The 144,179-nt window shown below is 32.5% G+C and overlaps 11 protein-coding genes and 3 long non-coding RNA genes across 14 annotated transcripts in view; 6 read left to right on the top strand and 8 right to left on the bottom strand.

The window, feature by feature from the left end:
• The window catches only part of LOC123658430 (serine/threonine-protein kinase PAK 3), a 4,715-nt gene extending 2,219 nt beyond the window's left edge, over nt 1-2,496 (top strand). Inside the window, exon 2 of the mRNA XM_045593854.1 lies at nt 1,665-2,496. Coding sequence (XP_045449810.1) covers nt 1,665-2,458 — 794 coding nt within the window. The 3' untranslated portion in view covers nt 2,459-2,496. The remainder of the gene's footprint in view (nt 1-1,664) is intronic.
• Nucleotides 2,497-5,780: 3,284 nt separating this feature from the next.
• LOC123658646 (methionine synthase reductase-like) lies at nt 5,781-14,521 on the bottom strand. Its single transcript, XM_045594010.1, has 5 exons — nt 14,408-14,521; nt 13,276-13,422; nt 7,836-8,072; nt 6,546-7,244; nt 5,781-6,040 (listed from the first exon to the last, which is right to left on the bottom strand). Exons 1-5 carry the CDS (start codon nt 14,519-14,521, stop codon nt 5,825-5,827), a joined length of 1,413 nt encoding a protein of 470 aa, XP_045449966.1. The 3' UTR covers nt 5,781-5,824.
• Nucleotides 14,522-19,181: 4,660 nt separating this feature from the next.
• Nucleotides 19,182-23,788, bottom strand: LOC123658499. The gene is made up of 7 exons (XM_045593903.1): nt 23,768-23,788; nt 23,498-23,656; nt 23,122-23,302; nt 20,961-21,211; nt 19,794-19,952; nt 19,345-19,462; nt 19,182-19,275 (listed from the first exon to the last, which is right to left on the bottom strand). The coding sequence occupies exons 1-7, from the start codon at nt 23,780-23,782 to the stop codon at nt 19,265-19,267; spliced, it is 894 nt and encodes a 297-aa protein (XP_045449859.1). The 5' UTR covers nt 23,783-23,788; the 3' UTR covers nt 19,182-19,264.
• A 1,871-nt stretch (nt 23,789-25,659) lies between these two features.
• On the top strand, nt 25,660-29,058 carry LOC123658498 (lipoma-preferred partner homolog). Its single transcript, XM_045593902.1, has 3 exons — nt 25,660-26,568; nt 26,993-27,228; nt 28,818-29,058. Exons 1-3 carry the CDS (start codon nt 25,789-25,791, stop codon nt 29,056-29,058), a joined length of 1,257 nt encoding a protein of 418 aa, XP_045449858.1. The 5' UTR covers nt 25,660-25,788.
• A 5,875-nt stretch (nt 29,059-34,933) lies between these two features.
• Nucleotides 34,934-62,248, bottom strand: LOC123658645 (KAT8 regulatory NSL complex subunit 1). The gene is made up of 13 exons (XM_045594009.1): nt 61,428-62,248; nt 56,335-56,461; nt 49,658-49,848; nt 48,246-48,385; nt 46,481-46,609; nt 46,162-46,164; nt 44,707-44,791; nt 43,064-43,072; nt 42,763-42,897; nt 40,457-40,535; nt 38,447-38,641; nt 36,800-36,964; nt 34,934-35,831 (listed from the first exon to the last, which is right to left on the bottom strand). Exons 1-13 carry the CDS (start codon nt 62,246-62,248, stop codon nt 35,553-35,555), a joined length of 2,358 nt encoding a protein of 785 aa, XP_045449965.1. The 3' UTR covers nt 34,934-35,552.
• Nucleotides 62,249-68,941: 6,693 nt separating this feature from the next.
• LOC123658482 lies at nt 68,942-73,387 on the bottom strand. The gene is made up of 3 exons (XR_006743887.1): nt 73,368-73,387; nt 71,817-71,891; nt 68,942-70,070 (listed from the first exon to the last, which is right to left on the bottom strand). It is a non-coding gene; the product is annotated as an uncharacterized LOC123658482 (long non-coding RNA).
• A 660-nt stretch (nt 73,388-74,047) lies between these two features.
• On the bottom strand, nt 74,048-74,589 carry LOC123658481. The gene is made up of 2 exons (XR_006743886.1): nt 74,311-74,589; nt 74,048-74,147 (listed from the first exon to the last, which is right to left on the bottom strand). It is a non-coding gene; the product is annotated as an uncharacterized LOC123658481 (long non-coding RNA).
• A 79-nt stretch (nt 74,590-74,668) lies between these two features.
• On the top strand, nt 74,669-77,225 carry LOC123658643 (nuclear pore complex protein Nup107). The gene has a single exon (XM_045594006.1). The coding sequence runs from the start codon at nt 74,669-74,671 to the stop codon at nt 77,186-77,188; it is 2,520 nt and encodes an 839-aa protein (XP_045449962.1). The 3' UTR covers nt 77,189-77,225.
• On the bottom strand, nt 77,215-81,416 carry LOC123658597 (DDRGK domain-containing protein 1). Its single transcript, XM_045593967.1, has 6 exons — nt 81,137-81,416; nt 80,958-81,050; nt 80,490-80,605; nt 78,731-78,862; nt 78,050-78,226; nt 77,215-77,572 (listed from the first exon to the last, which is right to left on the bottom strand). Exons 1-6 carry the CDS (start codon nt 81,228-81,230, stop codon nt 77,312-77,314), a joined length of 873 nt encoding a protein of 290 aa, XP_045449923.1. The 5' UTR covers nt 81,231-81,416; the 3' UTR covers nt 77,215-77,311.
• Nucleotides 81,417-85,284: 3,868 nt separating this feature from the next.
• Nucleotides 85,285-86,451, bottom strand: LOC123658641. The gene has a single exon (XM_045594005.1). It carries the CDS (start codon nt 86,449-86,451, stop codon nt 85,285-85,287), a length of 1,167 nt encoding a protein of 388 aa, XP_045449961.1.
• A 390-nt stretch (nt 86,452-86,841) lies between these two features.
• LOC123658309 (transmembrane emp24 domain-containing protein eca) lies at nt 86,842-89,264 on the top strand. The gene is made up of 4 exons (XM_045593746.1): nt 86,842-87,067; nt 87,151-87,374; nt 87,984-88,127; nt 88,963-89,264. The coding sequence occupies exons 1-4, from the start codon at nt 86,932-86,934 to the stop codon at nt 89,110-89,112; spliced, it is 654 nt and encodes a 217-aa protein (XP_045449702.1). The 5' UTR covers nt 86,842-86,931; the 3' UTR covers nt 89,113-89,264.
• An 862-nt stretch (nt 89,265-90,126) lies between these two features.
• On the bottom strand, nt 90,127-90,958 carry LOC123658365 (UDP-N-acetylglucosamine transferase subunit ALG13 homolog). Its single transcript, XM_045593795.1, has one exon. The coding sequence runs from the start codon at nt 90,826-90,828 to the stop codon at nt 90,313-90,315; it is 516 nt and encodes a 171-aa protein (XP_045449751.1). The 5' UTR covers nt 90,829-90,958; the 3' UTR covers nt 90,127-90,312.
• A 6,886-nt stretch (nt 90,959-97,844) lies between these two features.
• On the top strand, nt 97,845-125,080 carry LOC123658208 (ionotropic receptor 93a). Its single transcript, XM_045593651.1, has 19 exons — nt 97,845-97,935; nt 98,557-98,709; nt 99,969-100,214; nt 100,765-100,932; nt 101,147-101,361; nt 101,618-101,785; nt 102,314-102,472; nt 103,345-103,449; nt 104,008-104,114; nt 105,075-105,144; nt 109,624-109,726; nt 110,169-110,275; nt 118,572-118,734; nt 119,118-119,335; nt 119,704-119,791; nt 121,698-121,817; nt 122,319-122,397; nt 123,046-123,203; nt 124,968-125,080. The coding sequence occupies exons 1-19, from the start codon at nt 97,845-97,847 to the stop codon at nt 125,063-125,065; spliced, it is 2,616 nt and encodes an 871-aa protein (XP_045449607.1). The 3' UTR covers nt 125,066-125,080.
• Nucleotides 125,081-130,879: 5,799 nt separating this feature from the next.
• Nucleotides 130,880-143,053, top strand: LOC123658416. The gene is made up of 3 exons (XR_006743872.1): nt 130,880-131,047; nt 141,171-141,411; nt 142,742-143,053. It is a non-coding gene; the product is annotated as an uncharacterized LOC123658416 (long non-coding RNA).
• The last annotated feature ends 1,126 nt before the right edge of the window (nt 143,054-144,179 follow it).

Raw genomic sequence — 144,179 nt, 5'->3', positions numbered from 1 at the left:
CTGTTCTCTCCCATTATAATGTATGTTATAGAGTGATAATGTAACATTTACCTGGTGAAAGAATTTTTACAATTGGTTCAGTAACTTTTGAGTTTATCCATTACAAACATAACAACTAAATTTACTTGTGGAAAAGGTACATAGTACATAATAATTAGTTAATATAAATATATTGAATTTATTATTTAAATAGAGGCTAACAGGTATAAAATACATGGTCATAATATTAAAAAAAAAATACGATTTGAAAATCTATCCAAAAGTAAATCTAATTATAGTATGCATTAAATAAACATAATAAACAGTTCTAATATTTAAAATTTTCTAATGTCTATTTTATTAAATAATATAATGTAAAAAAAAATTGTAAATATATGTAACTAAAACTTCAATTTTTTTTTTTTTTCGTAATTTAAGATTTAGTACAAGACTTAGCACTTTAAGATAATGTATTATCTCAATTAATATTATGATTAATGTTTTTATTAATGTCTAATACACAATAAATCAATTTTTTACTATATAAATTGTTTTCTAACTGAATTATTTACTCATTCATTATTTATTTCTATACCAATAATAATGTCTGGGCGTTTGTGCTTGTGTATTGTGTGTGTTTCTGGATCTCCAAAACAGGATAAAATCATACTGGGGGCCATTGAGTTTAAAGTGTTTATTTATTTACTCGCACGGGTGCAATGCTTGTACTAAATATACTACAGAATGTCTTTATTTATAGTATGAAGCTAGCTTATAGCATGGTTATTAACATAATAACAACAACATTCAAATATGCGTCGTTAGATTACACGTTGTTACAGAATGCATTGAAGAAATAAAGGTTTACTGCTCGTTCACCGTAGGTGATAGCGTGATAATATGTAGCCTATATGTTGACCCGACTTCTTCATAATATTCGTGCCAAATTTGAAGTAAATCGATGCAGTACTTTTTGAATTTATCCCAGACATACATACAGACAAAAATTCTAAAAACTATATTTTTGGTCGATTGTAGATCACACCCCAAGTATTATTTTAAAAAAATATTCAATGTACAGTTTTGACTTTTCTACCATTTTATTATATGTATATAGTTTATTTATTTATATTATGCTTTGTTATACTAATATAACTATAATGAAAAGTTATGGAAAAAATAAAATAAGTAATAATTAAATAACTATAAATAAACAACAAATGTATGAAAAATGTATTATGTATAACAGAATTAATCACAGCATACGCAAACTTAATATAAATTGTCAAGTGCTATCATAAAATTTATACAATAGTAAGCAATTGTGCAATTTAACAGCAATTGTCGTAATCAAATGAAACCGAGTTGTAATCTTGCCCAAACACTCTTTGATGCAGATGTCTATATTTATTCATAACAATCTTAGAGGCCTGAAAAATATCTTAGACACTATATAGTGTGCTAAAAAAGTCTTTCTCTAATTCTTTATTTCACTTTATACAGATGTATAGATTTTAATATATGAAATATTGTTAGAATTTTGAATATGATGCATAGATAGCTTTGATAATATTAATATATATTAATAAAATAAAAATTAATAGGAAACAATTACGTTCTTTCCAAAAAAGTCATCATCCCAAATTCATATAAAATATTCTCATCTTCAAATTTCTTGCCTTCAGGTGTCGTCTTCATCGCCATTGACCGCAAAGATAACTCGAGTGTCGCGATCAAGGATATTGACCTAACGAAACAGTCTAAAAAAGATCTTATACTCAATGAAATAAACGTCTTAAAAGGCTTCAATCACAAAAATCTCGTCAACTTCCTTGATGCCTTCCTTTGTTACCATCACCTCTGGGTCGCGATGGAGTTACTCGATGGGGGATCTTTAACAGACGTAGTCACTGAAGTGGTTATGAAAGAGGGACAAATCGCAGCCGTTTGTCGCGAGACGTTACAAGCAATAGCATTCTTACATTCCAAAGGCACAATACACAGGGACATAAAGTCTGATAATGTTCTTCTTGGAATGGATGGAACGGTCAAAGTGACTGATTTTGGGTTCTGTGCCAATATCGTTGGGGATGAGAAACGGCAGACTATGGTAGGAACGCCATACTGGATGGCGCCCGAAGTCGTTACTCGAAAGCAATATGGAAAGAAAGTCGACGTTTGGTCGCTTGGCATAATGGCTATCGAAATGATAGAAGGAGAACCTCCATACATGAAAGAATCTCCACTAAGAGCATTATACTTGATCGCGGCCGTGGGTAGACCCAAGATACCAAGATGGGATAAATTGTCTCCGGAATTCCAAGATTTTCTGGATAAATGTTTGCAAGTCGATGCTGACGAAAGAGCCACAGCAGACGAGTTATTGGCTCATCCGTTCTTGAAATGTGCTATGGAGTTGAAAACACTAACGCCTCTCATAAAAGCAGCGCACAAGATCCTGCACAAAAACTTCGATTGAAAAAGTACTCGTGGATAATACGTTTTATTTAAAAAAGATTAAAACTTTTATTTTTCCTAAGGATAATAATTATAATGAGTGTATGGATAATACCTCGGTTGGAGTAAAAAATAAGTGCCAATATTAATATTAGAGCTTCGGGATAAAATTTTGGAAAAATTTACTTGGGTGTGATGAGTTTTTGTATATTTTTAAATGTACCAAGTCAATGCAATGTCGTTTGTACTATTGTGTAATATGAACAAATCGGGTTATAAATTGATAAATGCTAACATCGAAGATGAGAAGTTCTGATACTCGCAATATATGTATTGTGTTCAGTGTTCGTTATGAAAACGCTAGATATTCATTTTGGCAATACGCGAAGCGTTCGGCTTATCATTCTAATGTAGATACGGTTTTATCTGCTACTGATATAGATATACATAACATCACGCGCGAAGGCTCTATATGTACAATCCGACGCCATATTTTGTAAAGCTAGAACTTCGTTAAAGCTTGTCATAAATGCTTTAAAGTTACTTAAGAGTTATTATAAATTATTCTGTCCAAATAATTACGAATTTTGATACATAAGATATACACAAAAATTAGCTTCGAGGCCTACGTATCTCGTAAAATATTTACTATTTTATGTTTCCAGTAAACATAGTTCTATAGGCTCACATAAAACTTCTATTTTTAATCGCGTACAAAAATTAGTTTGAAAATTAAATAAAACTCACAGAGATAGCAGCGATATTTAATTTATTGTCACGTTATCAAAAGTACCTAAACAGAGTCAAATCTTTTCGTAATGTTAGCGTGGCAATGAAAAACAAAACTTAGACCGAAGGACTCTGATTAAAACGTAGATTTAAACAATAAGTATACTCTTATAAGAAATTATCTTTAGAACCATATTCATGATTCACTCAAGGTTTTAAGAATTACATTCCCCTTGCCCGGAAAATACTTATGACTTAAAACCTACGTGGGACGTCGACGCAACTGCGCAAAGGAAACAATATAAAATGTGCTTTAAGTTTATGTTTTAGGATTGAAAATCGCATAAACGTAACTCAAATAGTAAAATATCACTTCACAAAGATAACAAAGTAGAGATACGTCGGTCTTTAACTAAAACAGTTCCCTTTTGTATTTTAAAATATAGGTGCAGTTCCGTATATCGTTTTACCAAAAAGCTGTACATAGTCAGTTTAGTTAGTTTTATGAATAACATGTGGCATTTTATATTTTAAGGTGTTTTTTTGTTTAATCGATGGGTTCTAAGAACAAAATTGTATCAGGAGAAATTTTCTAACTCGGACCTAACTCTTTGTACCGAGTTAGAAGTCCTGTATAAATAAAGTAGTCAAAATTTATTCTCACTAAAGACAATTTATGTAAAATTACTGTTAAATCCGTTCGAAAACTTAAGAAGTTATAATATTGTATATATACGTACAAACAAAAAATAGTTTTCATACTATTTTTCCATAAGATTTTGTTCTTGAGACCTCTTGAAATGTGATTCCACGTCACATACTGTGCAAGATAAACTTTACCATTAACATTTCTTTAATTTCTTTCTATACACGAATTTTATATTCTATCTTTACATTCCCTACTTTTTTCGACGAATATTTCAAACGACCTGTAAACAATGTTTTAAACTGTGCTTCTAGTTTTAAGATTTAATTAAGACTGTAATGACATTATGCTCACATTCTTTATCTATGACTTGATTTATAATCTGTAATACTACAATAAAAATTGTATCAAACCTATAATAATATTACATTAGTTGTATTTATATTTTACTCTGTAATTAATTGTCCATGCTATATTACATAAAAAAATTATGCCAATAAAAAATACTAGGTTTTAAAATTAAATATTTTGTATTTTAGGCGCCAAATTGTTAATTGATTTATATTATTAAAAATTTTGTGCAATAGATTATAAAAGGATGATATCCTTTTGTACATTTTCTTTACTTTTAACCACAGTCTTATATACAGGTCAGGAAACTAAGCCCAATTTCAATAGTGAAAGATTAGTACTATAATGTTATAAGTTTTCTTTCGCGTTAATGCCGCTGTACTTCACTGCTGTTGGTGTGTGCGGTCACGTGGTGCGGTGCACACTGTGCACGCCGGTTGAGTGACGCTTCATTGTAATTGGTTATATTGAGTGACGTTTCATTGTAATTGGTTATGTTTTAAAACATAAATTCGTGACGTGTGATAGAAAAAACGACAGAATGCTATTCTGTCTTCGTTGCACAGCAAACCCATCGATTGTCATACCTAAAGGCCTTCCTCTGGCGGCTGAAAATATTAACCCAACGTACCCCCACCACTGTAGTTGCTTGATCTGTGTATAAGACCGTGCTTTAACATGATGTGATTATGTGTCAAAGAAAATAGCGGCCATCTTGTTTAGTTATTAAAATGATTATGAATTAACTATTATTTAATAGCAATATGAAAAAAAAAACCAAGATACTTTTGTTTTAGTATTATTTTTATTATTTTATATAGAAGCAGTCGCCATATGTGGAATAAGATCGTAGAAATTGTCAAATATTGACAGATAATAATGGAATTGGTGATTATACCATAATACCCTCCACCAAGAGTGCCTGCTTTAAATAATTAGTTGTATTAATAGTAGATTAAATGCATTTTGTCGCACAACGAAAAATTGTGTTATTGTATTGAAGCTAGATTGCTGTAGTCATAAGTTTATATACACCAATGACACTTTTTGAACATTTTATTACTAGAGATTTGCCTATTAAATTATTTTTGTAAAAGATTTGTGTTGTTTTGTCTTAAACCCCTATTATAACAAACACTTAACTCTATAATTTACAAAAAATAAATTAGATGTAGCTAATGGCTATGCTTCTGCATTGTACACAATGGACAGATAAATCGTAAACCATCCGCAACGAGATTTTATATAGCTAGTGCTTAACAAACACAGTCCGCCTAATGGGCAGCAGTTTGCCGAAGCCTATGGACGCCTGCAATATCAGTAGCATCACTAGGTCATTACTGACTGCCTAACATTATATTATGGAAACTTTGAGGAAACTATATAAAATGCTTACACACTTCCAAAAGATAGCAAAGAAACACAAATGACAATAAATGTATAGGAGCAGCCAAGCACTAATAAGAATCGTTTCTAAGATTCTGTAATACCGTGAAATAAATTTCCAACGGTTTATTTTAGTAAATTACTTCTTTACAACACTTTTTTTAATTTATGAGATGCGTAATACGAACAGAAAAAAAAACACCATAAGCAATCTAAAAATAAAACAAAAGTATTTTTGTAATAAATATATTTATTTACAATTTGCTACATATGAAATTAATTCCATATATCATTCAAATATCTCTTTTCCTTTTGCATATCAGATACATATTTGTCTGATTCCTCGTTACTTTTGTTTCCATATTTCACTAAACATTGTATAATAGCATCTTTCACTTGGGTCGCCATAGTTTTAGTGTTTCCACACACAAATACACAAGCACCTTGCATTATTAATTTTGTAGTTTCTTCGCCATTTTCTATTATAGCGTCCTGAAAAATATACACTTTTATTTCGAAATCTTCAATATTCATTGACAGTATTAATGTGGTGGAGTAGAGGACGACAGGTTTGGTTTTTGTGGCTGTTTATTTTAAAGTTGGTTAAATCAAACTAAAAAATTTAAGCTGATTTATAATTAATAATAATTGCATAAGTAAAAACTATTTAAATGACTTCAAAAAAGGAGGTCTCAATTCGACTGTTTTTTTTAATGTGTGTTACCTCAACTTTTGTACTACAACTGGGTATACCGATTTTTATGTTTTTTTTTTTAATCGAAAGCTTGTGCTTGTCATGTAGATCTTATTTAAATTTAATCAAATCTGACAAGTCCTTTTTGACTTATTCGTACTTATGCTTAGGTAATTAATTGATAAATTGAAGTCGGTAGTTTGCGAAGTAACACAATTTTTTAATTGAAATTTTGTTTTAAATCGATTAGTTAGTATCCTGTCAAAAAATATTTTAAACATTAAATATAAATGTAAAATATACCTGCACATAACGAAACTCTGTGTTTTCGCGTCTCGAGAATGCTGTACTTAATTTATTAATAACACCTTTTGAAATAAACTTTTTAAGCTCTTCTTCATAAATGAAATCAAGTTCAGGGTTTCGGCAGCCGAATAATAACCAAACGAAACCAAACTTTCCTTCCGAATCTTTCAATAATAAATGTTCCCTTTCTTCTAAAAATCCTATAAATGGAGAGACGCCTGTTCCCGGACCAATTAATATTAAAGGAGTTTCTGTATTTTCCGGTAAATTAAAGCCATTTAGATTCTTTCTCATATATATTGGAACTTCAATCGTTTTATTCTTTAGACTTAATTGCTCCATTTTATCTTCAATATCAGATTTCTGAAGAATAATCTCTTCTAACCAGCCAGTTGTCAGACCTTTTCTATTATTACCAATGTTCATTACGGAAAAACATATTTTTAAAAAGTTAGGATTATTGTATTTGCTATTTACAATAGAATATGGTCTGGGCAAGAGTCTCGGCAAATGTTCTAAAATAATTTCGATTGGAGGCATACAAGATTTGAATATTTTAAATAAATCAATCAGAGTAAGACTTTTGTTTAGGATATGTGTTGTGTATTCGGAAGATCCTTCTTTACTACTGAGATATTCCATAATTCGTTTTTCATATTCATTCTTAGTGTACCTTGATAGAGCGAGTAAAAATAACTGTAAGAATAAAATACAATACTGTTATATCCAAAACACTAGATCAATAATCACATGAAAATATTAAAAAAAGATAAATCTGCCACAGTAAATAGTATTTCATCAAATATTTAATAGGTCAATTATTTTTAATAACTTGAACAAACAAAGGGCTTTACAATTTAACTAAACTAAATTTTTCATAGACCCAATGCACTAATAATAAAATACAATAACGACTTAGAACAAAACTACATGAGTAAATTATTTTTAATTTCAGACTAATTTTTTATATAACTAGGTCGGCAAACAAGCATACATCTGATGGTAAGCGATTACCGTAGGCATAGCCTGTAGACACTTGCAACACTACAAGCATTGTAAGCGCGTTGGCGACCCCAATCCCTCCCGGAACTCTGGTTACCTTACTCACCACAGACTATTGGCAATAATGATAACCAATTTTGTGGTTTGAAATACCAATAATTATACTGTGGTATATAAAAATACTATTGTTCTTTATAAAATATAAATAATTATGCCTAAAACTAAAACAACAGCATAGATTTATATACATTAAAAATACAATGATTTCAATCGTTAATACTTTACCTTTTTCACAATTCCTCTAAGATCAACACAATTAGTGAGAACATGTCTTAGTGTTGACTTAACAGGTATATGTGGTGGAATCTTAACACCTTTTTGACTCTTGTCTATACTAAGATTGTAATTTAGATCCACAACATCTTTCAAGCCTAAATGGTTGATAATATCCATTACTTCTGATTTATTATTCCGGGGAATAATTCCTACTGTATCGCCAGGTCTGAAATCAAAGTTACTACCCTGAAAAAAATTCATTTAATGCAATAGATAAAAAGTTGTTCTATAATGTTATTAAAGAAATAAAAATACTTGAAATGCTGAGAAATTATTTTGAACATATTAACAAATATAAAAATAAATCGTAAAATGTGTTCGTAAGCATATAACTCAACAACGCCTGGATCAATTTTACAAATTCTTTTTTTTAAATGTTCGTTCAGGTCCAAGGATGGTTTTTACGGCGAGAAAAGTTCAAATAATTCCCGTGAAAACCATAAAAAAGGGCTTTTGTTTTTCCCATACAAACGTTATCTAACTAAAATGTAGAGTCAATTTGAACTTTATTGCTGTTCAATAAAGTTCACATTAAATAATATATTAGGGCGCATTTTACTTAAGTTATTAATGAATAAATTGATCTTATTTGTAGACGGCATTTTATTTAAATTTACATACAGTAAAAATGGTATTAACTAGCAATTGCACATTACTTACCCGCAACAAACGGGGGCGTTAACAATGGAAAATTCCCGTTTTTAAACTATCGACCCCAAATTTGGTACGAATCTCCTATATGTAATGTAGAAATGATCGGTGAGCGGATTTTAGGTTAACTCATGCCCAATAAGGATTACAGGAGTGGGCGTTAACAATGAAAATTTTAAATGTATGTAATTCCGAAAGTAGTGAACCAATTTTTATCAAATTTTTTAAGCATCTGTAATTTGGTCCAACTTGGGAGATAGGGTAGTTTTTATCTGGACCCGGTAGGTGGCGCTGAGGCTGGCATGAGTTTATTTTTTGCGCAATAAGTAGCATTAAATTTTTATACATATTTAAGCCTTAATTTTTATTATTTAAAATTCTGTAAAAACACAGATCGGCAAAAAATTTAAAACCCGGGAGCAGTAAAGTGATGACTTCTGATTTCAAATCTGTTTGTATAGTAGTATAGTAACACGCCTAGTTTTCGAGATACTTCCATTGAAATGAAGACCATAATTGACCGTTTAAAATATGTATTTATTTTGGACAAATAAAAAATATTACCTATACAGGTATTACGTATTCAATATTTGAAATGTTAATTTAACTTATGAATTACACAATTAATATAAATAAATAAATAAGAGTTATTTGGTATATAAAGTAATATATTTTAATGACATGTTGCATACAAGTTCTTGGTATGATGAAAGCAGTTCTTGTATCATGTCTTCGTAATTTTTAAATTATCACATATACTTTTAAAAGTTACCTATGCTTTTTTCTTTATTTCCCAACTTAGATTTGATTGCCGATATTAGATTTGAATAATGGTTTTATAAGGACATCACTTATTTGACAACCAATAACTTTAATTTGGCCACACAATATGGAAAATTAGTTTTTAGATGCTTAAATGCTTCTCCATCCCTGTTCATTGTTTTCATGCATGAATAGGTCAGTCTTTTTTATTATAGGTGTTAATATTCTGCGATTTAAGCTACAAAATCACCACAATTAAAAAAAAATGTTTGATAAATTTTTACATGTACGTGGTATTATTGTCTTTAACTTATTCAGTCTTCATAGTAATTTTTTATACACAATAAATAGTATAAAATGGTTATTTGTTCAATAAAAACAATGTAATTAAAACTAACTTACCAAAAACAACGAAAACAAACAAATTAACTCTTTTGTTTTTATTATAACTTTGTCCACACACAAATTAGTAATAAACAACAACTTGCTATCTCTTTCTAACACCGAAGTAAATACAAAACTCAATGACATTCATGCAAAAACATTAACGAATACCATTGCCTGTATTGAAATACGACTAATTTTAGTAAAATCCAAAAATGCTCATTGCACCAAAATTTGACGTGCTGTATAAGCTACGAGTATTTGGATTTACCGTGTCCATACATATCGCGTTCATGTAAACAGATTTTTGCTCTTATTTTGATACTGACCAGTGTTATTAATAAAACTAAATATGCATAAAGTCAAAACTAAGAATTTAAAATAATATTGAAAATTACAAATGAAGAATATATAGCACTATAGAGTAGGGATGCTCGATGAACATCGATTTTCGATGATCATCGATGTTGAAAGCAAAAACATCGCTGTTTTAACATCGATATTGCTATACGAAAAATATCGTAACATCGATGTTAACGGCATCTGTCATCGATGTTAACTCACGGCCTCACGCACGACACGACCAATGCAACTTACGAAGTTACGAAACAAAATATGTCTTTTATGAACGCATCCACAACACAAATCAAGTTTATTTTGAACTTTGAACGCGTATTCATTCATTCAGGGCGCACCGGTCGTTCAAAAGGAACGACCGGTGATTCGTCGTACATTCTTCGTCGTCTCCTCGCTCGCTCTCTCTCACTCCCCTGACCCCTCCCATTCGTTTATTGATAAAAAAATTTGTTGTGCGTGCGTCGGCTGTTTTAATTTACTCATTTGATAGTATTCTATTATTGTGCATATAATATTACGTGAAATACAACAATATGTAAGTATTTATTGATTGACTTCTAAATATTGAATTCATCTGTTTGCTTTCTGTGCATGCTAAACGAAATTGTTATTTTTTAAGGTTATGAATGCTGTATATGAGATAAAGAGAGCATAGAGCAAAACAATTATCGTTTTCTTTCGCGCAAAATTTGAATGTCTCGGGCCATAGACAATTTATCTCTTTTTTTACGGCTGTGGTGTGGATTCTTACTGTTTTGCTTGCATTGAAAATAGTATATTAAGGTGACAGAACATTTTATTTTGTGTATTTTCTATGAATATTTTTGCATGTTCTGGTTATTTCGAGTTCGTGTCTGAATTTTATTTAAATTTCATTGTTTGTTTTCAGGAATACAGGAACAGAATTAAAAATGCCGCCAAAAAGTCGCTTTTGGGAATTTTTTGAAAGACTTGAAAATAATGAAGCCAGATGTCGGTCTTGCCATAAAATCATAAAAACTTGTGGCAACACCACAAATCTTAAGTTGCACATTGAAAAAATGCATAGTTCATTATTAGGAAAAAATAGCAACGAGGAGAACACAGTTCATAAAACAGGCGCCAAGAGATCATTTAAGGAGACATTCGTAAAACCTGTAATGCCAACTGCTTCTACTTCTGCTGAGATAATCGCACCTGTCTCTGCTTTACATGAAAATAGTTCAGTTGATTCTGATTGTAGTTTTAATGCAAGTGACATAAGTGCATCGTCTATTCGCACAAAAATATTTCAGCCGACATTAAATCAGAGTTTCAGGAGCATATCTGAATTTTCTGAAAATGGAGCTAAAGGAATTCGCCTTACAAATGCTATCTTGTTTATGATTTGCAAAGATTCACAGCCGTTCCAAATGGTTGAAAATGAAGGATTTCTAAACTTAATGAAAACAGCTGCACCTCTGTATAAAGTCCCATCCAGGCATACTTTCAAGAAAATGCTAGAGAACCGATATGAAGTTACACAGAATCTTTTTAAAAATAAAATCAAAGGCCTACGTAGTAATATTACCCTGACAACCGACATATGGACGGATACCATGCAGACTAGGAGTTTTCTTGGTGTCACTATACACTTTTATGACGAAGAACGTATGGCAATGGCATCAGTCTCTCTAGGAGTTTATGAGTTAGCCGAATCACATACTGCTGAATACATTGGAAGAATGCTGTTGCAGACATGTCATGAATGGTGTATAGATCCAGAAAAAGTATCCGCTGTGGTAACTGATGGAGGAGCAAATGTTGTTAAAGCTGTAGATATCTCATTTGGAAAAAAATGCCATATTATTTGCTTTGCTCACTTAATTAATTTGGTAGCTCAAAAATCAATCGCAAAAACAAAGGAATTGCCAGAATTAATTGGATCTGTCAAAAGGATTGTCACTTGGTTTAAGCATAGTGTAGTGGCGAGTGATGAATTACGAAAGCATTCTTAATACAAGAAGTCAGCACTCGCTGGAATTCCACTTTTTATATGGTGGAAAGATTTTTAGAACTGCGACCAATAATTAATCAAATTGTTAATTGCCATACAAGTGCTCCTCCAATGATAACTGCAAAAGGTATTGAAGAGTTGACTGAAATTTTTGAAGTTTTACGCCCTATAGAAGTTGCTACTAAAGAAATCTGTGGAGAAGACTACGTTACCAGCAGCAAAGTTATTCCCATAACACGAATGCTAAACTTAAAAATGAGCAACATTAAAACAAACAGTTCTATGGGTCAGGATCTTAAGCCGAACATAATGACTGAAATCAGTAAACGCTTGTTACCCTCGGAACATGTTCAAATACTTGCTTTATCTACATTGCTAGACCCAAGGTTCAAAAATATTCACTTTCAAGACCGCGTAGCATGTTCGAAAGCAATCAAATTAGTCAAAGAATTACTAACTACTACAACGGAAGCAGAAGTAATTGAAGAAGTTATGAGTGGTTCGCCAGATCCAACAGAAGAATTTAATTTGTGGAACGAACATTATAAACTTGTAAATGTCAAAAACTCTACGCCTTCCCCTCATGATCACGAAATGCCTTCCGAGTTAAGCTACTTTTTGAAAAATACAGTATCTGATCTTAAACAAGATCCTATCCAAGTTTGGAATAATGTCATCGGTTCCACTTACCCGAAATTAAAAATAATAGCGCTGAAATATTTGAGTACTATCGCGACATCAACGCCATCCGAAAGACTGTTTTCAAAAGCTGGCTCTACTCTTTATCAACAAAGAAATAGATTAAAAGGTTCTTCTTTATCAAAATTACTCTTCCTGCAGTCAATTGATAAAAAATATTGGAATATGTAATCATTTGATCTCTTTCTTAATAAATTCCGAACTTTTACACTGTGTTTTATTTTTTTGTCAGTTATTATTGCATAAATCATCGATGATATCCAACATCGATGTTCAGTTTTCGATAAATATCGAATATCGATGTCGGGCTTTTTTTTTTTCGATTATGACATCGATGTCAACATCGATGTTTTTCGAATATCGATCATCCCTACTATAGAGTACAATTCTAACAACACAAAAAATATAATTTCCCTAAAAAACTAGGTTTGGTTTTATGCATAGGTGGCCTTGATTCATGCTTAAAATATTAATCAAAATATAATTATCTATTTGCAGTTAACTAAATGACAGTTACATTCAAACATACTTAAAAATGAAATTGAAAAAAAAACAACTTACTTCAATATTAAATGAAACTTCATATACAGCTTTGCAATTATCATCGTCGGCAGTCAAACGTCTCCATTTCTTGATTGAAGCTAGAAATATTTCTGAGGCTGCAAATGGTAATGGTGGTTCTGAGCCATTGTATACTATATTTCCATCCTGAAATTATAAAAATACTCAATAAGAACTAATCAAATAAAATTAATAAAGACTGGTTGGTAACAACAGTTGTAGTGTCCCCTGGTCTCGGGGTTGTGGGTTTAATTCTCACCTGAATCTATCTAATCTATATAAATATATGAATTTATTAGCTGACTAAGACAAAGCCAAAAGGAGGGTTATAAGTTGAACAGTCTATATTTGTATGTACGTATGTACATCAGTTCCCTCATATCTCCAGAACATTATCATTAAGCGTCACAGCGAACGTATCATTAGAACCGTCTTAAGTGTCTGCTAGTTATAGGCTATATGGAGTCACACTATATTGAACGTGGCGCCCTCTAAAGGACATAAAGTAACATACTAAAATTTTCATGTCATAGTCGATTTTAGTTTTTAACTTTCATTATTATTTGTTTATAATAGTCTTTTATAATTTGTTTATAACAGTCTTTACCTATAACACAAGGATAAGTTTATCCTGAAGCTTGTCTTTAGAACAGACAACTATGTGTGTTTGGTGAAAATACATAAACAAATGTAAAAGTATGTTTCAATTCATAGTAATATAAAATGTCTAAGATAAATTATGAAAGAATTAAACAGGATCTTTCTAAAATAAAAAAATATAAGAAGTTAAAAGTAAATATTCCACTAAAATTTTAAGAAATCTCTGTTATCTATATATAAATCTCTGTTAACCCTTATAATCCTTAAAGGTTTTAATTCTAACTGTATAGTATACAATGTTTCATATCATGCCTGAGAAATGTGACTTTCTTAGACAATTATGAAAATAATAAACCTGATCGTTTCTGATTTTACAAAATAAAAACAAATCCACGTATCAATAGTAGTATAGAATTTAAATAATTTTAAAAAATCTTAATAGTTTTACATATTTTAGACTTTCTGTATTGGCAAAGTATATTATTGTAGCTGCAAAAAATTTCATAATATTAATAAAATAAAATAAACTTACATGCGAACTCTCGAATTCTATTTTCATCGATTTCTCCTTACATTTTGGTAAACTGAGTAATTTAGTTTCATCCAAAGAATTGATTATATCTTGAATTTTTTGCATTACAACCATTATAAAAGGATTAAAATATGAGGTAATAAAAATATATATGTATAATTTATTTTGTGGAAGATAATATTAATCAAATACTTTACACTATGTTCGTAATCGTAAAAACTATTTTTAATTTCACGTGTTTCTGATTCATAAATTTTGCGAGGAAGTCTAGGTGTGACATCTGACGTGAGAATGACAACATTGACAACTATAGATTTATATGTCATAATCAAAACTATGACATTAGTTGCATTGCCAGTATATTTTTATCTCTAAGAATAAAATATTATTTAGACTAAACTAACATTTATATTAAAACTGAAAAATAATGACGGGCCACAAGGTCAACAAAATTTGGAATTACTAAAGTTGTTGATAAGCCTTAAATACATTGGTACTGGTTTCAAGTCTCGAAATCATTCATGCAAGTTCATTATCTGCCTGTAAAAAGATTATGCTAGAAACTACATATGATTTTCCATCTCTTCAGAGGTAGAGATGGTGTCATGCCTAAGTTTACGCGGTGGTAGGTCCCACTTAGGGGCCACCTGGCAGCGACCACCCTCCCGTCGGAACCAGGCGCCAAGCAGCTTGCTACGTTCCGTCTGTGTGCGGGAGTACCAGTGCCTTTGGGGGATTAGAAGATTGTCAGTTGCGCAGCTTGCGCAGTTTTTGGAGTCTTGGACTGCACTGTACCGGGCAGCTCATACTGGAGGGTAGCGGGATCCGAGGCACGGTCTTGCCGTTGACCGACCGCAGGCAGTTGGGGGCCCTAGCGCGCCAGCCACGTGGCAAAGGCTGCCCCGCCACCTCGCGAAAAATCCTGGGATGGCTCCACCGTGCCAGTTGGCGACTGGGTGGGAGGACCCGGTGGCGATTTCCAGGGGGGCTCGGGCGTCCCCGCAGTCTCCAGATGAGCTCCTCTAATGGTCAGCTTAGCCTAGGGAATCCGCATGGTAAAAGCTGCGCCTCGACATCCAACTGTTTCTCCATCATCACTCTTCAACATGAAAAAAGCACAAAGAAGGAAAAAAGTTAAAAAACGGCTGCACTTCCTCCCACTGAAGGTGCACCTCACTAACATCCGAGGTTTGCATTCCAATATTGACCCGGTCTGCCACCACCTCGAGACCGTGAAGCCGCAACTGTTTTTCTTAACGGAGACGCAAATCAAATGTCCAACAGATGCGACGTACCTCAACTACCCATGCTACTCATTAGAACACAAGTTCAAGGAACACGCTGGAGTCTGTGTGTACGTCCGCAATGACATTTGCTACAAGCAACTCCGGTGCTTTGAAGCGACCGGGTTCTCTACATTGTGGGTTTTAGTGGACACCGGCGTGGACAAGACTGTCTATGCCTGTGTTTACCGGTCGCACAGTGGAGATCAGGAGACAACCAGGCTCTTCGACCACCTTACAGAGATGGCAGACAAAGCGCAGCAACGGTATCCGACGGCGGAACTTGTTTTTCTCGGGGACTTTAACGCTCACCACGAGCAGTGGTTGTTCCCGTACGAGAAAACATGCCACGCTGGGAGGGAAGCGCGCAAATTCGCGTTAGCACTCGATCTCACCCAGATGGTACAGGTTGCAACACGGGTACCAGATATTGCTAGCCATACAGCCAATTGCCTGGACCATCCTTCTGCTGACTACAGATCCAGACAGACACTCGGTCTCAGTATCTGCCCCGCTTCCTAGCGGGGACATCCGACCATTGTCTGGTGAAATCCATATCGACCAGCTCTCCTCCGGACAACTGTCCAAGGGGCACAAGAAGAGTGTGGCGATGTGAGTCAGCGGATTGGGAAGAGATGCGGCATTTCTATGAATCTTTCCCTTGGCGGCAAGTCTGTTTTTCCTCGGGTGACCCCTCGTGCTCGGCTGAGGCAGTTGCGGGCGTGATTCGACAGGGAATGGAATACTTTATACCATTCTCCGACATATCGCTCGACCACAAATCCCGACCTTGGTACAATGCTGAGTGCGCCCATGCTGAAGCCCTTAAAGAGTCTGCTTACCTAGCTTGGGTACAAGTCCGCGATGCCAAAGCTGGAGCGCGGAGGGTTCGCACGAGGAAGAAAGCTTTTAATTCAGCCGCCAAGTCCTGCAAACGGATATTACAAAAGGCCCGATTCGACCATATCCGTCGTATAGGCGCTAAACTTGCCTCCTACCCCCCTGGTAGTAAACAATTCTGGTCTCTGTCGAAGGCAGTAGAGTCCAATTTCTGCCGCCCTACATTGCCTCCTCTGCAGAAGCCTGATGGTTCGCTAGCTCACTCGGCAGTGGAAAAGGCAAACTTGTTTGCATCTCTTTTTGCGAGCAATTCGCGTCTTGACGCTAGCTCTACACAACCACCATCCTTGCCTCGATGTGACTCTTCTATGCAAGAGATCACGATCCACAATAAAGAGATCCGTAGAGTTTTGCTGAACCTTGACGTGAATAAGACTAGTGGACCTGACGGTATACCTGCGCGCGTCATAAAGGCCTGTGCACCTGAGCTGTCTCCTGTTCTCACGCGCCTGTACCGCCTCTCTCTTCAAACTAGAACGGTGCCGAAATCCTGGAAGCTGGCTAATGTGCAGCCAGTGCCCAAAAAGGGTAGCCGAGTGAATCCCTGCAACTATCGACCAATCGCCATCACCTCCATGCTTTGCAAAGTCATGGAAAAGGTGCTTAACAGCAAGTTGCTGAACTACCTAGAAGACAATGAACTCCTCAGTGACCACCAATACGGCTTTCGTCAGGGGCGGTCTACTGGAGATCTTCTGGTGTATGTCACACACTGCTGGGGCGAAGCCATTGAGAAACATGGTGAGGCGCTCGCTGTGTCACTAGATATCTCGAAGGCCTTTGACAGGGTTTGGCACGCAAGTCTCCTTAGCAAACTTCCTGCTTACGGCATCCCTGCTGACTTTTGTAGCTGGATTTCAGACTTTTTGAGTGAACGGTCGATCAGAGTGGTCGTGGACGGCTGCTCCTCTGACCTGATGGACATAAACGCCGGCGTCCCTCAAGGTTCTGTTCTCTCTGCAACTCTTTTCCTGCTCCATATTAACGACATGCTACGACCAGGCATTGTTGGATACGCAGATGACAGTACGATTGTTGAGAGATATTTGTCTAGCGCAAGAGACAGCAGGGACGTAATATGTTCTCAGAGAGAGGCCATGGTAGAACGAACAAATTCAATACTGAGGCAAGTATCCCAATGGGGTGATTGCAACCTGGTCACGTTCAACGCCGCCAAAACGCAGGCTTGTTTGTTCTCCGCCAAACGGAGTCCTTTCAACTTGACTCCTACTTTCCGTGGTACACCTGTCCCTGTGTCCGATACCCTCGACCTCCTTGGCATAGAGTTGAATTCTAACCTCAACTTTAGCAATTACATTGAGTCCAAAGCGCAAACTGCGGCCAGAAAGCTTGGCATCTTAAATAAGGTTAAGCGATATTTCACGCCTGAACAGCTTCTTACGCTGTACAAAGCTCAAGTCCGATCGTGCATGGAATATTGCAGTCACTTGTGGGATGGCTCAGCTAAATATCAACTCGCCACACTGGACTCAGTGGAACGCAGCGCCAAGCGGCTAATCGGTAATGCCAGTTTGGTGAAATCTCTTCACACTCTGGCTCACCGAAGAAAGGTTGCCAGTCTAACGGTCTTTTACAGGTTGTACTTTGGGGAGTGTGCCCTGGAGCTGCACGAGCTCATACCCCCATCTCCTTTCTTCCATCGGACTTACAGACGCACCGCGGGCTTTCATCCCTACCTGATTGATATACCTTTCATACGTACAAAGCGCTTCGAGTCATCTTTTTTAATGCGCACAGCCAAGGAATGGAATTCCCTGCCGGCGTCTGTATTTCCGAGTTCATACAACCCGAACATGTTTAAAGCGCGAGTGAACAGGCTTCTTCTGGGCGAACTCGCTCCATCTTCGACCTCGTCTGTGCTCTAGAGCTAGACTGAGGTCAAGAGTAAGCCCATAAAATAATAAAAAAAAGGTACGTCATCAATAAAAAATGCATACTTAGTTGCCTTACAAAAACTGTTGCATTTTCAACGTGTCTAATGAGATCGAAGAAATAACTTCGTGGTATCCATCGCAAAAAAATAAATTCCGTCTTGTCTGAGCTGTTGTGTTCTCAATATTCTTGTATGGCTCGGAAACTTGGTGCCTCAGAAGTTGCGATTGCAGCAAGATCAATGAATTGGAAATGTGGTATTGACGAAGACTACTCCGAATCCCTTGGACTGCTATGAGGACGAACGAGTCAATTTTACAAGATCTCAACATCACCAAGCGACTCTCAACGATCTGCATGAATTGGGCTCTTACCTTCTCCGGGTGCATTATGCGGTCTCCCAAGCATAGTCTCGTAAAACTTATAGTTCTGGATCAAGTTGAAGGGAAACTTGCCAAAGGGAGGACACCAACAAGATGGTCTGATGTCATCAAGAATACAGTGTGAGGCAACTTGCACCTTGCAACACATGCTGCTTACCATCGCCTTCAATGAAGACATGAATGAGAATGATGAATGAGATTCGTGGTCGCGATCCTCATTAAGGGAACGAGGAAGAAGAAGAAATTACTCACAAATACAACTTCTTCATGTGTTTGTTATCTGTGTTAATTAAAAAATAATAAAACAAAGCCATGTTTATTTTAACCAATTTATTGTTTTTCTTCCTTATGTAGAATAATTTCTTATCGTTACTGTGGGCGCTGCAACGTTCCTTTCTTCACTCATACACTACAAAAAAAATTTGGTTAACGAAAATACTAAAGTTATAAACAATTCGGGCACTATATGTTTACTTACGATTGATAGGAACGCCTTCGTCTACTGTATGCCCTTCCATACATTCTGGACAATAGGTTGTCTCGCAAGGATTCTGCGTTGACGTCGGGAAGGCGGGAGTCAATTCAACCGGTGGTGGCTTAAAGAAAAGTTATGTTTTTTACATTAAAGTTCCAACAAAATTAGAATAATAACTTAGTCGGATCATTTTGAATGAAACAAAAGATTTTTGACTGGATGACTGAAATTAATTGATAGTTCTAAAAACCTCGGTTTAGCTTTTGACTGACTGGTCGGTGATAGTATAATAATATATATAACGTCGAGAGATTATTACCTCTATCTATATTTATTTATTTATTTAACAATTTTTATACGTACAAGGTGTGCTTATCCCTGTAAGAGATTTCTTCCAGCACACCCAAAAAGAAGGAGCGGTTACAGACAGAAATTAAAGTAGGTATACTTACTTCCAGTCTATACAAATAAGAAATTTTACATGGATCCCAAGTAGTACAAAGTGTAGCGTTATGCACCATGTCTTTTCTCGGCTCGTCACCGAAGTAGTCGAATGATATTACAACATTGTGATCTATTGCACATAGCTCTAAAAACTCGTTAATAGACACCTAAAATATAAAGTTTTGTTATAAATACTCAAATTAGTTCAAGTTTATGATAGATGAAATCGTAATAAAGTGATCTTGTTTAGTATTCCAAACAACCAAGACCATCCCGCTACACTGACCCTATGGAAAAAAATCTCATAAAATATGGACAAATGCAGTCCAAATTCTCATACCGAGTTATAAGAATCTATCAGATCTCATAGACTCTCATAATCCTGTATGAGAATTTGGTCTGCATTCGTCCATGTTTTATGAGATTTTTTTCTATAGCTGAGTTTACAATCGCTGTAGTCAATCTTAATATTCTACGAGTATTGAAATCTATCAGAAATCGAGGCTTCTATTACCTATTAGTCCCATTTAACTATGGTGTTGGTTTTCGCCTGATAAAACATTGAGCAGAGATTTTGATGCAATTATTATTAGTTTATCGTATTGTTAAAGTGTTGTAAACAAATGTTCAATATCCCTGCCCTGTAAATCCAGGCTACAAGGCCTATCCAATTGAATCGAATAGTGTGAAAAGACAAAGTTTTCTTAAAAAAACTTTTTTAAATTGAGACGGACATATAATTAACATCGGCTGTAAGTAAATTGCTCAACTTCAGTTCGTCAATAGCAAATTAAGATATATTGATGAAGTATGATAACAAATCGCAATGCAAGTGACTTTAGTAAAAAAATTCAACAAGTCAGTACATATCTAAATAGATAATAGAAGGTCAACTAAAATTTTGGTCAACTTAAATTATTTCTATATCCCTACGGTCACCAACCCGCCTGCCCAGCGTGGTGACTATGGGCAACACACATGAGTACACGCCATTTTCGGCGCGAACTTGTGGAGGCCTATGTCCAGCAGTGGACTGCAATAGGCTCTAGTGATGGCTTACTATTTCCTCCTTTTCAAGAGATGTTGAATTAATATTAAAATACATATTCTTACTTAATTTTTTTTTTATTTATTTACATATTTACATATTCTTACTTTTACAACGTATTACCTACCTTCGTTTTATTGCCGCAATCCAAAGTACCATTTTGGAAATAATTATTTTCTCGCTCTCCATTACCGAGACAAAACATCCACCCTTCGTGGAAGGAATATTCTATGGGCGCGACTTCGGCTTCGATACACGGATCGATAGGAACGGGAATAGAGTCCTTCCCATATGTGCATTTCCTCTCGTGCATGTTAGCCTGTACGCGATACGCGTCGAGGTCCGGCTCTGAATCTTCAGGACACTTGTAGTAATTGCCTAAAAGTTTCATTTTGGGTGTATTTTTGTTAAACTTTACCAAAAACGAAGGATCAAAATGAGGTATATTTTTAAAGAAATTTTGGGGCGTTGTTTCGCTTAACTATATATAACGTGTTATTAAACCAGCGTCCTTATATAAAAATAAGAAAATTAATAATGAAATAATTATTATTTATTAAATTACCGTCGTGTGTACATTAGTGTCGTGTCAATGACCGAGTCACCTGAGTTTTACAGATAAGTCGGATATATATTGTCAACTAGCCAACCTAGCGAACTTCGTACTGCCTTATTTTTTTTCTTGAATATAATATATATATATATATATATATATCACAATAAAATATAGCCTATCTTTCAAGTTAGATCAAACTGCACACAGTGTGCAAATTTGATCAAAATCGGTTAAGTAATTGAGGAGTCCATCGCGGACAAACAACGTGACGCATAATTTATATATATTAAGAATATTTTTCCATTTATCCTCCCCATTTTTTTATTTTTTTCGGACATCGATTTTAAAGCTACGTCGTAAAAAACTGTACTTACTGCCTCGACATTTTTTTACGTTAATTTCGGCTATTTTTGATAATTCTTTTTTTGTTAGAAAGAAGATATCCTAAGTGTGGTACCATGACAAGGAAAACAGGACGTGATGATGGGATCCCAGAGAAATCGAGGGAAACTCTCGAAAACCCGCATAACTTTTTACTGGGTGTACTGATCTTGATGATTTTTAATTTAATCAAAAGCCGATGTTTATCATGTGTGGTCATATTTAAATTTTATCGAGATCTTAATCATCTTTTCAACTTTTGTAGTACTAATCTTTGATAATGCGTATTTACCAAGTCGTACGTCGCCAAGTGGTCAAAATTCAACCTTCATTTATTCAAATTATAAATTCGAACATTATTAAGGTTCTGTTGTCAAAGACTATCTAATATATAAAATTCTCGTGTCGCGGTGTTTAATTTTTGTGGTAATCAAACAACATCTATTTTTCATCCCCCTAAATGTAAAGTTTAGTCCACCACTATTTTTTTTATAATTTTTTTATATTTTTTATTTTATTATGATTTGCCGTAGAAAAAAATATACAACCCTGAATTTACACCCTTCTACCACCAACCCCTATGTTTAAATAGCGTTTAGCAGGAAGACAACGTTTGCTGAGTCAGCTAGTACTTCTATAATAATAAACAAAAGAGTGCATATGTGTGTGTCAATGCAAATGCCTGCAAATATCTTTTACTGATTTAATATATTTTGTATGCATAATTTAAAAAAAGTATAAGCATTCTGCACTCCTTCTCTATAAAAACTATAAATGTGCGAAATTTCAGACTCCGTCCGCGCAATTTTCGTAAAAAGGGGTACAAAGATTTTCCTTCACGTATTAATATATAGATTGATGTTAAATTCAAACAAAGTTATTTGCGACGTTACAAGAAATAAAAAAAGCTATCAAACGAGACAAAATGTAGGGTAAGCTGCGCAATGTTAATTCTATGTGATCTTCTACTATGCTCATGCTTAGTGCTAAAGCGAATGAACTAGGTCTATAGGTGAAGGATAACAATGAGACACAAACTGCTGACCGAGTAATTCTTACTCGGCGCGGAACCAACCAGACAATTTGTCTCCACGTGTAAGGTCAATCTTACAATTTACCAAAAAAAAAACAAGTCGTAAACTAATATTCGAAAAAGCTCATATAAATATTTTTTTATAGATTAAGCTTGTAACATCCACACCTCCATGTAGGAGAAGGATCGAACGGGAATCGAACACGTAAAACGCTATACTCGTAGATAAGCGCCCATACTGCACACAAACCACTATACCAGAGCGGTGTTATTAAAATTAGATTTAAAAATGAATCTAATTAAAATTATAATATGTACCGTTTTGTACAATGTACGTTGTTTTATGTTGAGAGCTGACGACCGTTCTTACGGTTAACCCGTTGCCACCACTCTTTATATTCTCCATTAAAACCTCTTGAGCAGCACGTTGTTCTCTTGACCACTTTGCCGCCTCTTCAGCTAATATTTGCCGACTTATTTTACCTTCTGATTGAGTTGACTACAAATTAAAAAAGAATTTGGTTTTACACAAGGCATCTTAATGTACTAAAAACGATTTCTTAGTTTTAACTAACAGCGAATGAAATTATAGATATTAAAAATTATCCTGACATGCCGTGCTGTGTGCTCTATAATTTTAAGATTACGTTCGATAATTTCGTATTAAGCTCGAGCGTAATAAGTTATTACTCGCCTGAGGGGAACTTTCCATAATCACATGCGGTCTCCCAAGTGTGTGTTGCCAGATCAGCTGAGCGGCTACTTTGTGTTTAGTACTGTGATGTAAAGGCTGTATCTGAAGGATGCCATACCACGCTAACTCTCTGTAAACGCTGTCGGGTAAATAGCCGGTCTGCAAAAATAAAAATTTTAATAGTTAAAAAGCGATTCAAATATGAGAATTAATTTTTAACAAAATTGAAAACTTCCTATAATACTCGTATATATAAAAAAAACTACTTACTGGCATAAAATCCATATGCCACTGTAAAAAAATACATTCTTATTAATTCAGTTATATAATTATATATTTTTTAACTGTATTTAACCTGTAACATTCCACTGCTGGGAATACGCCTGTTTTTGCAAGTAGGAGATTAATTCACGCTGCTTCACTGCGGGTGATATATTCCCTACTACAATCGGGATCGACAGCTTAATGTTGTATCCGTGACATAGGGACAAACACACAGAAACAAAACTTGTACAAATACTAATATGAAAATCTAACGCCTAACCCGCAACCGCCAGTGTTTAGTTACCTACACGGCACACTCACCATAACATATGAGCGGTCGTCAACATCAAATTATTTTTTATTTATTAAAATTAATTCCTAAAATTAAGGTGGCCAGCAATTGCTTCGCTCGCTTCAGCCTGTAACATCCCACAGCTGGACATAGGCCTCTTACCCCATTTAGGAAAAGATCTGAGCTTAATCCACTACGCTGCTCCAATGTGGGTGTGCGGATATATTCCCTACTATAAGTGACGATCGCTATCAGGTGTACATGATAACAACTGGGACCGACAGCTTAACGTATTCTCCGAGGCACGGTGGGGAGACAACAAGGACTAACAACCAAACCGGAAATAAATATTTGTATAAGAACAAATATCCACTCCGAATGGAAATCGAATCCGTGACCGACGGTGTTTAGGCACCAACGATACGATACACGCACCATTAGACCAGTGCGATCGTTCATTGCTTATAATTCAATAATTTTCATACCTACCTAAGACGTTAATAAAGTAATTATTGTTTCCAAGAAAAAAAAAAATATACAAGTAACAAGACCAACAATAATTAAAACGTATATTCAATGTAAAATTATTAAAAAATAATTCTGTTAATACGCCGTTTATTTATTTTTATTCTATGAAATGCAAGTAATATTATAAAAGTATACCTCTTCTTCATCAGACTCCTTAGCGCCATACTCTGCAACTTAAAAAAGTAGCAAATATGTACTTAACGTATATAAAAGTATTACCGTATTCACTTTTGTTTAAACTTACATTCATCACCTTCTGGAATATTTTCACTGCCTTTTATTATTTTGAACTAAAACAGAAAATTTCATTCATTAAATGCTATTTAACAGTAAAATAGTCTTTCCTCGCGGTTTCTCCTGCCTTGAAATTTATTTACCCGGCAGATTATTTGGCATTCTTATTAAACTACTTTCTTAAAAATTTCAAAGACAAACCTTAAAATTTTAATATTACTCCCATAAGGATAACTTTTTAATAGTGAACGAATCATTAAATTTGGTTCTTTAACTAATGAATTATTAAAATGTGTTCTTGGTGTTTCAAGATTATTTATTTCCAAACGAATACAAAAATTTGTATATGTTCTAAAACATGACGTAAACATTATTTTTACCTGTACTATAAATGCTAGATAAATAATTATTTTAATCATTTGTAAAAAAGCGTTACTCTTTAGCAATTCAACTGAAATGAAATAATTGCTGGTTCATGGTTACGAGTCAATTAAGGATTGCAGTTTTATTGCCTTTAACTAATTAGCACGTTAGTAAAACGACTTATTGAAAAGTTTTGATAAAATTAATTAACAATTTTTTTATACGAGTTGAGGTCGAATTAAATAAAAATTATTTTACATATTACCTTTTTTTAATTCCTTTTAAAATTACGAGCATGATTTATTACCTCAATAATTATTTTTAAACTTTTTAAGCACTAGAAAGTGATATTTAATTATACAGTTTAGATTATTCGTAGAAGAATTTTTAAAATTTACTATATGAAAACATGATGAAAACACAAGAATTCAGTTTTGATTACTAAAGCAATGTTTGTATTTGTATTAAAAATATTGTGTCAATTGACAGATTTTATCTGTGTTCAAACTCAAAGAATGATTAGTTTTTGTAAAATAAGGAGTGCCGATTTTTACTATTTATGAATAAAATCAATAAATAATTTGTGGCCGGTTTATGAATAATTGTAGCAATGAGTACGCTCGACAAGCAATTGGCTGATCTTCGGATCTACGCAAACGAATTAGATGCTAAACTGCAAGACGATATCAACGCAGCGAAAATGAAACCATCGATTCCTCCGAAAAAAAATAAAGCACCTCTGCCTCAAATACCACAAAGTTACACCGTAAAGTCAGCTTGCGAGCCGTCTTACTCTTCTAGGCTTGAATATGGAAGTCGCACGAGTTCTACCTATTCTAATTTAGTCCCAGTTAAAAGTTGTATCGTAAGAAATTCGGCAAGACTTCGGAGCGGTGATGTGCTTTTATACAGCAATTTATTGCCCCCGGGCGGCACAAATCATGTGTACTCGAATATTCAAATGCCACGTAATGCAGAAAATTTTTACGAAAGAGATACACGCTCAGATGTGTCAAGAATTAGTGATTTAGGAGCTCAGTCAAATTATAGTGAACTTCGGCGGCCTGGGTCCGCGTATCCGCCGTCCTCGGCTTCAGTAAACGCTCAGGACTTCTCTACTTACGGGGGCTCCCAGACATCTTCCACATATGAGTCTTTGTATGAACCCATCAATCCAAGACCGTGTAGTCAGTTATCAGGCACGTCATTATACGGAGGCTATGTTGGAACAACCGTTGACCCAATACCTGAGCCAGAAGACGCTCTGTACTGTGGCAATTGTTACCACTGTGGGAAGAAAATCATGGGGGAGACCACAGGCTGCACGGCCATGGAGAGAATATACCATATTAAGTGTTTCTGTTGTCAACAGTGTGGTATCAATTTTAAGGTATGTTAACAGTATTGATAAAATCAATTATATGAATGAAAATTTCTTTTTTAAATTATTTATTTATTTTTTGAATCAATATTTAGACTTTCTTTTCTTTTTTACCATTATATTCTTTGAACTAGATTGGTTTAATATAAAATCAAATAAATATATTTTTACCTAGTTATTTTAATAAAAAATGTTGTTTATTTATGTGAATAAATATAATCTTTTAGGAATATTTGTTTCGATTTAAATATTTTTTTTGAATCCTAACAAAGTGTTCAAAAGTCAAAAGAATTACTTCCATCCATTAATCATCCAATCCAATAATCATCATAATTTCTATACTACATATAAACTCAAATCACTAGGACACAAAAAACCAAAATAAAATATATGTAATAAAGATATAACTTATTTAGCATCGTAACCATTGCAGGGCAGACCATTTTACGCAGTCCAAGGGAGAGCACTGTGTGAGAAAGATTACCTGGAAACTCTTGAAAAATGTTGTGTATGTGGAGACCCCATACTTGATCGTTTATTGCGAGCCACCGGGAAACCGTACCACCCACGCTGCTTTACATGTGTCGTTTGTCAGAAAAGTCTCGACGGTATACCGTTTACTGTAGACGCCGTTAACCGCATACATTGTATTGAAGATTTTCATAAGAGGTGAGTTGTATAATATCATTAAATTTTTTTATATAATGTTTATAGTTTTTAGTAAGTAAAGTAAGTCAATAATCAAAATAAAAATTTACTTAATTCAAGTAGGTTTTAAAAACACTTTTAAATCATTATTATACAAATTAAAATTATATTACCTTTTAATACATTAATTCTAACTAACATAAAGCTACCGTCTATTTGAAATAAGGGCTCTCCAGAGAAGACTAGACAATAAACTTTACAGTTACTCTTTTAAAATAATATAAATAACTAGCGACCCGCCACCCTGTAGAGCAGTGGTTCCCAAACTTATTTTGTCTACTACCCACTAAGAGAATAAATTATTTTATAGTGCCCCCTTTGAGCAAATATTTAAATGAATATTAGTTGATGTTGTTGTAGTCGAGAGTCTTTATAGATTAAATGACAAATCGCCCCTCAAGCCTCTACACAACGCCACAATTTTTTTTTCTAGGTCTCTTACCCTTTAGTACTGCAGCGCCCACAAGGGGGCGTTATCGCCCACTTTGGGAAACACTGCTGTAGAGATTTACCTTTTGTGGCTTTTGTAAAAAATGCTTTAGTTTTAACTCTGAATTGCTGAAGTTATTTGCTGGCTTATATTCTAAAAACTTCTTTCTTTTTCTTGAAATATTCAACTTATTAATACTGCAATAGAACTTGTTAAATAAAACATGTTCTTCTAAGTTCTTTTTTATGAAAGTAAAATTTAGTATCTAAAAAGAGTATTATTTTAAGGGTAGTTTATGCTTATATTAATTTCAACATGTTTAAAAATATTATCTATACATATAATAAAATGGTAGGAAAGTCAAAACTGTACATTGAATATTTTTTTAAAAGAATACTTGGGGTATGATCTACAATCGATACCGAAGCCAAAAATATAGTTTTAAGAATTTTTGTCTGTTTGTCTGTATGTATGTCCGGGATAAACTCAAAAAGTACCGCATGGATTTACTTCAAATTTGGCACGAATATTATTAAGAAGTCGGGTCGACATATAGGCTACATATTATCATGCTATCACCTACCGAAAACGAGCAGTGAACCTTTATTTCCTCTACGCATTCTGTAACAACGTGTAATCTAACGACGCATATTTGAATGTTGTTGTTATTATGTTAATAACCATGCTATATAAGCTAGCTTCACACTATAAAAATCACGCAATATAAGTACCTAAGCCGATAAACATAATTAAATGAATTTAAGTAGACAAGACAATTTTAAAGCAGCGCCCTCTATGAGATTTTTCTGTAAATTTGAAATGTAAAGAAGAAACGGGTAAATGGATGTTATTTTAAAAGGTATAATCGTAGGTATTTTTGGTGCTGTATAGCGTTCACGCAGACGACGTCGCGGGCAGCAGCTAGTAATATATATAGCAACTTTTTTGTGCTAAATTATAATAATATTTCTCAACATTTCAACTACTATTTATGATATATATAATGCTATTAACAAATTTTAATTTCATTTAATTATATCTTCCACACGTTCTAGGTTTTTTCCCATATTGGAAGTAAGGATACTTTAAATTCATTATATTTTATTTTCATTAATTTTAGATATGCACCAAGGTGTGCCCGCTGTCGAGAACCAATAGTACCAGAGGGCGGAGCCGAAGAAACTGTTCGTATAGTGGCTTTAGACAAGAGTTTCCATATATCTTGCTACGCTTGTGAAGATTGTGGGGCGTCCCTTTGTTCACGAGAAGAAGGCAAGGGATGCTATCCTTTAGACGACCACCTCTACTGCAAGGAATGCAATGCTAGGCGTATACAGGATTTATCAAGAAATATTAACTAATAAACCTGAAGTATTATGACTTCAAGGAAGTTTCTATACTATGCTTTGTAAAAGTTGTAGAGATAGTGTTAACAAAAGCAAAAGTGATTCATACCACCGCTAGATGCTTTTAGAATAAACAGTAATCTCAATTAAATACACTACCATTTATAATTATATTATATATAAATATTAGTTTTCAGAACAAACCACCTAGTATTTTGTCTAATATACAAAAATATACATTATTATAGTATAAAAAATATTTCCGGTTGTTTATAGCATTCATTTTTATCTTTATCAATGGTTTTTTTTTTTGCAAATTTACAAATTTATAATAGTTAGCCAACATAAGGATATTAAAAAGCAGTATCTATAAAAGAATATTGAAAAAAGGTTTCCTATATTTACACATCATCATCATTACAGCCTATACAGTCCACTGCTGGACATAGGCCTCCAGAAGTTTACGCCAAAAATAACGTGAACTCATGTGTTTTGCCCATAGTCACCACGCTGGGCAGGCGGGTTGGTGACCGCAGTACTGGCTTTGTCGCACCGAAGACGCTGCTGCCCGTCTTCGGCCTGTGTATTTCAAAGCCAGCAGTGGGATGGTTATCCCACCATCGGTCGGCCTCTCAAGTTCCAAGGTGGTTGTGGAACCTTGTTATCCCTTAGTCGCCTCTTACGACACCCACGGGAAGAGAGGGGGGAATTACACATGTGTAATTCCAATATCAATTATTTTGTAATTTTATGTATATGTTTGGTGTACAACAATAAGTCAATGTTTTACATTTATGAGACTATTCCGATGCATTTATTTTTTACAATAATTAAGTTAAGGCTGTGTATATGAACCATTTGTATATTGAGTCCACAGTATTAATATATTCAAAGGACAATGTGATTTTTACAATAATTATTATATAATTTTACCATATTATTAATACGATTTTACTATTATTTGAAGTCCCCTAACATTTAAAGGTGCCATTTTTATGTATATAGAGATAGAGGTTGTGTAAGTAATTAAGGCTTTATTTAGTTTAGTCCTATGTACTTATTTTATTGTGTGATTAGATAATAAGGGTATATTTAAGTTTTACATGAGTCATGATTAAATAATCATTATGTATTTTTAGGAATTGGTTGGGAAATTGCCCAATTTTGTAATTATTTTAACAAAAAAAAAAAAAATTGCAATTATATTTCAGCAGTGTATTATATTTTCTCAGACAACAATGTTACATTCCTCAATATTTTGTACTTTCATTTCAGTTTTTATGGTATTTATTACTCACATATCTCTTTAGTCAAACTAGATATTAATCAACAAGATCTGCTAAAACAGGATATTAAGTAGTGTACAGATTTGCGAAATGTAGCATGCAATGTAACATGAAGCGAGCAATGTATAAGTGTGGACATAGGACGTGCACGAACCGAGCATGTACGTACTCTCATCTGTTTCTGGTATGCGCGCGACGAACACAGCTCAGTCTGTTGAGAACACGTAGCTGTTTTCTTCCATGGTTCGCGCGCGGCCCATAGTACTGCCGACACGACCCGCTCACACCGGCGTCCGTGCACTGTGCGCACCTTTGACCCTTTTTGTTCGGCGAAATAACCAACGCAAAACGCATGATTTGAAATGCTCTGTTCGTTCGCGTAGTGAGCACGGTTAGTACATACGCTCAAGCCGTCCACACTATGGGAATTCTGTTACATTGCATGATACATTGCGACAATATAGACAGCAAATTCTTTCATTGTGTTATAACTTACATTACATTGCATGCTACATTTCGCAGATCTGTATCCGCTTTTACTAGAATTAACTGTACTTAAGCGTGTTAAGCCGTGAGTAGGAAAACTGTAGTTTTCTAATAGAAGTGTTTATACCTATACATTTTCTTAATGTGTATGCACTATGTAGTTTGTAGAGAAAGTTAAAATCTATGTACGCTTATTTTTTATTTCAAGTTAAAATATCACATGTTGAGATTATGCCAGTTTAGTTTTAAGTACTGTGATTTTGTATATGTATGTGAAAATAAACGTTACTGTACCCGAAACAAACTTTTCTTATAAATCCTATTCTAATAGACACAGCTTTGCCTATCTTAAGGCACACTACACACAGTGCCGCCGGGTTTATGTCGAGCGGCTATGCCGCCGGCATATATTCTGGTTGTGACAAAGAGGGTGGTGACAGTCGAGTAGAACGCTATTGTAGTGTATATGTTGTCGTTGGTTGTAATGAATAAAGAAATCATCAGGACTGCTGTCGCAGTTGTAATTTTTATTTTAATAATTCTTTTTTTCCTGAAAATAATGAGAAGTCAAATATTTTAACTTTCTCTCTACTTCGCCTTTATCAATGTCAAATACACTTGCAATTATTTTCAGTGCGTCCAATCGTTTATTTCTGTTCTTATAATCTGCATTTCCGGGATTCCATAAAATATCATTTTCATAAAAAAAATTAATTAATGCTTTACAATTTTTCAATTAACACAGCTTCATCTTCTAAATTAAGGGACATTTTAATATTTTTTAAACAAACCGCACATTACTACCACTCGGATGCCAGAAACGAACTGACGCCGGCACCCCGTGCGACCCGCCGGGACACCCCGGCGGGTCGTTTCTTCGACAAGTCCGGTGGCGGGAATATCCACCAGCAGGTCGGCGGGAATTCCGGCGACTGTGCCGCCCGCATTGTTTGTGTGTAGTTGCCCTAATGTTAAACTAAATTGAAAGTCCCTAATCACTACTGATTTTTTCATTGTACAAGTTTTTTTAATAAATTGTTTCGTAGACTATACGTATAACCATGACCACGGGTATGTTAGTATGCCCTTGCACCCTGCTTTCTTGTCGTGGGTTCGACTCGCCACGAGTATCGGTGTCATGTACGTCTATCGAAAACAATATTTAGATGTGTTAATGATATTAAAAAAATATAGTTTTGAAACAAAAGAATAATTAAATTTAAACGACGAATACGCTCAAAATTTCCGCTTATTTTCATAGCTCATAAGGGTGTTTACTCCAGGCATTTGTGCCTGTACATGGTAAGTGTTTTCGATTCCATACAGCAGTAAATCCTAGTGACCCTACAAAAAAGTATGGTTAAGGTTGTATATATTGAAGTTTGGCACGAACTTGGTGAACGCTACCAGCAGTGGACAGTGACAGGCTGAAGTGAGAAGTGCCGAAAGTTGTATATGTAAAATAAAACAAATGTAGCGCATCAACTTTTATTTTTTAATCTGCATACTAACATATACAACACGTTTTGTATATCTCAAGCGATTGACATCAATCGTCACGTCTACTTAACTACGGACCTTACAATAAACAAAAGAAGACTTTGGCTTCTTTCCAATTAAAAACATTTAAAATAATTACTTCATCTAATTTGTCATCATTTTACAAAATAAAAGCAAAATGCCAATGGCTCGAAGAGAAATTTAAAAGTTTGTTTCTGTATTCAATTTAACAATGCATATATTTTTAAATTAACTTTTAAATTCGCGACAATAATTTGTATATAGAATATAATAAAATCAAGGACTCGGCTGTAAAGTAATTTGTAATTTCTCTTTCAAATTTCTCTAATGAGTCATTATTTCAAATTATAAAATTACAAATGAAACACTAAATCACACCATGCAATCCAATATCACGTCTTAAATAAATAAAATGTGTTAAATGGTCGCTCTTTAGTGTAAATGTAACAAATCTATGTCTAATAATTTTGACTGCTTGAAATGAAAACAATATTTGAAGGAAAAATTCTGATTAGATTTATTTAACGCCCATAATATACATAGAAAATAACAGAACTAATTGTAAAATTATATTTAATTTTTATTTTTAACCACTAACCTAATATTTAATGTTATAATTTTAAGTGAAACAAAAAAAAATCAAAAAGATGGCTTTAAAACAGCAAAATCAACCGAAAAAAAAAAAATTAAACACAGTATAACTATTTCCAAAACAAAAAGAAGCACATCTGATACTTTTTTTTCATAAATATTATGAGCGAAAAATTCCTAATTCGTTTGATTCCTTGAAATAAACATTCAAAGAGTTATGAAATGTGATAATGGTACTCTTATAGAGATTCAAATTATTTGTAGCCAGTCTATTAGTTTCTATTCATTGCCCGTTATATTTACAATTATATTTACAAGTCGCTTGGCGTGTCCGGGCCGGTTTCACTAGACATACTTATTCTAAATATTTATTATGTAAGATAAATCATATCATATATCGCATACTCCTAAAATATATATAAAGAAAAGTTAAAGGCACCCTTCCCAAGTACATATATTTTCATTGTAAGAAATAAGACAGAAACTGCACGACTGTAATTTTAAACACTATACTATTTACATATTTTATACTGGTGTAGAAAAACTAGGAAATTAATGTCAATTAAAAATATAAAACCACTTTAAAAGCTAGTTCTTTTTTTTACCTGTGTTACACATCTATATATATGCTGCATGTTTTTTTACACGTTTGAATGCGTATTTAGTTATTCGAGTGTATATCATTTGGGAAGGTTTTAATGAATCATACAATGTCCTAAGCTAAAAAACCAGAATTGTAGTAAAAATATAAAAAAAAAAAATAAGAAAAATCAAATTTTACTAATTGGTAATATGCTTGATAAAAAAAAATTGGGATATTTTGAACTACAAGGAATGTAAGGGCCTACAAAGACACGTACAAATTATACTCTGTACATTAATACCTAAACAATAATTAAACAAAGTTACTTCATTATTATTTTACATATTTTTACAAATCACCATTTATACACGTTAACTTATAAGTAATAAAGCTTTTGGAGTTTAGCGAACGCCATTAATTCATAACCACATATTAATTACTAAGAATTATTTAATAACTATAAAATAGAAAAGCAAAAACAATTAGATAATGAAAAAATATGTAACAAGTTAATACGAATTTTAACCGACATTTACCATAAATTGAGATCCGATTAATCCAATCTTCTTATATCTATTATTCTTATATTAAATTGCACAATTTGAAGGTAATTTCCAAAACTAGTCATTTCTCATAATATAGAATCTGAAATAAATTTCGTTATGATAGTATTAATAGGCTTCATCAAAAGATAAATTAAAAATTATTTTTAAGGTATTTACGTTCTATTTGACTAGGTTTGAAAGGATTTAAATTTTTTCCAATACTCGGTAGAATCATCTGAAATATTTTGTTCAAAATATATTAGTTTTAAATTGACGTATTTTGAAAATTATCTTCTAAATTATGTATGTGTTTCACAGTATTCATTTTGTTTTTGGTAATTGATATCCCACACATTATAAATTCCCAGTAGAATAGAAATGGCATACTCATAAAAGTTTATTTCTATTAGGTAATTTTCCAACAGAAGTATTCGTGGTGAGCTAAATATGATAGATATATTAATAAATATGTGGGACTAAAGTAGGTAGTTACATTTTTAAATGCAATATTATTATAAATACGCACTAATGTGTTCAATTTATATTTTTTTTTAATTTATTCATCGAAATTTACATTCATTGTGGTCCTCTTTTAAAATAATTTCTATGAAATGCCGTTTTTTTATTATATTTAAATCAAAGGAAATGAGTAAATATTTTATTTTAAAATTGTTTAATTCCTTTGATAGATATTTTTTACTTATGATATTAGATTATTTCCTATATTAATAACATTGCAGTTTTTTTTTCGTTCAATAATAAATTTGTCAGTTAATTTGGTGTGTATGGTTGTGTACCATTATATTTGTTGTAATAAAATAATAAAATTTGATAACAATGGAAAAGTAAAATAGGATTTAAGAAATATTTTGATAAAGTTCAAATATAAAATTGACGAGTATGTTTAGATAGCTGCACTTATCTAAAATAGAAATATTTGTGAGGACAACACTTGAATGTGACATGTTAACACTCAACAAAATGTCATTATAATAGCTTTTTTTACTTTTCTCTTGGCCATTAAGACCCAAATTTTGTAATCACATTCTGTATCAATTACGTACATTGTAAGTGACATACTGAAACACATAACAACCTCGATAAATATATGAATGTCATACAAAGTTGTATATCATACTAATTCGCAAAATTCATTTCAAAATTTCTCTGTTATCACTGTTGGAATTTTATTGTTAATTATATCATTAAATTAAGGCAAGGCTGTATTTCATATCTCACATACATAAATTACACACCAATGTACTGCTCTGTTTTCTGTCTCGGTATGTTTTACTGTGACGTTTTATTGAACTTGAATAGATAGATATATAATAGGAATAATTTTATATTTTATGACACACACATACTCATAAAGGTTGATTCAATACAATATAGTTAGTCTGACATTTTATAAAACATTAATAGATATATGACATGAAAGATTTTATGTAATTTACACACCAATGATGTTGTAAAATGTTTACAACATACACTCAATTACCTAAAAGTACTTCTACGTCTTTCTGACTTATCACAACTTGGATTCCACTCAGCATCGTCAGGATCATCACCATCGAAGACCAAGGGAGACACCGGAGACAGCGAGCTGGTTTCATCGCAGTCCATCGGAGTCGGTTCGGGTGCTTCACTCGTCTCCGGTTCAGGAGTTATTCGGTAACCATCCGGCATGATGGAGAGCATTTCGATGTACTGGTCGTCCGGGAGTGGAAACTGTCGAGGGGAATATGGTCTCACTGTCTGTAATACAATTGTTAGGTGTTAGTTACAAGTTTTAAGACAAGAAGTTATAACTAAAAAGTCACTAAGAAATATATTTTAACAGCACAGATTTATAGTAATTGATAATGCTAAACCACGCTGCTCCAATGCGTGTTGGCGAATATATTCTCTACTATAGTAGGGAATATACACACCAGTACACCTGATTGCGATCGTTACTTATAAGTAACGATCGCAATCAGGTGTACTTGATATATATGTATGTATATAATATATTATATATATAATTTATACCAAGGCTACATAAGCAGTGTAAGCATTAATGCACATTTAATTAAACAATTTAATTACCCATACCATACGTTGTTTTAATATTGCCATTGAAAGAATTGTTTAAGGAACAAAAGCTCTTAAAACTAGTAAGGTTGAAAGTTATAGATGAAGTTTATAAATATAAAGGGCTTGTGTTGTTTTCCACACATTTACACATTTAGTAAGTTTTAATTAAAAATAATTAACAAATATATTTCCTCAAATTAGTCACACATACAATTTAGTAGATACAGATACACTTGCACATAACAGAGCAAACATAACAAAAATTAGATAATAATATTATTACGTCTGTCATAATGGCTTACTTCAGTTGTTCCATTAAATACAGCTTTCTAATTTACTATGATATAATTGGTCAAGGGTAAAAAAGTAAGGGTAAGAGGGGGTAAGTAAAGTAGTAAGACAGTGATGACACTACTTTTTTAAATGTAAATACACTATGGGCTTGTTCCACCAGTTATTGTTAAAGCTATCTGATGTATGACAGTAAACATTTTTTTTTTCCATCAAATTCCAATTAATTTATGGGCTTTTTCTATTTGCAATTGTGAATTTTAAGTTCGTAGCTAATTGAGGGTAAAAAAGCCCTGATAACCTATTACTGACAACTCTCAACCACCAATGAAACAGGCAGTCCCAATTTAAAAACACAATTATTTAACGCTTACCTCGTGTTCCATAGGCGATGATTGTCTGTGTGTATTCTGTTGCTGTATTGGAGCCTGTTGTAATTGTTGTTGTACATCGTTCATGTGATTGTGTCGCGACTGTTGCGGTCCAGGCGAATGTTGTGATCGTTGATCATCTGTGTGGTTGCGACGCGGCCCAGGTACCTTTAAATAATTTGTTTAATTAATGACAAACATTACATTGAAGTAACGACAGATAAAAAAAAATCGTTAAAACCTGGACCAGCCGTCTAGAATAGTACCTCGACCTTACTCGTGATCACCTTATTGAGGTAGGCACAACAAATGTGGCAGGTTTCCTGCTAAAAATCTGAAGAAGTCTGACCGGGCAAGTACCTCGACCTTACAGAAGATCAACAGCTAAATAATACTGTTTTTAAGTAGTGTTGTGTTCAGGTGGCGATTAAGGTGACCAGAGCTTCTGGGGAGAAATGAGGGTAGGGTCAGCAACGCGCTTGCGATGCTTCTGGTATTGCAGGCGACTATAAGCTACGGTAATTGCTTACCATCAGATGAGGTATACGCTTGTTTGCCAACCTAGCTGTATAGAAGAAAGTCATAATATAATATGAATTCTCTACATTATTACTTCTCATTCACTTGTAAAATGATGATTCAAAATTGTTTTTGGAGCATAATTGAATAAATATTGTTTTTGTTTTGAATAACTGATATAACATAACCTAAACTATACAAAAAATTGTCATTATTATTATATTGTATAATTACCAAATTTTAAAATGTAACACTATGTATGCATGCATTCAGGCTGTAACATCCAACTACTAGGCCTCTTTCTCCATGTAGGAGAAGAATCGGAGCTTAATCCACCACGCTGCTCCGCTGCAGTTGGCGGATACTATGTAGGTATCGTGTTATGGTAAGTGCTTACCATCAGTGGGCTGTACGCTTGTTACCACTCTAGTTGTATATATAGAAAAAAAACAGCATGGTAAAGTTGTGTGAACTAGATATATATACAAATTAATAAATATCGTTCTAAAGAGTATTCCATTATCGGATTATAGAAGACCAAACTGAAACAATCAGAAGATATAAGATTAAGAGTTAAAAATAGCCATGCGAACTTTATATCACTGAAAAGAAAAGAGAGATATATATCATTTTGATCTTAGGATATATATCACTCATTTAGCTCTTCAGCTCATTTAGCTCAGTGAAATAATTTTATAAAGCAACCAAAATGCAAATATCACTCATTTAGCTCTTCAGCTCATTTAGCTCAGTGAAATAATTTTATAAAGCAACCAAAATGCAACCTTATGTGGTTGTAAAAAAATACTTTTTCGCTTGTTCAAAGCAAGACGGTTGAGTCTATGACCTTGTGAAATATGAATCGAAAAGATACAGAGCCATAACTAACTATCTCTCTCTTTCGCATGATAAACGCCATCGTCCGATCGAGTGGCTCACTAGCTCAGTCTCGTTTACTCCTGCTCAGTACGTCAGTCTCTCGAAAATGAATCATAAGACTAGTGAGCTGGAGATATATTTGAAACGTAAGTGAGCTGATGAGAGACTAGCTCACTTGAAAAGATATGTTTCATTTGTATCACTCACTCATGAGTTACCCAAGTCTAGTTAAAAAAAAAAAAAAACAGATACCATTGATTGTTGTGGCGAGAGAGGTAATTGTTGTAATTGTTGTAATTGTTCTTCTTGTTGTTGTTCTGATTGTTCCTGTTGCTCAGTGTCGGTGTGGTTGCGTCGCGAACGTTGCTTTTTCATAAATTTGTTTCTCTCGCGTGTTTCGGCGCGAAAGTGTCGAGCTCTTATCGCTGCTTCAGATATATCTTCCTCCTGCGATTTATACAAATAATGTAATTAGCATTAGGATGGCGTGAAAATGGATTGTGGAAAAATTTGAGAAAATTTATAAGAAAAATTAGTTCCAAAAATCAATTAATTTATTGTACATATTACATTGATCTAATCCTATACCCTTTTTTTTTTGCTACGGACTAAATTGACACATGCAAATGTCAATTTTCGAAATAATGATACCAGATTTTTAGTAATAGTGTTGTACTTACGATACCGGTTTTATGAATCGTAACTTTTTACTTTTCCCACATAATTTTATTATTATTATTTGACGAATCTTTTAAAAAATCATGGTAACTATGGAGCATCACAGATAAAAAAAAAATCAATTTTAATTACTCATTATACGGAGTAAATACAAAAATTATTTATTTTTTGTTAAAGAATACGCAATAACAAGTTAGAAATTGGTTGATAGACTGTAGCTAGTGCCATAAAAAAACGAAAACATGGCGCTATTTTGAATACATGGCATTCGTCCTTCAACCTCTGAAGTGTTGGAATGCGCCCGTTGTAGTATGCGATTTCACGTGTTATTTGTTTCCTTTTCCTTGAGTTTGTTTGTTGTTTGTTGAAGTGAAACTTCGCTAGGTTACGCGTCACATTTTTCGGTTACGCGTCACATTTTTCCGTTACGCACCATCTTTTTCTTATCTTTCAATCTACCACGGTTGATTCGAATGGAGTTTTTACTTGGTTACTGAATCTTGTGGAATGTAAACAATATATTTCATATTTCAGTTACCATAAGCTATTAATAACAAAAATATATAATAACGATAACATGATAGTAATAATTCTATTACAATTAATGAAATGCTGTTATAATCTTAGTAGTGATAATATAAAATGAAATAATTGTATTATTTGTATTCATGTCTATGATAATAAAAGCCTTTTGTTAAATTTTATCTAATTTAACTTTAATAACCAATTTCTGTAAAGTTGAATATAGTAGATCATTTTTCGAAAAATAGGGTCATAAAGAAGTTTCACTTCTTAACTGTGTACACAAGTACATGAACACATTTTTTTGTTATGTTGTTTATTTTTGTTGTTAAGTTTTGTTATTTTATTTGAGCCATATATAATGGACACTCAGCCCTCAACTTTGTCGCGTAAATGCGATGAAGAAAACTTTTCGCCAAGAAAAAGACATAAGAATATTTCTTTCATCGAAAGTGAAAAAAATATGATAATGAACGCGTACAAATATGTATACCCCGAAAAAGAACAGAATCTCCAACCGAAACGCCGAAGAAAAACGAATGTGTTTTAAAAACTGTTGAAATACGATACGAACTGACATAAACGACAAAGACAGCATAGACTGAGATAGATAGATCTCCATGATATCTCCATAACCATTGGTTTCCGAATGATGGCAGTGTTACCTAGTGTAACTCTCCCTCCACTCTCTACCCTCCATCCCCCAAAACCCCATAATTCTGTAGTTCTTAATCTAAGGCATAGCCTTAATTTGCATGTGATTACTAAGATTAATAAATATTAAAAAAATAAGCGTGTTTCATTTATCATATCTATACATTAGCCATACAGGTACATATACAGATATGCCTATAGGTACATTACGGTTGTCGCCACATTCTAAAGTTTTAAAGATACGTTTTTGTAATTATTGCTGAAAAACGATACTCGAATGTAAATTACGTAATGTTACGGTAGTGGCATATCACTATTAATGATTTGCAAAAAAACTAGCAACACCGCTTATGTCAATTTAGTCCGTAGCGAAAAAAAAATATATATTAAAGAAATATGAATACTTACATCACTTTCAATTGACACTCTATTATACTTCATCACACCATTATTTAGCGGTGTTTCAGGTATTTCCATGACTCGCCATCTATAAACAAATAAAATCAAAATATTAAACCTCTTAACATCATTCTTTTAGTGTTTCCGAGATTGCTTGTAAGTATTAAAACACAAATACTAAGAATAAAATTGAGAAAATTATAAAACTTCTTACTAAAATGAAAATAAGTACTTAAATTTTTGTTCTGTTATTTTTTTACTTTTGGAACATATACATAGTTGCCTTTATATTTTAGAAATATGAATATTTTGTTCGAAAATACAAACACTTACACAAAACATGATGAAATACTACAATAAAAAATTGAATGTTATGCAAGCTAGTTATTGATATATGTATTAAGGACCTTATTGTATACCTAATGTGCTTATTATAACAATGTAAAAATATGTATATTGTTAGTATGCTTAAATAAATAAATAAATAAATACCCAATAAATACTCATTACAAAATAGAAATAAAAGAACTTGCTGACCTGTTATAAAAAAAAAAACATTCACACAAACTGCACGCACGCACACGCGTACACTCGCACACTGACATATCGATGGCTCCTAAGTATACTTGAGTCAACTCTACTTTTAATAACTTTATTTTTTTGTTACATAGGTAGATAGGAAATGAAGTAAATGTTATTAATATCTTAAAAAAATGAAGTTATCAAAAGTTGTTAGTTGACTCAGTATACTTAGGAGCCATCGATATTATATATATGTGTGTGAATATACAAAAATTGGGTAACTCAATGTCATCAGCCAGTATATACAAAATCTTATTATATGTTATTGATATTTTAAAACAATGAAAAGTCCTTTATTTAGTCACTCAATTTCAAGTTAATAAAATAACAAAATTAATACTTAAACGTCCTTTGGCATGTCACAATCCCCAAAACCAACAATCAAGAGAAGAGAAGAAGAGACAATTTGTGATGTAAATAGTATTATATATAATACTATTTACATCACAAATTGTCTTCCTTTTGTCCTCAACTTTCATAATGCAATGTTCTCCACTTTATTATAAAAAAATAAAATAAAATAAGAAACTTTGTTTTTGTTTTATTCGTCAGTCCGTTGTGTGTTCTTTAAATTTGAAATTCACGCCAAATATCACTGACTCAAGGTCAAATCCCTCAATCAATATGTGTGTTGTCAACTTTTAATCAATACGTTTATGTTGTATCTCTTTTCATTTTTTTCTTTTATTTGTTTTTCGTTTGCGTTCACTTTGACCTGTTATAAATTGTGCACTATGTTTTTTTTTTGTATAATTTTAATCTGAAGATAAATGATCAGCATGTTTTTTTACAAATAAATTTATTTATTATTAAAAGGATGATTTTACCAAATTTTTTGCACAGACCATTTGCATTGCTTATCCAAGAGCATGGTCAAACCATGCATATAATAGCATATCTATCTGTACCTCACATCACCTTGATGTGGATGCTGATTTTCAGGATTTCGTAAGGTCAGTGTTCTCCTTTCTGGTTTTAGTTCGTTACATTACACGTCGAAAGGCTGTTTTGAAAACTGAGATAGTAATTTTTCGTAGTCTTACATATTAATAATTATTTTTAATTGTTACTAAGTGACTTTAATACTTAAAAGACATGTGCCATTATTAAAACTAAGAGATTTGTACAAATTTTTATTAAATTTCATTATAATTCTTAAAAATTATGTATTTCATCAGTACTATGTTTAATTTATATGATTTATTTAATTATTGTATTTTAGTTGCATGTGTATATATGTATGTATGTTTGTAGACATTTATATATGTATTTTGATTAAACTTTATTACTATTGCGCAAGCCCGTTACACTGCTAGCTTTTTTCTGTTGGGTAATCTGGAAGAGATCGCTATTTAGTGATAAGATCGCCCATTGCACTATATGTGTCTAGAATTAAGGTTTGCTATGGTATACTATCTTTAGTTGCAATAAAGTGGTTTATTATTATTATTATTATGTTACCCTCATCAGTCCCCTGGCAGTCGAATTCAGAAATTTTTAAATATCTCACAATCTAATTAAAAAAGTGACTGGCCCGATTTGGAACAATATATTTATTAGATTAGCCATCATATACACCCGAATTTAATAGTTTGATTTCATAACTATAGTAAACAAAATATCCTCAGAAGTTACCCAACTTTTGTATAATCACCTATATATATAACTAACAAAATTATGGAGTGATGTCTGCAATAAATGATTATTATCATGAGACAGAGAGCGGGTCTCACTTGGGCGTGAGGATCTCCTTGTAGGTGAGTATCTCGGGGCGCGTGCTGGCGGCCACGCTCTGCGGGATGACGATGTTGTCGATGTCGTAGGACTGTCGGCGCCACGCGCGGCCCTCCGTACTGCCTCGGCCACGCCTGCGGACATCATTCGGCTCATTATTACATTTAATTAGCAGAGTCAGGGACATAGTCTTGCATTCATACATGCATGTTGCATTCAACCTGTAACATCCCAGTGTTGGGAATAGGCCTCTTCTCCATGAAGGAGAAGGATTGGAGCTTAATCCACCACGCTGCTAACGATAAACTACTATGAGTAACGATTGCTATCAGGTATTTATGATGATAACCGGGACCGATGGCTTAACGTGCTTTCCGAGGTACGGTGGACAGACCTACAAGAACAAACACCTAAACCATAAAAAATTATTTGTACAAATACAAATATCTATCCGGAGTGGGAATCGAACCCGCAATCTGCCGTTTCATGGCAGCTACTTGCCCACTACACCAAAGTGGACATATTCTTATGGATTAATAATCTATATTTTATCATAATCACAATTAAAAATAATATTGCAAGCTAGTAACATATATTACACAAAAAAAAAACGATTTTCAAATACTAAAACAGAGATTCGAGTGATTCCAAAAAGAATTTTTACATCAAATATTAGTTATATATTACATATTTATACACTAAGGTTAAGACGCTTGCCTGCCTTTTCAGAAAAAAACCTATATATCATTATATAGATAATTGCTTCTTATGTTGCTTTTGTTTTTGTAAATAATTATTAAAATTATATATATGACGACTTTAATTTTGAAACAACGTCAACATGATTGACGGTCGGTAATTTTTTTTACTTATTTAGTGCGAATTATTCGCAGGGGTATTGCTAGTTAGTTATAATATTACTAGCCTTGAATTAGGGTTGCCAACTTTTTTTGACAAAAAAAAACGTATAAAATGGTTTGGATAGGAAAAAATAAAGTATTTGGAAGAAAAAAAAAGTATTTTTCAAATTTTATGTTTTTATTGCTTTAAAAACGTATTTTTGTGTGCCTTTAGCACATGCTAACAATTTTTTGTTATATTTAAATGTTTCAAACTTGTTTAAAAATCATTATTTAAATTTATATAAATAAAAATTCGTTTCTAATTAAATTTATTGACGCTATATTTCTCTCTTCTCGCTACTTTAGATTCATTACTAAAAAAACCCTTTCAGTAAAAGCTTAAGTAGTGGGAACAGAAAGTAAGTAAGAATTTTTTTTTATATTTGGTAAGCTATCAGGTGCATTTTTAAGTATATATTGCCATTTTTCAACTGTACTTTTCACTGAAATTTTTTTATCATCATTAGTGATTTTTTTTTGTCTTATACATTCGGAATATATATCCTGCATCTTAACATTTAATCCGTCTTGTAATTTAGTTTTTATAATTATCATTTCAAAATTTTCAAATTTAACCGCATTTTTTAAGGACACGTTAGGGAGTATTGAAAGCCAGTTATCTTCGCTAAGGTCAAACAATTTTTCCAACCATTGATTCCTTAACTGCATATAAACAAAGCCAACGGTCAATTTTTCTACAATATCGTTGATAGTGAGTAGTGGCATCTGTGACAAATGTCAGATTGTCACCTGTCCTGTCACATTCAAAACACCACATCTGTCATCTAACATTTCGTTCAGTAATTTTAAATCCTTTCCATCATCCGTTTTACCTTATGTGTACCGTTAAATAGTTAAGTACCCATAATGAGTATCTTGTTTCACGCATCACAGTAAAGATTGAAAATAAAGTATTTTCATATACTTTATTTGTATGCAAAAGTATAAAGTATATTTACCAAAAATAAAGTAAAATACTTTATTATAAAGTATGGTTGGCAACCCTACCTTGAATTGGCAGACTATTATCAGTTCACTGACCTTTCGTGTCCAGATGTTGATGTATCCTCATCTCGATCTCTTTCTTTTATTTTTCGAGATAAAGGTGGACGACCTCTTTTCAATCCTGTAATATAAAAGAAAATTCCATTTAGCACTTTAATTCAGATTCTTTATCACTGATTAGTACGAAAATTATTACATTATTTTTTTTTAATAAAGGCGTAAACTAGCACAGAGCGTTCAACTTATCTTGCAGCGCTCCTATCGCTTTTTGGGAGAAGTAAATAACTTATTACAATATCATATTTAAAACAATTCAAATGAACTTTTTTTCAGTAGCAATGAAACAGCGTATCTATGTGACGTTATCGTCCCATTATTTATAAACTTTATTAAATCACAGATGTTACGAGAATCAAACTACTATTATACAGACAGTAACACTGGTTTTAGACTTATACTTATTGCATGCTGATCTTCAGAGCTGATCGCCGCGGAATACAAAATCAAATAATTATGTTTGCTTGCAAACAAAAAAAAAACAGACGTCAATTACGAAGACAAGTAATAACTAATTACAAAACGTAGGTAGACGAAAAAAACAGTCAAGTAAATAAATAAGCATTATTAGAGATAACTCAAAAAGTTCTCGTCAGATCTTGATTAAATTGAAATGGGACCACATAGCAAGCACCATATTTCAATTAAAAAAAAAAAGAATCATCGAAATCGGTTTACCCAGTCAAAACTTTTGAAGTAACCTACATTAAAAAAAAATGCAGTCAAATTGAAAGCCTCCTCCTTTTTTTAAGTCGGTTAAAAAAATAAGTAGTTTTCACTAACAGGAACACAACACTGCTTGAACACAGTATTATTTAGCTGTGATCTTATGTCAAAACTTTTTTCTGTGAAGAAAAGCAATCCCAATACTGTTGTCTCAATATCAGTGGCATTAGGGATTCTTCATTAATCAGGTGATTTTTTTAGCAATTTAATCGCCTACCCAGTATGGTGATATGTGGATAAGTTTTAAACTACACTTTCCCCCATACCCCAAAATCACGTGTATTTTTTCTAATTATAATATGTATGTATTTTCTATTTTTAATATGTACTCTGTGGCACTTCTTTATTCTACTCTGTGACTATTAGCGATAGCATGTACAACTTTTCTCTCAAAGTATATTTCGCTCATGACTATTAAAAACGACGGATGTGACAATAAGCAACTTTATAGGAGAGCGATTCAAAGTGTAAATTGCGTGTATCTTTTTACTTATTTTAAACAGGATCATGAAATTTTAAAGTAATGCTGTACAGGCTATTTATGTTTAATATTATTACTAGCCAGTATTGAATGTGTAAATATGACAAAAGTCACTTGTTACATTTTTAACGGGTTAAGACTAATAGGTACTGATTTGTCAGAAGTACCACAACTAAATAATATATGCATAAAATAAAAAAATTCTCTTCAGCTGATGATAGATAGACTTGGTTATTTGGGAACGTTTTATTAAATAAACAAAAAAATGCGATTTTGCAGTTCCAACGATGTTAATAGTCACTAGCGATTTATGTTTTGCTACTTAAATATACAAGATGTATTATTATAATACAAATACAACAGATATTTTGTGTTTTTTTTTTTTATCGAATTTCTCCCTCCTTTTGAACCTCACATGTATAGACGACCCTTTATCTAACAACAAACAATGTAACTTACGCGTGGGCAGACGGCGCGACGGGTGCGCGTTCTGCACGCGTGGCGCGTGCGCAGGCACATGTGTTGCTTGCGCATGCGCATGCGAATTTGTGTGTGTGGCTTGCGCATTCGCAGGCGCGTGTGTGCGAGGCGCTTGCGCTCGCCACGTCTTGCTGCAGCGCGAACGGAACCACGACCGCGACGACAGCGCCGACAGATGTATCGATGGAGATAGGTCTGGAAATATAATCAGATGTGTTTAAATAATACGCTTGGAATTTTAATTAAAATAGTAGAAAATGGGCGTAAGCTTACTAACTTCAATTATTATATAGGTATTCACTAAATTATATATTTTTTAGATCTAATAACGATCACGGCGGTAGCATCCTACTGCTGGGCATAGTATATCTTTCTCTATGTCGGAGATGGATCGGTACTTAACCTATCATGCTGGTCCACTGCGGGTTGGCGGATATATTGCTTACTATAAGTATTGATGAGTATGATCGCTACCAGGTGTATATGATATTAACGAGGACTGACAGCTTTACTTGTTCTCCAAGGGACTAGTAAACAAAGTTACAGATTTGTAAAATCCGTCTTTGTTCTACGATTGCGACGATTTGTTTTTGTTTGAAATGTAAAATTGTTGTTAAAAGGAGTGAATAAATAAGTCTATAATAATACGTGAAGTAAAAATTTTATACCCCTTTTTACGAAAATCGTGTGGACGGAGGATGATGAAATTTCGCACACCTATAGTGGTATAATAAGTTCAGAATGCTAATTTTTTTTTATATTATGTAAAAAAATACAATAATGCAATAAAAATATTACACACACTACCATGTATTTGACACACACGCGCAAATATACTCTTTTATTATTACTGAAGTATAGTCGTTGACAACAGAACATGTTCAAACTTATAATTTAAATTAATTATGGTCGAGTTTCGACCAGTGGACGGCCACTAGTTAAAGGCCTTCTACACGGTCGGGATCGACGTGGAAAACGGTTGACCCGACCAATATTTGTTTGATGTCAACGGCTTTGGTTGGTGATTTGCCATGTCTTTGGGACATTGGATGTGATTTATACAAAGAAAACAACCAAAAAAACTTCACTTCACTTTAGCATAAAAAAAGTTATTGCCAAAGCCACCTTATGTTGCTTTAAAAGGCAAGGAGCCATCGCTTCAAATACCAGAAAAGAACTGACAAGTTGAGTCAACCACCGACCGTGTAGAATGAATACAAAAATTGGTCGACCCGACCCGTCACCGAGAGAACACGACGGTCGGCGGTCGATCCCGACCGTGTAGAAGGCCTTTTACTTGGAATAAAAAAGCTGCAGTATGTAAGAAGCGGCACGTGTCGCTCGCGCGCCAGCACCCGACCCGACACCGAGAGAACACGACGGTCGGCGGTCGATCCCGAGCGTGTAGAAGGCCTTTTACTTGGAATATAAAAGCTGCTACTGTGTGGCTACGGTACTAAAGAATTTGGCCACCCCCTCTCTTCCCGTGGGTGTCGTAAGAGGCGACTAAGGGATAACACAGTTCCGCTACCACCTTGGAACTTAAAAAGCTGACCGGTGGCGGGATAACCATCGAACTGCTTGCTTTGAAATACACAGGCCGAAGACGGGCAGCAGCGTCTTCGGTGCGACAAAGCCAGTACTGCGGTCACCAACCCGCCTGCCCAGCGTGGTGACTATGGGCAAAACACATGAGTTCACGTTATTTTTGGCGTAAACTTGTGGAGGCCTATGTCCAGCAGTGGACTGTATAGGCTGTAATGATGATGATGATGATAAAAGCTGTAGTATGTAAGAAGCGGCACGTGTCGCTCGCGCGCTAGGAGCTCACCCTTGACGTCGCTGAGCACGGGGTGGTGCGCGGGGTCGGCGAGCGCGCGGCGCGTGCGCGGCGGCGCGGCGGGCGGCGGCGCGGCGGGCGACGCGCGGCCCGTGCACACGGCGCAGCTCTCGCCCCGCACGCAGCTGCATCTGAAATGTTACACGCACTCTTCGGGGAACCTACACATACTGTAAAGTGCGTTCAATGAGCCGAGATACCAAATGTAAACAAACTAAATGCGAGGTCATTCAACTGTGCAGGGTTTTGTAACCTTTTTTTACTTACACAATTTTTTTTTTTTATGTCACTAGGTCGGCAAACAAGCGTACGGCTCACCTGATGGTAAGCGATTACCGTAGCTTATAGACACCTGCAACACCAGAAGCATCGCAAGCGCGTTGCCGACCCAATCCCCAATCCCCCAGGAGTAATGTAAAATATATTTATATTTTGTAATTACTGAATTAAATATAATTATGTATTTAAGATTTGATACTTGTTAAATAATAATTATCGAAATATAAAAATCACCCGAGCGCTTCAGGACACGAAATTAAATAAAAATAAATAATACAAATTCGAAGGGCCGTACGCGGTCCGATTGTTTTCAAGGCCAGTTAAAATATCGTTCGACCTTGCAGAGAGACGTGCAGCAGATAGCAAACAAACAAGATAGAACGAGATAGACTACATTTTGTTTGTTCCGTCGTCGTTATGAAAAAATGATGGGCTTTGTTTACATTTGGTATCTCTTCTCGTTGAACAGACTACGTGATTTCTTACATTTTTTAACCCACTCCCTCCCTCGGCAACCACCCGTAGTACCCCTTGAGTTTTCCCGTAGTAATCCAGAAGTATGGTTTAAGCAATTTTTGCAAACAAAGTTAAAAATATATTTTAGCTCATGTTTGTCTTTATTAATATCATGAAAGCTTCATATTAATTTAAAAAGCGCCATATATGAAATATAACTAACTGAATTGACGTGATGAAAACCTAACCCCCCCCCCCAACAAGTCACGTAGTATGGCTATGTTCACGTAGTATGTTTATGTTCTCTGATATAGGTAGCTAGGGCCCATTTTTTTTAATTCTACTAGTTTGACAAACGTATACGGCTCGGCTCCCCTGATGGTGAGCGATTACCATAGCTTATAGACGCCTGCAACACCAGGAGCATCGCAAGCGCGTTGTCGACCCTACCACCCCCGGCCCTCTCCCAGGAGCTCTGTCCACCTTACTCGCCACAGGGACACAAAACTACTTGAAAATAATATTATTTAGCTGTGATATTTTGTAAGGTAGGTACTTCCCCGGTCGGACTCCTGCAGATTTTAAGATATTTCCTGCTGCTGCCTACCTTATCTCATATTTACAAATTTCACAATGACCGACTGTATTGTATATTTTTATATACAAACCTGATATCCGAAGGCTTAGCTGCTTTAGTAGTAGCGATATGAAGGTTGTGCATTTGAAGTAATTTCCTCTTTTTAAACGTATCCCTTCGAAGAGGTCTCACTCGTGCACACGAACACTCATCGCCTGGCAGATTGCCTTCATATCCTACTGGTTCACCTTCAAATTCTACTGGACCTTTAGCTTCTCGGACCTGAAATATAAATATGAAAACCTCAATAATAAATAAATATGGTTAAAATACTCACATGGTCATCTGTTGTGTGAAACTAAAGCCTTAACAACATAAGTGTGTTTGCAGGCAAACAAAGAAAAACCGACTTCAATTATATCGACAAGTAATACAACGTAGTTAGACGAAAAAATAGTCAAGTAAATACGCATTATCAAAGATTACTCCAAAAGTCGTAATCAGATCTCGATGAAATTTAAATGTGACCACATGATAAACATCGGCTTTCGATTCAATTAAAAATCATCCAAATCGGTACACCCAGTAAAAAGTTATGCGGATTTTCAAGAGTTTCCCTCTATTTCTCAGAGATCCCATCATCAGATCCAGGTTTCCTTATCATGGTATCAAACTAGTGATATCTCCTTTCCAACAAAAAAGAATTATCAAAATCGGTTCATAAACGACTTGATATTTAAGGGGAAAGTATGTACTATGTATTTTATTATACTATATATTCATTAATTTATGTTTAAATGATTTATGTTTTTTCCTTGTCTTATATAAATTTTTAAACATATTATAATATTTCTTATATATTACGATAGAAAATGGTTTAATATATTATTTTATTAGAATAAATAGGACAGCGGGAAGCTGCTGATTTCACAAGGCACAGGTCCGGACGGAGTAGCGAACATCGGGGGAGGCCTACGTTCAGCAGTGGACTTCCAAAGGCTGATGAATGGATGGATAATTTTCATTTATATATACACAGGCCAACAATTATACTTGATGTAAAAAAAAACTGTGTGTGCGCATTCACACACGGCAGAACTGAAACTTATAGTGGCCTTTGCGATTTGTTCTATTGTCGATGATCACGATCTCGTGAAAAAGGTCGTAAGCACCATGCAAAACGCGTCGCTTACGCGTTGTGAGCTGTAACGTATTGTATCTCATTCGCTCCTATACATTTATCGTGACGCATTTCATCGAGTTTCAAATTATAACGATTCTACGAAGTTCCACTTCAAAATATTATTACTTGAGTAACATCAAGGTAATTTTTCATAACCAACTTCAATTTGAAACACTATAATATATATACTAACCAAGATTAATTTATTGTCAATAGATATTCTAAGGAGTAATAATTAACGATAACACTAATAATACGCTTATAATGCATGCGACATTATGTGGGCGACGCGAGGTCTAAAGAAAATCAATACTTAACATGCTGTTAAAAACTCTTTCTGCAACACAACTTAACATAGAATTTGTAACTATAGCATGTTATTGAGAAAACACATTATTTATAACTAAAGGAGATATGAACGAAAAGGTGTTATGTATGACCTTTGATCACATTTAATTAACATATTATATTCAACTAGCGGCCCCGCCCCGGCTTCGCACGAGGATTTAAAAAAAAATTAATTAAAAAAAAATATTATAATATAGCCTATGTCACCCGGGGATAGTGTAGCTTCCCAACAGTGAAAGAACTTTTCAAATCGGTTCAGTAGTTTCGGAGCATATTTAAACAAACAAACAATCAAATCTTTCCTCTTTATAATATTATAGTATAGACTAAAACATATGTAAATTAAATCATATCATACAATATTTGAGGAAGGTTTGAAGGAAAGTTCATAAGATAAACCAGATATGGACAAAAATGTTGTTATATATAACCTTTGATCTTGGATAAAAAAAAAATTGTCACTCACAGACTTTTTAGTCTCATTATTACGCCAACTGCAACGAATACTTAAACCTAAAAACAGCTTAATTTTTCTAAGTTTTAGTGACCTGACTATATTAGTGTAATATAATATATTGTTATAGATATATGGAAATACTGACAAAAAAATTATTTGATGACTGATACTGACAAATAGCATTTAACAGTTTTTATATAAATCTCTTTTAACTTTAATTTAATATCCTTGTAAAAAATGTATATATATTATCGATATACATGACGGCGTCAGTGATGGCAGAGCGATAGAGCCGACATCATATTCGTAGGATATCTAGGATCCAACGCGTAACAATCTAACAGTAAATGTGAGTCTACAGCGATCACGGAGGTTTCCATCCTGAACGAGCGACCGACCCAGTTGATGCTCGAATGTTTTCAGGCGCTGCACCATCGTCACCTCTCACTCAATTCAAAGCGACTTTAATCTTGTACCGCCATTGTATTAACAAATGACGTTACAGCATTTACCAGTCTCCTCATATTACAGTAATTAAATCGATAACTGATTACTTTAACAGTATTGTCTCAAATGACAAACAATTCTTTCAATGTGCCGCCCTTACAATAACATTCTTAAACAAGTCTCTTTCAACGCGCCGACATTATAGTACAGGTGGTGTAGTGTTAATCCATAAATTAACAACGTATTATTTAAACAATATCGCTTTCCACGACATACATATATGTACATGAGATAGTAATGCACAGTAATTACTTAATGGCGAAAGTATATAATTAAAGTACTGTAAATTTAATAATAGTGAACTCGAGTGACCCGACTGTAGAGGGTAATGAAATTGATACTCGTCGTCGCACGGCCTTCTAGACGCATATCTCGAGAAATCAGGTGTCGTGTTACGTGTCGCGATAAATGATCTTTTTTTTATACATCTTATCTTAATGACTCCAATACTTGATATGATGACAAATGCTCATAGTGTACATTGTACAAAAACGAGTACAGTTTAGACATGCAAATAAAAAGTTATAAAAGAAAAAAAAAACATTTTTAACCCGGCGTCGATGTGGCGGCAAAACAGAACATCGCCGTTGTTGCCGGGTCTATTTTATCCATGAACGATATGCACACTATATCAATTTTATGTCTATAGTACTACTTTATATGTATTAGGTAAATATACAATAATCATTGTAACATAACTTTGATTAAGTATTGTTAAACTAAAAATAATTATACTTGGCGGACATAATAATATTTTTTACTAGTATAAGTTAACGCACAACTTAATAATTTTACAGCAAAATTATAGATTTTTTATTGTTTAATTCAGCCTATTGCCGTCTACTGCTGGACTTAGGGCTCTCCAAGTTCGCGCCAGACATCCCGGTTTTCCGCAATCCTCATCCAGCCTACACCGGCAATCTTATATTATCGTCGGTCCAGCGGGTCGCGGGACGTCCCACACTGCGTTTGCTAAGATGCGACACAGATGATCAGCCCACTGCCATTTCAACTTGCTAATTCTGTGGGATAAGTCGGTTACTTTCGTTCTCTCGCGGATATATAGTCTCATTTCTAATTGCCCATAGTCACCCACGCTGGGCCGGCGGGTTGGTGACCGCAGGGCTGGCTTTGTCGCACCGAAGACGCTGCTGCCCATCTTCGACCTGTGTATTTTAAAGCCAGCAGTTGGATGGCTATCCCGCCATCGGTCACCGTTTTAAGTTCCAAGGTGGTAATGGAACTGTGATTTCCCATGTCACCACTTACGACACCCACTCGACTTTTTATAAAATCCGTAGGATATTAAGTACCAAGCCACATCAACGCCGGGTTAAAATAGAACCATTTAAAAAAAGGTTTAAGAGTAGAGGCATATGTATAGTTTAATACACTCAAGTAAAAACAATTCTATTTGTATAACTATTTGAAAAAAAGTTTAAAGACAATTTTGTTCTTTCATTTACTTTTTATTTATCTTTGTATTTACTTTTACATATTTTACGAAAATATTTTTGATACTATATTAATTTAAAAAGGATCTTAATTTTTAATTTACATTTATATTTATAAGAAAAATAAACTGACTTAAATACAATTTTTATATTATTATATGTTTATTTTTGTTTTTCTATGATTCACGTTGAATACGTCAAATCGAAATTCCGAGCATACAGAAATGGAAGAAATTACTCGAGATTACCAAGTGACCTAAATACTTAAACAGACTGACGATAAGATTAGATCGCGAGGTAATTTGTTTACAACCCGTTGCCTTTATGTTCAAAAAAATACTTTTTTATTTCCTTATTTACAATAATATTTGTATCTAAGCAATAAGGATCGATTTTACGTTATTATTAGATGTAAGAGTTTTTTTGATTAATAACGAAGGTAGAAAATATAAATCTACTTTCTAATAATATAACTGAACTGCAATAAAAACTTTAATGTTATTATTTAAGAATAAAATGTCATTATATATATTTAAAACTTTTATAGCCACTAGCACTCCTGAGATAACACCATAAGATCAAACCCGGATATGATAAAAAAAAATCCGATTTTTGGCAGTGTTGCAAGTGCTTTGGTGACGAGTTTACTCGGGGGTGAATCACGACAAATATGGTTAATTTTTCGTTTTACGTACAAATAATATATCGCTGGCCCCGGGCAATAAAGCGGTATACGCCGGTTACACCCTTTTTAATGTTATTTGATTTTTGGCTTCTCTGAGTATCAATCTATCACTCTTATTTTTTTCAGTTTTTTTTATTAATATTTCGTTAGAATAAATGACAATAACCGTTTTATTGCATGGATAATTCTCTTACGACTAAGCTATGTATTATTGCATTATTCTTAAGAAAAATAACACAAAAAACCGGTGAACATCTTTACAGTAATTGTTAATGATCTTGCAATTAAAATAGTATCATCTATGAATTGTAATATACATTTTTTTAATTATTTCATTAAAAAAATATACGATTTGTTTTTAAAAAAATATTTTTAAAAGCTTAAATTGGTAAAAAAAATAGCTTTCATTTGACATATTGAACGTCTGTTTTGGATCACTGTACACTGCACTATAAACAAATTAGCTTCTTTTATTTCTCCTGTAAAATTTGATTTTTGATATTACCGCTTTATTGCCCGGGGACAGCGATATATATATATATTTTTTTTTGAATATAAATATTTATATATTTGTTATTTTTCGACTGGTCCGTTGGCGCAGTTTGTAGTGGCCCTGCTTTCTGTGCCGCGGGTTGCGGGTTCGATTCCCGCCTGAGTCTGGGTGTAATATTTGTATTTATATATTTATAAATATATTATTTCTATGTATATTTATTTAAAAAAATATATAGTTATAACAGTCGACTGTTACCTGTAACACAAGCATTAAGTTGCTTACCATAGGAGTTATATTAGTTTACATAGTTAAAAAAAGGTTGCATAAAAGTACTTACGTCTGTTCGAAATTTCATATCATAAAAAAAAGACGGCCAAGAGTTTATGTTTTAAATTAAGAACAACAAACAAAAACATAACACTTAGCGCAACTATAATAACAAAAAAATTTTTAAGCCACAAGCGTCCTTGAAATGAAGCAAACATGTTGATTAAGTGAAATAGGTCACTGTTCGTATTATTATTAATTTATAACACAACTCGTAGGGTTACTGGTTTATATTAAAATTATCTCGTACTTTTGAGGATTAGCTCGTGAATAACTTGCTATTAGCTTAAAAATTTACAGACAATAATGGGAATAGATATTCCAAATTTGGAACAGTGTGTACTGAGATTATTGCGCTTAACCTATTAACATCATAAACGGATATAAATGCGTAAAAATTATCCAGTGTAATCGGAACCACACGCGTACTTTCAAATGTTTTTGATATAGGTATTTAGCTTTAAAAAATGGCAGACAGTAAAAATAAAATAATAATTGTAGGTTTACTAGTTTGAAATAATTTAGTTTCTTTTTGTACACATTGACTGATCAATGAACACTATCCACGTTCTTAAACCTTTCAACACCTATAGAAGTGCTACAACTGAAGGTACTCTCAGCTCAAATTGTCTTTTCAATTAAATATTCAAAATCGTGCCATCTCTTGTTAGAACTTGTATAGACATAGTAGCGTACTTTTCCAGCGCCCTAACAAATGTGTTAACTTGTGAAAGTGAAAACGTAATCACACAACAAACTACACCAATTAGGACATTTTCTAATAGTTTACACATATTAAAATATATCTTATCAACTTTAAACAAAAGTTGTGATTGAAATCGCCGATTATTTATGTACATAATATAGTCATTCAATATTTATGTAATTAACATTGATAAGCTTTTAAAGAATTGCGAAAATTAATTTTATATAGAAACGTAAAATATAGGTACGTAATATACGTAGCCGTGGTATTGGTTTATTTTTTCCGTTCGCGAGCGCGTTCTATTCTGTGCCTGGAGCCCTACACTACCGTCGCCTTATGGGGGCGAGACTAGCGCTTCCTAGCGTTAAAAATAAAGAAAACTAGTGTGCTTTATACCACACAACTGAAGTAAAACTTCTTTAGCTCCTACAGTAATATACAAAACGTAACTTTCTCTTCACTAACGTATCTACCTCTCAACTTCCGTTCGCTTCGCCCGATCACGCTCTTCGTAACGCTTCCGTCACGCATTCACCAGCTTACTCCCCAAGTCAAGCGTGCGTAGTTTTACTTCAAAAACCTAGTTAATTAAACGGTTGTGTCACCTGTTGCTGCAGATCCCCGTGTTGTCGGATCTTGTACTCCAGCTCCTGCACCTGCACCTGCAGCCAGCACCAACGGGACGCGATGGATGCTCGAGCCCGCTGATATGACCACAGGGCGCGTTTTTCACTGGAAACGATTTATGATTTTATGACTATGTTTAATCTGTACTGTCATGATAGCTATAATGGCGCAATGTCAACAAATTTTTCAAATTTTCAAATATAGAAAAAAATAGACAAACTTGTTAGTTTTACAGGACCTTTTTTTTTCAAATATGGAATTTTTTTTTTTTCTTTGCACCACGAAAATATGTCTGACTTAATATGGTGTAATTATATTAAAACTCACTTTAAAAGTTCTTATTTAAGAGATTGGAGATAGAAAAAATAAGATATAACATATCCCTTTACAACCGAAGAAAATAATTCACTCAGCTATTTTTGAAATTCACATGACTATTTCATGGGCCTCTAAGTATTATGTAAAAAATATTTAAAAAAATCCTGAAGTCTCTGGTTTCCTGAAAACATACCCTCACGAGCGTGGGGCTTAGGAGATAGCTCGAGATGTGAGTTTTGTCTAGTTTTTGGATATATTTTAATATTATCTAAATGAAAATTAAATTAATTGAACAGTCTTTACAATCATTTATTGACGATATTAATGATGAGTAATTTTTATACATTTGTTATAATGTTTTTGACAAAACAATCAACAATCTTATTAGAAAACTAAAATATTTCTTCCTTACTTAGGTTATTAATCTTTTTTGGTATAAAACTTATAAAATATGGTTGTTAAAACATAGTTTTTCAACAATACTGGCCTTGGTTTATTTTTTACTACTTGGCGAAGTTTGCATCGTCCAGTAAAAGGTATCATTTGCTCATCTATTAAGTAGTAGCTGGGTGCTCTCCAATCGGTTACACGTTTCTTTGAACTTTTTTAGGGTGGGTTGTACCTTCCCCAGAGCATTGCCTTTTTCAGCTTCTGTTGGCGTGTCGCTGTCGACAGCGTGAAGTGCATTACGTAGAGTTAGAAACCTGTCTCTAGTCATGATGTCGCTGACCAATGCCAGTTTAATTCCAGTTTTCCAGTACATAGATAGTTTTGGATAGGAAATACAGTCCATGATTAGTTGAAGAACAAAGAGTTTTACTATTTCCAGTCTGGGAGTTTTGAATTCGATGCAGGATTTGCGCAAATGGTATAGATAGACTCGTGCACCTAGCAACTTTTTCCAGGAATGAATCATCAAAGTAGTCACGGAAATAATCAATCGGAGAGCGAACTTGATTTATCATAAGCGGAGTGTAATCGTGAGCTTTATCTGTATAGACAGTTTCTACACACACTCTCTCACCTGTCTCTCTTCTTCTTTTAGCCTGTCCTCTTCCTCTAACCTGTCTTCTTCCCATAATCTGCCCTCTATCTCTTGCACTAGCCAGTCATCTATATATTTTTCTACCTGATTTGCCTCTAGAGAACCCCTGCTTCTGGGTATTGTTGGTATAAGTGGTGGTGCCTCATCCACTTAAGAGCACTCATCGCCAGAACCAGATCCACTCTCTTCTAGATGGTCTTAGACTCCCGCCATAATATCATCCTCATCATCGGCAAATTCCTCAATTTCCGAGTCATTTCCATCTGCTAATATTTGCGCTACTTGGTCATCCCTTAGGGGTATTTCTAAAAATTAAGATAAAACCCTTGTCAAACGATCATAAGTACTGGAAAATCCTGTTAAGGTACAAAAAAATTATAAATATCCATTTAGTACATAACACCTAACCTACACGATCGTGCGTCTTTGATTTTGAGTCACAATATATGCCTAAATAAACGTGTTAGGTTCAAATTAGATACATATATGTATAAAACAACACTTATTTAAGTAAATCACACAAACAAAACTATAAAAATTGGAATAATTTTATAGAAAATAAATTACTTACCTGGATGAGTTCGCGCGCCAATAAAGGCAGCCATCCTTCACTGTGATTACGGGCGACTAACAGGTTCAAATATGATCACAAGAAGCCCGCGCGAGTTTTTTTCTAAGAAAAGGATAGTCTCACGATCTATCGAGGCCGGTTGCGTCTCGAAAAATCAATTTGCGTACGCGCCAGAATTTTTGAAAATCAAGTCTCACTATCATATCAAGTCGGGTGTAAAGGGATATACTTAGAAAAAATAAGATATAACATATACTTGTAACATTAATAGTATTTTAAACATTAACAGTATCTTAGAAAAGATACACATATAATTTTAATCATGACTAATAAGTTAATACATGTGTAAGAAGTTAATAACACATTAATTACATTATGTGATGGACTTTTTTTATTCTAATTACAAGGTAGGTAGATTCTTTCCAGTTGTACTAAAGCAAGTTATAGCACAGGGATTTTGAAACAAAAACCTTTTTTTTTTGGTGGCTTTTACGACAAAATAAATTTCATTGTAAATGATTAAGTTATTTTAGCATCAAGTATTAAAATATTGGCTTTGATTTTTTATTGATAAAACCCATAGTTTGAATGCACTATGTTGTAATTATCACTACTGAACATTTATTTTGACTAGTCCATTGTCCCAGCTTGCATTGATCCTGATTTCTGTTCCGAGGGTTGCGGGTTCCACCTCGAGTCTAGGTGTGATGTATTTGTTTATGTAAGGATTATTTATATGTATATCAGTCGGCTGTTACCTACAAAAGAAGCATTAAGTTACTTAATACCTCAGGAACAGAAGAAAATTTGTGTATATCATAGATATTTATATTTTTTTTATATTAATTTTCTTCAAATCCAACATAAATCTACCCTAAGATATTCTTTGAAAACATACCAATACTATTTGTCATATATACAAACACCTACTTTTTATATTGAAAAACAAACACAAAAGTACAATGATTGACCAGCTTATTTTGACCTAATAACATAGATACAAATAATACACCATACCCAAAACAACACCAAAACAACTGAAAGTTGGCTATATGGTGACTTCCATTAATGATTTAACACACATTTACTTACTAAAACTACTTTAAACTTTTCCATTTTTATAAATGTTCCATATACTATAAATGTTAAATATCAACAAAACTTACAATAGGTGATTCTAAAATAGAAATTAGGTCAGCTTGCTTTCGAGTTGTTTGACAGAAAAGAGTATTGAACTTTTAAATGTAGATTCAAAATAACAAATGGAGTATATACAGGATTGGTTATTAATATTAATCAGCTAAATATAATCACAGCCTTGAGTTATAACTGGTCAAGTAAGTAATTTTTTTTCAAAGTATATTTACTTAGAACTTAGATGTACCTTGTAATTATTACTATTTATAGTATATTATGGTTTTATAGCCTGTTACTTTTGGACATTTTATCCCTACACTAGCTGCCCTGCGGTTTCACATGCATTATTTTAATTAAAAAAATAGTCTATAAGCATTCCTTGGTAAATACAACACAAAAATAATTTTTCAATTTGAACAGAAGTCGCTGAGATTACCATGTTCAAACAAATCAGCAAACTTTTCAGCTTTACAAAATAATATTAGAATAAATTAAAAATAATTGATATTTGTTACAGTACTACTGATTATTTAATTGAATTCAAAGGAGTAGGGTGTCAACCTGATAGCGTTTATTTAGTGTTGTTGTTTGACCTCATAAGTTTTTACTGGTTGTACCGATTTTGATATTTCTTTTGTATATGATTTTGATATTTCTTTTTTCATTTGAAAAGTGATACTTGTCAGTCAGCTTATCAGTGATGATTCTGATACCAATTGGTGCTTCATAGTCAGATGATTTACAAATTAAGAAATAAGTAATTAAGAATGTATTAAGTAAAACCAAAACTAGTTTTTTTTTTTTAGTAAAATCTGTTTAGTGATATAAACAAAATTATGCATTGTTCTTAAGAGCTTCTATTGTAAAGATAATTAAGTAATTATTTAATTTATACTAAGAACCAGTTCATGAAAAAAGTTTTAATTTTTATTTTACTGTTAAAATTATAGTTAGGTTAGTAAGCATATGTAGATTTTAATTAACCTATATCACTCATATATTCTAAATTAGTTGACTGAGCACACTTTTTATTGCCATTTTTTTTTCTTTTAGTAAATATACGGGTAATTTCTATATATTTTACAAAAATCTGGTTCTAACAATATATATATATACAATGGTCAGAAGTTAAATGTGTATGAGTATTTGAGTGAATAAATTTTATTTATATAGATATTAAATGAAGTTGATAATGCTATACACAATATCCCAGTTTATCTGGGAATATCTTATCAGAAACATTTGTGTTAATATATGAATTATGGACCCATTATTGTAACTTAAACCCTATTAGAGCCCGGTAAATATATTAGAAAAGTAAAATGAATTCATTTTTTAATATATAAATCAGGCTTACATAAACATTTAATTCAGTTAATTTATTATTTAGTATATATACTTCTTGCAGCTAAATATTGATAGGAATCATTTTGATACTTAAAATTCTTTAAGTTTGAAAATTGAAAATTTATTTAGAAATACAATTATAATAAACATTCATATATATTTTAGAAAACAAAAAAAAAATGATAACAAATTAATTTGCAGAAAACATAGTAACAATTTATAATTTTTGGAGTGTACGATTTTATTGTCGCTTAGACCGAATATAAAATCATCATATAAAAAATTTCGATCTAGCGGGTATATCGTTCCATAGCTTAATTGGCTAGAGCACCGACACGATCAGTGGGAGATGAAGATTTGATCCCCGCTGGAACAGTCGACTTTTGATATGATATTAAAACATGTTCATAATTTTTGGATTGGTTTATATTATAAACTAGCTGTGCCCCAAGGTTAACACGAATTAATTTAAGGAAAAAATAATCTCTATAACCTTCCTCGGTAAATGGGCTGTCCAACAGTAAAATAATTTTTATATTCAAACTAGTAATCCCCGAGATTGATTTTATTTTAAAATATTGCTATTGATTTTTAATCTTTTGAAAATGTTAAAATAAGCATTTTATAATTTAAATAATAGGTTAAAAACTTACATTGGCATGTGCTGTTGATGTGGATTGTTGTATGTGACTGCTTCATCATTACTCTCGGCTCCCGATGAAGAGGCAGTTGCATCGGAGTCCAGCTGGTGCTTAACCACTGATAAGTGAGACCGTAGGGCTCCAGCAGAGTCCTCTAAGCCAGCTAAAGTGCCAGATGCTATGCCTATTGATGCATTTCTCGTAGCATCACCTTTAGATGTCCCTGCTCTGTAGTATTTTGGGCCTACAACTGGGCGCGACGCTGCACTGGCTTGCAAGGCGGCTGTAGTTTCTATTCTCTTTAACAGGGCTTTCAAACCTATTGGCCTCCCACCTCCATCTTTACGCATGCCTCGTGCACATTTCTCAAATGACTGAGCCGCTTCTTCAGATATTCGTTTACCAATAGCTCGAGCTTGTAATATCCTTAACCTTCTTAGTAAAAACGCACATCGTCTTTCTAAACGTGCTTGAAGGAGTCTAATCTTATCCTCTGCCGCATCTCCCTCAGAGTCAGCAGTATCAGCGAGATCAAACCCACCGAGTGGGAATATCACATCTGGATCACCGGTAGACAATGTATCTCCGCTCTCTAGAGTTTTAATAGCTTGGAGAAGATCCGCTTGAACGAGGTCACTGTTACCGAGATCATTTAGGATCTGTTCCATTTCCTGTGAGTCTTTGGCCAGACTGGGTTGGTTCTGAAGTCCCATGTCGTCCTCCATGGATACAGCAAGGTTGTCGACAGGCGCGAGAGCCCGTCTCCGCTGGGGCTCGGTCTGGGAGACCGCGAAGTGGTTCAACTGCGGTGTCACCGTCAGCGCCGGGGCCATGACACGAGCCTCGCCCGCCGTAGACGCCGGCGCGAAACGCGTCAGGGCGGGCTTTCTACTTTACTCATCCCGAACTTATGTAACGTCTCACACACACGATCAGAACACTAATGCTGTTCTACACTTCACTAAACTGCTACAAGCGGTCATTCTCTGTATCAATCACCAGCCGGCTCTCGAGAGGCGAAAGGTGAGGATCGCGAGCGTACGGCGCGCTTCTGAAAACAACGGTTAACACTGATTATAAGCCGGTCTTTGTTTATACGGAAGAAACATTGTTATCACTAAAAGATCACATATAATAAGCGTTTTAAACTCTTTCTACAAAATTCACATTATTCGAAATTTAACCCACGTGATAACGACTAGAGTTCGCAAGCGGTCGCAGTAGCTTGTTTTCTGTACGATATGGAACAGGAAATGATACACTTCTCAAACACTTATTAGGGAACCATTGATACAATGTTTTCACATAGCACTCACAATAAGTTCATTACATGCTAACTAAATAGCGAAAATGAAAAAAAAAATAATAGTAATGGCGGAGTAAGGCCTAAAAACACTATTCAAATGAGAATGAATTCAATTCTAGTGACGAAACGTAGCGTAGACCGCACCAAACAGCGCAAGCACTGGACGACTTCTGAATGTTAAAAAGAGACAGCTACAGTGTCCCTGATTTAGTACTTGCGCGGTAAAGTCAAATACGCAACAAATACCATCTTTATTTTTAAAAAGATAAATGAATGATGAAGTAATAGCTGCGTAAATTTTGTTTTTAAATAAAAAAGACATTCCCCAAGTATTTAGTTAATTATTACGAAGGTAAAATATTTAAAGTTACGCAATTGATACCTTACACATTACCGCCACGCTATATTCTAACAATAGAGCTAATGAAGTCGAAATCATGACGAAATAAACGAAAAATTGTGGAAAATGTTTTTTGAATACTATAAGTACTATAAGTTATTATTTCTTTATTTTGACTTATAATTAAAAAATGTATCGACATTTAAGGTTCTAATACTATTATTATAGAAATTGCACAACTGATGCGCATTTACGGATTACGTAAACTATTAAATTTCAATAATTTTTATTAAATAAATATATTTAATCACTATATCCTTTTTTATAAGTACTTTTTACTTATCGTTATATAAAATTTTATAAAATAAAGTTTTTCATATAAGAAATACGTGACTCCATAAATGCACATTGCGTCACATTTTACGCAATAATTTCTAAGTAAAATTTAATTCTGTTAAAAATCTCAAAGCGTGTATGAATACATCAATTTTTTTTAAATATATACTTAAATTAATATTCAGAAATAATGTTAAATACCTAATATAGAAACAAAGGTAAATTATGTAATTAATATAATAATGGAAAATTAACATATAGATAAGACATTTTATTTAGATACTATTTAGTATAGGTAAGGTATATTATATGCAAGATTTTCATAACAGAAAGCAAAACATAACACAAACAAACAAATTATGTTACTTTATTATTCTTATTTTCATTTTCAACTTACTAATAACTAGAACATGTTTGATTTTTAATTTTATTTATAAATTTTAACTTTTAAGTGATTGAGAAAGTGGGGCTACTATATTTCTACGTATTTTTTGCTAAATAAGCAAATATACTTACTTCTATCAGTTTCATTTAACATATAATAAACTAAACTTTTAATTTATACTTAATTGTCAGTTTCTTAGTTTAATAAACATATTTAAAACCTAGAAATCGTATATAAAAAGGCTTTAAGCTTTTTTTACTAAAAACTTTAGCAATACCTGATTTTGGGTCGATTAATTAATGTTTAAATTGCAAGCTTTTTTAATGTTTTTATTTCTAGTAATTTGAGTATTTTGTTAATAATTTTATTAAGTTTATAACGAATAAAGCTTACATTAATTAAAGAAATGTAATAACTTGATATAAATGTAAAGTATTCTTACCTTTAATAAATTAATGTAAAGTATTCTTACCTTTAATAAAGTGTCTATTGAAGTTGTTTCATATGTGGAGCAGTTCTTGTTCGTTGCTAATTTGATATTTATTGCTTCCATGTTGGTCTGCAAACTAAACCTATAATAGATAGAAAGAAAGTAAAAGGCAAACTCTTCTATCCAAATAATTCTAGTAATTCAAAATATCATAGATTGTTCAAGTGACAAGTAACTGTCAGAAGTTACCAAGGAAAAAATGACTTGTGTCATAAGTTAAAAAAAAATAAAAATTAATGAGAATATAAATATAAAAGTAGAATACATATTTTTTACATCATGTTAATTATTTTTCAATGTTATCCATAGCTGTTTCTATAAAATATATTTTTATGCTAATTAAATTACCCAGATTAAAAATTAATTGGAGACACAGGTTCTTTAATATTATAATATTTATTATTTAATAATAATATGAACATAACTTATCACAACAATTTTAATTTATTGTAATAGGTATTTGTCTGACTTTACTAAAAGAAAATTTTTCTTCGGCATATACATATTTTTCAGAAGACATATCCGCTGTTATGTCCCCATTTAGTTTGCCTATTTCTTCTAATTGAAAAAGTAAATAGTTGTTATTAGTAATATAATTTATTATAAATATTATTTTTATGTACTGTATTAAAAACAAAAACTAGTACACAATCACTCGTGGCATAGTGCATTTTACTAGTAAAAATACATTAAGATAAAAAATTTACATTAAAAATAGTTTTATAAATTATTATGTAATAGGATATTTGTCTCAATTCAAAATATTGGAATATGGAAAAACACTACTTCCATTGTTTCTGCTTATAGTAAATATATATTTACAAAATTATATGTTTGCTGCCCTCTTGTAATATAACTCCGGTATTCCATTTTGAAATTTTTTATTACTTAGATCTCAATTTTTTTGATTTCAGTAACCAATATGTATTAATTTCTAACTGTTTAATAATCTTTTATTTTTTTGGACTTTATTTCATATTACTGTTACTATTATAGTTAACAAAGTAAATTTAGATTTTATAAATAGTTTTCAATGGTATAGCAGATGAAATTTTGTTTATTGAAAATATAATATATAATATTTGCTAATTTAATGTCCTATCACTAAAACGTATCAAAAATGTATCAACGGAACAAACAAATCTATCTTGAATTGCTTCTCAATTTTATAAAACTACTTACAACTACTAACCAATGATTGTATTTTGAGGTATTTTACTTTATTTTTGATAATATTTTGTTTTTATTATGTATAGTTCTATTTTTAATAATTACATATTTATTCAAACAAAATGACTTTGAGTTGGAATTGTTCTTAGATTAATAAATTTACATTTCAAAATGTTTTAGGTGAGCAGGTACATTATCGCGTTTTATGTAATTGTTTTTGTATAAGGGATATTAAGATATTTATAAAAGATTATTACATTTATTAATCCTACTGGAATAGCGAAAGTACTTACTTTAATATATGTGTATATTAGTTAGTTATAAAAATAAAAATGTTAAACTTACCTTAGTTAGCAGGCGAAATAATAATGTAAAGATATAACAAAAGTGTAAGTAATAAAGTTGGTGTTTTTCTAAATTTGGCTTACATTCAAATAAAAAAATAAGAGATAGTATTAAAAAAATTTAAGAATCTCAGTTACTGTCAATTGTTAAATAAGTTTAAAACTATATAACAAAATATATACGCATAAAATTATTATGAACTGTAAAATTATTAATTTTAAATATATATCATTAAATTAATATTTATGTTAATAAAGATATTATCTTCAAAGTGGAATCCGTTCCTTGAAATACTTTGCTTTCAAAAGTAAAGTGGATGTTGAAGGATTGTGCTAACACATTTCGATTTAACATTAAAAAATACTATTACTACAATTTATTAACTTTCGTGATAATGTTATAATAAAATCAAATGTTTATTTATTGTGAATAAAGTACTTTTTTAAATACATTTTTTTTGTAAGAAATAATTTCCTTTCCTGTGATATGTAAAACGGAGTGGTGTTGATATTTTTACTCTATCTATAGTATGTATTTTCATGTTAACTATCCGTCAAGAGGTTAGCGGCTAGGGGCAAAGAGTATATAAGTAAAGAGGTGTCACTCCATAGACACGGTCGAGCTCCGGGTTCAAGGTTTTGCTATACTTCAAGTACCAACTTTGTGGTTGAGCTCTATTTTTTTCGTTAAATTGGTAATAATGAAGCAGTGTTGTTACTGTTATCCTACCGGAAATCGATAATAGTGTGGAAAAAGGTCGATAAATTAGTCGATAAAACTATCGATACTTTTTGAGCACAGGGTTCTTAATTTTATAAATTTTATTTAAAATAAAAGGTTTTTTGTATATATATAATGTATATTTAAAACTTCTTGGTATATACTACACTACTACTAAATTTCTTGGTACTACTACACTTAACCAGCGAAAAAAAATCTACATTTTAAACAAAAATGAAGGTAATTGTTACAATTAAACATTACAAACATAATTATTATTTTGCCCTGATCACTAGTGTCTCGGTAGACATCACCTATCTATTATGTCATCGGCTTTATAAAATAAATATTACAACAAATTATTTAACCTAATGTTCCTAGTGTAGGCCGAGAGGAAAAAAAGCCGGACAAAACTCTCTGTAGTCTTTTCAAATTAAAAGTTGTTATACAAAAAAGTTACATGCTACGTGTTAAAAAATTGCTTGCTGGGTTAGAGAGTCACCCACAACTCCTAACACGAGACACAAGAGAGAGAGTAAAAAAAATCCTACAGAATCTTAATTTTTTTTTTTTCAAAACACACAAAATCACCTTACACTAAAGCAAAACTTAAACCTATAAGAACTACAATGACTCACCCACAATTAATTGCACTCAGATCTTAAGACGGCGAGAGAATCTAACCCAAAAAAAGAAAAGAGCAAAAAGGCAAAAAGAGCCCGCAAACACTCGCCCTGAGGCTTATATACCCTAGCATACCCCGCGCGTCGCGACACAACTACCCCCTAAGGTGAACCGCGACGTAATACAATACGAGGGTATTCCAAAATTAAATCAGTCGCCTAGAAAAAGTAAATAGCAACGCTAATGCATAACTGTGCTATTATACATCAGCAGGAACGAAACCAGGCGCTATTAAAAATATATGCTACATACATTATTGAAGGCATGTCGATCACAACAGCTAACAAACAAATTTTATATTTTCGTAAACATACTGCGATACATCCCACAGCTCTCAGCACATTCTAGGTCTCTTTCTTCAAGTAGGAGAAGGATCGGAGCTTAATCCACCATTACAAAACAAATTAAATAGTAATTATCAAACAATAACAAACACTTTTACAGAACAAATTAAATAATAACAACTATTAATTATCAAACAATAACAAACAAAATGATTTAAAACATAAAAAACATGTTAACAAAACAAATTCTTAATTATTAAGATATTAATTAATATTTAATTATAACATAGATGATTTACAAACATAACATAAACTTCTTTATAAATCAAATTAAAATAAATAAATATAATATCTTATAACATAGATGATTTACAAGCATAACATAAACTTATTTATAAAACAAATTAAAATCAATAAATATGAATAAATATAATATAAATCTTATAACATAGATGATTTACAAACATAACATAAACTTATTTACAAAACAAATTAAAATAAATAAATATAATATCTTATAACATAGATGATTTACAAGCATAACATAAACTTATTTATAAAACAAATTAAAATCAATAAATATGAATAAATATAATATAAATCTTATAACATAGATGATTTACAAGCATAACATAAACTTATTTATAAAACAAATTAAAATCAATAAATATGAATAAATATAATATAAATCTTATAACATAGATGATTTACAAACATAACATAAACTTCTTTATAAAACAAATTAAAATAAATAAATATAAATAAATAAATATCTTTTTTTTTTCTTTGATATGTATTATTTCTGTTTTTGGTGTACAATAAAGTGTATTATTATTATTATTATAACATACACACAGTCATATGTTCCTATGTTAAGCAACTTAATGCTTGTGTTACAGGTAACAACTGACTGTACATTTTTTGAAATAAACAAACAGAAATAATATATATATATATATATATATATATATATATATAAATATATAAATACACGTAGTACATTCAATCTCAGGCGGGAATCTAACCTGCGACCCGTGGAACAGTAAGTAACAATAACAAAAAAGATGATTTAAAAGCATAACAAACATTTACAAAACAAATTAAATAGTTTCTAATAGTAATTGTCAGCCAATAACAAAAAGATGATTTTAAAGCATAAAAAAAAATATTAACAAAACAACTTAAATAGTAACAAATAGTAATTATCAAAAATTAACAAACAACATGATTTAAGACTTAACGTAGCATAGTCACAAAAAAATCAACTCTTAAAAAGTGATACAAATGAAATGATCTCGCAAAACAGTAATTATCAATCAATAACAACCAAGACGATGAATTTGACTCATAACATATTCACAAAAATCTAAAATTTTTAAACGTTACATATGTAACGATCCGATATACAGTAAATAACAAACAAACATAACATATATTTACAGATATTATCTAACTAAAAACAATTCTGAAAAGCGTTATATAATGATCCTAGGCATACAGATAAAAAACATAATGATTTACAAACATAATAAGAACATATTTAGAGTAATCTTCTAAATTCTTATTTTTGTATTATTAAATGTTTGTAGTAGGTAATTCCATAAAGTACTATCGATTTTAAAAATTCTTTCACGGGATGCTACAATTCCATGTACGCCATTTAATGGTATGTGGATAAACGAACAGCAGATTATGGGAGAAAACGAAATAGCGAAAATCGCGTAATCTATGTGGGCGAAGCCACAGCGGATTTTTTTTTTTGTTTCTAAGCTAAAATATACACATTTAAAAACTTGGAAAACAAAAAACATTGCAAAGACATTAGATGTCAAGAAGAACTGCCAATATGTATGTTTTCTACAAACATTGTTTTATAGTACTGACAATATAAATATTCAACAAGAATCTTAAAAATTGTTATCTAAGCTTTGTCTTGATCACATTATTCTAATTGTATATTTTTGTCTTTACATGATTTTCTAATGAATAATAAACAAAGATTATGAATTAATTGATTTGTTTTTTTCTATAAAATGCTCATTACTTAATTGCAAACTAGTCTACTGCTTTATATTTTTAATTTGTAAGTCCTGAGATATAATAGCTTTGAAATGAATTTGGCTCTTGTTTACAAAATGACATAAAGGTTTAGAAGGAAAGCACAATGAGCTCGAATCTTTCCACCATTCTTTAAAACTAATATAATTGTTTAAGTTGTCTACTGGTTTATCAACTTTTAACGAATCTTTACATTTCTGACATTTCGTTCTATCTAATAATTTTGCAGCTAAATAACCACTAACATATACTACTGGCTGCTCCAAAAAGTTACATAAATAATTTTCATATAAAAAGAAATCGATTTCATTGGGCAAAGACAAAACAGGATAAACTATCTCATCAACAACTTGAATGTCATCATTATTATTTCTATTAGGCATGTCAGTGCGGACCCCGCTAATATCGTTATAAGCTACAAACAATTTATTAGTGTCTTCCTCACAGTTCGCATTTCGACTACCAAACGCTTTAAGCTTAATTTAGTTTGAGTCAAATGACTCAGCAGGATCTTCTCACATTCAGTTAATGTAGAATCTGAAATTTAAAAAAAATCCTGTTATTATATATACATTTTTTTGTTGAAAGTATACAATATTATGTATAATGTGATCTATTCCTTTAATTTCATAAATTTTTACTTAAATATAATATTATAAAATAATTTATTGCTTTTATTATATTAAGATACATTTATTATTTTTATTTCAATATTAAACAACGCTAATATTGATATATTTTATTAGTGATCATTACAGTTTAATATGTATTTAATTTTGCTTTAAATAATAACACAAGTATACGACAAAGGAATGCCCATTGCATGATACAATTGGAATCATTGAATGTAATTATTATTTTTTTCCCTTTTTCTTCAATTTACTTGAAATATTATAACAATAATATATACGTATTTGATTCCTAAGGAAAGAGCTATATCTAAATAAATTATTTTGTCATTCTATTTTTTAAACTATACTATAATAGTATTATATCGAATATATATAAATGTATAAAATATAGATAAATGAAACTATGTTAAACATCAATGTTAATGCATATTTAACAAAACTAAGCAAACTTTTGATTTATAAAATGTAAATTACTGAAGCAGTATAATTAAAAATTGATTTGACTCTCATATGCTTGATATTAGTCAAATGTGTACCGGGCTATTCATAGGTATAATGAAATAAATAATTTTCCCATAGAAAGAGTGTGTGCTTCTATTAATAATTGGCCTCAACTTTTAAGTGTATTGCAGCCAATGCAGACCACTTCGAATTAGCTTTATTTTCATAGAATTATATTAATGTATTAAACTAACACACTGTAATAGTAATAAATGTTATGTGCAACAGAATAAATGTTTTTTTTTTTTTCTTTATAACAATATTCAGGACATATATACATATATATTGGCATTATATATTGGCCTGCAGTGTGTATATATATATATATATATAATGGATAGATACTAACTACTACTATTTACATAGTCTACCACATAACTACATTAATAACTACCACAACTTAATCCCTTGTAGTTGAAGTTGTAAATTATGATTTGAAAATAATTTCAATAAAAATAATTTAAAAAGGAGTAGGCTACAAAGAACTATACTGAATTACGTTCTTTGCTACATTAAAAGATTGTTGAAAATTATACCTCTATTTCTATTAGGTTTTCCCACAATTCTTTTATAGTTGCGAACAGGAACTTTAACATTTTCTACTGATTCATTCTGGGAAACTGTAATTACATTGATAAAAGTGAACAATAATAAATAAATATCTTTAACACATACACATGGTTGTCTTTTCCTAAGGTAAGCAACTTAACACTTGTTTTATAGACAACAACCAACATGCATATATATGTGTGTATATATATATATATATATATATATATATATATATATATATATAAATTATAACATAATTATGTATAGTAATACACCCAGACTCAGGCAGGAATCGAACCTACAACCGCCGGAGTAGAAAATAGAACCAGCACAACTGGAATAACAGGCTACTCATCTAAATGTATAAAATTCAATTTTGAGACAAATAAACATTTAAAAAAAAATTAATACATAAAAATGTTTTAGTTGCTTATAATTATCTATGTAGTAACATATACAGTTAGAGAAATATTTTATATAATAAAGTGAACTTGTGTCATAAAATTAAATGCTAATTAGCTATATGCTTATAGTAGACATGTTACTTGTTAATGTTTTATGTAATCAAAAATGTGAAATTTTCATTTGTTATTCTTACCTAGTGTTTTTTCAAAAGTAAGTCCTTGTGGTGGCTGCGAAGTAGAGGGCAAAGGGAGAAAGCCGTATTCAGCATCTGAAAAATAGTAGTACAATATCTAAATATATCTAGTATCTATTACTTGTTATTTTTTTTTTTACATTTTCCATTATTTACTCACACTTAAATTATCTGAATTTTATTTTCTACTAGCTTCTACCCGCAACTTTGTCCACGTGGAATAGTTACTTTGGGCTAGCTGGGGAAGGTCTCAGAAGGAAAAAATCCGATTTTGAAACATTCTTCATTGGTGGTCCACTCTTATTGGTCTTTGCGTGATAATATATAGCCTATAGCCCTAGCCTTCCTTGATAAATGGGCTATCAAATACTGAAAAAAAATTCAAATTGGTCCAGTAAGTCCAGAGATTAGCGCGTTCAAGAAAACAAACTCTTCAGCTTTATACTAATAGTATAGATTTGATATGAAATTATTTTTATTTTAAAATTAAAGTTAATGATTACTTATCTTGTTATATAGAAGATAAAAATGATTATTTTCCGAAGGTGTTATTCATAATCATTTTATAGAAAAATAAAACTAAAAATCTTATACTGCATTGGATCATTTGTATCATATGTTGTGAAACGTTGCATATATGTGTTAAAAGATATTAAAGATTCTCAGAAAGTGTTTTACATATATCTCTCATTTTATCAGCGATATGTATATCAATCAGCCTTAGATATCTGATATCTAAGGGCCAATATTATCTAGGTAAATGTATAAATAATAAATTAAATATATGTCAGATGATTTTTTAGAACATTGACTAACAATAATCTATGATTGGCGAAACATTTTTAAAGTAATAATAATAATAATTAGATAAATAACATTAAACTAAAAAACCTTAAGTATATATATATATATATATACATAATATAATAATTAAAAAATATTATTAAAAGGAGTCCCTTTAGGCAATGTTCCGAAGATACTGGCAGCGTTCCCCCTTTGAATAGCTAGACTAATTCTTTGTCCGAAATAGCTGCCAGCTCTTCGGTCTCCTGTGACGTCGAATAACATTTTCGATATTTCCTTAAAAAGGGTTATAGCACTAGGCTATAATATAATATAATATAATCTATTATATGATATTTATTACAACTGAGATTGTACTGCCATTATCAGTACAAAATATATTTAAAAATTATCTTTTTCTATATAGTACAATTGTGAACATTTTTATGGCTTTTATATAATCTCATCTTTATTTTTTTTTAAATTTCCAGTACATACTTAGTAAGACAGAGTTTTTGAAACAACAAGACATTGTTTTCAAGAAAACTTTTTGTCACTTATTAAAAATGTATAAGACTTGCAACAGCAAGTTATTAAAATTATAAGTAAGTTCATTTAATTAACAATAAAAATCTTAATTTTATCCATCATTAAAAGTATATTACATAACCGAACATGAACTAACAAGATGCTGTACCTCTTAAAAACACTTGTTACTTCTAACAACATAACATAAATAAATATAATATAATAAAGTAGTTTACTCACTTTTAGATAAAATATTTTCATTCCATTGCACATTCTCTGAATTTGTTATATCTTGAAAACTAGAAAATAAAAAAGAATTTATCATAAACATCAATTAGCATATTATCAACCAGAAATAAGGCTAGACAAATAGCTAAACAAGAACACCGAGAAAAAATAATTGTAATGTAATTTATAATTATCATAAACATATAAAAAAAATTTGCACCTTTCAAGACTTGAGATTTTTCTTTTTCTTCACCATATAAAGGAAAATCTACCAAAAGACTAGAAGACATCCAATGGTTGTGGCAAATTTAATGTTGGAATAGCATTTTTAATTAATCTATTGCCCTTTGTATTAAAATACTTTTTTTCAAAGTGATATCCACACAAATATTTAATTTCATGCAATTTTTTAACGGGTATGTAAGCAGTCTTCATCCCCAACTGCTTTGACCCAAGAATGACACCTGAGAGTAGAATTTTAATCGTCAATTTAAATTAAAAGTTCAAATTTTACATAGTCTACAACTAGTTTTCTAGTATACATAAGTATGTATAATACTTTAATGTTACTTTATTACAGTTAGCTATTTACTGTTATAAAGATTTTAAGTAGAATTTATTTAAATATTGTATTGTTCTATTGTTAACACCACAGAGGATAGTAATATTTACACTAACCGATCTGGATCAAGTGGAAACTTCTTCAAAAATACATTGGCTCCAGTCCAGGGGTCCTCTTTAGACCACAAATAGTACATTTTTGATATCTCACATTACGATTCACTGTATTTTCTAAAGGAATGAAAACAGAAAAATATAGTATAAGTAATAAAAATATAGGTATAACTATAAAATACTATTATTTTCTGTTGATATAGATATTAAGAACTTATTTTCAAAAGCAAAATTACTTCGTTCGACCAAAAAGACCAATGATTCAGGTTCAAATACAAACCCATAGTAAATCCCGAGAAGCGACGAATAATATTCTCACAATAAAGTATTAGGGCTCAGAAAATATATATGCAGAAAAAACTAAAAATCCAAAATTCCGGGCGTGGTTACTCGGTGGTTGCAATACAATATGGCGGTTAGGAAATAATTGTTCGAGTCAAAATTTGACAATTACGACGTTTCCGACGTTTAAATTTTTTCATTTTGACGTACAATTTTGCCAATTTATATAAAAATTCAAGTTTGGTATACAAAGTATAGCAAAAAAAGTGTCGCCCTACTGGCTAGGGGGTTTATATGAATAACGTTACTCTACTGATTACCTACTCTATAAGTTTAAGTGCAAATAACAAAAAGCCATGAGTTTCAACAGTAGTTTTCCATTAAATTCTACCCATCGAACTCCGCTTAAAAACAAGAGAGTTAGACATTTATTAGATAGAGATGAATCGCTTAACATTTCAACAATACTTAACGAATCGGCTACGTTCAAAACTCTCAACGATACAAGCTTGAGACAAGTATTAGACGAATCTTCAGTTTTGATAAATACAGGCAGTGCTGGTGATGGTTTAAATGAAGCCTTCTTTGAAATAATACAGTCTAGTCGTCCTAGTATTGTTCTGGATACACTTGCAAGGTTGGCGCAAGTTTGTTGTGATTCACTCGAACTTGTTGAGCCTTGGAATAGATACAACGCTCAAAATTATTGGCTAGCAGAAGAAGCAAATACATGGAAACTAATTCTTAGTCTGTTTGCCGATTCAATATCCGAACACCCTAAATCTTTCGACAGTGTAATAGTTGAGCCAACCTTATCTCAACAAAGTTTAGTGAATGCTTATTTTGAAACCGATTCTGAAGTGCGACTGCTGCAGGTAATAGTCGATTGGCTCGAGGCCACTGCGACATATCAAGAAGAAGCCACACAGACAGCTGCTCCAGTTATAGGTAACGACATACATTGGGGTAACACACTTCACCAGCTACTGATTGGATCTAGCTTATACAACAAGGAGAAGAATACATCTATGATCACATGTATGGATCCCGATGCACCGAGACGTCAGAATAAAACAATACACTCTGATGATAAAAAAGATGATAGTGATTTGTGCAAGAGACTGTTTACACAAGTCCGATGTGGAAAATTTCAAGAAGCAGTATCTTTATGCATCAGTGCGGGTCAAGCATGGCGTGGAGCTGTTTTACAAGGTTGGAAATTACTGCATTATCAACCAGGTGAAGTTGGTGGTACTTTAGAAGTCACGGGGAACTCTTCAAGAGATTTGTGGAAATGGTGTTCCTTAGGTATAGCTAACAACACCAGTGAGAACATATATTATAGAGCCACTATAGGAATCTTATGTGGTCACCTGTCAAGTGCCCTACCTGCTTGTCAAGGGAATTGGGAAGATTTGCTTTGGGCTCACTTAAGAGTGCAAATAGAAGCTAGAGTGGATAAGTTCTTACATGAACACCATGCCACGGCTGAAGCAAACACCACACCATCAGATGTTTTGGATTTATTACAAAATGAACTACAAGTCGATGAAATGTCTCTACAACAAATCTTTAACTCTGTCAAATCTTTGATGGACGGAAAAAGAGAGTCAAATTATCAAATGTGTCAACGCAATCTCATGCTTGGACAAATAAGAACTATTATGCAAGATTCACTGAGATGGCTTGACAGTGCTGAGGAAAGGTTCATAAGGTTCTTAGCTCATTTAGTTATTGTGTTAAGACAGATGGGTAAAGATCCTCAACATGATATTGGAGATCAAATTTTGGAGAAGTATGTTTCTCAGCTTATTGATGGTGTCATTGAAGGTGCCTGTGAGTGTCCAGAGCTAATGGCCTATTACACTTCTACTGTTCCTGTTGAGAGGCAGATAGCTCTGTATGCCCAATTAATGGACAGAATACATAAAAGTGAACATAGAGATAAAGTTGTTCAAGCTGGGTGTAAAGCAGGAATTGATGTCGCTGCCTCAGCTAGAGTTGCCATAAAGAAAGCGATTTCTGACATACAACAGGGATATGGAAATATTGATTTAACATTCACTCAAACAACTGCAGTAGAAAAGGATAAAACATTGATAAACAATGTAATATCATCCCTTGAATGGTTGTCTCTGATATCCAATCAAATTGAAGAAGCTCTTTGGCTAAGCAATGCCATGATCCGCACATTCATTTTTATTGGCAACACAAGTGCTGCCTTACAATGTGTGAACAGTACTAGTAACCTATATAAAGATTTTACAAATAAAGTTCCCAAAAATTCTTCCGAATTAAGAGAACATATATGCTTAAAGTCATACTTGGAATCAATAGAAGCATTTGCTACTTGGTACAGACATTATGCAAGTGGTCAGCCAAAAGATGTGGAACCGTTAGCTCCAGATGCATCATTCTCAGATAAGGTTCATCATGAGCAGAGATGTGCTCAAGTTGAGCAGCAAAAGGCTAGATGGAAGAATGCTGTACTCCATCAATCTCGGCACACAAAACAATTGCTCTATAATGTTCTTTTATTCCCTGGGGGTTGGCTACAAGATGAAAATGATAGCACATCTTCACACAATTTTACTCGAGAAGAAAAAGATGAAAGAACCAAGCAATTGGATACTTTAAGACGATTGTGTCTTCCAGAGGTTGCAATTTTAATCTTTAAAATATTGCAGAGTAGTGATGACATAGAAAATCATAAGGAGGCCCTAAAAATAAGCAATTTAATTGCCAGCGAAAATCGTGGTCTTTATAAAGTGTTCACGAAAAGTAAACTCTTGGAAATATTGGACAGAATTAAGGAATCTTCTTTATTCTTGATAGAGAAGGGTAAAGATATACTTGGTTATGAAATGGATGAATAATTATTTGTTATCAATAATAAAAAAAATTGCATTTTAACAAAAATTTTATTACTTTCTTTATATATTAAAAAAATAACAATTGCTTCAAAAACATTTGTGAGTACTTACTATAATCTGTATGACCTATGTAACTGTAACAGGGCTTAAATTGATTAAATCATTGCTGCTCTCTGCCAGTTCAGATATAGAAACTCTTCCTCTTTGCTTTATGAATTTAGCAACATCTTCAAGTTCTTTTTGTGAGATGTATATAAATTTTCCTCTGTCATCTATAACTCCTGTTAGTTCACCACTTGCTTGTAAATCTGTTAGTCGGTCAATAGCAGCTTGTGTTTTAATTTTGAAATGTCCTGCTAAGTCTTCCAACAAAACGACTTTTTGAGCCTGTAAGCATAAACCATATTTGATTTACTTTAGTGTATAAAAAAAAATGTCTTTGGGTAAAATTTCAATTTAGTTACATCAAAAATAGAAAATAAAAAATTGTTTAGATACACATAGTTATTTTAAATAAGCTGGTTAGCTTGTTTTTTTATAAATTTTTTATTTCTATTTTTTATAATCAATCAAGATTTCTTAAACAATAGCAGAATGAATGAATGAAGTACGTAACATTTATCTAATGTATGTCTAATTTTTTTTCTATACTTCACAATTATGATGTAATTTAATTTTCTTTTTCTTTAATTTAATGGTTTTTAATTGGAATGGTTATAACAGACCTGAACTATTACACCTGATTAGTGCATGTCTTATTTTTGTGACATTATTTTTTAAGCAAATACAAGCTGTAATGGTAAAATTATTTAGCAAATTAATATTTCTGAAATAGAATTGCTTTAAAATGAAACAATTGGCAACCTTAATATAGTCTATGAATTGTTTTAACATATTCTCCTGATCTTGTTCTTGGTTTTCATCAAAGCCTTCCCCTTCGACGGTGAACGCTGCTTTCAAAGCTTCATATTCTTCTTGTTCACGCTTCTTGCGTTCCTCCTCTAGTTTACGTGCGGCCTCTTCGACTTTCCTTTCCTCTTCCTGTGTAGTATTAATATACAAATAGACAAATAGAGAAAATGAAAATGCCTAGAAAATTTTTCCACATATAAGAAATTTTGTAATATGTTTACTGGCAGATTTTTATACTAATACACACAACTTATTACTTGAATTAAATGAATTTGGATTTTGGAGAGCATGGTATTTTCGTTTTGGATAATTGTGTTTGTATGAAATGTAATTTTATTAATATGAAGAATTGAAAATAGCACAGCTAGGGACGCCTACTATTGTATTTTCAATTTTATTATCTATTTGTTACTTAATTTTACAATATTTGTAAGGACAAACAGCAGTTGCAGTTAGAGTTATGATGAAAGTAGTATGCACTTAATTAAAAACTATTTTTATTCATTCTTATTATAATGACTAATTTGTATACCAAAATTGTTGTGCAATCAAGGCTTAAGAAGGTAAAACTACAGAGTACAGCCAGTAATTTATGAGGATACGACATATGTATACATATTGCGAGTATTTTACCTCTCTTTTCTCTTCAAGTTTCCGTCTCTCCTCTTCCATTTCTTCATCCCGTTTTTTCTTCATTTCACGCATTTGTTCTTCAGCTTCTCTTGCTTTCTTTTTCTCCATTTTCGCTTCTAGTTTTGCACGTTTCTAGTAATAGAGAAAAACAAAGTCATATTTATTAATTTATAGTTTGACATCTATTTTATGACTGAAAATTTCTTATTTTTAAAATATATCTTTTTTTATTTCCTGAATCCTTGTTTTATAAAATTAAACAGATGTAAGCATGTTACAGAACATTGCATCTATGTAACAAGCATAGACATGTTAATTGATACCAGTTTGTCTCAGGATTAAATTGGGGCCATATTCACTGTCTGCAAGTGCTTAAGAGCCATTTCACAATTTTACGCTCTGCAAGTTTAGGTAAATTTGGTTGCATCGCGCGAGTCGTACGAGCCGCGCGATCTTTGTGCTAGTAAGTATAGTGTGACAACCAAAAGACCATCTTGATCATTTTCTAATGTATAATAAAAATTAATAACTATGGTATAAAATGTTTTTTACATAATTAATTTGTTAAAAATTTCAAGTATGTTATATAACAACAGTCAATAAATTTAAAATAAAAATAAAAAATCAATTTTATGAAACAATTTTTTTTAAATTGATTTAGTTTTTTCAGTTTACGAATGAATCTAATATTTACGATATGAATAAAATAGCATTTTATGACATCGACACCGACAAACATACTAATTAACAAATAACAAGACAAACAGATTGAAATGCCTATTTGTATTGATAGTGTGAGAAAAGAAAATTAAATTATACATTTGTTTACAGAAATTATCATTATATTATTTTACAGTCATTTTCGTAATATGTTTATTTTATTTATATTTTATTATGAAAGTATCAAATGCGTTTTATCCGCTATAACAACAGGCGCTTGGCGCGTGTGAGCGAAAGAGACGGCTGCGCAGAATTTGGCGTGGACCTTACCTCTAAGAGCGCTAGCGCTCGACTGATTTACCGGGCTTGATGCGTGGTAATATATACTATCTTTTTATTATTTAATATAAAATGTATTAAAAATAATTACATCTTTTAATTATTTTTTTTTGTATTCCTTAATGATGTAAGTTTACTTTGATGAAGATAGTTCGTTAAAATTTGTTAGTTTTCTAAGAGAAATATCGCTTTTAAAATTGTACTTATTTGGAAAATATTCGTAACTTTAAATTTTTTTTTTCGTTTAATAGAGATACAAATGTAATAAAAATCTATGATAGTGTGCAACAAAATTATATTCCACATATTATGATATTTTTTTAAAACGGTTTTAACGTAGTGGTTATTGAAAAGTAGGACTTCAAAGTATACATTGCGACCGTTTACCTAGGGAGGAGGCTGATGAAAAGGTTAATAATTTTATACACATAATATAAATCAAAATTTTGATCCGACTATGGACTACAACAAAGGTTGCTTTATTATATTTCAAGAATATAAATTACATTATTGCATCCAACACTGAGATTAACGACGTCTTAATATTACAATTTTGCGGATTGTTACCGATTTTTGTGAAATGGCTCTTAACTTATTAATAGAAAGCTGTATTTCACCGCAATAGTTTTGAGGTATGTTTTTCTATAAAACTGCAGTAGAGCAGTGTGGTAGATTAGGTTATCCTCCAGGTCCTCTTTGGCATTTTTATAAGAAAAATAAGATGATTATCCAGCTTTTTAGAGGTAGTAAAGAATTGTACCTTAGCTCCCATTTTGTCGTCAATGTCCAATTTTTGTGCTTCAGGGATGCCATCTTCTTCAGCTTCCTCTTCTAACGCTGGTTCCTCTTCTATCAATGTTGGCTGGTGTCTAGCGGCTAGCCAAATACATGTTTATTTATATTGTATTATTATGATATTGCCGTTGACTTGTTTGAATAATCTAATTAAGTGTTTAATTTTTCTCTTTATGAATTAGAAAAAAAAAAACGACTCATTGTAGAATGTTTTAAAATATGACTTGATTGACTGACGGTCGTCATACATATTATACTATAAAAGTAATAAAAAAGGGATTTTAATAGATTAGTAACTTTTAAATATCTTAAGACTCATATTATTGTAATACTAATTCGAATTACTAGAATAAAACCCTCAATATCAATCTAATAAAAAAAAAAAAAAAACCATAAATTTTAAAAATATGACTATTTCATTTTCTGTTCTTACCGTTAGCTCTCATCCGTGCCCTTTGATTTCTAACAGCTTGTACCCTGCCTGGACCTCCATCTCTTGGAGCAACTGCCCGTGGTCTTGCTCCAGCTGTAAGAATATAAGGATTATTTTTTATCAAGATGTCATAATTATATAATAATGGCTTTAAAAAAAAAAGAATGGAGAATACTTACGTTGTGGATTTACCTGTGAGACACGTAAGAACGCTATTGATAAAGCAATAATTACAAAAGCGCTAATAATAGCTGCTATAATGAAAGGGTCCATGACTGTTTTAAAAAATTTGCTGACTGGGATCTAGTTAAAGCAATAATAGAAAAAAGATATAGTCGATAAAATAAATAAGTATTCTCGTGTTTTAGATTTGAGTTAAATACGCATATAGAATGTTTTTATTTAATAAATTAAAATTGCAATTGGTACACATTTTGTATTTATGTCATCGTAACGTCATCATTTTTTTTTTTTTTTTTTTTTGGGATTTTATGACCTGGTATCTACAGCCTTTAGGTCAACTCTTATTATTCATATACGTAACGTAATAATACGTCTATGAGCACATTTCATTAAATTGTTTTAATTGTATTCTTTATGTATTTATAGATGTGCTTGTAAGTATGTTCGTCTTGTAATAATTGTTTTAATGGCGGCGGGCGGGACAATAAATCACACTTATTTTCAACATCACTAAGTTCACTGGCCAACACTAGTCTGTCAATCAAAAATTTTTGACAATCGAAAATAATGTGTTCCACAGTTCCATCACTTGAATTACAATGTGGACAGGTTTTATTCGCAATAATGCCGAGTCGAGCAAGGTGTGACGGTGCAGTATTATGACCAAAACGTAGTCTATTTATGATAGTAATAAAGTCTCTAGTAGCATCTTGCATACGATGATACCAAGGTCTTGCAGGTAAACTTTCTTGTATGCTCCCATACCATTTTCCTTTCGTATCTTGATCTTTCTTCCACATTTCTAACCACAACTTTTGAGTATTCTGGTCAATACATTGCAAGTAATCGGACATAGGAACATTCATTGCATTTCTAACGTCAACAGCATTAACTCCTTCATATGCAGTTTTATCAGCCATTTCATTGCCAGAGATACCTCTGTGGGAAGGCACCCATAGAAAGAAAATTTGAATATTTTTATTATGGTATTGGTGAATTATTTGTTTAATGAAATAAAGTATATAATTAGACTTGTATTTAACTGTGAGGGTACTTAAAGCTGTTATCAAACTCAAGGAATCAGAAATTATTAAAAAATATTTAATGTTATTGATTTCGCGAATACGCATTAATGCCTGATACACTGCATATGCCTCTGCCGTAAATATAGAGCAGGGTTCATGCAGAATAAAACTTGAAGAAAATTTTGCTTGTGGATCATATAGAGCAGCATGTACATAATCACTTGCTTTGCTCCCATCAGTGTAGATAACATAGTACATTGTATTTTCCTCCAAAAATTTAAGCATTTCCGAATTATTGTTTATTGTCTGTTGAACTATATTAATTGGATGTGAAATACATTGATAAGAGAAAGAGTAACATGGCCATGGAAACTGTTTTCTAATTTTAGAAAACCTATTGTCTATTTCCAGAAGTATATCGGACAGTGTTGGAGAATTACCACATAATAGACCTTGTGCTGTTATTAATGGTCTTCTTGGTGTTCTATCTATATAAGGTACAATTTTATTTATTACTTGAGTATTGTTTGATGCTATTAGTTTGAGACAGTATCTTTCAGCAAGTAATATTCGCCTCAAAATCAAAGGCATCACTTTTGTCTCAACTTCCATGGCCCTTATGGGAGTTGAGCACATAGCACCAGATATTATTCTTAAAGCCTTATTCTGCAATATGTCTAATTTATTTACATGAGAACTATTCATATAAGCGAGTGAGCTATAATCTAAGTGACTTCTAACAATACTTTTATACAATATTGACAATATTTTAGGGTCTGCACCCCATGTTACGCCACAAAGTGATCTGATAACATTTAGTCCTGTGTGAGCATTTTTGGATACATATTTAATATGTTCTTCAAAAGTTAGTTTTGGGTCCAGTATTATTCCTAAAAACTTCTTTGAAGTGACTCTATTTATAATTTCATTATTGTAAATAACATTCGAATTTGAGGTTTCATTGCCAAAAAACATAACACTACTTTTAGAGGGGTTAATTTTTAAATGTAAACGATCATTATAATATTGTAATAGTTGAAATAAGGATTTGTTCATATTATCTATTGCAATCTCTAAGTTGTAATTACTGCTATATAATACAATGTCATCAGCAAATTGTAAAATATTTACATTCTTATTATTTACATATTTACAAATTTCACTTGTGTATATATTGTATAGTAATGGAGATAGCGTGGCACCCTGCATTGTGCCTTTTGAGGCACATTTGGGTCCATATAAAATATTGTTATGCCTAGCATAGATTGTTCTGTTGTTCAAAAAATTAAAAATCCACTTACATAAGTGCCCGGGCACACCCAACCTAGACATGATTTGAACTAGTATACCAGGATCAACACTATCAAAAGCACTTTGAACATCTAGGAATACGCAAACAGTGTTTAATTTTCTATGTTTTGCATTTTTCAGGTCAGAGATTAAAGAGGTGAAACTGTCTGCACTACTACGCCCTCTACGGAAGCCATATTGTATATGTGGAATGAAACACTTGGATTCAACATACCAGTCAAGACGGACTTTCACCATATTTTCGAATATTTTACCAAGACAGGATGACAAGGAAATTGGTCTATAAGAACTAGCAAACTCAGGAGATTTGTCGGGCTTAAGTATTGGAACAACACACTGTGTTTTCCATGACTGTGGAATAGATTTATTACGCCAAAGCAAATTGAGGATACTAAGAAACAACTTTTGGGCAGATACATCTAACTTTTTAATTACTATGTAAGGATAATCATCTAAGCCAGGAGTTGTATTTCGTCTAGAGTGCAAGCTTGTTAAAAATTCAGACCATGAAAATGGATCCAGTAAAAATTTAGAATTTGGGTTGTGATTGTTGATTTCAAAAAGAACGTTCAGTTGATCTACTTCAATTAAGTTGCTATTATCTGATAATTTATCCAAGAGTGGAGATATAAACTCATTTGTATATGATTTATTCTTAGGTCTTATGCCTTTAAACATTTTTAATAAATTCCAAATTTTACTTATGTGAGTATTTCTATTAAAAGTGTTACATAAATTATTCCATCCAATTTTTTTCTGTTCTGAAATTGTTCTCTTTTTCTGGGCATCTTTCCTTTTGTAATTAATATAATTTTCAATAGTAGGCTCTTTTCTATATAGTTTTAGTGCATTATATGAAGCAATAACACTTTGTTCACATATACTATTCCACCAGGGAGATGGTGGCCTGCTTATGAAAGTGTTTGTTTTAGTGAGCTTTGGAATTGACATTTCTTTAAGAGTATCTAAATGAAGACAAAAATTATTATAGGTTGAAATAGGATCATGTGATTGAAGTATGAGATCATTAAACATTGTTTTTGAAAGAGCTGTGTATGTTGCCCAGTCAGCTTTTTTATATATGAACCTATCTACAGGGGAATTGAGATGATATTTATCTACATGTAATAAAATCTCTGTTATTGTTGGATAATGGTAACTTCCCATTGTATCATCATGTACAGACCATTCACATAGTGGTGCGAGGCTGCCACTGATGAAGCTTACATCAATGGCAGAAGAAGTTTGTCTAGGGCGATTTATAGTTGTAGGTCTACCATCATTTAAAATACACAAATCTAAGTCATCAATTAAATTAAATAACTCCTGACCTCTACCTTTCGTTGACTGACAACCAAATGCAATATGATGAGCATTAAAGTCACCACTCATAAATATGGGTTTTGGTAGATCATTAATAATGTAACGGAGTCTATTCATTCGTATATGCCCACTTGAAGGTGGACAGTATACACAGAGAATTGTTAAACTACTATGTCCTGTTGATACAGATACAGCAACTGTTTGAATGTCTTCATAAAATCTGGTATTTAATATATTATACTTAAGGTATGGTTTTATCAGTATTGCAACTCCATTATGTGCATTATTTGAATTTTTGTTGTAAATATTATACCCTGGTATTTTAAAATTATTATCTTTTAACCATGTCTCATTAAGAAGGCAAATATCAATATTTTGTTGTTTTAAAAATTGTATCAATAAAGGTTTTTTACTATTTGCACTTTGAATGTTATACTGCGCAATACGTAACTTGGATTGTGTAGAATTAGGCTCTACACAATCCATTATGTTAAGTTTTTTAATAATGCATCTTTAATAGTTTTAAAATTAGTGGGTATACTGTCATCTTTATTGGCTAATTCCACCAACGTCTGCACTAGGGCCATAAGTACATCGTTGTTGGAAATTATTTGACTTTTAAGGTCTTTAGAATGGACCGTTTTAACTTTATTTACATCTTGTACAGACTTATTTGCAGAGATATTTACAGACTTATTTACAATAACATTACTTTTTACAGGTTGTGATTTTGGTGATGGGAGTGGAGGGAAATCTGTTTCATTTGCGGTGACTTGTTTTGTAAAGGCGACACTTGCATAAGATATGTTGTTTTTCTTTTCGATAATCTTCTTTGTTTTAATAGGACATAATCTAGATATCGCAAGATGAGGTCCACTACAATTTATGCAGCTGATTTCTGTTGGTTTATCACATTCCTTATACAAGTGCTCACCTCCGCAAATACTACATCTTTGTTTACCGTTACAAATCTTTGCTGAATGATTAAATTTAAAACACTTATAACATTGTAGTAATGGTGGAATGTATTCGAAAACTCTGTACGAGAATAGATCATATTGTACATTATTAGGCAGTACATTAGATAAAAAGGTTATGCTTACAGTCTGCAATGGAATGCGCTCTTGTCCTACTTTCTTTGAAAACCTTCTTATTGCCACTATTTCATAAATTGAAGAAAGTCTTGTGTAAAGTTCTTTGTTAGATATATTCGCTGGAACGAATCTAATGATGCCAGTTTTTTCAATTTGCGCTGCCGGTATGAACGCCTTCATGTTATATTTTGTGAGGAAAGTAGTGTTATTAATGAAGTTATTGGCCGTATTATATTGCTTAAAAATAACTGCTATTTTATTTGCATTCACCCTCTGAATACCCGTCACACCTTTTACATCCATTGCGAAAATATGATTTAAGTATATAGGGCTCTTGTTACCCAATCTATCGTTATTTGTGGATTCTACATATACTTTAAAATCTGTGTTTAGTGAGTTTTCCGGATACAGTCTTTTGTAATTCGGTTTGTAGTACGGTAAATACGCATCTCGCTCATCACCGCAGCCAGATGGTCCAGAGCCTCCTCCTTCATCCGTAGGCCGTGGCCGTTTTTTTGAGGCGGGCGGGTGAGACCCGCCCCCCTCGTTTACCTCCATTGCTATTGTGCTTTTCAGCAGCTAATAGCAATATTTTAAATACACTTTAGCTATAAAAAAAACACTTGTCAGAAAAAATTTTAAAATTAAATTTTAAAGTCAACCGCGCTTTTTCAAGGTTCCCGCCAAAGTCCGTAACGTCATCAATGTCAGATAAACGAAAGTAGAATTTCGTCTTGAATAAGTCCATAGTCATAGTTATTAATTTAGATCAAAACTTGAAAATAAGAAATGAATATTTTTAATAATAGAATTAAGTTGTTTTAAATTGGGTATAACTAAAATCAAATGTGGCTATTATTATTTTTTATAACTATAGACTATAGTATTATAGATATCTTTCATCGTTTTTTTTGTTGTATGATATTTTTGAACGAGATTAGTCTCGAAAAAAAAAAAAAAAAAATACTATAGGTGACGTGTGTATTGTCACTTCAGATTGCTTTCGATTTTCGCCGACAGAATTAAATTGAAATTAAAATGATTCTGTTTAATTTAGCATCGTTTGTGTCCTTTTTATTAGTATTAGATGTAACATCAGCGTTATATTTTCATATAGCGGAAGCGGAGAGAAAATGTTTTATAGAGGAAATACCCGACGACACAACTGTAATCGGTAGATATTTTTATTTCAATTTCGTCTTGTTTAATAATCAATTAACGTTTATTCTGAACGTCTTTATATGATTTATTTTGCAGTAAATTATAAGGTGGAATTGTATGACCCTCGATCTGGAGGTTTTATGCCATCGTCTCCTGGTATTGGAATGCACGTAGAAGTCCGGGACCCTAACGACCAAGTGGTGTTGTCTCGAGTGTACTCCTCCGAAGGAATGATATCGTTCACATCTACTACACCTGGTGAACATGTTATTTGCATGTATTCTAACAGCACATCGTGGTTCAGTGGATCACAGCTAAGAGTAAGTTACATTCATTTTTATTCAACCCTACATTATATGTTTTGTTACGTTTAGTTTAGACTGACCATTAAAAGCCTTGAAAAATATTTGGCTTCATGTCTCAGTATTAGAGTTTAATTACCATGAAAGATAAGATTCAGATCAAAAAAAGAATACCTTCATAACTAGAAAAAAAAAAAAAATGAAAAAAAAATTTTGTTTCTTTTATATCATATCACACTTGTTCAAACAATTGCATATGTAAAAATTTGATATGCCAAGAGGTTATATACTTGACAAATTTCTTTACTATAGTTACACAATAATCAAGGAAAAATGTAAATATAATTCTTAATAATATAAGTCAAGCCTATAAACGAATAACAGTAATAAAAATGTTATTTAAAAAAATAATCTAAGGCCATTTGCAAACTATTAAATTATAGATAAGTAGAAGTAGCATTTCATTATGGTATTCACGATATTCAAAAGAATTGTAAATGTTCAATTAAGCGTTCCAGAGGTAAAAATTGTTACACCCTACTACAGTATACTGATTGTATCTCACTGTAACTGGACTTTTTGTTTTTATGAGAAACAAATTCTTTAAACATATTTATTATGTTTTAGGTGCATTTAGATATCCAAGTAGGTGAACATGCAGTTGACTATGCCAATATAGCTCAAAATGACAAGCTGTCCGAACTACAGTTGCGGATCAGACAGCTGCTTGACCAAGTGCATCAGATCACCAAGGAACAGAGTTATCAAAGAGTAAGTATTTGGATTTAGTATTTAAGTTCTACATATATGCTCTCTACTTTTAAAAACTTTGGAGTGGTCTAAAAACATAAATTTTGAAACATAAAATTTTTAGTTAATGTATGCTTACTTTAATTTATTGTTAATGAGAACAATTACAACGCATCACTTACACCAATTAAAATGTTACTAATGAGAAAAACAAACAGGAAATAGTTGAACAGCAATTTTAGATTAATTAATCTCAATATAAAAATCCTCAAACATAAATTTTTTCTTACAGTTACATAAAATACTATAACAAAAATAACACTCAAATAATGCATGTATAATTCTGTATATCCATGTCAAAATTTTATGAGAAAAACTTGAAAAATTTTAGTTAAATGACAATTAAATGGCCAACTGCTGGCTTTAAAATACACAGGCCAAGGACGGGCAGCAGCGTCTTCGGTCACCAACCCGCCTGCCCAGTGTGGTGACTATGTGCAAAATACAAGAGTTCACGACATTTTTGGCTCGAACTTGTGGAGGACGATGTCCACTACTGGATAGGCTAATGTGATGAAATGTATTTACGTAATTCTTCTAATTAAAACTGGAATTTAAAACCAATGCAAAGAATTTTTTTACAAAATAATATACACTGATATATATACACTGAAAGTTACACTATTACGTTATTCATTTAAAAATATATTTGAAAAGGGAAGGACATTGCATATCATACACTAAAAATAACAGAGTGCATTTTTATACTTTTAAGTTAAGAGTGGTTATAAAATCACTCTACCACTAATGTAATATTTTATGTATATGTACCTAATAATTTTTTTTTTCATTCCAGCACCGTGAGGAAAGATTCAGACAGACATCAGAGAGCACCAACCAAAGAGTCTTATGGTGGAGTTTACTACAAACAGCTGTCCTTGTAGGCATCGGCTACTGGCAAATGAGACATCTCAAGAGTTTCTTTGAGGCTAAGAAATTAGTTTAAATATCAATAGAGTGTTAGTCAATAAATCTATATTTATAAAAAAAGTGTTAACTTCAACCTAAAACATTATTTCTGAATTATATTTTCATTTAACAGGATCAGATGTTGTGATATGCGTTTTTTCTAATAAAATATATTTGTAATTTGTAGTATTTGATTTTATCATTTAATCCCCACTGCCATAGTTTTTTGGTGTATTTATTAGCTGGAAGCTCAAGCTTCAGAAGTGGTATAAATATGAGAATGAATAATAAACCTGTAACCCTAGTTTCTATCTCCACAAAGTAAATATTCCATGCCACAAAAAAATCGATCAGTAATTTTATATGTACTATGTAAATAAATTTTAAAGTTGCAATTATACTATCTATTGGTTAATAAAATTAAAAATCCAAAGCATATTAATTCAGTTGAAGGTAATATTAAAAACTATAAATGTATAAGTATACTGACATTGGTTATCATTTGAGTTTGTAAAATGCCAGTATAAAATTTCTTTTGAAGCTTAATTGAGTAAGAAATTATTATTAAGAAATTACTATTAAAAAATTATTAAAACTTTTAACAGACAAATGTCAGTCAATAGTTACTTATACATTACTAAATGACTTATTTAGCATACAGTAAAAAAAGTTTAACTGAGGTAGGGCACAGCAGGAATTTCCTGCTCAAAATATGGAGCAGCCCGACTGGGGTAGTACCTCGACCTTACAGAAGATCACAGCTAAATAATACTGTTTTCAAGCAGTATTGTGTTCCTGTTGGTGAGTAAGGTGACCAGAGCTCCTGGGGGGATTGGGGATTTGGTCGGCAACGCGCTTGCGATGCTTCTGCTGTTGCAGGCGTCTATAAGCTACGGTAATCTCTTACCATCAGGTGAGCCGTACGCTTGTTTGCCGACCTAGTGATATAAAAAAAGCTAAAAATTAAAGAATCAAACATTTTTTTTTTATAAACAGAATACTCACATATCATAATCTTGTATAGAAATAATTTTAATAAAAACATCAACAATAAATCAGCAAATAATAATATATTTTAATGTTTTTTAGGATAATATTTTACAGATCCAGACAGATTTGTAAAAAGAATATAATATTTATGTGAAGACTGCTATATATAGTAGTATATAGTGTGTATATATACTACTTCAGCCAACATATTACAATAATTAATAAATTATCTGAATAAAGATACCAATTATGATTGTCCCTTAACCTTAAATACACTATCTATATAGTTAACAAAAGCGAGAGGCCTAGGTTTGGACATTGGTGCTAACAGACTGAAGTCTACTGTCTCTAAAGTGCTCACTAATGTATCACATGTGCAATAATAAAGATGTCCATCGACTTGCAACTGATCTGCTAACTCTAATTGATGATTATCCATTAAATCTTCATTTACTACGACTAGTAGTGGTTTATTCGCATCCAAAGCCTCTAGGCAACTGCCAGCACCGGCATGACTTATTATTAAATCGGCGTTACTTATATCCGCCTTTAGTGTGTCTTTGAATCTGTAAAGGTATAATTTTATACCGTTTTTCTCGAAATCACCTGGTTCAAAGTCGCTGTTTCCTATTTGCATGGTAATTTCTTCACATCCTATTTTTCTTAAAGCAAGCAGAACCGGCGACGAATGCATATATTTACATAAGAGATCGAAACGTGTCGTTCCAACTGTTACGAAACATTTTTTATACACTGGTTGCATGATCGAATTCTCGTAAAAAAGTTATAATGTTAATGTAATTTATTATTTTTTGTCTGGAGATCTCTACTTCACATTTTGACATGTATTTTATAAACACGGGACCTGTGTTGCCAACACCAAGAAACTAAAAAACAGCACAGTTCACCCATGGAGCATAGAGAAAAGGAGAACGATCGCTATAGAAAATAATGTCCCGAAAATATCGACGAAATAGCGTAGCGCTGCGATCCAGTGGTCTCGAACCTACCGATTTTTCGGTATTTCTACCGATATGGGCTCTGTTCTACCGAAATACCAAAATATAACGATTTTTCTACGATTTCAGAGTATACATGGAAATTCTCCCGATTTTTCTACCGATTTTACACTCTTAAGTTGGCAACCCTTTTCATTTATGTTTAATGTTACGGGAAAGCCCTCAATAGTAAGTATGGCTGGACCTATATAGTGCAGAATGTTCCATATATTTTGGGGAATACCCTTGTGTCCTACAACTCGATGTTATAAGGGGCTTCCCCACCGGGAATTTACCTGTCTATTCTAAATAAACAGGAATTCGATTTTATTTTGTTCATTAATTTTCTTAACTTTGAAGAGAGAGGAACTTTCCTAAAGAGCGCCTACGAAATAAGACCATTTAGTTAAAATGTCGTCTGACGAGGAGCCAACAAGCACAAATGCGAGTGTAAAAAGAAAAAAAAAATATCTACAAAATTATAGAAAAGAATGGGAAGAAGAATTTCCAGGTTGGCTTCAAGTAAGTCGTAAAGGCGAAAGCTATGCCTATTGTAAGAGTTGTAATAAAGATATCAAGTTTACATCTGGAAAAGACGCTATAAAGAAACATAGTTCTTCACAAGCACACTCAGTATCATCAAAGAATACAAATCACAACCGAAGATATCATCATTTACTGTGACCAAAACTCAAAAATCTGATACCCTGGTCAAGCACGGTAAATGTTTTAATTATTTATGCTACTACTTACAGTGTTATTTTTGTTTTATTATTAATTTGGTTTTTTTACTTATAGAAGCAGTGGATATAATTAGATTCTAATTGCTACTAGATATACCTACGTAATTTTAATTCTATATTTTAATTTCGGGTGAAATAAGATTAGCATCGTTTGTGGCTGAACACAATCTACCATTCACTATTATGGAGCACCTACCCAAGCTGATGCAAGCCGTTTGTCCTGACTCAAAAACAGCAAAAGAAATGAAATGCTCTTCGACCAAAACTCACGACATAATTGATTATATTATAGGTAAAGAAAGTTTCGATAATTTATGTGAAGATCTGCGGCAAAGCAAGTTTTCGCTTATTATTGACGAGTCCACAGATGTTAGTACAACCAAGCACTTGTGCTTAGTCGTGAGATATGCGAAAATGAATCGTATTAAAGATTGTTTTTTTACTCTTATTCCATTAGAAGAAGCTTATGCAGCAACCTTATTTGAACTCATTGTAAACTTTTTTAGAAGCAATGATATTCCCTATAAAAATAATCGTAATGATGGGACGTAATAATTCTGTTGTAACATTGCTGCAAAATGAAATTCCCAACATTTTTATACTTAAATGCGTCTGCCATTCGTTTCATCTTTGCGCGTCATATGCTTGTACCAAATTGCCACGCTTTATAGAGGATTTTGTAAGGGACATTTACAACTACTTTTCTTCTAGCCCAAAAAGAGTGGCAGAGTTTAAAAACTTTCAAATGTTTTGCGACCTAAAAGTACATAGAATGCTTCACTCCACTCAAACGCGCTGGTTATCAGTACATGCACCAGTGAAAATAATATTAGAACAACTCTCTGCTCTAAAACTATTTTTTATAGACCAAATCTCTAATAATGATCATCTTTTAGCTGCAGAACATATACTACAGAAGCTCCAAGATCCCACTACAATATTATTTTTGGAATTTTTAGTTTTTGTATTACCATTATTTACCGATTTAAATAAAGAAATGCAAGCAGAACACCCGAAAATTCATAATTTATATGACAAAATAACTGGAACACTAAAAACTATTTTTGATTGTTTTTTTAAAAAGAGAATATTTAACTAGCACTCCAATCGAAAATATTGTTTTTAAACTCCAGAAATATTATGAATACTGACGCCGTGTATTATGGTGCTGCTGCGTGAAACGAACACCGAACAAACAGAAACACAGATTAAGTATTAGTTACTGCGTAATAATCGACCAAATGAATCGATTTTTTAAATCGATATGTTGTACTCAATCGATTCAGTGAATCGATATTTATATGATATACCCTTGAAAATCGCCATTCGATTTTTTCTGTTTTGGTAAAAACTATAAAATTATTTGCAATTAGCTGAATGTACTCGTAATATTACGGCGTTGCCTGTTATAGGGTTAATTACTCAAAAACTTGCGAAATAGTATAGTATAGTAGTGTAGTAGTAAAAATATTCCTTGTATCCAATTTCTCAGTTCATTCACTATATACTCTTCATATTTTTAGTTTCTATTTGCTATCACTCACTCATCTCTTTCTCTATACACCCTCATCTTTAATGACAATTTACTCTTAAACAAAAATCACAAATACCAAACAAAAACTTATTTATAAAACAGAATTATTGAACCAAAGATTGATTTCCGTCGGCAGAGCCTTAAACCCTTTCACTGCTTCCTTTATATGTTCAACCGGAACCACTTAAGTAAATATTTTATAATCTTTCTCTACCCAACCGACCGACCGATAAGGAAGTAACATTAAGTGCATTATCGAAATCGAAAATGGACGACAAAAACTAATTGAGTTTGTACGATCATGTCCAGCTTATAAAAATTATTTATTGTAGTGAAACTTATTTATCGACGTATGGGAAAAATCTTATAGTTATTACTGAAATTGATGTGAATAAACAATGAAAGTGAGAGATTATTTTTTTTTATTGTTAACCGAATTCAAAAAAAGGACGAAGTTACACAATTCGACCGTATATATATTATTTTTATGTATGTTCGGGGATAACTTCGTCGTTTATGAACCGATTTTGATAATTCTTTTTTTGTTGGAAAGGAGATATCCCCGGTGTGGTACCATGATAAGGAAACTAGGATCTGATGATGGGATCCCAGATAAATCGAGGGAAACTCGAAAATCCGCAAAACTTTTTACTGGGTGTACCGATTTTGATAAATTTTAATTTAATCGAAAGCCGATGTTTATCATGTGGTCACATTTAAATTTCATTGAGATCTGATTACAACTTTTGGAATAATCTTTGATAATGCGTATTTACTTGACTAATTTTTGAGGAGGAGGAGGAGGAGGAGGAGGAGGAGGAGGAGGAGGAGGAGGAGGAGGAGGAGGAGGAGGAGGAGGAGGAGGAGGAGGAGGAGGAGGAGGAGGAGGAGGAGGAGGAGGAGGAGGAGGAGGAGGAGGAGGAGGAGGAGGAGGAGGAGAAGGAGAAGGAGAAGGAGAAGGAGAAGGAGAAGGAGAAGGAGAAGGAGAAGGAGAAGGAGAAGGAGAAGGAGAAGGAGAAGGAGAAGGAGAAGGAGAAGGAGAAGGAGAAGGAGAAGGAGAAGGAGAAGGAGAAGGAGAAGGAGAAGGAGAAGAAGAAGGAGAAGAAGAAGAAGAAGAAGAAGAAGAAGAAGAAGAAGAAGAAGAAGAAAGTTTGCCTGATCTTTTTTGGCCTTTATGTGGTCCTTCCAGGTAAGCCTCTTGTCAAGGTGCATAACTAGGTATTTGAATCTAGTATTCTGAGGTAGGACAGTTCGATCAAGTGTCACTGGTGGACAGTCACCTCTTTTTAATGTAAAAGTAACGTGGGTAGATTTTGCAGCACTTGCTTTAATTCTCCATTTCCTCAACCATGATCCAACCTTTTCCAGGTGCCTTTGGAGGTTTTCCGATGCTATGCAGGGATCCCTATGGCAAGATAGTACTGCCATGTCATCTGCGTAGGTAGCAGTTAAGACGTTATTGGAAGTGGGTAAGTCGGCAGTAAAAACTGTGTACAATACTGGACCGAGTACAGATCCAAATTGGTGTTCTGGTATAATATTTTGCTCCTCGAGTATAGGATGGAGCCTTAACTTCACATATACCTATGGGTACCTGTAATATCTTCGAAAATATTCATTTAAATCATATGCTGTAAAGGGTCATATAGATCTATATTAAATTAACAATATATTTAAGGTATTTAATTAGATAAGGATTAATGCTGTATTGGTTAAAATCGCTTTGAAAATTAGCCATTATTTGTCGTAAAAAGTAAATGACAAAAAAATGTTATTGTGGGATATCCATAAGGGATAGACATATACCATAGCAGAGTTTTTTGTAGACCTTTTCAATGTGTACAATACTTAGTACATTATTTTGATAAATCTCGTAGGGTTCAGGCTGCGTTTGCAATGTAAGCGGAAAAAATGAAATTGTTTACGACATCACATTAGAAACCTCAAAAATAACAGTATTTCTCCACTATTTAATGGATGTTATTATACATAAAAACCCTCCTCCAATCACTCTATCTATTAAAAAAACCCGGATCAAAATCCTTTGCGTAGTTATAAAGATTTAAGCATACAAAGGACATAGGGACATAGGGACATAGGGACATAGGGACAGAGAAAGCGACTTTGTTTTATACTATGTAGTGATTGATATTCTATATAAACAGATGTACAGATAAGCTTTAGAATATTGATATATTATGATATTTCTCAAAGGGCTATAAATTTTTTATTTTAATTTTTGAGTGCTCGTTGAATCGAAAGAAATAGGTAGTAATTTAAATTTTAATAAAGTTTTGATCTGTCAAATTAGGTTTTCTTTTTCAAGTAATAAAACCTTCGAGACATTAAAAAAATAAAATTACTTAGACTGACAATGAAATGTAATTTACTTTGTGATGAGAAAATTGAACGGTGTACTAAATAGAAGCTTGTACACAGTAATTCTCATTGTGAATTTTTAATATATCCCCGTGACCTTTCACGAGTCTCTTCTACGATTACCAATACAAGGGTGGTCTTGTTTTTACGCAACTGGATATAGAGAAATAAAAAAAGCACATACAACCTTATTGACAAATTACTCAGTCTATCCTTTTTTTAACAAATGAGTACTGAGGACGTCTCTCGCATGTTTTCAATATTGACAGAGTGAGAGTGAGTTCCTTGTTAGGGGTGGGGCCAACTAATTTGTTCTGTTTTTGAAATTGTAAAGGCCCGTTCATATTGAATACTTCTGTTTAACTGTAAAGTAAATTAAACTACATTTATATATAAATATATTATTTCGTACGACGAATTTTTCAAAGGGATCTTTGTTTTGCTTAACTAAATCCAAAAGTTGCAATTTTAACATTGATACGTCACAAGCAATAATTTTTTTACTATAGCTAGTCTTGTTTGCCAGACGAAATTCAAAAAATGACAAAAAATGCCCGATTTAATATAAACATATAAAAAAAAAACATTTTAATGCTTTTTTTAATGTTAATTTATTTACTCGCTACATTTTAAATTAAGGGCGTTAGAGGTAAACGAACATAATTAAACATTTGTTAAAATTCACATGAAAATTAATAAGTCTAATAAAAATTGTATTTTATTTTTTTAAACAATATTCTTAACTGCAATACAAAGAAAACATTACTACAACAGGTGAAAAGTTTTGTTAAATTTTTTTCTTTTAGTGGAATTTAAAACATTTAAAAGCGATATAACTTACATATCAGCAAAATTAACATGAACACGGTTTAGGAAAATTAACTTTTATTAATAGTCTCTTTTTTGTATAGATGATTATGTTTATTGAAATTAATTTTTTTTTTAGGAATAGAACATTATACTTTGACAAAAACGTCTATCTAATAAATAATTAGAGATTTTACAACTTTATAAGTTATGGTCTTAGAAAAAGACACACATTCACATACACCTAACACTCACAAACACACACAAAACAATGATTCTTTTTTGGACGATTACAGACATAACACAATTAATATACCTATTTACTATTTTATGACAACATTAAATTAGTTATATCGCCGAATATACGTGAATTTGATTCATACAAAATTCATAAAATGCTCGCAGATGGCACAATACGGAAGTATCTACGCTATGAAATAGATGTACTTATATCGTGTAATGAAAAAAAGTTCGAATAAAAAACAACAACGGCTTCTTACAACAATATATATTTATATGGTGAGAGGATTGATGGAAATAATGGATATTTTTACTGAGGTAGGGCACAGTCGGAAATTTGCTGCTCAAAAGATAGAGCAGCCCAACTGGGGTAGTACCTTCTTGCACTTACAGAAGATAACAGCTAAATAATATTGTTTTCAAGCAGTGTTGTATTCCTGTTGGCGAGTAAGGTGACCAGAGTTCCTGGTGTCGACAACGCGCTTGCTTGCGGTGCTTCTGATGCTTCTGGTGTTGCAGACTTCTATAAGCTATGCTAATTGCTTACCATCCAGGTGAGCCGTACGCTTGTTTGCCGACCGAGTTGTTTAAAAAATATTTAAAAGAAATCAATTTAATCTGTTACTAGATTTTTAGGTTACATTTATAATAATAAATTAAATAAGATTAAAGAAATTTTTGGAAGGTTATCCAACAATAGTAGGTTACTTATTTATTTATATAAAGTACAAAAAAAAATCTGCATTAAAATAAGTCACCTTGGCCTAGAACTAGTATAGAAGTAAAACTATTTAACTATCGTTTGTCAGTTTCAATCTAGTATAGATGGAGGGTTTTACGAAACGGCCTATATAAAATCTTAATAAAGTGGCTCACGAACCCACACCTGCCATTCGCGTGCCCGTTGCGTCTCCATGAAATGTTAACATGTCTAAGTTATACCTTCCCCCTTGTTTTAATTAAAACTTGAATAAAACAAAAGATTTTTGATTAGAAACATCATATTTTTATGCGCGAATTATGATTGGAATTTTACATATAAAAGGTGAAAATTACTGTGTGGTCGTGTGGCATAAAAATGAAACTATGTATCGTGATTTTGGTGTGCTTATTTGGAGATTGTTCGGCGGAGGATTATCCGTCACTGATGACCGCAAATGCTTCAATAGGTAACATTTATACCGACATTTAAAAAAATTAATAAACGCATCTGTTAATTGAAAAATCAAGACTTTAGAAAGAAATATAAGTCACCATAATATTCTTTTTACACTGGGACTTAATTTTATTTATGTAGATACAATATTTATTATTAACTATTGAGCTGTTGAAATATTTTATGTTTTAATTGATACTATTATTATCTATTCGATTTATCCCAGAATTCACGTAAAAATCTTTTAAAATTTTAAATAGTTATAAAATAGTTATCGGAAATCTTCGGAGGTAAAATGCATAAGCTTAAAGAAGGGAGGACAAAAACTTAAAAGCTTTTTCCACGTCTTGTTGTTACCTATAGTGGTAGAACTTCTAGTTAGTGGTAGTCGTTGGCGAACGGACACTTAATTGGAGTTACGGCGAGAAGAAATATTGCAAATCTGACTTATCGTTAGATTATTGACTAAAAACTTGAATTTAGATACAGATAGAAAAACTGTGTGTATAGCTTATGTGTGTGTATGCTGTGCGAGGCACGGTGGGAAGTACCCAATTACTAATTTTTTAATGTTACAATTAATTATTCACTGTAGTGTATTTCTTGTTTTTAATAAAGTTATTACGGTCTGTAGCTGTGGTGATAGATCGACAATTTCTGGGCGAAGAGTACCAGTCAACTCTGGATGAGTTGAAAGACTATATCAAGGAATTATTGCGAGTTGAGCTTAAGCATGGTGGACTAAACGTTCATTATTTTTCTTGGACGGCTATTAGTCTTAAAAAAGGTTGGTGGTGTAGATTTTTCTTACCAAAATGCGTGTATATAATTGCAACAATTGTACAGTGAAATTATAAAAAGAACAGCTATTTTTACGTAGTTATGTTATGGTACGTACTATGACATACTTTTACGGCGATGAAATGTTTTGCTGACTGCATAACATTTAATAAGCTTATAAATATACCACTGCTTGTCAAAAGCCTCTTCTCCTATAAACAAGTATCCGAAAGCTTAACTCACACTCTGTTATTGAGAGATCAGGTGCTTGTAATTTCAACCGGGACCGACGGCTTAACGCACTCTATGACACTCATCGTGAAGACCAAAGACTATTTTTTTTACAAGATTTCGTTTCTAATAGAAGTCGGATCAAACACCGTTAGTATAAATGGAACATTCTTCATAATCACATTGAACTGTATACTGTACCAGAACGGTCGTTATATTTATGATAGAAGTAAGTGCAAGGTATTTGAAGATAAGTTATCCTATATATATATATATATATATGTAATATAGGTAGGTGTTATATGTTATCTACAGCAGTACGAATTCAAATATAAGTGTAATGACACTAATAACCCCGAGCTAATCACTTGACACAATTAAGCACGCAAAAAACTTAAAATAATATTTCACGTAGTGTATTGTTTGTTGTAAAAAATATTTTATGTTATAGTTTCAACACTTAAACACTATAATATTTGTGCAAGTAATTTCGACATTTATTACAGTTTATTCACTGCACTGCAAATGAATGTTGGTCATTTTGATGCAAATGCTTCCAAACAGTTTACGCTTTAATGGAGGCTTTTACAGTGTAGAGCTATTACCAATCACTCAACACTATTCATGAAGTACAGAACACCGCAACTCAATGCACAGTTCTGTTAGAATTTACGGTCCAGTTCAACGTTTGATCCTCATATAAAGAAAATAGATTTTATTTTATTTTTATTTCGTATTACACGCCTTTGATATCGTAAACCATACAGTAAGGTTGGAAGTTTATAACTTTTAAAGACTTAAAAAAAATGAGAAAAATATGCTTGTCATTTTTTAAGTAAAAGATTTACTAATCTTAATTTAGATAAGTTGCTTAAATCAACTACGGAATCTTCATAAAATATCTACAGACAAAAATATAAATATTATTAGAGTTCTCAGGGAGGTGGACATAAGGAATCCCTGAGAACTCCAATAATATAAATAACGAATTGACGCAATGACAAATCATGAAAAATATTAATATATTTTTTTTAGGATATTTGGCTGTTTTTAGCATAGCATCTTGTGAAGAAACCTGGTCACTGTTTACTAGAGCTGAAGAAGAGGAACTGCTGTTATTAGCATTAACAGAAGTTGATTGTCCACGTCTGCCAATAAATTCTGCTATAACGGTTACCTTTACGGAACCAGGCGATGAGCTAGCTCAAATATTACTGGATTTGAGGACTCAGAGGGCGTTTAATTGGAAATCAGTAGTCTTACTGCATGACAATACTCTTGGTGAGTTAATTAATCCAATACACATTATTGGAGACACGATTTTGTTTCCACGCGGCATTTACTTTTTATCATATTTAACAAATATATAAGCAAAATAGATGTTGGTCGTGGTCTAGGCGTTAGTGCTCGTGTATTTTGTTTTTATTTTCGGAATCCCAATATAGGATTAGCATCCTACTGGCGGCGGTTGTGTCTAAAAAAATACAATTAATAAAATAAGTAAGTAATAAAACTGTTTTTACTACAAATACAAAGTTAAATTACTTATTTATTCGGGCTTGTTTTTACATTAAATTATGAATTGATGCATCCATAATAACGAGTTAAATTCATTAGATATAACTGAAGAGTACGTTGGCGCACTGTGCAGTACACCTAGTTTTTGTTTTCCTTTTATCAGTTGGCGGTTGCGAAAAACACAATTGTTTACCTTTGGAATAGAAGACGGTGTAATTTAATTACTTATTGGTTAAAATCAAAAAATATTCTAGTCTTAGAAGTTCTAGTACTAGAAATAATATTTATTCCAATAACACAAGTGTTATTTCAGCAAGAGACGCGATATCTCGTGTTGTTCAAGCACTGACATCTCCTATAGAAATTGACGACGTCCCTTCTGTTTCCGTAACGGTGTTTCAGATGAGGTACGAAGTAAACGAATATTTGAGGAGAAAAGAGGTCTACAAGGTGTTGTCGAAACTTCCTGTAAAATTCATAGGTACTTTATAGATTCTTATTTATCTGGAGATTTGGCTATGAGAGAAAGAGAGAAGGAAAATGTGTACTTGCACCCCTCTCTCTTGCTCCGTTCACCTCGCCCGATCACACGTTTGGTAACGCTCTTGTCACAAATACACCAGCTTACTTCCAAAGTCAAGCGTGCGTAAGAACTTTTACTTAAAAATACAATTATTTTGGAATTGATGTTTTAGGAGAAAATTTCGTACCAATAGTAACGACAGACATGATGAACACAATGGTGGAGATAGCTCGCGAGCTAGGACTGACACACACAGAGGCTCAGTGGCTTTACATCATATCGAACTCGATAACAAACGGAAATGTCTCGAACTTGATCAACGATTTGTATGAAGGGGAGAACATTGCCTATTTCTTTAATATCACTAACGATGAAAATGAGTGCAAGGTAATTAGTTAAAACATATTTTCAAGAAACAAGAATCATAACCTGTCTGATATCCTAACTGATTCAAATAAAAATTGCACCCTAAAATTATGACTTAGTCTTGGTCTTTAAAACTGCATATAAACAATAATTTTATTCTTTTATTCTTAAAAAACTCAAAAATAATTTGGTGTTCCATAATTTAAAATATACCTATAAGTATTGCCAGTCAGTCACTTTTGTTTTTTTTTTCTCTTAATATCATAAATATTACCAGAATGGCCTGTTATGTTATGCTCAAGAAATGTCGAGAGCCTTCATATCAGCTCTAGATACAGCAATACAGGAAGAGTTCGATGTAGCGGCTCAAGTGTCTGATGAGGAGTGGGAAGCGATAAGACCGACTAAAGTTCAAAGGAAAGACACATTGCTTGGATATATGCAGGTAAATTTATTTCAATTTTTTTACTACGGTACAGGAGTGTGACGTTGCAGTTCAGATATCCGATGAAAACTCCGACACAATACGATCGAATTAGATCTAGAAAAATGTCTTGTGTTCAGATTACCTTGAATACAATCTTCATTTTTTTTAGTCTTTAGTGTGAGTTAAGTAGGCACATCTTTTTCATAAGGAATTCTTATTGCTGATGGAATTTCCATTATTATTATTATTTTCAACGGAATAAAGTTGTCATACAATTAATTCATTTACACTTTGAAGTTTTTACCGAACAACATAAGAATTGATATGTGAAATAGTGTGATTTTTGAGGCAGTCAACGTGAGCTAAATAAAGCAGATAACAAATATGACACAAATATTAAATTTATAGTAATTAAAAAAATAAGTACTAAAGAAAGAGGGAGATCGAAAGAGAAAGTACCTAAAGTAGAAGATAATCAACAATAATCTAATAAAAAGTACAATACGTTAATTCAGTAACTTAAACTAAAAACCTATAATTACCCAGCAATATCTATCAACAAAGAGCAGTTGCGGAAAATGTAATTCTTGGAGAACGCTCGCTGCTGATACTTGGGGAGCGACTTATAGAGACCGGACAGTTGATGAACAAAGTGCTAAAGATAATGTTACTACGGCTGTTATTGAGGATGTTAAGTTAATTAATGTGAGTATTTCATAACAGGAAGTTTTTATACAGATTAAAATTGTGTTAGTTATGAACTTTAAGTTATATTTTAAGTGATCTAGTAGCTGAAATTGGATGATGAAATTGGATATGGTGTACTCACAAATTGTAGTAAATAGACGAGACACCTCGTGTACTGGTTGGCTACGGTACTACTAAAGAATATAGCCACCCCCTCTCTTCCCGTGGGTGTCGTAAGAGGCGACTAAGGGATAACACAGTTCCGCTACCACCTTGGAATTTAAAAAGCCGACCGGTGGCGGGATAACCATCCAACTGCTGGCTTTGAAATACACAGGCAGAAGACGGTCAGCAGCGTCTTCGGTGCGACAAAGCCAGTACTGCGGTCACCAACCCGCCTGCCAAGCGTGGTGACTATGGGCAAAACACATGAGTTCACGTTATTTTTGGCGTAAGCTTGTGGAGGCCTATGTCCAACAGTGGACTGTATAGGCTGTAATAATGACGAGACACCTATCCGAACTTCTGGCTTTACTTACAATTGGTCAATATGAACACACCATTCTAATTTAGCTTGATCTAATTTTTGATGACACTATTCTCTAAAGTTGAATAAACTATAGTTTCAATTAATAAGACGAGTAGTTGTGTTTGTAGTTCTTCTGACAAGAAAAAAAATACATCTTAAACTGAAGTAATGGATATTGGTTTATTCGATATGTTGGTAATAATTAATTTTTTAATATGTCTCAAATTTTATTTCTGATAGTTTTAGTCCAAAAAATATTTACATGCACTCGGTGAAATTCGTAATACGATAGAATTCAGAAAACTATTAACTAGACTAGCAATAGAAAATGGAATTAATATCTTCCTTTCCCAAATCTAAGGTTGGTGTATGGCGTCCGATTGATGGAATTACATTCGAAGATGTTTTATTTCCTCATGTCGTGCACGGATTTCGCGGAAAAATACTTCCCATCATTACTTATCATGTAAGTAACTATTGTGCCTCGGAGAGCACGTTAAGCCGTCGGTCCCAGTTGTTATCATGTACACCTGATAGCGATCGTTACTTATAGTAGGGAATATATCCGCCAACCCGCATTGGAGCAGCGTGGTGGATTAAGCTCTAATCCTTCTCCTACATGGGGAAAGAGGCCTATGCCCAGTAGTGGGATATTACAGGCTGAAGCGTAAGCGTATGTAACTTTTATATATAATGGTAACTAGTTGCCCGGACAGACTTTTTTCTGTCTGACAGAACGAAGGCTGTCCGGGCCGCTAGTTATATATAAATAAAAATTAATGTTTGTTCCTTAAGGCCCACGGAAGGTTTTAATACTAAAAAAAAATCTATATAAATAAAAACCTACTAACTCTTGACAATAAAAATTCAATTTATTTATTTCCCAAAGAGATCTACAATTGTGCTTAGTTGATGTAGTTACAAACACAACTATTACACAATAAAACAGTAAATTATGAATTTTTACCACATACATATATTAGTGTATATTATGCTGTAATCGATAAATTTTTATATTTTCTAGAACCCACCGTGGACGATATTGCAAACCAACGCATCTGGTTCAATTGTTAGCTACAGCGGTTTATTATTTGACATCGTCAATCAACTGGCGAAAAGCAAAAATTTTACGTAAGTTATTAAAATGCATCAGACTAAGTCATTTATTACTGAAAGTTTTTTTTTTGTAAAGTGATATAAGTTTGATAAAATTGGTCAGAAAATTTAGCAAAATAGCTAGTTAGATTGACTTAAATTGATGTTCTAATAATTTTACTTGACAATATTATTTAAAATTTTGATTTGAAAAAGAATATATTAACTACTTGTAATCTATATATAGGTCTTTAGGATTAAATCAATGTTTTCTATTTCGAAAATAAAGTTCATGCAAATATGTGCCATCTTAACTCAAATTAACATTATTCATTTGAGTTAACTCAAATGAATATTGTTAATTTGAGTTAACATATTACAATTAAATAAAAATCTTAACAAGTAACCTTAAACCTCAAAACTGGAGCAGTCCGACTGGGGAAGTACCTCAGCCTTACAGTAGATCACAGCTAAATAATTCCATTCTTGAGTAGTGTTGTGTTCCTATATTATATTATATACTTAATTGCACTCAAATATACATATAGAAACATAAAATAATAGTAAGGTTTATGGCAAAGGTGGACTTATCTCTAAAAGAGATTTCTTCCAATCAACCCATGGTCATGAGTAAGTGTTTCATATAGCGAGGCTAACAGTGCAAGATGTATTCATTAAGAAGAAAAATTAAAAAAAAAAAATACCAAAGAAAAAAAAATAAAGATAATAAAATTTTCCTGTGAGTAAGGAATTCTGGGGTAGGTCCTGCTTGTAAGGCTTCTAACAAAGGTTCATGGTTCACACCCTAGTGGTAAAAAATAACTGACCCCGATGCTTTTCTAAGTATTTATAAACTATATATTTTGGGAAAACCTGAAAAATTCTGAGACCACTGATCCACATTGAAGTAGTGTGATAGGAGTTATGAGTTCAAATGGGTTTACGTAATTACAGCAGTCAAGGCGTTTATTTACTCAAGTCGTTATTTAATTTTAGAATTCGAATAATATTGGCTGGAAATTTAAAGCAGAATATAACCAATGATACAAACGACGCCGCAGTAGATGTGAGTATGTTTAAATATTATCATAATTATTTCGTTTGATACGTGTGCGTGTGTAGAGATTTCAATGCGTAATGCGTGATAGGAATGAATGTGAGTGTGGGTAGTATCAAAATGGGATAAGTCGTTATTTTTTCAAAAAGAAGGTATAAGAAGAGAACTCAAGAAATTTCTAAAAACAAAATAAGTATATAACATAGTTTTACCTTGCAGTATTTGCCACTTTTTAATTCAGTTATCTATTAAATATTTTAATATATAATAGTATTAATTAATACCAAATTAATGATGACAATGTGTTTTATATTATTATAGAATAATTAATGGGTAACTGAATTAAAAAGTAGCTAATATTGCAAGGTATAACTGTATTATATACTTATTTCGTTTATTGTAATATTATTGTAACTTACACGAGAACGTGATTATATAAAAATAAAAAATAAAAAATTTGAAATTTTATTAGTAAGAAATAAATCTTGCGTTACTTGTTTTAACTAATACATTTCACCACTATTCAAAATCAAAATAAAAAATCACTTTATTCAAAAAATTACAATGAGTTATATGCCTAGGTAACCATGCCTAGGCATATAATCATACCACTATATATATAGGTATTAAATATACATATAATTCCTCTTAAAGGCATTTTACAGTATGCGCTTTAGACAATTAAGTCGTCTACCTATTCTTAAAATTTTGAACATTCCGGTTTTAAACAAAAAAAAAGATACATATTAAATATAGAATTATCAAAGTGTAATGTATCTAATATAAATAATAAAATGATATGTAATAGTATAGGTAAGGGAAAATGTAATTGTAATGATAAGGCTTTATATATGTACTTAATAAGATAGGACTAGTCATATAATATGTTAATAAAAATAAAAAAAAGAAAGTAAAATGGATACAAAGATTTCTAATAAAGATTTCAAAAAAAAGTACCTAACTACTAACAATAACATAGGTTAAGTGTACATTGTAAGTAGCAAATAAGTGTACATATATTGTAGCTAGAAAATAAGTGTACATATATTGTAGTTAGCAAATAAGTGTAAATATAATAAAAATAATAACTATATAAAAAATAAAATAAAAAACAGTATGTAGAATAGTCTTGATCAGTGGACTCGCGTCGACCTTTAGAAATTTTAAGAATAGTTATTTGGTTTCTAGGATTCTAAAGTTGCAATGAATTACCGATGCATGTTTAAACAAAAAAAATGGAATAACAAAAGCACGGGCATTATAAGCCTGTGGATATATCACTTAAATAAATAAATAAATAAATAAATAAATATATATATATATATATATATATATATATATATATATATATATATATATATATATTGCTACGTGTTAGAAAATTGTTTGCTGGGTTAAAGAGTCACCCACAACTCCTAACACGAGACACAAGAGAGAGAGTAAAAAAAATCCTACAGAATCTTAATTTTTTTTTTCAAAACACACAAAATCAACTTACACTTAAGCAAAGCTTATACCATAAGAAACTACAAGGACTCACCCACAATAAATTGCACTCAGATCTTAAGACGGCGAGAGAATCCAACCCAAAAAAAGAGCAAAGAGCAAAAAGGCAAAAAGGCCCGCAACACACGTCCTGAGCCTTATATACAGCAAACCCAGTGTGTCGCGACACAACTACCCCCTAAGGTGCACCGCAACGTAATACGATACGAGGGTATTCCAAAAAATTAAATCAGTCGCCTAGAAAAGGTAAATAGCAACGCTAGTGCATAACTGTGCTAATATACATCAGCAGGAACGAAACCAGGCGCTATTAAAAATATATGCTACAATACCCCCCCCGACAGAGAAGAATTTTGCATCTCTGGCAAAATTCTAAAAAAAAAAAAAACTAATGTAAGGAGAGAATCTGGTAAGCTCAGGAAGGGATTATAAAATTTAACTCCATACTAAGAGAAAAAAATTTTTTTTTGATAGATTAATCATAAGAGATAATCTAATTACAAAAACACCACATATAATTTTGAATTCACTGCAACACTGTCTTACGACCCAATCATACGTCACTAACATACAACATCCTGAAATTCAACTATCAATGTGCGTTAACCGACCTAGACAATTAACGCCCTGACACACAGAGTGACGGTCTATAAATGAGCACCACTCAGCAGCTACTTAAAATTTTTAATTTAACAATTTTTTTTTTTTTTTCTTTTTAATCCATATTTAATACCGTATTCCCGATGTAGGCTTTAGAATGTGCATAACACAATTAGAATCGAATATATATTCGACAGAATAAAATAATATGTGGAATCGCCACCCGTTCCAGAGTTAAGTTGTAACACAACAACAACAACTTATGGCGTAGGCTTTAAACAAAATAATGTGAGTGGGTAGATACGTTAGAGATGCACCCAACACACACAAATTAAGTTATTGCTCAGTGGAATAACTCAACAAAAATAAACACCAAAAGTACATTAGAGATGTACTCAACACACAACTATCATAAGTCATGTACTTGTATAAGCACAAAATAAAAATGAGATCATCACCCGTCTCAAAAATGGAATACGTAATATAGATTTAAAACAAAAAGAAAACACAATATCAATTACCCTTACTACCAGAACTTCCTGTTAACTTCAAATCTTTAATATGCCAAACCCCAAGATCTTTACCATTCATATCCTGTAATACGTATACAAGAGGAGACCTTTTACCAACAATTCGACATTTGATAAATTTAGGCGCTAATTTCTTAGAAAAGTATTTATCTTTATCACTCAAGAAGTAAGTTTTCTTATAAACAAGATTATCAACATTAAATTCCGCAGTCCTACGACGCAAATTATAACTTGAAGTATTTTTTAAATGAGCGGCATACAACCGAAATTGAACTTTATCGAAAATACTCGCCAACCGACTTAAGTTCTCCGCATAACAGTCACGAGGAGTAAAAATCATATTTTCTATACTATCAAAGTCCAAATAATGCGAACCACACGACACTAACCGAAAACTAAAATTTATTATAACTAAAATATATTAATAATTGATTTCACTTTTATCAAAGTGTCACTAATACCTGCCAAATCGGTTATAATATCCAACGGACTGACCAAAATCTCCTCTGACGGTAACAATTCCGACAATTGTAATATTTGTTTACGTAAAGCTAAAACTGTGGCAGCTGGCTCCTCATTCCGAACAACCACCTCATATTCTAACTCAGCCTTAGGCAGGGATACGAATTTTATTGAGTGAGTCATCGTAGCACAATAATAAAATTTAAACGAAACAAAAAGTACAAATAAAAATTCGATATAAATTAATGTTAAAATGTAACAAAGAAGTACAAAGTAAGTAAAAATATTCGTTAATAGAGGGTAGTCAAAAAAAATTTAGTTACGGCAAAAATTATTGAGCAAGAAATAATTAATACAAAAAGTAGGTAACTGAAAATTTTTAGCAAGGAACGATTAACAATGCAAAAACCGTGACTACGCTCGGACAAAACTTTTAAATTCAAATAAAAACTTTTAAATATTAACTTTAAATTTTAAACATACTAATATAAATACACAACCTAAACGAAACAGTAATCAAATTTAATTAATAAAAATGAAAAGTAATAATTTAACACAATTCACAAAACACACAAAGACACAAGGACAAGACCCTTTTCATACCCAGAGAAAACCACTTGCCAGGAATAAGAAAAAAAAAATTGAGTGCCAATGCGATACCCTACAAAATAAAATAATTAAAATAATTCACTGACAAACAAATAATTTTAAATATGAGAGAATTTACGCTGGGCGCCAGTGCTACGTGTTAAAAAATTGTTTGTTGGGTTAGAGAGACACCCACAACTCCTAACACGAGACACAAGAGAGAGAGTAAAAAAAATCCTACAGAATCTTAATTTTTTTTTTCAAAACACACAAAATCAACTTACACTTAAGCAAAGCTTATACCATAAGAAACTACAAGGACTCACCCACAATAAATTGCACTCAGATCTTAAGACGGCGAGAGAATCCAACCCAAAAAAAGAGCAAAGAGCAAAAAGGCAAAAAGGCCCGCAACACACGTCCTGAGCCTTATATACAGCAAACCCAGTGTGTCGCGACACAACTACCCCCTAAGGTGCACCGCAACGTAATACGATACGAGGGTATTCCAAAAAATTAAATCAGTCGCCTAGAAAAGGTAAATAGCAACGCTAGTGCATAACTGTGCTAATATACATCAGCAGGAACGAAACCAGGCGCTATTAAAAATATATGCTACAATATATATATATATATATATATATAACTAAATAACTATTACTATTATAAATTAATATTTGTGCTACATAGCTTTTGGATTTAGGAATCTAACGACTAACTATAGTTTACTTAAATATAGTTTATTATATTTATCATTAAATAAAGACCAATTTAACGTATTCTTTTAATTTTATCTCTTCAGATGATGTATACTGTTAGTTCGAACGAGATTCAAAATGCGATCGCTAAAGGACAAGCGGCGCTCGCTGCTGCCGCGTTTACGATCCTCACTGATCCCAAACCAGGTTTGAATTTTTTTTTATAAGTTATACATAATTTTACACACCTTTTTTTCTAATTTGATACTCAAAGATCCTAAGCCATGTATGAAATAAATTGTATTTTTTAATGCCCAAAATGCACAATACATTCAGATTTCTTATATTTATTCAAGTTTTTTTAAACTAATCCATATAATAATCCATATAATAATAGTTTAAAAAAATGTAAAAGAATGCTATATCTCATAGCATCCGCTGGTGAAATGAGTATTGGTACATTTTTTGTTCATAAAATCGAATTTCCGATTCCATAGGAAAATGCCGTTAGTATTTACTATTTATTACACGCTGATAGGATTTATATCTACAGTTTATCTTTTAATATATAGCTCTTAAGTTTTGGACTGTAAATATGTATAATATTGTAAAATTAAATGTACTTATTGATTTTGTAATTTTTCTATAGGCATAAATTATACAATACCAGTGAGCACTCAGCCTTACTCGTTCATAATCGCGCGTCCGCAGGAACTTAGCAGAGCACTTTTATTCCTATTACCTTTTACTACTGATGTAAGTATGATTTTAATTAATTATTCTTGAGAATAAGAAAATAAATTTTTTTATATTATTATTATTTAATATATGGAATTAACTGAGGTAGGGCACAGCAGGAAATATCCTGTTTATAATCGAGAGCAGCCCGACTAGGGAAGTACCTCAACCTTACAGATCATATCGAAATAATACTGCTCTCCAGTAAAGTTTAAGATCTAAAAACACTTGCCCACAAACACTATCTCACCTCTCATACAAAAAAAAAAACTAAATTGAAATCGCTTCATCCGTTCGCGAGCTACGGAGCCACAGATAGAGAGACAGACAGACAGACAGACACGTCAAACTTATAACACCCCCCCTTTTTGCGTCGGGGGTTAAAAAGAGGGTATAAGAAGAGAACTCAAGAAATTAATATCAAACTAATGATGACAATGTGTTTTATATAATTATAGAATACTAGACTCGGCAAACGTTGTCTTGCCGTTAAACGTTATTTAAAAATAGCGGTTGGTGGTAGGAGAGTGAAAATTTAGGGTTGTATGTATTTTTCAATGCCAAATCATAATGAAATAAAGAATAAATAATTTATCTAAAAATTAAAGAAAAATTAACGGTGGACTACCCTTAACATTTAGGGGGATGAAAAATAGATGTTGTTCGATTCTCAGACCTACCAAATATGCACACAAAATTTCATGAGAATTTTATATATTAGACTAGCTGTGCCCGCGGCTTCGCCCGCGTTGAAATCAGTGTGTCACAAAGTTTTCTCGGCAAACTTCCAGTAAAACTATTTACGTTTCGTAAACCTTCCTTTTGAAGTTCTCTCTCCATTGATGAAACCGTATGAAAATCCGTTCAGTAGATTTTGAGGGAATCGATCACATACACTTTTGGGGACTTTGTTTTATAATACACTAACTGTTGCCCGCAACTACAACATTATTATTAAGCTGCTTGACGCAAATTATTTTTTTATTTCAGTCACTTGAAATGCTTATCACTCTGAGTAACTTTTTCAAACGCACAATTTAGTATAATTTAATAGTTATTTTTATAAAACCTCTCTATACACCACATTTTTAGTTTTATTTTCAGGCTGCAGTATAAATAGCCTTTCAGGTGAACTTATAGCTGCGGTATATGTTTCATACAAACTATCAACCCCAATTAAACCCCCTTAGCGGTGGAATATCGCAAAACCCGTTCTTAGCTGCCAAATTTCATCTTTGTCCATCTTGGATGGATGGACCCCATCCAGCGGTTTTTGAGTTCTCGTGATGAGTAAGTCAGTGACCTTTCTCTTTTATATATATATATATATATATAGATTACGATGTAACATTTGGACACTTCCTCACCATCTATAGAGCATATATTTTAAATTTCAAATCTCTTACCTTAATAACATAGTACTTTCATACAAACTTCCAACCCCCGTTTTAACCCCTTAAGGGTCGAGTTTCATAAAATCCGTTCTCAGCGGATGTTTACGCCCTATAAGGAACCTACCTTGCCAAATTTCAAGTTTGTGCTGTTATAGCTTCAGAGATTTCGTGATGAGTGAGTCAACTTACCATACCCCGTTTTAACCTTAAACGGGAGTTGATTTCTAAAGATGCATTATTTGAACACCTTCTCACTATATATAGAGCATACATTTTAAATTTCAAGTCTCTTACTTCAAAAACATAGGACTTTTATACAAACTTCCAACCCCCGTTTTATCCCCTTAGGGGTCGAGTTTCGTAAAATACATTCTCAGCGGATGTTTAAGCCCTATAAGAAACATATTTGCAAAATTTCAAGTTTGTATCTGTTATAGTTTCGGAGATTTCGTGATTAGTAAGTCAACCTACCATCCCCCTTTTTAACCCCAAAAGAGAGTTGATTTCTACAGATACATTACTTGAACACCTTTTCACTATATATAGAGCATACCTTTTAAAATTCAAGTCTCTTACTTCAAAAACATAGGACTTTCATACAAACTTTCAACCCCCGTTTTATTACCTTAGGGGTCGAGTTTCATAAAATCCGTTCTCAGTGGATGTTTACGCCCTGTAAGGAACATATTTGCCAAATTTCAAGTTAATAGCTATTATAGTTTCGGAGATTTCGTGATGAGTGAGTCAACCTATCATCCCCCGTTTTAACCCCAAAAGGGAGTTGATTTCTAAAGATAGATTATTTGGACACCTTCTCACTATCTATAAAGCATACATTTTAAATTTCAAGTCTCTTACTTCAAAAACATAGGACTTTCATACAAACTTCCAACCCCCGTTTTATCCCCTTAGGGGTCGAATTTCGTAAAATTCGTTCTCAGCGGATGTTTACACTCTATAAGGCACCTACTTACCAAATTTCAAGTTTGTAGCTGTTATAGTTTCGGAGATTTCGTGATGAGTGAGTCAACCTACCATACCCCGTTTTAACCCCAAAAGGGAGTTGATTTCTAAAGATACATTATTTTAAGACATCTTTTCATCATCTATAGAGCATACATTTTAAATTTCAAGTCTCTTACTTCTAAAACATAGGACTTTCATACAAACTTCCAACCCCCGTTTTACCCCCTTAGGGGTCGAGTTTCGTAAAATCCATTCTTAACAGTAGTTTGCGCCCTATAAGGAGCCTACTTGCTAAATTTTAAGTTTGTAGGTGTTATAGTTTTGGAGGTTTCGTGATCAGTGAGTCAACCTACGATCCCCCATTTTAACCCCAAAAAGGAGTTAATTTCTAAAGATACATTACTTGAACAACTTTTCACTATCTATAGACCATACATTTTAAATTTCAAGTCTCTTACTTCAAAAACATAGGACTTTCATACAAACTTCCAACCCCCGTTTTACCCCCTTAGGGGTCGAGTTTCGTAAAATCCGTTCTTAGCGGATGCCTAGGTCTTATAAAGAGCCTACCCGCCAAATTTCAAGTTTGTAGGTGTTATAGTTTCGGAGATTTCGTGATGAGTGAGTGACCTTTCGCTTTTATATATATAGAGATTTAATAGGTAACTGAATTAAATAAAATAATAATTAAAAGAAAAAAAAAACCCGCCTGCGTGAAGAACAACTATTAGAAAATCAACTGAAAAAGCTGGAACAAGATAAAAATTCAATATGCACACAAAGTCAGCGAAATAAATAGAAACAATAGCAAACATTTTGTGCTGTACATTTAAAATATATTAATACGGTAGTCCTTCGAAACTTTATGCAACGTCGTACATAACATGCAGTCGGAGACATGCACAAAGAGAGAATGATTTGACTTATCCTTCAATTTCATGCCTCCGACTGCATATTATCTACGACGTTGCATCAAGTTTCGAAGGACTACCGTATTAATATATTTTAAATGTACAGCACAAAATGTTTGCTATTGTTTCTATTTATTTCGCTGACTTTGTGTGCATATTGAATTTTTATCTTGTTCCAGCTTTTTCAGTTGATTTTCTAATAGTTGTTCTTCACGCAGGCGGGTTTTTTGTTTTTCTTTTAATTATTATTTTATTTATGTCTTTTTAGTCAGACAAATTACGTAATCGGTTCAATTCATTAAAACAGTTAACATCATGTGGTTGATTAAGTAATTTTTTAGGGTCAAGAGAACTGATAGCAAGCCCGGAGAAAGATCTCTCACTCTGCTCAAAGCAACGTAACCCTGACCTTTAGCAAATAGGTGACTGCTTAAGTCAACAACTATTAGTTTTAATATAATGAAATTATTATTAAAATTATTTGTTTGTATTTGGTATTATGTATTTGTTATTGATTTTATTAATGTAATTGTAAATTGGTGTGACATTTATTAATTTTTATTTGTAATTTTAATTGTATGTTTTTTTTTAACCATTGTATTTTATTAGAAAGGCTACACCCCGAAGTTGATCGTCGCCTAGGAGGCGAGTTTGGCATGGCATAGGCGTGGGAAAGAGCAAAGTCCACATTTTTTAAACTTTAATATTGTATTTCTTTATTAGTATTACGATAATAATAATCATGATATACCTTTTTAAAATCCTTGTATTGTGCCCTTCAATTTGATATCCAGATTGTAATATTCGAGAAAAAAAATTTTTTTTTCATTATCTACAATGGCTTCGCGCAGCCGCCATGTTTGATTTTTTTTAATGACACCTATCTAAGAACACTTGGGCAGCTAATACGAACCTAACGATATCTCAATTATGTAAATCCGTTCAGTGGTTCTGGAAATATGAGGTAGTAAAGAATATTACATACATACATACATACAAGATACGCGCGAAAAACATAACTCTTCCTTGGCAGTCGGGTAAAAATAGCTGAAGTTGGTGAGTAAGATCGCCAGAGTTTTTGGGGGTGATGGGGGGGATTGGCGATTATGGTTGGTAACGTGCTTGCGATGCTTCTGATGTTGGTGGTGTTGTGATCTGTAGGCTATGGTAATCGCTTACCATCAGGTGAGCCCAACGCTTGTTTGCCGACCTAGTATTATAAAAAAAGAAATCAAAGGCTTTGACGCAAAGTTATACAGAGAATTGGCGCAGTGTTAACAGCAACTTGACTATACGCTAGTAATCATAAGTTTCATTCCTGTATACGACAGATATCTGTATAGAGTCTATACAATAGACCATACAGATGTTTGACATAGTCTATATTTGTACGTGAGCGTGTTTATTTACATCTGACATTGGATTTACGTCATACTGGGAGCCTTTGAGTTGAGACGTTTATTTATTATTTGTTTTAATTTAATACTGATGTTTTTATACAATACTAGCTGACTCGGCAAACGTTGTCTTGCCACTAAACGCTATTTAAAAATAGGGATTGGTGGTAGAAGGGTGAAAATTTAGGATTGTATGTATTTTTCACCGCCAAATATAATAAAATAAAAAATAATTTATCTAAAAATTAAAAAAAAATTTAGGGGTGGACTACCCTTAACATTTAGGGGGATGATAAATAGATGTTGTTCGATTCTCAGACCTACCCAATATGCACAAAAACTTTTATGAGAATCGGTCAAGCCGTTTCGGAGGAGTTTAACTACAAACACAGCGACACGAGAATTTTATATATTAGATTAAAAAATATAATATTCAGTTCATAATTATTATATTAATGTTAAAATTTATTCATTGCATTTAAATTATTTAGTATTTGAGACAAAATTTGTGTAGAGCACCCGGAAAAATTAGTCAAGGATTACTAGTTCTAATCCTATTGCAAATTGTGTTATTTAACAAATTTTTGTTGAACTTAAGTTCAAGTTTTTGTTTTGATGAAATGAAAATTTTGATGCCGCGTTGACACAGCGTTCACAGCACTGACTGCTACGCTAGCAATTGCGGATTCGATCCCCACTCATGGCAAACAGAATATGTGTATGGTTGTTGTTGTTGTAGGCGTTTGTGCTTGAGTATTATGTGTTTCAAGAGTTTCGGCATAGGAGTAAATCCTATGTCATGTAAGAGCCGTTGAGTAATTTTTTTTTTATTATTATTACAGCTTATACAGTCCACTGCTGGACATAGGCCTCCACAAGTTTACGCCAAAAATAACGTGAACTCATGTGTTTTGCCCATAGTCACCACGCTGGGCAGGCGGGTTGGTGACCGCAGGGCTGGCTTTGTCGCACCGAAGACGCTGCTGCCCGTCTTCGGCCTGTGTATTTCAAAGCCAGCAGTTGGATGGTTATCCCGCCATCGGTCGGCTTCTTAAGTTCCAAGGTGGTTGTGGAACCTTGTTATCCCTTAGTCGCCTCTTACGACACCCACGGGAAGAGAGGGGGTGGCTAAATTCTTTAGTGCCGTAGCCACACAGCACCCGTAGCCACACAGCACAGCCAGTTGAGTAATGGGAGTTTATTATTAAAAATATAGTATACAGCCACTGAGCGGATATTATACATGCGGCTTTAGTGAATTAGTAGTTTAGTGAGTAGTTAGTTTTAGTTATTTTAAGATTAAACAAAAATTTGAATACTCTTGTAACAAAAATGCTACAATTAATAAATATTTTAACGTTTCTAAGAAACAAAGTTACCAAACCGTCATTTTTGACGCGAACTTGTGGAGGCCTATGTCCAGCAGTGGACTGCGATAGGCTGAAGTATGAAGAAACGAAAGTTTTTATAATGAAAGAAATTATAAGGTTACTGATACGATTTTAGATCTGAAATTACACTAAATTACCTGATACGTAATACAAAGCTTAAAGCAAAGGTTATGCGCTATCATTATAGCGCGTCCTAGAGAATTATTCTAACCTTCTAGATATTTGCGATAAGTAAAGAACTGTTGTTGTTTATATCAAAAAGATACAATCCTTGCTATTCTGGTATCAGGTCGAGGCGGTTGAGTTTTGCTTTTTTAAAACGATAACATTTCGAAGTACTTGTATAATTTTTTTATTTGTATTTGTTATTTACGCTTCAGCCTGTAATATCCCACTACTGGGCATAGGCCTCTTTCTCCATGTAGGAGAAGGATCAGAGCTTAATCCACCACGCTGCTCCAATGCGGGTTGGCGGATATATTCCCTACTATGAGTAACGATCGCTATCAGGTGTACATGATAACAACCGGGACCGACGGCTTAACGTGCTCTCCGAGGCACGGTGGGGAGACCCACAAGGACTGCACAAACACCCAGACCACGGCAAAAATCTGTATGGCCAATACAAATGTTAGTCATGTACGGGGATCGAACCCGCAACCGCTAGCGCAACAGATACAATCCATGGCTGTAACCGTTGCGCCAACGCGGCGTCATTTGTTATTTATTTTTTATATTTTATTAATTACACATTTAATTACTATTAGGCACATTTAAATGCAGTGCATTATAAACGTAACGTGTTTTTACTGTACTTAAAATAAACGCGGGTAATATGAGAAAAAAAATTAAAAATTATACCATCGAAGCAAAAAGTTTATTTATTAGAAAGCTGTCTAAATTTAAGATAGTATTATCCCTGATTGCTCTAAAAAGTAAATTTCGAGGTCGTTTATAATTTTTTTCATGCATTACATTTTTAAGGTTTTTGTGATTGAATAAATTAAATTTGGAACAACCTTGGTTATTAATTTTTTTTTGTACATCAGATTTTCTTAAAAAAGTTACCACTGAAACAGACGCATATTGTTTTTCGACGTTTTCGTTACGCGGTATAGATCATTCGTATCCTATTCGACGAACACTCGGCTACTAAATTAATCAAGAGTTTGACGTGTGACCTATTCTCAGCTATTAGGGCCGTATTTGAGCATGAAACATTTACTGTCGAGATGGCACGATAAAAATATCGCAGAAAACAATGTTAATACCGATTTCGTATTGTATTTTATTTTAATTGTATTCTGATTTATTAAGTAGAAATAACTGATATTTTAAGAAGGAAGTCGTTGAATCGGAATCGAAGCAGAAATTAGCTAAACTTAAAAAACTAGGCTACAGACAAAATCTAAATAAATACATAAAGTGGATAGTAAAATTTATGTACTAAACAATGACATTAATAATAATAATAATAATAATAATAATAATAATAATAATAATAATAATAATAATAATTTATTGCACATTTAAATAAATAATAAAATTTACATTACAATCAATTAAAGTCACAAACTGTAAGCAATCTCTTCCAGACAACCTGATAATGAGAGGGATATTACTTTTCAGATGGACAGGTGGTTAATAAAAATAAATCAGTAAAAAAAATAATATATTACGATTATATATACATATACACATATGTATGCAATAAAAAAATAAATATAAACATTTACATACACATAAATATATAAATACAATCTAATATATAAAATTCTCGTGTCGCGGTGTTTATAGTTAAGCTCCTCTGAAACGGCTTGACCGATTCTCATGAAATTTTGTGTGCATATTGGGTAGGTGTGTGAAACGAACAACATCTGTTTTTCATACCACTATGTTATAAGAGGGGATGGGGGGGGATTCAGGGACTTTATAACATATATGGCAAAACAACGTTTGCGGGGTCAGCTAGTAATCATATAATATATAGCTTCATGGCAATTTTAAAATACTGTTACAACTGCGAATGGTGTGTTAACAAAAATATATAGAAACAAAAAAAAAAAACAAGACTTTTTATCGATTTAGAAAGATATGTGTTAGCTCAATTCTCTCTTTATTTATCATAATTACATTATTTCCTAGATTGGTAAGTAATGTTATAATATAATAATAAAAAAATGTGATATACCGTCAAATTGTACGTTTTATTACAACAATATTTATTGTCCTAAATACAATTTTTTTCCTTGTAGACATGGCTTTGTCTGGGATTTGCAGTAGTATTAATGGGACCTACATTATACATCGTTCATCGCTTAAGCCCCTATTATGATGCTATGGAGATTTCTAGAGAAGGCGGTCTGTCAACTATACATAATTGTCTTTGGTACATTTATGGAGCTTTGTTACAGCAAGGTAGTGCACACTATTTCATTTTAATATTTTGTGTGTATAAAACATTTAAGGTTATATAGATTTGAAAACGTTCTAAGTTCTTTCCTTAAGATTGGCAATTTCAAGTAGTTTAAACGTTTTTTTCTCTTAAAGTTATAATGCTAATAACAATTGAGTAATTTATGGAAATGTGCAAAAGTATATTTTAGGAACAGAACTGATTCCATAAAATGTATAAAATATTTCTTTTTTACCGACTGGACCCATTTAGCCGCTTTTTTTTAACATTAATAATAGTTGAAATATATAATATTTTTGGTCGTTAACATTTAAAAATTTCGAAAAAAGTGGTAGGTCTTCTTAATATTTAATTTAAGTCCGTTATAAACTAATAAAATTTTCAGGTGGTATGTATCTACCACGAGCGGACAGCGGTCGATTAGTGGTAGGTACGTGGTGGATCGTAGTGTTGGTAGTGGTCACCACGTATTCCGGTAACTTGGTCGCCTTCCTAACGTTTCCGAAACTGGAAATTCCAGTAACAACCATATCGGAATTATTGGAAAGCAAGACGTACACGTGGTCGATCACAAAGGGTTCGTATTTGGAAATGGAGTTAAAGGTACGTCATTTTAATTATTGCAAAACGTAAAATAAAACAAAAAAATTGATGTTAAAAGATATTGTAGTACCTAATTGTATTACTACAAATAATTTGGTCTGTAATAATTAGATTCAGAAAGTAAAGTAATGATAATGTTTATTAAATTATTGATAACTTCTTCGTTTACCAGTTAAACATGTTTGATTAAGATCAATGACTCAAATTATAATGGGTCTAAGACTTTGGCATAATAAAGTAATAATATCTTTGTGTTTTAAACTTTTCAATTTATATTTGCAAAATTTATAGACGATTTAAAGTGCATTACAAATGGTGCTCAAATGGCACTAAATCTTAAAATTACTAAAAATTCAATTATCTAATAGAATTCCGATGAGCCAAAGTATATAGCCTTACTAAAGAGAGCGGAGGTGACCGAAGCGGCGAAAGGCTTGGAGGGCGGACCACTTGCCGGTGAGGATTGTATTTTATTTCTCGTTCAACTTTTAACCAGAAAACTTGTTCTTTGTTGAAATTGTCATTTTAAGTTTAAAATTTGATTTTCTATTTTTTTTTACTCGGTTGGTGGGTAAAATATTGTTATGCACTTTAACAGGGGATAAAAAAATGTCAGATTTAATGTGTTCCAAAATTTAATGCAACGTTTTGTCTTTGGAGACAGCTTTTGCTGGTTTGAATCCTGTTGTTGAATTTAGTAACAAATGTTTTATTTATTTATTTATTAAAACTTTATTGCACACAAAAAGAAAGATACAATGTAGAAACACACAAAACCAAAAGGTATGCAAAGGCGGCCTTATCGCTTATGGCGGGCTTATATCTCTTCCAGGACAACCTTTGATGAAAGTAGTTTAGTAAAAATGTGCCGGGAAGAGGGCGCAAACAACATACATACAAGTTACATACATACTAAAGACAACTTAAAATACTAACATAGTTTTATAATATAATATTCATACATCAAAAGATACATACATAATTAAAAGTGCTCGTTAATACACCTACCAGATGCGTAAAAGAGATTGCATCACTTAAAAAGAGAGAAAAAAAAATCAAAGGAAAAACAACAGCTATCAATGTAAATCCATAAGCTCAGTAAGGAAACATTTATACAACATCACAAACAACAGAAAAGAAAAATATAAATATAACTTAATGTTTTAGCCAAGTATAAATGATCACTTACCAAATTATAAACCAATCCAAAAACAGAATCAAATCTAAAGAACAATGACTACAGCAATTAAAACAAACTATAAAATTGTTACTTTTTATTGAAAAAAAAAACAAATTTGATCGGGTAGATAAAAAAACAAATAAACTGACAAATGACACTCATCACGCAAAATTAAAATTGAACTACAATAATCCTAAAGAAGAAGACAAGTTAAACTATGCGATATTAGTTCAAATATTAGTTTAAATTAGAATCACTCAGTTTTTAACGTTTGATGAAACGTTAAAAACTGAGTAATTTTCAAAATTTCGCTTTTTATATTTAATAAGTGTCAATATGGGCAATTACATAAATTTTATTGTATACCAAAAATCCATATATTTACATGTCTTTAAACTTTTTTACGAAAAAATTTTCCTTAATTTTTTTATGTCATTCAAGACATTTGTTTAATATATGGTTGAATAACCCATATATATATATGACTTTGACCTTTAGACGTAGATTCTAGATTAGTATCCACTTAAAAAAAATCATCGTTACTAAAGTTCTTTAAGCCCGCGTCGTTTCGTCTGTACTCCACGTGCTACGTTTGTTGAGTCATCTATATATGCTATTATATAGATATAATGAATAAACTGTCTTGCAGCCTTGAAAACAAAATCAAGAAATCTTTCCTCTCCATTTTGTTGCCTAAAAATTAGATTTTTTTTAAATTTATGATCATAGCAGGAACTTGATTTGGACAAGTTTATTTCATGTATCATGTACCCAAACGGTCGTATGTTCCTATGGTAGTAACTCGAAGCTGGCTGATACAGATACATTTTTTTCATACTAAACGTTACGTAAATACTACATTTATAAATAAATACATATAACACCAAAAAATAACCTACAACCATTGAAGAAGAAAGCATAAGCACACTGAAAGCACAATGGAAATTGCACCATCGGGCTAGTCGGAATTCCCGTCAGCCAATCGAGCTTATAATTATTGAAATGCTAATGTTTGAAAGATTTTTAACCATGCGTGATTTCACTTTCTCACTTAATTTTAGTTTTTACTTGATATGATTTACTTACATTTTAGTTTAAAATACAGATAACAATAAATAGAAACAAACTAAGTAATAGTACAAATTATAATAAGCAACAAATGACTAAAAAAATAAATTCTAGGTTCCGATATTTTGAATCGTGTCCGCAAACACCGACACGCACTCATAGACTGGAAACTGCGCCTCAGCTACCTCATGAGAGCCGAAACACTCAAGAGCGACACTTGCGATTTTACACTCGGTGAGAAGATATATTTGATTTAATTATTAGAATTAAGATAAAAGAAGAAATATTGTTTATTTCTTATTTCAGAAAAAATAATAATTGGATAGAGGTAATATAAAAGAAAATAATAAAGCAAATAGCGACTTCAATCTAACATACTTGTCCAAAAAAGGCTCTTACTCAGCTTGCTCTGCTTCTGTTCGGATACAACGTTGTTATTCCATATCTCTTTTTACTTTTATACTTAGAACAATTAAAACGATATATACATGATATGATACATATATGAGTATATATTACTTCTATTCCAAAATGTTTATCAATATCACAAATTTAATTCTTCAATACTTCAGCAATTTCTGACTGCGATAAGTATGTTGTGTACTTTTTTTTTCTAACATGTATTTTTTCTGGTTGTTCAATAATGTAACTATATTTTTATTTGCATCTTAGTTTACCAAATGATCAACTTTTTTTAGATTATGTCGTCTTATGCTTTGTGTTTCTTCTCATTAGGTGCGGAAGATTTCATGGATGAACAAGTGGCTATGATTGTACCGGCTCGGAGTCCTTATCTACCAATTATAAATAAGGAGTACGTGTTTATTGTATCAACTTGTAATATATGTTTAATTTATAGTAGTGATAATCAATATTTCTGAAAAATTAGTTTAATATACAACTAGGTTGGCAAACAAGCGTAAGTCTCACCGGATGGTAGGCGATTACCGTAGCCTCAAGACGCCTGCAATACCAGAAGCATTGCAAGCGCGTTGCCGATTTTATCTTTCATCTTACTCACTACGGGTACACAAAACTCCTTGAGAGTAGTGTTATTTAGCTGTGGTATTCTATAAGGTTGATGTACTTGACCACTCGGTTTACACCAGATTTTCTGCAGCATATTTCTTGCTGTGTTCTATCTCAGTTATTAGTTAAGTGTGGTCTCATTTTGTCGACATGCGCGTTTCTTATATGTTTTTACATTGTACAGTTTTACTATTAACGGAGTTACTAAATACGACTTATGAAATTGTAAAACCTTGACGAAGACCATAGAACAAAAACCACAGCTTAACTAAAGCCATATTAAACTAAATGAGTAAAAGCCTAAATAATTCTATATTATTAAAGAGAGTTAGTTACTACATACACATCTTAGAATTACAAGTAAAATATAAAAGTAATTGATTATTTAGTCTCACAAGCGGATAATTATTATAATGAGATATTTATATTCTAGAATCAACAGAATGCAAAAGGCTGGTCTCATTACAAAGTGGTTGAGCGCTTATCTGCCGAAACGCGACCGCTGTTGGAAGACCTCCACCGTCGAGGAAGTCAACAATCACACGGTCAACCTCAGCGATATGCAGGGTTCATTCTTTGTACTGTTTCTAGGTTATTGTTTTTGTTACATTCTAATTAAGTACTTGAATTTAGTATTATTTATATAATAAATTTTTTATTTGTGCTCGGTTACCTTCTGAGGGTCAAAAATGCTACTTGGAGAGTTCCCGGTAAATGAAAGTTAAGTACTGTAATATGTTCTGTTTTTTATTTAATAAATCGTTACATAATAACAAACAGGAATAAGATTAGCTGACTTTACGACTGAATAAGTTTGAAAAACGCTGATTTATATTACTAACTAGCTGACCCGGCGAACTTCGTATCGCCTAACACAAACTTTATCGTATGGTATTAAAGTTCAAATTGACTTTTAAGTATTATCACAAATCTTTTGTATTGGAGTATAGAAAAGTGTTGTTTTTAGACTTTTTCAGGAAATTTAAATTTTTTTTTTGGAATTTTTCTCTCCGTAAGAACCATCCTCGTACTTCAAGGAATATTTTAAAAAAAGAATTAGCGACATCGGTCCAACCGTTCTCGAGTTTTGCGCTTAGCAACACATTCAGCGACTCATTTTTATATTATAGATAAATAATTTATAATGATTATAAAATGATTTCCCGCCGAAAGTTCTAAGCCCCGTTTCTTCGTTCTGTACGATTCGACATTTTTTTATTAATAGGGTCTTGTTAGTGAATTTTATTAGTTGGGTTTTTAGGGAGACATAACAAAAATAAAAACACCCAAACTAGGGTAGAAACCGGCGTTGGTGGTACCTCTCTTAAAAAAGGAGTATGCCTTAAGACCGTACCCTCTCAGACGACGTTCTAAGCCGTGGTGCGATCTCGCTAGGAAACACCCTTAGGACAAGCGTTTTCACCGAGCCTTCCCAGGGGGCTCCCCTTCTTTCTTTGCGGCCGGTGTCTATAGTACCCGGCCCTTCTCACCGGTGACGCTGTAAAGCCCGATAGGGCCAACTACACTCAACAATTTGAAAAAAAAAATAAGACCGTATGTATCGATATTATCGGTACAAAAGGATTCGATAATATCGTGTATCGGTACAAACGCATGCGACACATTACGATACGATATACGATAAAACTTACTTTTTGGGGAATCCTTATGTTGATTCAATGTGAGTTGTCGAATAAAATCCCTAATAGGAGTTATGATTGTTGTTAAATTTTCATTTTCGTTTTCATTTCAAAATTTTACATTCGCTGTGAAGCAATACCACCGGAAAAATTAATCTATACATCTATACAAATAAATAAAATAGAGTGTCTGTTTGTAATATTAAAAAAATCACTTTTTACTAAATGCATAAGGATGTATACACGGTACATATACCAAAATAACATTTTTTACAATTTTTGTCTATCTGCCTATTCGTCTGTCTGTATCTCTGTGTGTCTGTTTGTTCTGACTAAACTCTGAAACGGCTGGACCGATTTTGACGGCACTTTCACTGGTAGCTGATGTAATAAGGAGTAACTTAGGCTACTTTTATTTTGGTAATTTTTTTTTATTTTTTTTTTATTTTATTTGGATAGCTTACAGCTTATTATAACTATAACTCATACAGAATATGAATAAAAAAAAGCTAATAACAAGCTATCACATGTAGATTCACATGTAATTTTATAACTGCGAACTGAACAAAAACTTTTTGTTAAATTCCACGTGGATGAAATCGCGGGTACAGTTAGTTTCATAATAAGTCATAAAATGTCATAATTTAAAAAGGATAATATTAAATTGAAATATTAAAGCCGTTTCAGTATAATTGTCAAAATGCTCTTATTTCAGGAATCATGTCCGCGTCGACGGTTCTCTTGATGGAGTGGATTTATATGAGAAGAAATAAGCGGATGGAACAAGTTATTATTAAACCGTATCTTGAATAAAATGTTGAAAATTTATTGAGTCTTTTTTTAAGTACTTGTGATTGGCATTAAATACTTCATGGTTTTATCAACGTGCTGGCAGCTCACAAAACTAATATTTTTTTAACGGTCGAAGGTTAAAGGGTTCGTTCCATTATCAGTTCAGAAATAATTAAAAAACAATATTGTAGCAGTAATTTATAACCAAAAAGTAACCAAAACATAAGCAGCCTATCTGGGGAAGTATCTTTCTATTACAGATTTCAGTCTAAAATTAAGATACAATAAACTTATGGAAAATGTCACATGTGGATTGTTTTATAGTATACGTGTTAATTATTTATTGTATCTGTTGCGCTGGCGGTTGCGGGTTCGATCCCCGCACATGACAAACATTTGTATTGGCCATACAGGTGTTTGCCGTGGTCTGGGTGTTTGTGCAGTCCTTGTGGGTCTCCCCACCTTGCCTCGGAGAGCTCGTTAAGCCGTCGGTCCCGGTTGTTATCATGTACACCTGATAGCGATCGTTACTCACAGTAGGGAATATATCCGCCAACCCGCAATGGAGCAGCGTGGTGGATTAAGCTCTGATCCTTCTCCTACATGGGGAAAGAGGCCTATGCCCAGTAGTGGGATATAACAGGCTGAAGCGATACGTGTTAAATTCTTCTCAAAACTATAATCTTTTGAAATGTAATTTGTTCTTAATTACGAAAATAAATTATAAACACATTAGTACCATGTATTTTATCTGTTTTACATTTTGGTAAATAAGAGTGAAGTAATTTAGATAATAAAAAGAATACAGAGCGGCATTACCTTCAACCAATAAGTAATTTATTACCTTGTATCAATTGCTACGGTGGTAAATATGTGTTTAGTCTGTCTGTTGGTAAACGGTTACTATAGCATAAGGATGTATGCTACACCAGGAGCATCGCAAGCGTGCTATGTGTTAACCTTACTCGTATTAACAGTATTTGAACCTTTTATATAAGCCAAAATGTACATTTTTTTATATAAGTGACTAGGTCGACAAGCGTACGGCTCACGTGATAGTAAGCGATTATCGTAGCTCATAGACGTCTGCAACACCAGAAGCGTCGCAAGCGCGTTGGCGATCCTACCCTCAATTCCCCCAGGAGCTTAACATAGCTTCCGACTGATAAAAACAGCACCAAATTGGATTATTCCCCTTTATTGTATTCGTTATTACTACAACGTATACTAGAAAACTAAAAACTATATTATATAGGATATTGCGGTACGAATTTCACTGGGTTAGAGGTGTAATTTTTGCTTATACCTAATTTTTTTCTTTAAATATGTTAAGGAACAAAGTAGTTTCGGTTTAAAATAGCTGTTACTATTACAAATTATAGTAAAAAAACCTAAACTATTTACGCTTCAGTCTGTGAAATCCCACTACTATATATGCCTCATTCCCCATGTAGGAGAAGGATCAAAAAGTATACATTTTAAATCATAAATGATGTTACTAAGTGTTGAAATCTTTATAAAGCGCTAAAGATTTTTTTTTATATATTGATATTCAGGCGATCGACAACTAGCTTGGAAGCTTGTCATTATAGCATTTGGCCGAGTTCCAGAAGACGACGCTAACTTAATCGCGACACCTGCTTTTAATGGTATTTCATGTCATCTTAATCTTAATTTAAAATAACGACTACTGTTTGAAATTATCTTTATACTCCTATTTTATGTTATAGTTATAATATTAAATAACGCTTTTCTGGTGCAGTAGTTGTCTTAACATCAGCGGTCGTAGATTCGGTTGTATTTGGACATTTTTTTACGGCCATGCAATGCGGGTCGCTCAATCTTATCGGAAAGCATGTAAGGTCGCCAATCCCAGTTGTTGACATAGACATCTAATAAGGATTAATTTTGAACCAGCGACCGCCAGCGTAACAGCCAGTGTTGTGACCTGGCGCTAACGCTTCGTCATAGATATAGAAAGATAACACATACATTATGTAGTATGTTGTACATGTAAATATAATAATGTTTATTAATTAATGTAATATTAGATGATAGAGCAAAATATGACTAGCCCGTTGGCGCAGTTTGTTGGCCCTGCCCGGTCCTTGAGCGGTGGATGCGACGTAAGCGCACACCCCTCACCTTCCGTCTGACGCAGGTTCTCACCGGGCACGGCTGCTTTGGTGAATACTTGTGTCGGACGGCCCAAAGGGAGCCGACGACTGAATGTCACGATTGTGGCGCGGCGGTGGACTCTGCCCAGCACACCCTCGAGGTGTGCCCGAGATGGGCGGCGCTACGTCGCGATCTGACGACAGTCCTCGGAGGGGACTTGTCACTGCCGAGCGTTATCACCGCGATGCTCGGTGACGACGAGTCCTGGAAGGCGATGGTCTCCTTCTGCGAGACAGTAATGTCCCAGAAGGAGAACGACGAGCGGATGAGGGAGGGGGCCGCCGACGAGGCCTCCGTCCGCAGGCGACAAACGGGGGTGCGTAGGAGGCGCTACTTAATGCGTTTCCAGTAACGCCCCTGTGCCCATGTCGGGCCGGGATGGGAACCCGGACCTGCTAGACATGGCGTCGTCGGGATTGTTCAGAGGTGAGCCGGACAGTCCCATGGGGGAGAAGTCTGGTCTTTTCGCCGAGGCCAGCCTGTCGCTGGAGGGATCCTGTTGCCTGCAGATCCGGGACCCTCCAATTAAAGCGGCTGAAGGCTCCCGCAGGGGTTTTGGTCGGTAGTGCACCCCCAAGTGCTAAGCCGACATACGGTCTAGGAATGCCTACCCGGGCATCCTGGATATCACCCGTAAATGGGTTACCCTGCGATATCAAAAAAAAAAAGTTTGTTGGCCCTGTTTTCTGCTCCGGGGGTTGTAGGTTGGATTCTCTTTTGAGTCTGGGTAGTACTTGATTTTATTTTTATGTAATATGTATATAAACAAAAAAAAAATATATAAAAAATTAAAAAAATATGTTTTAAAAGATCATGTCACCAAATAATATATGTAATTACTATTTTATGAGAAAAAAACAATTAGTTTGAAATATGTCGCACAAGGCCATTTGATAAAACAATTAATGATTATTATAATTACTTTTTTATATGCGTTCCCAAAAGGATTCGTTTCTTGAATATTCGTAACTAAATTATTGTTTTTCTGATAAGTAAATAATAATAAACAAAAGTTTTAGAAAATGGCGTAATTTTTTTGAAAATATTTATCATGTGGCGACGGTTTTAAATCTGAGTCAGCTCTTCAAAATTTCTTTTAATTTAGTTTCCTTTTCTTTTGTTTAATCATTGTAGGTTCGTTTACATGCCTTGCCATAAGCTAAATTCAGACGAAATCCGTGACAGTGTGACATTTTGCACAATGATTTTTTTTCTGCCTGAAAACAATGCTTGAAACAGTATTATTTAGCTGGGATCTTTTGTAATGTCGAGGTACTAATCTAGTCGGGCTGCTAAATATTTTGAGTAGGAAATTTCCTAATGTACCTCAGTTTACGACAGTCACATCATCATTATATATTTATGCTGATTGTTGAACATCTTAACATATCATTGTGGATTAAGCTTCGACCCTTCTCTTAGAACCAGGAGACAAAGGTTTGTGCGGATGACATTTATAGTTGAATGCATAATATTGCATATAAAGATATACAATAATATAATATATTAAAAATATCTTTTCGCGAATTAAAATTGTGAATTTATATATTTTTCTCATTAGTTATGATTGTTAACAAAATATTGCGTGATCTCTGTCGTACGTGATGTCAACAAAAAACGAGAAAACGTGATTGAAACCACCTGCTATATTACTTGATTAAGTTGAATAAATCTATTTATTAATTATTGTTTTTAAGTTTACAGAATTATTTGTTTCGTAAGAGACGAAAGACTTTTACCATCATTAGCATAGAAAACTAACATTATACTTTTCATTTAGTAATTTATTTATAGAAGAATTATGAGAAATTAAAAACAAAAATTCTTGTCGTTTTCTGATATATATATATATATATATATATATATATATATATATATATATATATATATATATATATATTCGAAATGTAGAATTCGATAAATAAAGATCCTTTACAGAATTCGATATTTTAATACTTCCGATAATTTTTTTTTCAAAATGAAGATTACGATACACCGAAATCCTTAACATAATTCGTTTTTTGAACACTTTCAGTATTTATTTTACAAATAAAGAACTCTATAGAAGGAAACTCTAAACATAACGTTCTTTTTTCGAATAGAAGTCACCAATATAAAAGTTTTTTTCAAATGAAATTTCCGTAGTCATTACTTCGAACAGGACATTCATTGACAATTATTCATTGTAGATCAAATTCATACAGGCTTTTTACATTCTATTTTTCAATTCGAAATCAAATTTCAATTCATCATCATCATCATCATTTCAGCCTATCACAGTCCAGTGCTGGACACAGGCCTCCACAAGTTCGTGCCAAAAATGGCGTAAACTCATGTATTTTGCCCATAATCACCACGCTGGGCAGGCGGGTTGGTGACCGCAGGGCTGGCTTTGTCGCACCGAAGACGCTGCTGCCCGTCTTCGGCCTGTGCATTTCAAATCCAGCAGTTGGATGGTTATCCCGCCATCGATCGGCTTTTCAAGTTCCAAGGTGGTAGTGGAACTGTGTTATCCCTTAGTCACCACTTACGACACCCATGGGAAGAGAGGGGGTGGCTATATTCTTTACTACCGTAGCCACACAGTAGACAAATTTCAATTAAACAGTGACATTTCTACATCAAAATCAATGAACGTAAAAATAAGACATGTAACAAATTTTACCAATAACTATCGTATATATAATACGTTGTGGTCAAACCTTCGTGGATTTTTTCATTATACGCATTACGGAAAAAATCAGAGAATAAACTTTATCTTGCTCATTTTGTGTATGTCACATATCTGTTGCTTAATTTTCTGTATTAATCACTATTTCAATGTAATTAAATATCTATCCAGGAGAGAGAATGGTTTAAGGAGGTTTAAATTATAAAGATTCCACATAAACTAAGGTAATACTGACGAAGGCTCCTACAAAAAAGGACCCTTCACTTATATATGTATAAGCTATTTATTTTTGTTGTTAATTACTAACAGATAGAAGGAACGACAAATAAAGATCGACAAGATTGTTTTCCATTTTTAACCGACTTCAAAAAAAGGAGGAGTTTACTTAATTCGATCGTATATATATTATGTATATTCGGAGATAACTCCGTCGTTTATGTACCGATTTTGATAAAGGAAATATCCCTAGTTTAGTACCATGATAAGGAAACCAGGATTTGATGATGGGGTCCCAGACAAATCGAGGGAAACTCTCAAAAATCCGCATAACTTTTTACATGGGATGTACCGATTTTAATGATTTGTAATTTATTCGAAAGCCGATGTTTATTAAGTGGTAACATTTAAATTTCATCGTGATCTGATAACAAATTTTAGAGTAATCTTTGATAATGCGTATTTACTTGACTATTTTTTCGTCTACCTACGTTGTATTACTTGTCGATATAATTGAAGTCGGTTTTTCTTCGTTTGCCTGCTAACACAATTACCTATCAGATCAATAAAAAAAAAAAATATAAAAAAAAATAAGCCCCGAAATAACCATAAAGAATGAGTGAGATGCATGAGAAATATAGAAAAAAAACCTTAAGTTTTTAATTTTGCGATTAGAATCGCGGGGACATCGTTTTATAGAGATAAATAGCGCTTTTAAAACACACAGTGACGTCAAAAACCAGTATGAGAAACAGTTCAGAAGTACATAAGTGGTGATTGGAAGCAACCGGCTACAGTACGGAATTTGTTCCCGTTTCATTCGGCCGCTAAATTCTGCTCATTTAATATAAATATTTTATTACTTTTATTACCGAAATTTATGTGTCAATGACAAAATTGAAGAGAAAATTCGCGATAACCGACAAATTTCTACCCAGGTCAGTATTTTTTTTTAAATTACAATCAATTGTTTTAGTATATAAATGTAATTAAAACCGTTGCGAGGACGTAGTTTAATTTTGTTTTACGCTTAATACATTGTATGAAATAACTATTTTTGGGTGTTAAACTTTTGCTTGTTAGTTTCGAATAGACTTTATTGAAACTTAGTATCGACATAGCTTGTATAACTTAGTCATTAAAAAAAATACAATAAATATACTCATGAAGGTAAGTTGTAGTCATTAACATCAACGAATAATAATAATATAAATAAAGCTTATTAAACTCCTAGTCTAAGATCGACATACTGCGCATTTAGAAGTTTATATTACATGTCAGCTTTTTGTATAAAATTTTATTTAAATATAATCAATTCGATCGTTTATTAGATACTTTCTAAAGGCGAAACTCGTTTTCTTGAAATATTGTCAACACAAGTTTGGTATTTGAGTCTTGAGGTACATATAGAGTTTGACTGAACCATTGTTTCACCTCCGATTTTCTGGGATTTCCAGAATGAGAATAAAAGCATAGGCTTTTGAATAAAAGCATAGGCTTTTGAATAAAAGCATAGGCACATATGTGTTAATATCTCTCTTCAGGTAAAAAATAAGAACTTTTACGCAACAATACTATAATATAGTGTAACGCGTTGTATGCCGTTTCATTTTAATTTTAAATTAAAAGAATCTCGTCTGACCAGTCTCTTTTTATTCATTATAAAAAATATCGGTTTATTTAAAACGAGTAAATATATAATATAGGACATGTATTATCGCTTTTCGCTTAAGCCTGTAATACCCCACTTCTGGGCATAGGCCTCTTTCCCCACGTAGGAGAAGGATCAGAGCTTAATCCACCACGCTGCTCCAATGCGGCTTGGCGGATATATTACTTACTATGAGTAACGATCGCTATCAGATGTACATGATAACAACCGAGACTGACGGCTTAGCGTGCTATCCGAAGCACAGTGGGAAGACCCACAAGGACTGCTCAAACTCTCAGACCACGACAAATATCTGTATGGCCAATACAAATGTTTGTCATGTGCGGGGATCGAACCCGCAACCGCCAGCGCAACAGATACAATTCATGGCTGTAACCATTGCGCCAACGCGGCGTCCCGGCTACCTTAGATTACAAGCCTTTATTTGTAAATAAATAACGTGAAACGACAACATTGTTTTTATACTACGATATGCTTTTAGGTAATCGTGTTGAAAAAACGTTCCTAAAACCATTAAATAAAAATCCGCAACCGCCAGCACAACAGCCACAAACCAATGCTGTAACCGTTGCGCGACAACGCTTCATGTAACATGTACCAATTAATTTATGGTATAGTTATCTGCAACATTAGTTACCTTGAGATAGAAAGATACATATAAATAGCCATTGTTTTTTTTGAATTTTAGCTAACTACATACCAACTATTGTCGTTATAGGTTCTTAGCTTATAATTGAAAATATCATTTATCTTGAGAGAGTTTTTGAATATTATTGCTTGGAGACAGAGTAATGTAATTTACTGTGATGACGACGCGTTAGCGCAATGTTGGATTGCGGCTGTTGCGCTGGCGTTTGCGGGCTCGATCCCCGTAAATAAATACATTCGTATTAGCCCTAAATATGTTTGCAGTGGTCTAGTCGTTAATATTTGTGTATTGTATGTGTACCCTCAACACAGGAGGGAATCCTACTGGGGGAATTCAGTGTGAGATGTGTGCGTGTGTCTTACTGTTATTTATGTAACCTATTTCATTTACATAATAACGTTATTAACAATGAAATATAACTTTTAAATATTTTACCAAGAACAAGTAAACAATCTTGTAACATAATTCACACATATGTTGTTTTTTTCGTGATAGTTCTAGGCTATGGATTTTAATGTCTAACATTTTCTTAGTTTTTAATTAGTTTAGTTCAGTGTTTTGAGTTAAAAAGTAATTAATCTATGGAGGTTTTGCTAGTCAATCTACACACACAGTCACAATGTGATCTAACTCCTTACTGCTATCAGTTTACCTCAACTAGTAACTACATACCTCTTATGTTTTCCGTTAATTCTATTAACTCTAATTTATAAAGCTTTTTATTTAGTAGTAAGAGTAGCAATAGAAGGAGTTAGTAAAAATAATTAAAATCAAAAATTAACCTTATTCAAATAGGCTTTAAAAGCACTTTTGAATCGTCATTTTACAAATTAAAGTTATATTTATCTTAATTAGTTATAGTTATAATTGTGTTTGCTTGCAAACGAAAAAAAACCGACTTCAATTATATCGACAAGTAATACAACGTAGATAGTCGAAAAAATAGTCAAGTAAATACGCATTATCAAAGATTACTCCAAAAATTGTAATCAGATTTCGATGTAATTTAAATATGACCACATGATAAACATCAGCTTTCGATAAAATTAAAAATCATTGAAATGGGTACACCCAGTAAAAATTCTTAAAATCCGTTCTTAACTGATTCTACTCAGCGAAAGGAATATTCGTCCCAAATTTCAAGTCTCTACGCCTCATGGTTCCAGAGATAGATGAGTTAATAATAATATAATATAGGTGGAAATCTCTTATATATATAAATTATTAATGTGAGAAGCAAAAACTCTGTACCCCTTTTTACAAAAATTGCGCGAACGGAGGAGTATGAAATTTCGCACGCTTATAGTTTATGTAGAGAAGGAGTGCAGAATGCTAACTTTTTTTTAAATTATGCATAAAAATACATTATATACAATACACACACTATCATGTATTCAGACACCCGCAAAATATATACTCTTTTGTTTATAATTATATACTTATAACTGAAGTTAATTATGGTCGAATTTCGACCACTAGTTAATACAATCCTGCACCGAAAAATACGCTTTAGCTATTTTTTTCTAATACACACGTATTAGAAATTTTAATGAAGGTTTTAGTTACCTACAAATACATTGCAATCATTGAAAGAAATTGAATATGGAAATATTGTGTTAAGAATGTGTCTGTGGAATGTTAACAAGAATGTAAGCAAGTCTTTACGTTCGTCATTCTAATTACTTAAGCTAAAATTAAACATTTCTCTTTTTAATTGTGAAAGCGTTCCATTTTGATCGACATTATGAATAAAGATGAATATTTATGTTTGATTAACTAAGGGAGTTGAAACTTAGTTTATGAAACTCTATTGAGAAATCAGTATCTATATAAATTACAAGTTTTGCTTTAATTTTTCAGTAAATTAGTTTTTTTAATATCCAGTTGCGATAAAATTAATAACCTTGAAAATTTGTATAGTTATATATATAGGCAATTAACTGCCTTTAACGCTAAATCGCTAACAATAAATATCGGATTATTTTTGTCATAAACTGGCGTCATTTGTAATTTTTTCTATCACTGCGAATTATGATAAACAAAGCAACATAAAAAAATACGGTATGTTAATTAATATATGTATATATTATTTTATAAACTGGTTCGTGTTTACTAGGAGATCATAAATCGATGAATAGTTTCTAGGTGACCACGCGGCCTCTGCGTGCGAGCCACTACACTCTTGCGTGACATAACACTGTCATCTGATAGTCATTGAACTTTTATGATGAAAAGATGAGCAAAATTTTTTAGAAATCTTTTTTTTTTCACAACAAGTTCGGCAAACAAGCGTACGGTTCACCTGATGGTAAGATGGTATTACCGTAGTCTATAGATGCCTGTAAAACAGGAAGCATGGCAAGCGCGTTGCCAACCCTATCCCTAATTCCCTCTAGGAGCTCTGGTCATCTTACTCACCAACACGAACACAACACTGCTTGAAAGCAGTATTATTTAGCTGTCATCTTCTGTAAGGTCGAGGTACAACCTTAGCCGGGCTGTTCCACATTTTGAGTAGCTCAACTGCATATTGCCTGAAAAATATTTCTTGTAATATATTACCTGAAAAGATAACTATAAATTAGCTTGTTTCAGTATTTGATAAAAAAGGATTCAATGTTTCAAGTATTTATAAAATGTGTATTAACATAAATCTTTTTTTTTTAAATCTAGTCGGTCAATAGTCAATAATGACTCATTTGTTACAATGAATTTAAAGTAGGTAGGTATAGTGATATTTTAGACACAGATAAAAAAAAAATTCAAAGTTTTCGTGACTATATCCTCCGTATTCACGTGTCTAAGTTTTGACGTTATTCAACGATTCAAATAATCAATATTAAAAACTGGTTTATCAAGTAATTATCGTGGAATATTTTCACAATCCTAAATAACGGGACATCTTGACGCGTTATATATACATGTATGAAATTTAAATAATTTTATATTATTATATAATATATATTTATCAAGTAACAAAAGAACGAAGAAGATGTAATACTTATACTGTGTAATATTGTAACTGCAATCAATACAATAAAAATCTACATTTAACTCAGACACTTGTTTATTTATATTAAGTAAAAAAATAGAGAAATAAAATAGTGATTTATCAACGCCATCAGAAGTTATGTGCGTACATACATTTTCGTGATTCATTAATTTGTATTTATGTAGATGTTTTTTTAATTATTTTTAGTAGCTTCTTTTTATTTTTCAGTGTACTCGTATATGCAGTGAGACGTACTCTTTTGACCTACATATAAGTGTCACAAATGTCTCAGACGTCATGCCATATAAAAATATGTCGAGACTAAACAAAACAGAACACTCGTAAGCTCGAAGTAATAAAAAGTTTTTGTGAAAACGTTTCTAAACAATGACAAATGTTTTAGATTTTTTTAAACGACTAGTATCAACACTACTCACTAGCATCTAGACTAACATCGCTAACGCATTGCTAACCCTACACCTGACCCTTCCCAGGAGCCAAATGATAGCTGTCAAGTAGAGTTTTGTTGCTGTTGTTGTAAGGCTCCCGGGGTTTCTTTGTGTCAAAATGTGGTGTAGGGTAACGTGTTTGTTAGCTTGTGTGTGCTATGCTATTGCAGGTGTCCATGAGACTACAAAATGTATGTTTCGTGCGGCTGACCGTGTTGTTGTTTGCCACATTAGTGGTTGAAAGATAAAATTTATTAATACAGTTAAAATAAGACGGGTCTCCTTTTAAAATCGGATTAATAATAATAATAGTACTAATAATAACTAGCTTAAAAAAGCTGTGTTACAGGCCACAGTGTCTTCCCCAGTGACTTTGCGTTCAGATAGCGAAAACATAAATAATAGGTACTACTACAAAGATGACATCACAATAATAAAACAAGGATTATAAATACAAAATTTGGAAAAAAACAAAAAAGGTTGACAATTATTAAAGTTTGGAAATATTTACCATCAAAACATAATTGTTTATAAAAATAAGTTTTTTTTCTTCTTCTTAATATTAACGAATATTTTATTAAGTATAAGCGAAGTGAGAGTAAGTACTCGCATGCTGTTTTGTGTGGGGGGGGGGGGGGGGGGGAAAGGGGTGTGCTTTTGTGTATAATGGATAGCTGATTGTGCAAGTTTTTCACAGTAATGATTAGTTTTACTTTAGCAATTTTAAGTGCAGATAAGATTTTCCGTATCATCATAAGATAAGCTCAAAAAATAGTTTAAAATTTTTGTTTTACATATTTTACTATTGTCAGAAGAAACTTTCAACCTTTTATTAATTTTGTTATATATAAAAGGTCCCAAGTAACAATAAAATTTACGAATAAACGCAGTTCGAAACTTTTGATTGTTGGAACATATTGTATAATTTCGGTGCTTATTTAATATTTTCTTGCTATAATTATATAGCTCTAAATGTTGTTTTAAGATAATATGAAGTAAAAATAACTGTCGAACTGTCAGGACCTCACAATATTTATATATTTCATTCGTTGGATCAAGAAGTGGCTTGAAAGTACTAACTTTTAGTACTGCGCGTTGAGCTATCTCAAGAGATTTTGAAGTTGTTTTTGATGCTCCACCCCAAGATACAATGCAATATGAAATGATAGATTGAAATATAGCTAAATATATTCTTTTTAAAATAGTTAGTTCAACAACGTCTCGAAGATTTCCAAAAATGTAAGTTAACTTTCGAATTTTACTTGATAAATCATAAATATGCCGTTTAAAGTTAAGGTTACAGTCTATGGTAATACCTAAATATTTGACAAAATCCACTCGCCCAATAAAAGGGCAAGCGCAGTTTGAGCCTCGACCACAGGAATGACATATCAGTTTGTAGACCTCACCCGGCCCATTTATGTTGCGAATCGAATGCACCATATATTTGGTCTTTTCAATATTTATTGTTAATTTGTTATTTTGAAGTCATTCAATTACAACATAAAAACCATCCTGCGCAGCTGCAAAAACCTCAGACCATGTATCACCGACGAATACTAATGCAGTATCATCAGCATACGATATCAATTTACCTTGAAAAAAGCAAGGAAGAGAGTTTATTGATATAAATCAAAAACAGTGTAGGATCTAAAATACTACCCTGTGGAACGCCATACTCGACCTGAAGACAATTACTAACATAATTACCGACACGTACACATTATTCGATGTTATGAATGTTAGGCGTAAAATTAAATGAAATGTTTTACGGTTTTACTTCTTGACAAGAGTATTCAGATTGGTTGCTATTTAAGTCAGTCTCCAATGAGTCATAGAGCGAGCTTTCTTAGCTTTTAGCCGTTTTTAAAAAGAGTTCGTTGAAATAATAAGTACATCTATCAAAATGCATTAAAAAATTGATAAAGAAAAATCAATATTTTAGTATTGTAATATTAGTATACAATTATATAAATGTCAGTATTCTCAACAGTATTAAAAAATATATATTTTACAGTAAATTAAATAAGTGTATAATTATACCTTAAGCGAAATTAAGAGTAAACGTGACTGGAATTATAGTATATTGCTATAGACATACTTGCACACATTATTTACTTGTTGCTATACATATATACATATATATATATATATATATATATATATATATATATATATATATATATATATATATATATATATATATATAATTTGACTTTGTTTAAATAGACAAGATACTTTGATGCAGTAGTTAAAATAATATACACTTTATCGACCTTTTTAGGGCTAAGAAACATAGTATTGGACTGCAGGGGTACTTTGTAAGAGTAGCCCCTATGTTAAGACAAAGTTAAATTTAAAAAAGGGCTAGGATTTTTTTTCACGTGGAATGTAATCCATTACAGGTGTAGATACAGAAACCTCCATTTACTTAGAGTAACGTACGAGGGCACGTAGTCGATCATCCTATATATATTATATGTATGTATTTGCCTGAAGTTATTATAGAAAATTATTTTATGGGGTATTTTGTAATCGATACGAATGCCAAAAGATTTTTTTTTTTCGTTTTCGTCTATCAGTCTTTCTATATCTTGGCCGCATCACGCCAAAACTACTGCATGAGTTTGAATTCAACTTGGCATGATTTCAGTATATACTTTGATCTAGGACGCTTGATAGGTACTCTATATTCCTAAATTCAGAACAGTTCAGATGAGAGAGGGCATTAAAATTAAAACGTGACCGAGAACGAAGACTTAAAACAACTTATTCAAACATTTAAAGTAATCATATTATCAAACAATACTGAGAACATTTGTAAATGTTACATTGTAAACTAAATATAATTTCCATTTAAATATTTAATTTTAAAAATCTAAATATACCTATTTAGCGTGATTCCGATGCAAATCATAGTAACCCTTAAAAACAATATTTAAATCAGTATGACGGCATAAGGCTTACTATTGCATCAGGCGGTTTATCCAGTTCCACAAGTCGTCGGAACTTATTGTTATCGTATTTATGTTAATATTATTCGTATAACAAGCTTATGCACATCAATATATACCTTTGATTACACAATTAACTACATTATAAATTTCTCAAGGAAAACAACCTGCTTAAGATTTATTTTAGACTCATATGCAAATATCAGAATTTAACTTGTTTCTTTTGTTTTTAAATAAACACTTCATACTCAATAGAAATTTAGATAAAATCATATTGTGTTAGTATTGTTTTCTAATGTTTTTGCGAATTTCACTCATTATAATGAAATTTTTTTTTTGGATTTCATCGCGGTTTATTATGTTTTTAAAAGCCCGACGTTTCGGATACTTTACAGCAACCATGGTCACAGGAGTACTTAGAGTATTTTAAATTATTTAGGTTCAAGTATATATGTAACTTATAAATCATAGGCTTAGTAATAAAATTGTATCTGCGACCTGTGCCAATTAAGCCTATTTAATTCCGAGCTAAAACAAATTTACCATAGCGAGTATAGTTCGCGTCATGTAAAAAGAACGCTGGCCTTGAAGCTGCGCAGAAGCGATTTATCGGTCTATTTGGTGGTATGGGGTAGGGGACGGGAGTGTTTATCACGTGTCGCATGCTTGCCGGTGTGCTATTGGTTGGACAGTTCGACGTAGACTCAAAATATTATCGCGCACAAAAGTTTTAAATTACAAAATTCTCCATTTACTATTTATTTCACTAAAAAACAAATATCAATTTATCATTTTAAGCACATAAAAACTATTAAGATACGAATATCGAGAGTACAGATAATTAATATTTTTGAATACGACATTTCAATAACTAAAAAATTTGTTATTGCTTTTGTTTAAAAAAAAATTGTGATTTTGTAAAGTGATAATTATTATACTTATTTAGTCCGAATTATTCGCACTTGTATTTCTAGTATTTTTTAATGTACCTACCAATAACCATTATACGAAGCTGCGAGTGAAAGCCTAATTAAATAATTGTGTTTGCTCGCAAACGAAAAAAAATACCGACTTCAATTACATCGACAAGTAATACAACGTAGATTGACGAAAAAATAGTCAAGCAACTACGCGTTATCAAAGATTACTCAAAAAGTAGTCATCAGATCTCAATAAAATTTATATATGACCACATGATAAACACCAGCTTTCGATTAAATTAAAAATTATCAAAATCGGTACACCCAGTAAAAAGTTATTGCGGATTTTCGAGAGTTTCCCTCGATTTCTCTAGGATTCCATCATCAGATCTTAGTTTCCTTATCACGGTACCAAACTAGGGATATCCCCTTTCCAACAAAAAAAGAATTATCAAAATCGGTCCGTCCAGTAGAAAGTTATGCCGTATAATACAACGTAGGTCGACGAAAAAAGCGTCAAGTAAAAACGCATTATTAGATATAACTCGAAAAGTAGTTGTTAGATCTCAAATAATTTTAAATGGGACAAATTGACACACCACCTTTCGATTAAAACAAAATTTGTCGAAATCGGTCTACCCGGTCAAAAGTTCTGATGTAACATACATAAAAAAAATACAGTCGAATTGAGAAACTCCTCTTTTTTTGAAAGTCGGTTAAAAATAAAACAGTAGTACTTGTGCGCGAGTATACCCATGCGCAAATGCAGCCCCTCCAGTTTCTTTCAGCGTTCTTTTTACATGACGCGAACTATACCTACCTTAAAACTTCAGTTAATGTTGGGCGTAAAGTTTTTTTTTTATATTAATATGAGTTCAATTAAACCCTTGTCTATAACCTCGGATGTACGCACGTTCAAGATATTGGTACCTACTTCATTTTTCAAGAAAATCAATGTGTCGATCCGTAAAAATAGTGTAAACCTTAAAAATAAACAAAGGATTAGTATATATAAGCGTGTGTGTTTCAAACACATGGTAGTGTGTGTAGTGTTTTTTCATTGATTTAATGTATTTTTTATGCATAATAAAAAAAAATAGCATTCTGCACTCCTGCATAAACTATAACTGTGCGAAATTTCATATTCCTCCGTCTGAGCAATTTTCGTAAAAAGGGGTACAAGTTTTTGCTTAACAATTAATACATAGATGATACTAATTTTAACCTGATGCGTATCCGTTTGGTTAAATACGGTCAGGAAAAATCATTCTTGATGATATACTTACTGCATTTATTGTAGGAGGATTTAAAATGTAAATAAGAGTTATTCTTTTATAAATTATTACATTTAATAAATAATCAAGTTCAAAAACGACATTGTAGTCTTTTAAAATCTGTTAAAATATTTATTAATTTCTGTTTCAGGCTAGCTAAAAATCTGTGCACTCGAAAAGGCAGCCGACGTGCTAATACCGGAAACCGCTTGGAGCACGCCGTACTGACTCACATTCAGCACGTGCCGTAGACTGCCTGCTTCCCCACTCTCATTACCTTCATCATCATCACCTACTAACCCGGTCGACAAAATGGCCCGCGGCGATGAATGCAAAACAGCCACTAAGGCTACCCATGCCTGCAAGCAATTCGATGTATCTGCTCTAATCAAGTAAGTATTGTCAAAATGACATAAAAGTAGTGGCAGTAAAATTGTTTTCATCATTACAATATACAATCAGGCAGAGTTGTTCAGTAAAATGGCAAAGTTAGAGAAAAGATGATGAGAAAATGAGAGAAGTTTCTTATATTCCGAGCAATTGGCTCGTCAATTTTAATTAACACCAATGAAAACTTACGATTGATTGCAATTTCGTAACAATTGATTGCTTAAATGCCATTTGAGAACTATTTGTTATTGTAGTATATATGTACATAATGTATATTCACTCTTAAATGAGTAGATAGATCCAATATGATCGTGATTTGTTCTCATGTCGAACGTGCTAGTTTAAAAATTCAGCTCGTATTCGGCGATGGAAGGAAACTTTGAGTAGAAACTTGCACGTCTCAGGAAAGATTCTAAGACATGTTTAGTTCTAATCTGACATGAAGTGGCATTTGGTGTGAACTCGAAAGGTTTTTCTAAAGAAATATAGAAACGGTCGATTTAGTAAGCTTGGAAACAATGGAATTTAATATATAGTAGTTAATCAATCAATATTTTTTCTTCCAAATTTAGAAAACAGATTTTAGTACTGATGCTAGAGAGAGAAAAAAAGAAACCAAAAAAATTAAGACAGAAAGTTTAGTGTTTAAGACAACTATCGCTATCCCAATATTGACGCGTATTTCTGCATGGTTTCAAAATAAGTACATTATAGGCGGTCAAAAATAAAATATAGACACTAATACCAAGAGTATCAGACATTTATTCGACTGTTTCAACTGTTAGAATCATATCATGATAGCCTATATGACAATTGCAAGAGAAACTATTTTACCTAATAGCTGACGTGACGTGACGTCAGATAGTCATGTCGATTCCACCGGCACTCGTGCACGTAAATCTGTGCTAGAACAATGACAGATTTGTTACATTTAGCTTTGTACTTATCAGAATTTGAAAGTGTAATACCACCTGATGAGCGTGTTATTTTATTAAAATAATATTTAAATAAATCATTTGATATAGTATATTAGAAATAACAGCAACACCTCTTAGTCCAAGTAGAGCTAGAAACATCATTTCTGATAATTCGGTCGAAGTTATGCTATTCTGAAATTTAACCGAACGCTATAATTATATTCGTTGTTTACGGATCTAGAAATCGAATAGAATATATTTAAAATATTACGGTTTAAGAAATTTAAAAAATAATCCCATTAATCATTTCGTTCATTGATTCCCTTTCTTTCTAAGTCTTTGACGGACGATGTTTAAATAGAGGGAACAAAATTATATTTGAAGTTATTTATTATTTAATTTATCTGTGTTACAGAAAACCTATAGCAAGCCAATCAACTCAGGAAAAGAAGAAGCCGGAGCAGAAGAATTACGGCGCCTGGGGGCCCACATTCAAGGACAAGAAAACTTTTGTCGACATGCATATCTGCTGAACCAACGGCACCATCACCGCTTAACATAACGTCTCTTGCTACCAAAATGTCATCGTATAATATACTTATTCAATAAATAGCATGTAACCTTTGTGCCGTTTTAGCTTTTCACTTCTCTTCTCTTCTACGGTTTAGGGTATCTCGCGTACTAACAATCCTGTATTATTTTAACAATTAAAGCATCATCATAAGCATCAGATTTTTTGTTATAACCTAAAGATATACGACTGAATTTTTTTATATTTTATTAATTAAACTAAAATTAGATATTATAATTTTTTATTATTTATTGCTTTTGAAACAAGGTAGACAGTCTATGTGAATTTAAAGCTTTTAATACTAAAAAAAGTTTAATCTTTGCTAGTCGACAATAAAAGTTTCATCATACAAAGTCATTTAAAATGAAAAAAAAAAATGAAGATTCTTTAATGAGAAAAGTTTAATGGTATCACGATAGTTTTAACTTTTACAATGGTTGGCTGTCTGTAAAAATACACGAAAATCGTGTTCGTTTGCAATTAGGTGCTTCTTAAAAAGTAAAAATTATTAAAACGAATTTTTCTCAACCTAGATATGTGTGCACTGCGGTATTTTTGGTTTAACTGTAGGTACTGCAGAGGCTGGTATAAAAATAATTGATAAAAAGTTTATAGTTTGTATTTCTATAATATATTAAGTGAAAAAATATTATTATTACTCTTATTCTGTTACTATGAATGAAATAACTTCGGTTTTCAGGAGTAATAGAAGGAATTTGAAGCATTTAATACAATTTTTATTTAAATGTTTCAGTTTTTGAATATGGGAACTTTTTCAAATTTCGAAGAATTACTTTGTAATTTACTAAGAATACTACTATATTATATTATAGAAGGAACGTGACTATATGTAACATGTTAAAAAAATCTCTATTTTATGCTCTGCAATATTTTAATCCTTGTTTTTCAGTGAAAACTTTCTTGTGATCAACAAATGAATGCCAATTTTTGCTATTTCGCTTCTATGTTAAAAATTAGAGAGCGTATTTTGCTACTGTGATTTGCATTATTGACTACGAAATTGTCTTAGGCAGAATATTGGTCTGTTCTGAACGTGATGGTTGACACAGAGTGCACCAGAAATATATAATCTGATAGAAATTTATAATGTAAGACATTTCCACCTGCTGGTAGATGATTAACGTAGTTTATAGACGCCGCGATGGCGTAACGGTTACAGCCTCATGGTACAGGTACAATCCATATTGTACCTGTTGCGTTTGCGGCTGCGGGTACGATCCCCGCACATGACAAACATTTGTATTGGCCATACAGGTGTTTG

This window comes from Melitaea cinxia, chromosome 12 (assembly GCF_905220565.1).
Source record: "Melitaea cinxia chromosome 12, ilMelCinx1.1, whole genome shotgun sequence".
NCBI lineage: Eukaryota > Metazoa > Arthropoda > Insecta > Lepidoptera > Nymphalidae > Melitaea > Melitaea cinxia.
The sequence above is the reverse complement of the archived record's forward strand: the minus strand, read 5'-3'. Positions and strand labels throughout refer to the sequence as shown.

Bases quoted from the DNA above. Each gene is read 5' to 3' on its own strand.
- LOC123658309 (XM_045593746.1), top strand. From the start codon at position 86,932: ATGATTCTGTTTAATTTAGCATCGTTTGTGTCCTTTTTATTAGTATTA. The intron at 87,068-87,150 runs GTAGATATTTTT...TTTATTTTGCAG, and splicing joins CGACGACACAACTGTAATCG to TAAATTATAAGGTGGAATTG. The intron at 88,128-88,962 runs GTAAGTATTTGG...TTTTCATTCCAG, and splicing joins AGGAACAGAGTTATCAAAGA to CACCGTGAGGAAAGATTCAG.
- LOC123658646 (XM_045594010.1), bottom strand. From the start codon at position 14,521: ATGGTTGTAATGCAAAAAATTCAAGATATAATCAATTCTTTGGATGAA. The intron at 8,073-13,275 runs GTAAGTTGTTTT...AATTTTTTTCAG, and splicing joins AAGTTTCATTTAATATTGAA to GGTAGTAACTTTGATTTCAG. The intron at 6,041-6,545 runs GTATATTTTACA...TATATTTTTCAG, and splicing joins CAGAGTTTCGTTATGTGCAG to GACGCTATAATAGAAAATGG.
- LOC123658641 (XM_045594005.1), bottom strand. From the start codon at position 86,451: ATGGAGGTAAACGAGGGGGGCGGGTCTCACCCGCCCGCCTCAAAAAAA.
- LOC123658645 (XM_045594009.1), bottom strand. From the start codon at position 62,248: ATGGCCCCGGCGCTGACGGTGACACCGCAGTTGAACCACTTCGCGGTC. The intron at 48,386-49,657 runs GTTTGTATATAA...GTAACATTTCAG, and splicing joins GCTAAGCCTTCGGATATCAG to ATGCAGCTGCGTGCGGGGCG. The intron at 46,610-48,245 runs GTGAGCTCCTAG...TTATATTTCCAG, and splicing joins CGTGCTCAGCGACGTCAAGG to ACCTATCTCCATCGATACAT.
- LOC123658208 (XM_045593651.1), top strand. From the start codon at position 97,845: ATGAAACTATGTATCGTGATTTTGGTGTGCTTATTTGGAGATTGTTCG. The intron at 101,362-101,617 runs GTAATTAGTTAA...AAATATTACCAG, and splicing joins ACGATGAAAATGAGTGCAAG to AATGGCCTGTTATGTTATGC. The intron at 104,115-105,074 runs GTAAGTTATTAA...ATTTAATTTTAG, and splicing joins GCGAAAAGCAAAAATTTTAC to AATTCGAATAATATTGGCTG.
- LOC123658365 (XM_045593795.1), bottom strand. From the start codon at position 90,828: ATGCAACCAGTGTATAAAAAATGTTTCGTAACAGTTGGAACGACACGT.
- LOC123658499 (XM_045593903.1), bottom strand. The intron at 19,953-20,960 runs GTAGGTAATACG...TTTATATTTTAG, and splicing joins ATTGCGGCAATAAAACGAAG to GTGTCTATTAACGAGTTTTT. The intron at 19,463-19,793 runs GTAAGTATACCT...CTTTTCTTTAAG, and splicing joins CTTATTTGTATAGACTGGAA to CCACCACCGGTTGAATTGAC.
- LOC123658597 (XM_045593967.1), bottom strand. From the start codon at position 81,230: ATGGACCCTTTCATTATAGCAGCTATTATTAGCGCTTTTGTAATTATT. The intron at 78,863-80,489 runs GTACAATTCTTT...CTCTATTACTAG, and splicing joins ACGACAAAATGGGAGCTAAG to AAACGTGCAAAACTAGAAGC. The intron at 78,227-78,730 runs GTAAAATACTCG...AATACTACACAG, and splicing joins AACTTGAAGAGAAAAGAGAG to GAAGAGGAAAGGAAAGTCGA.
- LOC123658498 (XM_045593902.1), top strand. From the start codon at position 25,789: ATGAGTACGCTCGACAAGCAATTGGCTGATCTTCGGATCTACGCAAAC. The intron at 26,569-26,992 runs GTATGTTAACAG...TAACCATTGCAG, and splicing joins AGTGTGGTATCAATTTTAAG to GGCAGACCATTTTACGCAGT. The intron at 27,229-28,817 runs GTGAGTTGTATA...CATTAATTTTAG, and splicing joins ATTGAAGATTTTCATAAGAG to ATATGCACCAAGGTGTGCCC.
- LOC123658643 (XM_045594006.1), top strand. From the start codon at position 74,669: ATGAGTTTCAACAGTAGTTTTCCATTAAATTCTACCCATCGAACTCCG.